We start from the raw sequence: 117,793 nt of genomic DNA on the forward strand, positions 1-117,793 counted from the left end.
TCAGAGCCATCAATTCCTACCCCTCCAAGGGGCAGCAACCTTGGAGTCAGACTGGAACCAGCTGGGAGGGTGTCTACATAGCCATCATAGTTAAGACCCATGGTGTTAGCCATAATGGGTGTAAATGATGAGGGTTCTAGTCCACACATCTAGAAGACAGCAGATTGGGGCAAGTTCAAAATGTGTAGTAAAATAATAATTGATTATTTTGATAAATAATTTGATAAAGTAGACCACAACCTACTCCTTGGTAAGCTAGAAAAAGGTGGAATAGACAACATCACCACCAGATGGATCTGTAGCTGGCTGGCAAACCATATTCAATGAGTAGTCCTCAACAGCACTACATCCACATGGAGAGAAATAAGCAGTGGGGTACCACAAGGTTCCATCTAAGGCCCAGTACTCTTCAATATCTTCATCAATGACTTAGATGAGGGAATTGAAGGGGAACTCATCAAATTTTCAAATGGCAGGAGTAGAGAATATCCCAGAAGACAAACTCAGGATCCAAAAAGATCTTGACAAACTTGAACAATGAGCCCTATCCAACAAAATGAATTTCAATGTGGAGAAAAGCAAAGTTTTACATTTAGGTAGGAAAAATCAAAGGTACAACTACAGATTGGGCAAGACCTGGCTTAAAAACAGTAACTGTGAGAGGGACCTTGGAGCCCTAGTGGACGATCACTTAACCATGAACCAGCAGTATGCAGCAGCAGCCAAAAAAACTAATACAATCCTGGGTTGTATAAACAGAAGCATAGAATCAAGAACACACGAGGTATTAGTACCGCTTTATAAAATCCTAATAAGACCATACCTGGAATACTGCAGCCAATTTTGGTCACCATATCACAAAAAAGATGTTGAGAGTCTGGAAAAAATTCAGAGAAGAGCAACTAAGATGATCAAAGGCCTGGAGACAAAAACATACAAAGAACGGCTGCAGGACTTGGGTTTGGCTAGTCTAAAGGGAAAAAAAAGGGTGAGACATGATAGCAGAATTCCAGTATTTGAGGGGCGGCCACAAAGAAGAGGGAGTCACGTTATTCACCAAAGCACCAGAGGGCAGGATAAGAAACAATGGCTGGAAACTGATCAAAGAGAGAAGCAACCTGGAATTAAGGAGAAACGTCCTGACAGTGAGGACACTTAACCAATGGAATAGCTTGCCCCCATAAATCGTGGGCACTCCATCACTGAAGATTTTTAAAAAGAGGCTAGATAGTCACTTGTCTGAGATGGTGTAGGTTCTCCTGCTTGAGCAGGGGGCTGGACTAGAAGACCTCCAAGGTCCCTTGGGTTCTATTCTATTCTATTCTATTCTATTCTAGTCTAGTCTAGTCTAGTCTAGTCTAGTCTAGTCTAGTCTAGTCTAATTCAACTCAATTCTGAGAAACCATCTTTGTAGCTGAAAGTAAAGTAATAGGTGAATGCATGTCAACACATCTGGATGAATATCAACTTTGTAGAAGCAAAGAAAGGAATACTTCATTAATAGAGCAGCACAATCAGGGATTACAGAATGCAGAAAGTGTGCTGATGGTTAAAAACAGGACATCGAAAGAAGAGCACAACTGGGTTTGGACCCTAAAAGAGGAGCACTCCAGTCTCTTCTGTGATTTCACTAGTTTCTGCTTATCTGTACAATCAAATAGACAGAATGGGCATGCTCTGGGTCTCAATAATTTAACAAGGACACCTGACAGGAAACAGGCCTTCCCAGTTACAGCACCAGTCCTTTGGAACAGTAGAATAGTATTCCGTGGTGGTGCAGTGGTTAGAATGCAGTATTGCAGGCTAATTCTGCTGACTGCCAATTGCCAGCAGTTTGGCAATTCGAGTCTCACTAGCTCAAGGTTGACTCAGCCTTCCATCCTTCTGAAATCAGTAAACTGGGACACAGAATATTGGGGTAAATATCCTGACTCTGTAAACCAGTGTTTCCCAAACTTGACAATTTTAAGGCATGAGGACTTCAACTCCTAGAATTCCACAGCCAGCAACGCTGGCTGTGGAATTCTGGGAGTTGAAGTCCTCATGCCTTAAAATTGTCAAGTTTGGGAAACACTGCTGTAAACCAATTAGAGCTGTAAAGCATTGTGAAGCGTTATATAAGCCTAGGTGCTAGTGCTATCACCCATATGCCTCTACCCTGACTATTTCTGACTACATAAGTTTCTGAAAATGTCTCTTTTCCCCCAGTTCTTGAGTTAGAGCAGATGGCAAGTCTCATCAGAACTGGAATGCAGGTGGGATGTAGTTCGAATGTTTCCTCTTTCTGAAGTACATAATTCTTCTATGTTTCCTTGTTTATGATTGTTCCAAGTGTGGTACACTTTGTTGCCTGGAATGTTTACAAAGTTAGGTAGCGCTTTAAATTTCACAAATAAAATAAATATTGTTGTAGTCTTTTCTATGGCTACCAAGTCGGGGCTGCAATAATCCAAAATGACCACAAGATAATAAGAATGGACTCAGGTGTACAGTACGTATCTCTTTGCTACCATTTACTGGCCACCTAGATTGTTTCAACCCCTATCAGGTATACCTACTGAAACCTTTCTTGAAGAATTAAAAACTACTGTTAACTCAGTTCCCCCATCTGAAATAACAGACATCATCATCATCATCATCATATCAGATAATCCCAATGCCCAGCCTAAACTGAAGCATGAAGATAGTGCAATGGATTAAATGAATTGTTGATTATAAGGCACTATCAATCTTCCCTCAAAAGGAGTGCCTCTTTCTTGTATAATCTCATTTTCCCTCTAGCTAGTTTATTTCTGCTCAAGCTTCAAGGTCATTTCCAATGCTTTAAAGAAACCCCATTTTCCTCCTCTAAAAAGTTTTAAGTTTAGAATTTTATGAAGTTCTCTTTCTGCTCCTACTTTGTAATGGGAGGGAAGGAAGAAGGAAGATGAATGGGGACTCCATGGATCAAGCAGTTATTCAGTCTCTGAAATACTTGATAGAGCTAGGATTTCTCCTTTGTCTCCAGGGAGCTGAGACAGCTATCGTTTTTTTATCACTCTGATGAGAGAAAGAAAAGACGTTAATAGTGATCACATCTGCCAACAAAGGGACCGTCCATCTTATAGCCCTTCCTCATGAGAGCAAGGGCTTTCAGAAAATTTCAGGTTCCACTCAGCTTCCCGTTCAAATCATTTGTGCATCATTGTGCATCCCAGATGAGAAACTCTATAGCTGTTTATAGAAATATTTCCCAGATATAAAAGAGATCTGAGCTAAAATCTTTCTTTTGCTAGGTGGCAGTGAATCTCTTTCCATTCCCTTCTGCTTCTAATTCACCCTTGGAAATTAAACGAGCAAGCAGATAAATGAATCCGGAGACAATTGATGCTGCCTAAAATATTTGCAGTGTAAAATTTTATTCCACAAGTAAACCAATTTCCACATGCACCTCTTCTCTCCTTTCCCTTGTTATGTAAATAATCAGAGTCTGTGTAAAGAGGTTCTGCTGTCCTTGGGACTACCCGGACAGTACTTACTATTAACTTTGTCCTGTTGGTTATTTTAATTTAGACTTGAGAAGACATTTCAGGACTATGATAACAGGATTTCCTCCATTTGTTAAAGTGCTGATAATTGTGTTAGGACAATTGAGCCAGCATTTATGCCTGTGTTTCTTCCTGCCCTCAGACATACTGACTTTTCAGATCATAAGGAGACTCAGCGGAAATGAAAGACTTCCAGATGTTAGGGCTTTGTTTCCTGACCATGGTAATCTCCTGGACTGTAGACTCCCAAGTGTATCACCACAAGACTGATTCCTCAGTGCAATTAAATAGAAAATGGCAATGGAGGAAAGTACAAAAGGAAAAATATATATAAGCTAATATTATACGATAAGCTAATAAAAATAAATGTTATAAAAATATATAAAAAATAGGGGACCACAAATAGAAGAGTATTTGGTATGGGCAGAGGGAAGTCTAATGAGAAAGACTTCCATTTGCATGTATTTGTTTTGTATTAGAGAAATTATGAAGAAATAGAATTTTTGAAAAACTGCTGGAAGTTACTTCATTATTATGGCTCTTTCATACAGCATTAATCTAATACAATACTAATGAATACTACTGAATTGTAAATGAAGATTTGCATTCAGCCCTATGTCCTGTCTGTGAATTTGTCTTATGAGCAACTTGCTTGACTTCCTCTGGACACCTGGACCTTCATCCATTCTCCAGAACATTGTCCCTTCAATACTTAAATATGCTATAATTTTCCAGCTTGTACTAATAAAATAAACCATGCCTTCGTATGCTAGTTCCAATTTGTTTTTACACTCATTAAACACTTTTGGAAACTCTGAATGAGACAGATTAAAAAACAATATTTCAGTTTCAATTTCATGGAGAATAGAAATTAATGTAAGAAAAGCTCATTTTGAATTACACAAACATATACTGAGTGCAAGAAAGGCTAAATCAAAATGTGAGACATTAAGCATTGTTGAACCCTTATTGGCTGGGGTCATACACCAGGCTAAGCCATAAATCATTATTTATAAAACCACAAAGGTTTCATTCACACAACATCCTAAATAAATCATACTTTGGCTTCATGAAGCACAAACCCAGCCAGAAAATCTTGAAATTGCTCCTTACAATTAGTAATAATGAAGTTCACCTACTTTAATTATATTTCAGGGGTGTATATGTTGATATGGAAAAGTAAAATAGTATCAGTGCTCAGAGTGCCAGAATAAGAGCAACAAAGAGTAACATGAAGGATAGCTTCTGGACATTTGAAGATTTCCAATCCCTGCCTCGTAGTTTGATATCTCATGAACATAAATACTAAGGGCACCAGAAGGAAAGTTGATTGCCCAGTCAGAGCACTAAAAGACCAGGCTTAAGACAGAATAGGAGGAAGGGAGAAAGAGAAGGAACTGCCTCATGGGGACATAGCAGGAAAAGAGAGAAAGAGAACAGAAAAGGACGCAGAATTAATTTCTAAACATTCGGGCCATCTAAACACTACTAGACACTGGAAGTTTTTAAGAAGAGACTGGACAGCCGTTTGTCCGAAATGGTATAGGGTTACCTGCCTGAGCAGGGAGTTGGACTCGATGACCTCCAAGGTCCCTTCCAACTTATTATTATTATTATTATTATTATTATTATTATTATTATTATTATTATTATTATTATATGGGAATGCAATGGTACTCATTCCATTCCCATATATACATGGGGAAAAAGTGGCCAATGAGTCAGACCTCCAGCCATTCCTAGACAAAACAGAAGAAACAGTTGTGCAAATTTAGTCTGGTGCTAAATAAATCTACATGTCATCTGGGCCGCATATACTAAAATAAGACAGGCAAGGCAGAGAAAAATTGCTGTGCTGGAGGAGGAGCAATCAAATGTCAAAGCGGAGGATACATTCTTTGAGTTACAGGGTGGATGGAGAAATAATTACTTTAAAAGATAAAGATAGAGCAAACACAGATAATCCTCAACTTATAACTGATTTATGACCATTTTTCACACTTAAAACTGGTGCAGTCTCCCCATGGTCAGGGTTATGCAATCTCCTTTCGGAATCTGGCAAGCAAAGTCAATGGGAAAGCCAGATTCATTTAACAACCATATTACTAACTTAACAAATGCAGTGATTCACTTAACAACTGTGACACAAAAGGTAATAAAGTGGGATATAATTCACTTAAAAACTGTCTTGCTTAGCAAAGGAACTTTTGGAGTCAGTTGTGGTCATAAGTTGAGGACGACCTGTAAAGTAGATTTCATATAAAACAATGATTTAAAAATCATCTCCATGTTACAGTATGTATGTATGTAGCAAAGGGAGTGTTATGTCCTGAGCCTTGCAAGCAGGCTCGGGGCATTGCAGGCGGTCCCGGGCAGGTGCAAGCTGCCCGGGACCAGACAGGCTGTCGCCAGTACGTGTGCGCATGCACGGGTGCTGGCGCGCCAAAAGTAGCAGATTGACCCGGGGAAGGCCTATAAAAGGAGGCCGAGAGTTTTGGGCGTTGCCGCCATATTCCAATGTAAGCTGAACTGAAGAATAAAGGGTTCCTGAGAACTACAACTGCTTCTCGTGTCTTACCATTTCACGACGGACTTAACACTGGCGACGAAGGTGGGATGCCTTACATCGAAGAAGAGAAGGTGTAAGCTTACCCGAGTGAGTCCGGAGCGGCAGGAACGGCGTTGACTCGGCAACTATCCGCCAATCCAGCGTGCATTCGGGGGTAGGCTGGCTGATAGACCCTTCCTGATACGAAATGGCGAAGATTGGAAGGCTTTCGGAATTCGACGTCTCACATCCAGAGAGGTGGGAGTCCTACGTAGCCAGGGTGGAAAACTACCTCAAAGTGAACCAGGTGAGGGAAGAGAGCTTGTAGGCTGCCACCCTGTTGTGCGTTTGCGGTCAAGATGCATTCGAAATCGCTGAGAACCTCGCAGCACCTGTTCCTTTAGAGTCTGTCAGCTACGCAGATCTAAAGAAGTTACTGAAGAAGCACTTCCAACCCAAGATGTCCGTCATCGTGTGGCGCCACACCTTCGAGCTGAGGGATCAACGACCCGGAGAATTGACCAAGGAGTACATCGCCGCACTGAGGAAAGCCGTCAAATATTGCGAGTTCAAGGACCTCGAAGAACGACTGAGGGACCGATTTGTGTGCGGGCTAAGGCATCGAGAGTTGCAACAGAGACTTTTCGCCAAGGAGGACTTGTCTTTCCAAGATGCCTTGAGAGAGGTCACCGCAGAAGAAGTAGCGGGCGGCACCATCAAAAACATGCGGCCGATCAGAAACAGTCCAGATGCCGCATCCGTGCAGAGGTCCAAAGAAACTCCGAGGAGGATCCGGACGAGGAAGTGGACCGTCTCCACCCCACAAAGGAAGGAAAATCAAGAGGAAGCTCTTCAGCTCTCCCCAAGTGCATCGGTTGTGGAGGTCGCCACAAGAGAGCCGACTGCAACTTCCGGTCCGCTATCTGCCGGGCGTGCGGAAAACAAGGACACATTGCAGCTGTGTGCCTGGGCCGTCAGAAGGTACAACCTCAGGAAGAATTGCACCTGAAAGGTACCAGGGTCCCCAACCAGAATAGGGTGGGGTTTTGTGCTTCACGAAGAAGCATCTACAGGACAGGCACACACAAGCCCATTAAGAAAAAGCTGTCACTTAAGGTGAAGCTACAAGGGGTTCCATTAACTATGGAACTGGACACGGGGTCTGCACTTTCGATCATTTCTATGCACACATTTAAAAAGATTTGTTCCGGCAGCGGAACCCAGGCCAAGTTGAGGCCTTCTGACATTGTGCTAACGGATTTTCAAAACTCCAGAGTGTGTGTTAAGGGGGAGGCCACCCTTAACGTACAGTATAAGGATTTTGAGGGTCCACTAGACCTACTAGTAGTAGAGGGTGAACGAACGAGTCTCATAGGACTCGAGTGGTTTGAGGCCTTGGGGATACACGTCACAGGGCTCAACAGTCTACAAACACTCGACCTACAGGAAGTCTGCAAAGAATTTGCAAACGTTTTCAGCCCCCAGCTGGGCACATTCAAAGGACCCCCTGTATCATTAAAGTTAGACCCCACGGTCACTCCCATTAGAATTAAAGCAAGAAGGGTCCCTTTTGCTTTAAAGAGTAAAATTGACACTGAGTTGGACAAACTGATCCAACAAGGAATTCTAGAACCTGTTGACTCCAGTCCATGGGAGACCCCCATTGTCACGCCTCTTAAGGCAAATGGGGACATTCGCATCTGTGCTGATTACAAATGCACTCTAAATAAGGCATTGCAGCAACATGCCTATCCTGTTCCTGTGGTCAGTCATATTCTGGCCTCCCTCAAGGGGGGGCGCATTTTTGCAAAGCTTTACGTAGCTCAAGCATATCAACAGCTGCCTGTTGATGATGACGCTGCTATAGCTCAGACTATTGTGACCCATAGAGGGGCTTTCAAGGTAAAGAGACTTCAATTTGGAGTAAATGTCGCTCCTGGGATTTTCCAAAGCATAATGGAAAACACACTACGGGGTATACCAGGGGTTTGCCCCTATTTTGATGATGTCTTAATTGCAGGAGACTCCACACACATTCTAGCTGAAAGGCTAAGGGCTGTCCTGTTAAGGTTCAGGAAAACGGGACTCAAACTCAAGAAGGACAAATGTAAAATTGGGGTACCTTCTACTGAGTTTCTGGGGTTCAAAATTGATGCTGCTGGAATTCATCCTGCTGAATCCAAACTAAAAGCCATTATGCAAGCCCCTAGGCCAAAGTCTAAGGCCGAACTATAGGCTTTTCTGGGCCTTCTGAATTTCTACAATTCCTTTCTTCCACATAAGGCTAGTGTAGCTGAGCCTCTTCACAGGCTATTATACAAACAGGCAGTGTGGCAGTGGTCACAAACACATGAGGCTAGTTTCAATGAGGTCAAGGCCTTACTCACTTCTAACAGTGTACTTGCTCACTTCAATGAGTCCCTTCCTGTGTGCATTGCTTGTGATGCTTCCCCTTATGGGGTGGGTGCTGTACTGAGCCACCTCAGGGCTGATGGAACTCAGGTTCCTGTTGCATATTACTCCAGGACATTGTCTTCAGCTGAGCGCAACTATGCTCAAATAGACAAGGAGGCCTTAGCTGTTGTTGCTGGAATTAAAAAATTCCATGATTTTTTGTATGGAAGGCATTTCACGGTCTTCACTGACCATAAGCCTTTGTTGGGACTGTTTACCACACGTAAACAAACTCCCCAAATCATCTCCCCCAGGATGCTCAGGTGGTCTATCTTTTTGTCTGCATATGATTTTTCCCTACTTCACAAGCCTGGAAAGGAAATGGGCCATGCTGATGGCCTCAGTAGATTACCCCTGCCGGTAATAGAGGCTGATCCCACGCCAGCCATCAATATTCTCTCCATTCAAGCCTTGCCCGAGTCCCCCCTGAATGCCAGGGATGTAGCCGCTGAATCAGGCACAGATCACACACTCTCACATGTCCTTTCTTGGGTTTTGTCCGGATGGCCTGAGCACTGTCCTAGTCCTGAGTTTCAGAGTTTCTGGTCTAAAAGGAACGAGTTGTCCACCTCTCAGGGTTGTCTGCTTTGGGGAAGCAGAGTTGTCATTCCCACCTCAATGAGGACTAGGGTCTTAGATTCCCTCCATGAGGGTCATCCTGGCATTGTACGAATGAAGGCTCTTGCACGCAGCCACTTGTGGTGGCCAGGTGCAGACAAAGACATAGAAGCTAAGGTGCATGCTTGCCACCTTTGTCAATGCTCACGCCCTGAAATGCCCCAAGCTCTGTGCATAGATGGGAGGAAACACAGTCTCCATGGTCTAGGGTGCACATTGACTACGCTGGGCCCTTTCACGGTCAATTCTTCTTGGTCCTCTTTGACAGCCATTCAAAATGGCTTGAGTTGTACCTGTCTCTTCCACCACCACTGCAAAGACTATTCAGGTACTGAGGGGGATTTTTGCTGCACACGGGCTCCCAGATGTCATTGTGTCTGACAACGGCCCTCAATTCACGTCCTCCGAATTCCAAGCTTTCTTGCAGGCTAACATGATTCGTCATGCCACTTCTGCACCTTTCCACCCATCCACCAACGGTATGGCTGAACGCATGGTTCGCATCACCAAGGACGCCTTGAAGAGGCTCACCTACGGGGACTGGCATCACAGGTTGGCTGACTTTCTCCTTTCTTATCGCACCACACCGTCCACTTCTACAGGGAGAAGCCCAGCTGAACTTCGTTGGGGGCGCAAACTGACTACCAAGCTTGACCGGTTGCATCCGAACAGACTGCCTCCTTCTGTCTCACACCCCAGGGCACCTAGGCAACTACTTGTGGGTGCCCCGGTTTGGACTCGTAATTATGGGCCTGGTCATACATGGGTCCCCACTTCTATATCCAGGGTCACAGGTCCTCTATCCTACGAGGTATCCCTGGACAATGGTCGTGTCCTGCGTCGGCACATTGACCAACTTTGCCCTAGACGGGACCTCCCCGCTGAGACTCCTGGGTCTTTTCCAGGGGGGGGAGGGGGAGCCCTTTGGGCAAAGGGAGGGGCGTGGAATGCTGCCTTTTACCAATGAGGGAGCCACAAACGGCCCATCCCCAAATTCCGCGAGTGCTCCAAACAGGAATTCTAGGAGCTTAACCAGTTATCAGGCATTCACGCCTACTCCAGCCAGGGAGTCACCCCGGGGGTATGATCACTTTTCACCCATATCACTCAGTACTCCAGTCAGAGAGAATACCCGGGAGCATCCCAACAATCCATCCCCTGCAAGAGAACTGGCACACACTCCTCCTAGTTGGCCTGACTTCAACCTTGTCCCTAGAAGGGGGCAAACACACAGGGAGGTGGTCGAGGAACCAAATCCCAACTACAACACCTCTGACTACACTCAGGGGACAACTGAGTTTTGGACAGTACCGAAACCCACACAAGCCCGGACACAGAACGGGATTCAGGGGATGGACAGCCTCCTGACAGGTCTTGGACGGACCTAGGAGGTTCTACAGAAACGCCCAACAGTGACAGTCACTTAGAAGGGCCAGAGAGCCTACAGCTAGGCGGGACAACCAGGTCATACACTGGAAAAAGCCCTGGCCTGACGAGCCCGGTGGGCAAGCAAGCAGGCCAGGCATTGGAGCACAGTCCTTGGGAGTCACCAAGGCAGAACACGGGGAACAGACACACATCACCCCTCAGTCAGGGGGTACCTGTCAGACACCCAGAGCTTAGGAGATCACAGAGAGCAAGGAAATCTCCTAAGTACTTAGAGGATTACGTAACACTATTGGCTAAACAGAGCCAGTAGAAGGGTAGAAACACTAAGGCAATGGAAACGGGGGGAACTCCGAACATTGGGGGAGCAGAACATTGTACTAAGAGTGGGTTGTGTATTATTATGGCATTGGTCGTAGTTTTAGCCCGGGGGAAAGGGGTGTTATGTCCTGAGCCTTGCAAGCAGGCTCGGGGCATTGCAGGCGGTCCCGGGCAGGTGCAAGCTGCCCGGGACCAGACAGGCTGTCGCCAGTACGTGTGCACATGCGCGGGTGCTGGCGCGCCAAAAGTAGCAGATTGACCCGGGGAAGGCCTATAAAAGGAGGCCGAGAGTTTTGGGCGTTGCCGCCATATTCCAATGTAAGCTGAATTGAAGAATAAAGGGTTCCTGAGAACTACAACTGCTTCTCGTGTCTTACCATTTCGCGACGGACTCAACAGGGAGAGGTTCCTGAAGATCGTTTGGGGCAGGAATGTGCTTCATGTTCTGTGCAAAATATAGTGATTCTCTTCCTCACCATCAGAAGCTGCAACTGCAGACACATTGCAGGAACAATGTTTGGAAATATAATACAGGTAGTCCTCAACTTAGAACAGTTTGTTTAGTGACCATTCAAAGTTACAACAGCACTGAAAAAAGTGACTTATGACCATTTTTTACACTTACAACCATTGTAGCATCTGCATGATCATGTGATCAAAATTCAGATGCTTGGCAACTGGTTCATATTTATGACGGTCGCAGTGTCCTGGGGTAACCGGGATCTCCTTTTGCAACCTCCTAACAAGCAAAGTCAATGGGGAAGCCAGAGTCTGTTAACAACCATGTTACTAAATTATCAACTGCAGTGATATACTTAACTATTACAAGAAAGGTCATAAAATGGGCAAAACTCACTTAACAAATGTCTCACTTAGCAACAGATGTTTGGGCCTCAATTATGGGTGTAAGTGGAGGACTACCTGTAAAAGTTTGATACCTCCCATAGTTATCAATGGATCAGGCAAGAATAGATCAGATGAGGGGAGGACCTGAAAACCTTTCAAAATGAAACTGATTATGCAGGTCCTCTAGTCCAGGGACCCTCAATCCCTGGGCCGTGACCCACAACCAGGCTGTGAGCCATTCAGAACCAGGCCATGGAAGCAGAGGGTGAGCACGTGTGCATGTGCATCCCCACTTGGAATAGTGGATGAGCTCATGCACACATAAAGCTCTATTTCTGGGAGCGGGTGTGCATGAGTGCCTGTCATTTGCACAAGGCAGAAAGATTGGGGAAGGCTGCTCTAGTCTTCTTTCACTTTTCAAATGATGAAAAATAAATTCTAGCACATCATTAGGAACTGATGGATTTATCTTCACATTCACACAGAGGACAAAACCAGAGAAGGTACAGAACTGATAAGGATAGACCCTTCTCCTTGATAAATCCTTCCTTTCTCTCTCTAATATATGCAACAGGCAATTAACAGCCTGCAAAAAGTTTTCTAGCTTGCACAATTTCAGTAACAGGTTACAGAAAAATGCTGATGTGACCTGAAAATCATTTATTTGCTTTTATCATCAGAAGAAATTTTATTATCTGTGTACTGATGATAAAATACTTTCTTTGCTGAGGAGGAATTCTCACTATTTGGCAAAGTTGCTCAAATCCATCTGGAGTAGATTCCAACTGGGCAAGAGTTTCTTTAGGGAAAGTTGTTGAAATGGTGGTGTCAACGTCCAGCTCAAGTATCCAAATAAAATCTACATGCCTTATTGTTTTCACCTTGTCCGGTGGTTGGGCTGGAGGAAAAAGATGATCTAGGCATATTAGAACAGAACAGAACAGAACATAATTCTTCATTGCCCAATTGTGATTGGACACACAAGGAATTTGTCTCCAGTGCATATGTTCTCAGTGTACATATAAACAAGAAAGTGATAGATCAAAGATCATAAATCATAGTTACAATCATTAGTCATAAGATACACATAACACGTGATAAATCATAAGATACCAACAGAAGGTAGTAAAAAAGATGAGAAGATGAGAAGGATAATAGCAATAAAGCCTACTACATGAGTAAATATCTTTAGGCTTAAGACAGTGTTGTGGGAATTAGGTGTTAGACCAGGGTATAGCATGGAAGCATCACTGATAGCTCTTACTGATGACTCTAAGAGAGCCAGGACACGAATGGCATTTCATATGTTAATTTTGATTCTGGTACTATCAATATGCTGATTGTACCCAATTATAATCTTGACTCTGGGTTCTTGTTCCTTTGTCTGGAGGCTATAAGGGCCTGGATGAGGTGGAATAAGTTCAGTCCTAACTTGACTGAGTGACTGTGTGTTTTCTCTCCCTCCCTGGAAATCTTCCATCTTTAGTTCTGGATGTGGAAGTTTTCTCCATTTAGGATTGGTGCAAACTGTGGAGATTTTCTTGGACATAGCTTCTTCTCAAAAAATATGTCATGAAAACCTTTGCAGAGATTCATTTTCCAGTGGCTTGTGCTTTTCGCTTTTCTTTCTTTCTTTCTTTCTTTCTTTCTTTCTTTCTTTCTTTCTTTCTTTCTTTCTTTCTTTCTTTCCTTTCCTTTCCTTTCCTTTCCTTTCCTTTCCTTCCTTCTTTCTTTCTTTTAATGTTATACATTGCCCAGATACTTATGTAGTTGGGTGGCCCTCCAAATCTAATGCATATACATATATTATCTTGGCACCAATCCTGTATTTTCAAACACAAAGTTTTTGTTGGACCATTTTCACATTCTAGCTTTTTTTGTGTGGTTTTTGGAGGAATGTTTTACTGTATTTTGTATTTTGGCACACTGTTCTGGAATGGAAAGCACTGCTGTAAATTGGATAAGTAGATCTTCAAAATTATGCAGATATATAACTGAAACTAGAATCTATAGTCTATCATCTTTATTGATACTGTTTGTGGAAGTTTGGAACATGTGAAATTCTCATTTTGGGACTTCATAGTTTTGCAAAGCCTTCCACTCCAAATTCTTTTCCTTCTTTAAAATGTAAGTTGTCAGATTTCTCCTGGGATTAAAATACAAACTTTTGAGCAACTTCCACAATTCAACTATATTCCTTTGAACGCAGCAGAGATGAGAGTTATGATTTAAACACTATAGTAAAAAGATAGTTCATTAATTCATGAACACATTGAATTCCTGAAGAATAACCTTGAGAAGATAACTTAATTCCTGTCGAAATTAACCTTCTCCCACCTGTTATCCTCCAGATGTGGAGATATACAACTGCACAGATCCCATCAGGCCAGGGAAACCTTGTTTAGTCACCACAATTCTTGCTTTCCACAAGGGAAACAGCCATTGTATTATGGATGACATCATGGCTCTTCAAGAGAAAGGATAAGGCCTTATAGCTAAAGCAGTCTTTCTGTGGCCCAAAATGAAGTAGCAGGAAGAGCTAGGAAAGGAAGGAAATGAGCTCACATCTGATGAGAAAATGTTGTGCGTATGTGCATTGAGGAGCAAACAGTCCAAAGCAGATGAGGAGAGGGAACCCTGCAAGGGGAAGCCCCATGTGACTTCCACTCTCAGTTCAAATGGAATAATCGGAAAGTGGGAAATAATATATTGCAAACACTTTGGAGATCAATTACAAAGCAGAGCTTCATCTAGTCTGATTCAGTCCTGCTTGCTAGAGAAACAAGAACTAACAATCTACGCAAGGAAATTTTGCAAAGGATCAGCCCAACTAAAAATATTTAGCATGTGAACTAATTATGGTTGACCTTCCCAAATTGCAATTATTTGATTTCAATTTTTTGTTTTCAAATCTTTGGTTATTCAAACAGCCATCCACTGAGATTCCTTTTACTATTTGTTATATTCAATGTTTCCCAGCCCGGTACTCTGCAGGTGTACTGACCACCTGATTGGCATCAGCCAGAGGAAATATAAGCTACCTACACAATTAGGGTAGCTGAGAATGGCAATAATTGTATATTATCTTGTATGAAATCTTTTTTTTTAGTTTTATTTTTTAAAACAGTTCAATAATAATTATTCAATAATAATTAATCAATAATAATTATTCACCACAACCGTGTTGTCTGAGTATCTTATTCACTAATACAAATTAAATTCCTAATCCCTAAATCTTTTCTCTAACCATTGATAAAATAGGTCCCAAGTTTGAAAATATTCTGTTTCTTCTTTTTCTTTCAACCTTAAAGTAAGTCTGTCCATTTCCGCACAGTCCAATATTATTTTGATTATTTCTTCTTCTGGTGGTATTTCTTTGTTCTTCCAATATTGTGCAAATATAATTCTTACCACTGTTATCACATGTAGAATAAAATATGCACTTTGCTTATCAAGTTTTTCTGGCATTATACCTAGTAAAAAAAATTCAGATTTATAATCTATAATTATGTTTCTCTAAATTTCTCTAGACATTTTTTCTAATCAAGTGTGGATTATTGTCTAATATCTCCTTGCTTTAACACATGTCCACCACATATGATAATAAGCATCTGGTTTGTGTTTACATTTCCAATGTTTCTCTGACATGTTTTTAAACATTTTTGCTAATCTTGTTGGCGGCAAATGCCATCTATAAAAGATTTTATATAGGTTTTCTTTGTATGAAGCTGACATTGTCAATTTATAGTTTCTTTCCCACAAACTTTGCCATTTTTCTAAGTCTATATTATATCCAAAATTCTTTGTCCATACTATCATTGTCTCTTTTACTTGTTCATCTTCCATTTTGAAATTTAATAAGAAATTGTACATTTTTTGATTAACTTTTCATCAGAAGTTAATAATGTCTGATCAAACATAGTCTGTTCTTTGTAAAATACACACTGTTTAATATCTTTATCATATCTGACTTGCATTTGTAAATGTGACCACCATGTTAAATCAATGCCCTGATTTTCCAATTCTTGCCTGGATTTCAAATTTCCTTCAGAATTTAGAATATCTTTGTATGTCCATATTTTATTGAGACTGACTAGATTTGGATGTACGAATGCTTCCATTGTTGAAAGCCATCCTGGAATTTTCAAATAAATTTTACATATTATTTTTCCCAAGTTAATAATAATGCATTTCTAATGTAGTGGTTTTGGAAGTATTTATGTATTTTATTTTTTCCGTACCATAGAAAAGCATGCCAACCAAGTTGCAGGTCATGTCCCTCCAATACAGCAATCTTTTATTTTTAAGAGTTATCCATTCTTTTATCCATGTTAACACTGATGCTTGATAATATAAAATCCAATCTGGTAAGCCAAAGCCTCCATTTCCCTTGGCTTCTTGTAACATTTTCAATTTAATTCTAGCTTTCTTTCCTTGCCAGATAAATTTTTGAATTAGAGAGTTTAAATCTTCAAAGAATTTTTTCTCCAGTTTTATAGGTATCATTTGAAATAAAAATAATATTTTTGGTAATATATTCATTTTCACCATAGTAATTCTTCCTAACATTGACAGTTGAAGATTCTTCCGTTTTTCCAAATCAAGCTTTATTTGGTTTAACAATTTAATGTAATTATCTTTTATTGTTGAACATCTTGCTGTCAAATATATTCCCAAATATTTGACTTTTTTGACAATTTGCAATTCTATTTTTTCTGATAATTGCTTTTTTATTTAATCCTGCTATCTTTCCAAATTGTTTTATCTTTTCCAACAGTTTAGGAGTTGTCTCTAAAGGTTCCTCTAGAATGAATACCAAATTATCTGCAAATGCTTGCCGTTTGTAGGTTTCACCTTTTATTTTCAATTCTTTAATTTCTGGATCTTGCCTAATGTTTCTATTTAAAACTTCCAAAGTTTTAAATAAATAGCAATGGGGACAATGGACATCCTTGTCTTGTGCCTTTTCATATATCAAAATTCTCTGTGTAATCCTTATTTACAATTACTTTTGCTGATTGTTTCTGATATATTGTCTGAATCGTATTTATAAAGTTTTGACCAAAGTCCATTGTTTTTAGTTGTTAAATCATAAATTGCAAGAAACATTATCAAATGCCTTTTGGGCGTCTAAAAATACTAGTGCCAGTTGTTGTCCCTGAATGAAGTTCATAATATTCCAATGTATCTAGTATTACCCTCAAATTATTTTTTATTTGTCTCTTTGGCAAAAATCCATTCAGTCAAAAATCTTTTCAGCCTCTCAGCTATTATTGAAGTGAAGATTTTATAGCCCACATTCAGTAGTGATATCAGTCTATAGTTTTTGATCTGGGTCAGATCTGAGTCCTCTTTTGGTACCAAAGTAACATTAGCTTCTGTCAATGTATTTGCGAATTTTGCCTCCAATAGAAGTTCATTACATACATTTTTCAATGGTGAACTTAATATATCTTGTAAACATTTATAAAACTCTGCCGGGAGTCCATCTGGTCCAGTGTTTTTTCATTTTTTTTTGTCTTTTTATTGCCTCTGTCAATTCCATCATTGTTATTTTTTCATTTAACATAGTCTTAAAGTTTTCTGGAATTTTTGGTAAATTATTTTCTTCCATATATTGAGTCATTTTCTCCCATGGAGTTTCTTCCTTGTCATATAGTTTCTCATATTATTCCTTAATTATCTTTTTTATTTCTTCATTTCTAAATTGTAAACAGCCACGTTGTTAACAGTCACCTGTTCGGCGGCGCTGCGCGGCTCTTCATTTCTTCCCCGCCTGTCTGTGGCTTGGGCTGTCTGCGTACTTGCTGGCAGCCTTTCTCCTGCCTATTTGAAGAGATTCCTCGGTCCATTTGGGCCAACTGCCATTGGCTCCAAACTCCCAAAGTTTCCCTTCCTCCTCATTGCCTCTCCAGGGCGACTTTCTGACCTCTTTGGGTCTCCAGACAAAGCAAAATTGGACAAGGAAACCGGAGTGCTGGTTTCTTTCATCCGTGTCGCCATGACGCCCGGAGTAAACTCTGAAATCTTTTATGATACAATAGGGAATATGGATCTGACCAAGGTAGACTGTCAGGGAAATGAAATGAAAAATACAAGTTTCATTTTTACGATTAAAAAAAACTAGAATATTATTATTATTATTATTATTATTATTATTATTATTATTATGATGATGATGGTGATGATGGTGATGATGATGATGGTGATGATGATGATGACTTGGGACTGAAGTACTTACAGGACTGTCTCTCTCTTTTATAAAAATAATAATAAAGTTGGATGGGACCTTGGAAGTCATCTAGTCCAACTCCCTGCTCAGGCAGGAAACCCTATACCATTTCAGACAAATGGCTATCCAGTGTTGGAGCATTCACAGCTTCTGGGGGCAGATTGTTCCACTGATTAATTGTTCTAACTGTCAGAAAATTTCTCCTTAGTTCTAGGTCAGGGGTGTTAAACTGCTGGACTGCGGGCCGGATGCATCATAGCAAAACCACGGCCACTCCATTGCTGGCAATGGCAAAAATGTCACAATACGTTGCGACATGTCACGTGATATTGCAAGTTTGACACCCCTGTTCTAGGTTGCTTCTCTTCTTGATTAGTTTCCATCCATTGCTTCTTGTCTTGCCTTCAAGTGCTTTGGAGAATAGCTTGATTCCCTCTCCTTTGTGGCAGCCCCTGAGATATTGGAACACTGCTATCATATCACCCCTAATCCTTCTCTTCATTAAACTAGACGTACCCAATTCCAGCAGCCGTTCCTTATATGCTTTAGCCTCCAGTCCCCTAATCATTTTTGTTGCTCTTCTCTGTACAGGAAATTACAGACCTATCAGCCTGACCTCAATACTTGGGAAGATCCTGGAAAAGATAATCAAACAACGAATCAACGAACACCTAGAGGCAAACAAAGTCATTACTAAAAGCCAACATGGGTTTGTCAAAAATAGATCATGCCAGACAAATCTTATTGCATTCTTTGACCAAGTGACAAAATTAGTGGATCAGAGGAATGCTGTGGACATAATTTACTTGGACTTCAGTAAGGCATTTGATAAAGTAGATCACAACCTACTACTTGATAAGATAGAAAAATGTGGGGTAGACAGAATCACCACCAGATGGATCCGTAGCTGGCTGACCGGCCGTACTCAGCGAGTGGTCCTCAATGGAACTGCATCTATATGGAGGGAAGTGTGTAGTGGGGTGCCCTAGGGCTCTGTTCTGGGCCCAGTACTCTTCAACATCTTCATCAACGATTTGGACAAAGGGATAGATGGGGAACTCATCAAATTTGCAGATGACACCAAGCTGGCAGGAATAGCCAACACTCCAGAAGACAGGCTTAAGATACAGAAGGATCTGGACAGACTTGAACACTGGGCACTAACTAACAAAATGAAATTCAATGGTGAAAAAAACAAGGTTCTACATTTAGACAAGAAAAACCAAATGCACAAGTACAGCATAGGTGACACCATGCTCAATAGTAGTAACTATGAGAGGGACCTCAGAGTGCTAGTAGACAATCACCTAAATATGAGCCAGCAGTGTGCTGCAGCTGCCAAAAAGGTCAACACAATGTTAGGCTGCATTAACAGAGGGATAGAATCAAGATCACATGAAGTATTAATACCACTCTACAATGCCTTGGTAAGGCCACACTTGGAATACTGCATCCAGTTTTGGTCACCACGATGTAAAAAAGATGTTGAGACTCTAGAAAGAGTACAGAGAAGAGCAACAAAGATGATTAGGGGACTGGAGGCTAAAACATATAAGGAACGGTTGCGAGAATTGGGTATGTCTAGTTTAACGAAGAGAAGGACAAGGGGGGACATGATAGCAGTATTCCAATATCTCAGGGGCTGCCATAAAGAAGAGGGAATTAAGCTATTTTCCAAAGCACCTGAAGGCAGGACAAGAAGCAACGGGTGGAAACTAATCAAGGAGAGAAGCAACCTAGAACTAAGGAGAAACTTCCTGACAGTGAGAACAATTAATCAGTGGAACAGCCTGCCTCCAGAAGCAGTAAATGCTCCAACACTGGAAGTTTTTAAGAAGAGACTGGACAGCCATTTGTCCGAAATGGTGTAGGGTTTCCTGCCTGAGCAGGGGGTTGGACTAGATGACCTCCAAGGTCCCTTCCAACTTTACTACTACCACTACTACTACTACTACTACTATTATTATTATTATTATTATTATAGTCTCAACATCTTTTTTACATCATAGTGACCAAAACTGGATGCAGTATTCCAAGTGTGCCCTTACCAAGGCATTGTAAAGTGGTATTAACACTTCACGTGATATTGATTCTTTCCCTCTGTTAATGCAGCCTAGCACTGTGTTGGCCTTTTTGGCAGCTGCAGCACACTGCTGGCTCATATTTAAGTGATTGTCCACTAGGACTCCAAGATTTTCTTCCACTCCCATAGGAGGTGCATGATCCAGATGCCATTAGCTAACAAATGACAGCTGACACAGCCCAGGAGGAAGGCACCCATCCTGTGGAACATCATTCTACCTGAGATTAAATTAGCCCTGATCTGGCTGGTTTTTTGCAAGGCCTAAAAACTTGATTTTATTTTCTTTGGGTCCCCAATTGTGCAAGAAACCCAGTTTCATTGATATTTACTTTCTAATGCTAAACTGCTAGGTGTTTTTCTTTTATATTATGTGTTTTCTTTGTTTTAACCTAGTTCATTGTGAGCTATCCAGAATCCATATGTGAGATAATTGGCTATATAAAGCAACTGACTGCCTGAATCAATCAAACAAACAGTCAATCCATTATTAAATTTGTATTTACTGTAAGGTGACCAACCGTCCTCCTTTTGGGAGGACAGTCCTCCTTTTTTAAGTTTTGTCCTCTCTCAAAAAGTGTCCTCCTAGATGTCCTCCTTTTTCATATTTGAAGACTAATCTGCAGGGCTTTTTTTTACTCATAGAATGCTCAGAAGGCGTTTCGGGACCTTTTTTTGATGGTTTTTTTCAACTTTTGCATGAGCTGTGCTACTCCCCCTATTGGCTTTCGAAAGCCAATAGGAATTGCTGCTGAGCGCGCCAAAACATCCGGGCAGCAAACTTTGCAGGAACTTTGCACCCCTCACTGCTACCCAACTACACCATCTCCTACTTAGTTCCGAAGATAGCTGGAGGAGATTGGAGCGGTAAGTTTCTCTTGATCGTCCCTGTTCGGTTCTACACAGAGATGCACAGGGTAGGCGGTGGTGCTGGGGGGGTGGCGGCTGGGGGGTGGCTGCGGGGCCGGAGCTGGCGTGGCTGGTGCTTTGCGAGCTGTGGGGCTGGCTCTACGGGGATGCGCAGGGTGGGGGCGGTGGTGCTGGGGGCGGGTGGGGGGGTGGCTGCAGGGCCAGAGCTGGTACGGCTGGTGCTTTGCGAGCTGTGGGGCCGGCTCTCCACGGCAGGGCAGCGGTGCTGGCGGGGCAGCTGTGGGCAGGGGCGCAGCGGGCATTTGACCTTCCATGGGCCACGCCAGCTGGTGGTCTACACAGTGCTGACCTGCGCTGCCACCACCTCACCCTGCGTGCCTACGTGGCCGTCCTGGAGCGCCTGGCCCGCAACACCTGCCTCTGCCACCCACCCCGTGCAGTACTCATTTAAATAATAATTAATTTTATTGTTACAAATGTTTTTTATTATGCATTTATCATATTATAGCGTATTCTGTATTATTGTTGCAATAAATACAATGTTTCTTTTATTTACGATATTTTTTTCTTCAATTTATTTGTGTCCTCCTTTTCATTGTAAAAAAGTTGGTCACCTTAATTTAGTGCCAAGTTCTCAAAAACTCTGGGCATCTCACAACAATCAAAGAAATCACAATAAAATTAATAAAAGATAAAAGATAAAGATAAAAGTTGGCAAGCGTGACAGACCAGATGGAATGAAGCAAGGAGTCTCATTCTCCCTCACCAAAGTTGTGAGTGAGGAGTCATGTCTTCACGGCTCTTTTAAACAATAGCAGGAAAGGGGCCAGCCAGATCTAGGATGTACTTGATTTACTAAAGATAGAAAAATGGGGAAATTTTAAGAAGTAGAATGGAAGTGGATAGTTTGTGGTCTGTTGCACAGAGCAAATGTTATTGAAAGAAGCAAAATAATGACGGTGTGTAAGAATGCACTTCTGCCCATATTTTATAAAGAAGTGAGAAGTGAGTATGTCAAAAAAAAAAAAAACCCACAAAGTAAGGAAGAACCTACTTAAGAAGTTTATGGTCAGCAGTTGCAATTTTTAAAATTATCTTGCAGTTAAATTGATAATGGTCATTAAGTTAATGACTGTCCCCATTCTGTCAGATCCATCTCCAAACTCATCATACCATTCAAACTTTAGATCTCCCAATGGGCATTCTTTTAGTTTCTGGCCAAATTGAGTGAAACACCCGTCCTCTGATTTCCCAACCCTTGCCCACAGTTCTGCAAAGTTCCTCCCCCCACCACAATTTTTATGACGCAACGTAAACCCCACTGCAATGAAGCTACAGAGTTAGGCTGAACATTGTTTGGTTCTTCCTTTCTAGATTTCTATGAACCTGTAGTGAAATTAGGGATTGAATGAAGAACCTGTTCATGTCCTTTAATCATTACAGTGTCAAAGCAAAATGGTACAATAAAGTGGGGGGGGCTTTCCTTAGTGTGAGAGAACCTGGGAAGGCGAAATAGAGGCACGAGGGACCTGCCCACACAGAACCAGACAATGAGGCTTGCCTTCCCTGTACAGCGGGAGAGAAATGACCAGTCAAGACCTGTGGTGGTTATAGTTCGATTGTAGCACCATTCTGGCTCCATTGATAACTCACTGCCATCATTGGGCAGTGGACTGGAATTTCTTAAGTTGCCTCCAGGAACATCCAGAAGAAAAAAACACTGTGCATGATGTGGTATGGGACTGGTGCATGTTGAGGAAACAAGGGTGAAGGGTGCTTCAAACAAGCAAGAGTAGAAAAAGATAGAAATCTACAGTGAATGTTATGGGCTTACATTAGTTTGTCCTATCCTATGCTTATTTTTTCATAGTCTTTTAACTGGCTTGCTACTTACTCCTTTTGTGAGCTCTGGATCATGCTGCTTGCACTCAAAGGAAATAAGTATGAGAAGAGACATGCATGTGAACGTATATATCACATTTAACCTCTTTTAGCCTAACCTAGCATGTAGCATGAACCCATTTGTTCCGTAGTAAAAGGAATAAACAATAAACAAATAAACAAAGGAATCTTCAATAAGCAACTTCAATAAGCAATAGAACACATGGATTTCTGAATCACATCTCCACAGACAATCCCTGAGAGAATGAATAAATTTGCACATCACACCAAGCCAGAATTTGCCTAATTGTGGCTTTTCAGTAAGGCTGGATTGGTATACCGCACTAAGCTATAAAAACCAGATTTTACGGAAACACAATAGCTACGTTCAAACAATAAACTAAACCAAGCCAAAGAAACTACTTAAAAGCTTAGTGCATTGTTTAAACTCAGGCATGGTGTATGTAGATTACATTAAGAATCCACTGAGAAAGTACTGGAATTAAGGACCCTACTCAGTTTTCAGTCATTTCACAGATTTCTATAAACAAAAATGGGCTGCAGTCTTTGACAGTCTAAGGGTTGCCATTCCCTTGGACTGGAAGCCAGGAGAAAACCAGCAACTGGAGAGCAAGGAGGGCAAATGATATCGCACTTGATATGGCATCATCCTGCAGATGACATGTGTAGTATAACTTGAGTCAGTTGCTGTGTTTCCCCAAAAATAAGCTCTAGCCTGATTTTTGGGGTGGGTCTAATATAAGCCCTACCCCAAAAAATAAGCCCGGGGGAGTAGGCGTGGGCAGCACGTGGCAGCGAGCATGCGGGGGCTGACAGTGTCTGGCAGCAGTTGCAGTCCATTGGCCCCTTGGAGTACGTGGAGGCAGAGGCAGGGAGAAAGTATTTGGGGGCCTATGGGGAGCTTGGAAACCGAACGAATTGCTTCCTTTTCAAGAGCCCCATATTCACCCAAACACTTTTCCCTCAAACTGAGATCTGATGGACACTGGAAGCTTCATCTGCTTGTGAATGGGGCACTTTGAAATGGAGCAATTAGCTCCGTCTCCAAGAGTCCCATTTGCAAGCAGACAAAGCTTCCAATCTCCATCAGATTTCCAGAGGAAAAATGTTGAGCACTTATGGGACACTTGGGGCAGCTCCACTCCCTCCCCCACATGCCTTGCCTTGCGGCAGCACAGCACACCAGGCTATGTGGCCTCCTGCTGGATGGGGCTGTTGGTGCCATCACCGTGAGGCAGGGCAAGTGTCAGGAAAAAATAAGACATCTCCCAAAAATAAGACTTACTGCCTCTTTTGGAGGAAAAATACAATAAAAGACTGGGTCTTGGTGCAACTTATCTCATTTATGTTATTTGCATTATGATATCATGAAATGTATTTGTAAACTGCGACTGATAGCTTAGCATGCAGTGAGAAGCAAGGGATTGTACCTTGCTCAACAAGATCCTAGTACTAATGATGTTACCTAATTTGGTTAATGAAGAAAACAACAAAGCTGTCATATATACCATCAAAGCTTTCATTCAGATTATACTACTCAAGAGAATGCTTGTGAACAGGAATGAGCCCCACACTTGCCTTTAATTTCTTAGAAAAGCCAGTCTTTAATTCTAATTTCAACAAGCAGCCATTCTCTGAACCACCCCTTATGAAAACTGTAAAGGAGGCCAGTATAAACCAGCCCTCCCCAAATGTGTTGAGACTGCGATTCCCAATCAGCATCTTGAGGGAAGCAAGAGAATCAAGGTTTCATATGGGTGCTTGCAAAGAAAACAATTGTATGAAGCTCCGAAAGAGGCCTGGAAAGGATTTGAAGAACAATCAACAGTAACAAGTTTGATCCTGAGTATCCACACTCTGGCAACTTATCTGAGCTGCAACTGAGGCTGGGCAGAGGTGAGAAAATGAGATCCTGTGCCCAAGTATCCTTATAACCAGACATTTTGGATAAGCTCCAAGCAGAAGGATTAGCGCGCAGAGAGAATGACTTAAAAAGCAAGAGGAAAGGAAGAAACTGAGGAAAATGCCTGAATATTGAGTGCAGGGAGGAGTATGAGTGTGAGCATAAATTTCTGTGTTTGTGTGTCTAGCAAACAGGAGGAGGAAACCTGCCACCTTCCAGGCCCTTCTGAGTATAAGCAACAGCTGGGCAGGGTGTGTAGGGAGGAAGAAGAGGGTGCAGCATGGCATAGTGCTGAGAGAGAAGAACAGAAGCTCAATCTCAGGAAGGCCAGCTGGACAACAAAGTGCTAGAGGAAAAAGGGGGGGGTAAGGGAGAGAAGATTTCCTAATCTAGGGACTTTCACACCCCTTGTAATGCAATCACTTCAAGACCATAGGCCAATTTTGCAAGACAAAGAAATCTCCAGCCAAAGAATAACAGGAGGATCTGTGAAAAATAAATGAGACCTGGGCCTTCACAAGTCACCATCCCTTTTCTTCATTCAGTCTTGAAGACAGCCAAAGAGAAGGGAAACAGCCCGGAGTAGGAGAAGGTGATTCAGCCTCAGCTTACCCTGGCAAGCATCATGCTGAGTCCTTCACCCTCTCCTGGGTGTGGACATCCTTTCCTCTGAGGTTAACCATGCTCCACCCCCACCATTGAGGCTAGACATGATAAGGGCCTTATCTCTGAAGAACAGGCTTGAGCTTGGCCTTGGTTAATCTGGCAGCTGCTTTGAGATAGGATGCCCTGCAAGAGCCCAGCCAAAGTGGGTTTTGGCTTTATTTATTTTGGGCTTCGAATGCAAAGAGTTTTTTATTTCCTCTGTGCAGCTTGCTTATCGCTTCTTGGAGTATTTTTATTTCACTGAGGGGAATATTATATTTTCCAAGTATCTACCATGACCTCATTTTCTACCTGGAAAAATCTTTTTCCATTGAGAAAATGTATTTTCCTCTTGATGACTATGCAGCCCAGGGTTGCTTGAGAACCAGAGTAATAATATGTTGAGCATCATCTGCTGCTCCTAATAGTATAAAAATAAAACCTTGTAGAAATAAAAACAAGATAAAGAAGCAGCTTCCTAATAATGTGACTGTTGCTTTGATTTTCTTTCTTACAGGATTTCTCTGCTACATGAAATTGGAAAAATCCAAATAGCACTTCTTCATTTTTGTAGAGGTCTGTTCTTTAGTTATAGTTATGCACTGTACCACTTATGAACCTTGTGGATATTTTGATCCTTTTTATTTATTACATTGATTTTATTTATCTGTTAGATTTTATTCTGCCTTTATTATTGTATTGTCTTATGGGCAACCTGGCAGGTGCACAAATGGATGGATGGATAGATGGTGTGCCGCAATTGCCCGCTGTTCACACGGCTGAATGGCCCGAGGCCAGGGGTTTGGGGACTCCTGGTATAAATAACTCAGGTTGGCACACATAATACATTTTATTTGCCCCTTTTTTCTCCACAATAGCAACCCGGTGAGATGGGTTGGACCGAGAGAAAGTGACTGGCCCGAAGTCACCCAGCTGACTTTCACATCTCAGTTGGGACCAGAATTCACAGTCTCCTGGTTTTTTGGCTGGCACCTTAACCACTACACCAAACTGCTCCCATCCTTGTTGCTGATGTTGTAGTTTGTATGACCCTTATCTTTTGCCTTGAAAGAATATCCATCGATCTGATTTATATTTATGTGAACTTGTCTGAGCCCCACAAAACTAAGTGTAATCAGACCCAATTAGCTCTTGGATGAGAATCCTCAAGCTGCAAGTGAGGCTGAGAAGTGGAAAAATATCCTGGAAGAAGGCAATGATAAACCATTTTCATACTATCAAAATCACCTAGAGGAGCTTCTCTATATAATCATCATGATTTTCATTTTCATATTTATATTCTTCCTTCCTTCACAGAACCCAGGACGACACCCAGAGACTGGTCAGAACAGATAGATTTAGTTTCATTCTGTGGCTACCTATTGTTAACTTTCTATTACTATTACATTTATATTCCATCTTAGTCCTGTCAGGGCATCTCCTCTCCTTTTAATCCCATAGCCCATCGAATGGGTTTGTCTGGGGGCTCGGCAGTTTGAGTATACTAAATACTTCCTTTCTTGAAATGCCTGCAAGTTCTTTTGGAAGCATATCAACAAAGCATGCAGCTTCTATTTGGGTAGGGGTCTTCAGACTTGGCCCTTTTATGACTTGTGGACTTCAACTCCCAGAATTTCTCAGCCAGTATACCTGGCTGAGGAATTCTGGGAGTTGAACTCCACAAGTCATAAAAGGGCCAAGTTTGAAGACCTCTGTATTTAGGGATCTCAGCCTGAAGAAGGAAAATCAAGGCTTGGAGAGCAATGAGTCAATTCTGCTTCAAGAACATCTGTGAGTAGCCTCTGGTCCCTTTCAACTGGGGGGTTGCTGGGGGTCATTCTGAATGCTCAAATAATCTGTACCATCTTTTCAGAAGCATCTTCCAAAAGGATATCTGATACCATTGAAATTAGGAGTCTGGTAGCAACTTTTTTGAATACAACACATTTTATTAAAAAGCCATAGATTTTCATGACTGTTTCTATTCTCTTTCTCCAGTACTGACAACAGAGCCCTTGGAGGTCTTCTAGTCCAGCCTCTTGCTCATGCAAGAGATGCTATACCAGGGGTAGGTAACCATGGCTCTTTTATGACTTGTGGCTGGCTCAGGAATTCTGGGAATTGAAGTCCACAAGTCATAAAAGAGCCAAGGTTCCCCACCCCTGCCCTATACCAATCCAGACAAATAGTTGAAAACTGCCAGTGATGGAGTACCCATAATTTCATAGTTTATAGCAGAGATCCCCAACCTGTGGGCCACGACCCACTACTGCACGTTTCCCAACCTGTGGGCAGCCTATTCGCAACTGGGCTGCGTAAGTGGCTAACTGTGCACACACATCTGTGCATGCGTGCAAGGCCCTATTCGTGCACACAGCCCCACTCGCGCCAGAGTCATCGAGGGCAGTCACAGCCCCACTTGCACGAGCCTCGTTGCAGGCACTTGCGGCCCCATTTGCACAAGCTACACCATGAACGTTGTGGGCGTTGGGGCGTGCACACACACACACATGTGCACCTGCCCCGCCCACAAAATCATCCCCTCTTTCCCCCTCCCCCCTACTGCTCCAGGCCGCCAACCCAGAAAGGTTGGGGAACTCTACACTACTAGGCCGTGGCCTAATCGCCACTGGGCCCCATGAGTGGTTGGCTGGTACATGTGCGTCTGCACACGTGTGCACAACCTCAGTCCTGCACACGGCCCCACTTGCACGAGCCTCGTTGTGGGCACTTGCGGCCCCACTCATGCAAGCTGTACCGCGAATGACATGGGCACTCGTGAGCGCAGACACACTTGCATATGTGTTTATCCCACCCACAACATCATCCCCTCTTTCCCCCCCTCCCCCCTGCTCCAGACCTCCAACCCGGAAAGGTTGGGGAACTCTGGTTCATAGGGCAACCTTTCTGTTTCTGATATACTGATCCTCATTCTCAGTCTTGTTTGCAAATGAGCTTGTGATCAAGGCTGGTTTTTTTTAGAACCCGTAGTAATACAACTCTAAGGACAGCTGTGAGATCACCTCCTCCCTCCAGACTGAAAATAGTTTCTTTCTAGGCACAGGCAGCATTCACCAAAGACCTATCCGCAGCGTCCTGTGATCTCACACACAGCATGTGGTATGAGCTGTGTGGAAGTGAATCACCTTTTGCCACTCAGACTACAACTGCATAATCACCAAAGCCAGGGAGGACTTTTAATACTTCAGGCAGGAATTGCCAAATTAGTTCAGTCGCTGGAGGCTACAGCTTGAAAGCCGGATGGGTTTGGAAATGTATTCAGTGACTCCTGGAAAGTTTTGCTTTTTCACCTCTCCAAGTCTTTTCCGCTTTTTTTGTCTTCAGAGGAAAAGTTTTCAGAGATTAAAGCCAAAAGGACTTTGCTGAATTATTGGACAAGAAGGCATATTTGGGAATGGATGCTGAACTTAGCCTCTAGATTTTTTTTCATACCTGAGGCAACCCAGTTTGATTGATAGTAATAGTGGCAAAATAGCATCCTTTTCCTCCATTTATGGGAAGAAACTCTTAGTGGCTTTTTTTTAAGCAGGAACTAAATTCTAGTGGCATCTGGCATGGCTGCCCTGTGTTGACTCTATGAAGTCATCCGCCTCTGGTATCAATCACACTAACAAAAATGTTAAAACTTGCATCATGGATTTTGTCACTAATCCTGACCTTTGTACTTGCATCCTGAATTCAGATACAAATAGTGAGTCACATAATGTGTGCTGTGATATCGCACTTCTTGTTTTATTACTTCCTCTCACTGTTCCATACAAACCTATAAGTGGGGGAGAGAAGGGGGGGAAAACAGATGGAATCTTATCAAGTCAGAATTACTGTTTAGGCAGATGCCTTCAGGGATCAAGGAGGTCCCACCTGTAGCTCTTGATGGGTTTGTACATCCCTTGAAGGAACAGCTGAACAATCTAGGGCAGGGGTAGGCAACCTTGGCTCTTTTATGACTCATGGACTTCAACTGCCAGAATTCTGGAGTTGAAGTCCATGAGTCATAAAAGAACCAAGGTTGTTTACCCCTGATCTAGGGGATCACCTGGATTCACAGCTCCTACTACAACAGCAGGTACAGATCTTGGCTAGGAAAGCCTTCAACCAGCTTTGGCTGCCCATGTTTGTGGCCTTTCCTAAACCAGGAAGTTCTGACAAGTGCATAAGTCATCTTCTGGTTTGACTACTGTAATATGCTTGACATGGTGTAAGTTTTTTTTGTGGCTTAGATCCTTGTTATATTCCAAACCATCTGCTCTATGTAGAATCTACCCTAACCAGGAGGTTACAGGACAGGGCCTCAAAGAAAGACCTTATCATTTGCAGGCACTTCACTCTGGAACGGGGGTCTTCAAACTTGGCCCTTTTATGACTTGTGGACTTCAACTCCTAGATTTCCTCAGCCAGGTACGCTGACTGAGGAATTCTGGAGCTGAAGTCCACAAGTCATAAAAGGACCATGTTTGAAGACCCCTGCTCTGGAAGAACTCGGCCCTGGGGTTAGGGTGGCCCCTGTCCTGTTAGATTTAGGAAACAGTGCTTTTCTTCATGGTTTTTGAAGAAGAGGTAGCTAGCAATATTAGGGGTTGCCTGTTGCTTTCAAGCAATGTTTGTTATGTTTTCATGTTGTTTTATCTGCCAGGTTTGCACATTCATAAGCTACATTCAAAATCCATGGAAGAGGCTGCATACAAGTATTTGTATAAACAGCAAACCAATTGATGGATTATGAAACTTGATGGTAATTAATATGTCAAATGCATTGATGAGGTGGTTCTCTTGAAACCCTCAGGAATATGACGGAGAAACCAATTAGAGATCATTGTTTGTCTGGAGTTCCTTTTTACACTACTCTATGTATCTAACAAGGTGCAATTTCCATCAAGTGTGTTCTTTGGGTATGTACATACAGAGAAAACTCACATAGTTATGCAGAAGTACAGAAAAGATTGCCATCTTTGCTTGCTGGTAGGATTTCTTTACAGAACAGTGAATCTTATTTTACAGGCTCTTCATAAATGAATCTTACATATGTTATTATAAGGGCATCCTTAGTACTAGTTACCATGTCAGTGAGGTTCCCTATTGTATATGGGACAGAATGCCTATATGGGATATTCACAGGTTAGTTAGAATTTGATTCTCCAAGCACAGCAATGGCCATGGAAGAGCAAAGTAGGAAGGAAGTCTTGGATGGTGCAACTCTGTATGGAATTTGTTAAGCAGTAAAATGAACTTTTGGTGGAATGTTGCTTTATTTACCTGGCCTTGCTTTTTACTGCTTAATTCATCACGTTTTTTTTTAAATCATCAGATCTTCTTGGATAACTCATTTATAACTTGTTTCTTAATGGCATATCGACTTTGTTGCATTTCACACACTCTGCAGAAAAAATTCTGTGATAAACAATTGCCACTTCTGCAAAGTTGTGAAATTGTGTTGCTAAGACACTTGTGACACCAAGTAATAGGTGAACTGTAGGGCATTTTTTCCCATCCCACCAAGCCTTGTTATGCTGCCTCATTGTGGTGTGGAGGGGGGTGTTCCTGGAAGAGATGAGCAAATACCAAGAGTGTATATTCCCAGCAGAGTCAGCCAAGACATGAAGATCATCCCAAACGCCCAGGTAGAAAAAACAGGTACCTATTCTGAACAACAGAAACATGTGAAGAGTCTGTTGGCTATATACACTCTTCTTATTTATTCAATCTATATGCTGAATCTCTAGAGGGAGTTTGGATTGGAAGAACATGAAAGTAGTTTTAAAATTGGAGAAAGAAACCTAAATAACCTGCGTTATGCTGATGACTCTACTCTGGTAGATGAAAATGCATTGTTTCTTGTCACGTTATTCACCAAAGCACCAGAAGGCAGAACAAGAAACAATGATTGGAAACTGATCAAAGAGAGAAGCAACCTGGAATTAAGGAGAAACTTCCTGACAGTGAGGACAATTAACCAGTGGAACAGCTTACCCCCAGAAATTGTGTGTGCTCCATCACTGGAGATTTTTAAGAAGAGGCTGGACAGTCAGTTGTCTGAGATGATATAGGTTCTCCTGCCTGAATGGGGGGCTGGACACTAGAAGACCTCCAAGGTCCCTTCCAGCTCTATTCTATTCTATTCTATTCTATTCTATTCTATTCTATTCTATTCTATTCTATTCTATTCTATTCTATTCTATTTTATTCTATTCTAGTCTATGTGAACACTGAACTCTGAAGAAACAGGGCAGAAATTTTATGGACACTTCTGAAGTTTGAGATTGCAAAAGATTCTTGAGAATATTATGAAATGCCAGGAAAACAAACAAATGAACCATAACACCAATCAATTCAGAGGTCTCATTTGAGGCACAGATTGCCAGGCTCAAATTATACTCTGGACTCAAATAGCCAGCTCCCTTGAGAAGTCCATAATGCTGGCAAAGATTGAAGAAAAGAGACAACAACTAGCAGCAAGCTAGATGATTACATTGGGAGACCAGAGTGGAACCTGATCATCCAGAAGATGTGGATGCTAAAAATTGACAGCAACACCATGACACATAATCAATCAATCATGCAGGGCACTTGCCTATTTTAGTCATCAGCACAGTTCTTGTGAGATTTGTAAGCACCTATGCTTTAAAGACTCCAACATAGAATTCTACTATCATGAATGAAAACAAACGTTTTTAAAAATAGTTGAATCTTTGAAATTCTGCAAAATACAAAATAGCAATGCTGACAGATATAAAACTACACATTTTAAATGTTTTTAAAGCATGATGTCATTCACTTTTGACTTTTTTACCTATTGAAGTTGAAATGATCAACCTGAGTGTTATTTTTAAATGAGAATTGGATAGAGAAATCAGAATGATTTGTGAATCAATCCCCCTTGCCCTTGTTCTTTTCAGTGTGCAATCATTTTCACACACCAAAATCAGAAGAGAAATGTAAAAGAATGAATTCTTTGCCTTGGTGTTATAGTAACAAAACAGAACAATGTGTTTCCTTTGATTCAGATCCTTCAGATGCTCTTAAAATATGGAAGTTTATGATACATTTTAAGTTGCTTTTGGTGGTCTCCATACAGTTGTACTGAGGTCTCTCTGCCTTCCAGCCAGTGTGTTTGGTGCATATAAACCTCTTTCCACACATTTTCAATTCTCCCCCTTGCTGTAGCCTCATACTCGTCCTCCATTCCCTTCTTTCATAATTCTGTTCCCTCTGAAATATGAGTTGTCAGATGGTCAGAGCTTTGCATAGCAGTCCTTATTGTTCCTCTTTTGAAGGCAAATACAGTATTGTTAAAAATATACTCAAATAATGTTCTGCAACTGTTCTCTTGCTTAATGTTTTATAGTGCTGTTTCTCAACCTTAGGAAATTTAAGAGTTTTGACTTCAACAGGAAGGGCATGTTCAAAAGAAGCTAAACTCTGCCATCTGGTGGGTCCAGAAAAAATACCATCTTTTAGTACCACAGAGACCCTACACCCCCCCCCCCCAAATCCGGATGATTTATATAATTTTCCTTAATGGATCTGCAAATGTAAATATATTGTGAAACAGAATGATGCCACCTTGCAAGGTAAACTTGTGCATAAGAGTTACTGCCTTTTAAAGGAAGTTCCTGGCCAATAAAGACATACATAATTATTTAATAATTCTATTTTTGCAACAAAACAGAGAAGTGCATTTACCATATATGATGAAGCAACTCATGAGGCAACTCAATATTCTGTCTGCAGAATATTCCCATACCTCCATGGGGGATTTTCAATTGATAGTGGTTTGTACCACATTTTTCCTCAATTTGTAACCACCTGATTGGTTGAAATATTCAAGGAAACTATGAATATATAATTAGCCTGCTATCCAGAATACATTAAATTAGGCTAAAATATTTTTCAATTTTTCCTCTGTCATGACCAGTCCCCTTGCATTTATACAAGATTGCCTTTTTCTATTTTTATTCTGAGTTCTCTTCCATGTACTGTAGATAGTGTCTTATTTTTTCACTTATTTTATCCTATCAGAATCAGAATGATATACATTCAGTGTATTGTGGTTTGTTATCATAACTCAGTCAGATGCACATAGATTTAATGCCACCCTCAAAATCTCAGCAGTTGAAGTGTGTGTGTGTGTGTGTGTGTGTGTGTGTGTGTGTGTGTGTGGTTTGTAAACTGTGATGGCTCCTTTGGGAGCATGACAGTATAAAAATATAAGAACCTGAAAATATTTAGATGCAGATACACATGACTTGCTAGGTAAAAATAGGATCGACAGTAGTTATGTGTACATGAATGCACACGCACATAGATATGTGTTCTCCTCTACAAAGGAAAAGGTGAATTAAGTGCATTTGTTATATGTGCCACAAAAAGAGTTTGGCAGAACTATGGTGGAAAGATCCAAGAGTTGGCAATGAGCCAAAGTTAGATAATGTAGTGTGGTTTTAAGCCAGACAAAGCCTAAACACATTAGATTTTGCTGATCATAAGGTCACTGAGATGTATGAATGTGAGAAATAGGTTGATCTAGATAAGATACATGATGAAGTAAATAGGTTTGAATTAGACAATGTTTTGTGCTACTAAGAAGGGTGATTGCTGAATGTGGTAAGAATGTGATAAATTATATGGTGGAAGAAAAATGTGACTGAGAATAAATGGAATGCTTGGCAAACAGTTCGATGCCAAGCAGGGAATAAGTCAAGGATGTGTGATTTCCTTGCTTATTTAATGTGTTAATTAATAAATGTTTATAAGGAATGCTTGAAATGAGATCAGAGGTATGTTGGTTGGGAACATGAATGTATGTGAACTTTTGTATGCAGATGATGCTGTGTTGTTGGTAGCAACCAGAATGATTTGCTATTAGATTGCATAATGAAAGGGTCAGAAAATTAGCGTAAGTCAATTTTTGTTAAGGTTGTTGTGCTTGATAGGCAGAAATTGTGTTTTCACACTTGCACAAGTTAGAAAAAACTAGAACAAATGAATGGTGTTCCTTGATAGATGGGGAATTAATGTACAGCTGATAGAAAGAACTGGATAGGTAGAGGTCTCTTATGAGGAACATTTGTTGGTCAAAAACGTTTTTGCAGGTTAGTAAAATAGAAAGCCAAAGTCACGCGCCGTGTTTCCATATGGAAAGCAGAAATTAATAAAAGCAGTCCAATAAATCAAAGAAAGCAAGCAAAAAAAGAAAACAGAAAAAATCCAGCCAGGGTTGAAATATATCAGCATTCATCCAACCAACTTTATTATTAAAGATAATAACAAAAACAAAAGTTCAAAAAGCAAACTTAAAAATCCCAGACATGCTTACAATAATGTTCTGCCAGTCGGAAGATGGAAACGCCCATTGACCTTTCAGCTGTTCCCACAAGGAGTTGCAATCTTCAAGATTCCTCCTCCTTGGTGAGTCCACAGCCATCCAAAAGTTGTCTTGGGTCATTCCTAAGTGTCCCCTTTCAAATCTAGGGGGCAAGATTGCCAAAGAACCAGCTCTGGCAGCAAACACAGCAGATTGTAAGACAAAAAAAAAGCTCCTTATTCCTCAGCAGGAGTGAGGAATATTTCAATCAATCAAACAATCAATCATAATAGAGCTGGAAGGGACCTTGGAAGTCTTCTAGTTCAACCCCCTGCTCAAGCAAACCTTATACCATTTCAGAAATATGACTGTCCAGTCTTTTCTTTAAAATCCCAACGATGAAGCACCTACAACTTCTGAAGGCAAGCTGTTCCACTGGTTATAATTTGGTGGAAGAAGCAAATAGGGCTGTGTATAATAGCATACCGAAACTCATTTTTTTATATGGAAACCTGAGCTGGGAATGTAGGGAAAAGCATAAAAGTCAGTTAAATGCAAAAGAGGTAGGTTTCTAAAATCTGCATGGTAAAAGAAGACACAGGGTCAAGAACGAATGGGTGCTGAATAAATAAGGATTGATTGCCAATGCGTACTGTATTAAAAAATACGCTGACAGAGAGAATGAATGATTCACAAAACAAATGTATGAAGAGCAAATGCATTTCAGAGGAAGGGGAAGACTGAAGACCTGTTTGGATGGAGTTGATGAAGTCCTCAGAAGGACAGAAGTGAAATGTTTAAGCAACACAATGAAATGTATGACTTGTATATGGATTTGGTGGAAGCAAGGATGATTTGCAAATTGTGAATTGGTGTAAACTAGTTTCAGCTACATTTCCTTTTCATTTGTTTAGTATTTCTTTCTCCTTTTCTAATCTGTTTATACTTTGGCTTCCCCTGAAAGTGACTAATGTGATGAGTATTGTCATGCACACACAACCACTGGCTGTCTAGCATCTGAAAGAACACATCCGGTGAAGTGTAGCTCATCAATTCTCTTGGCCATTTGTTCTGCTATCAAATTGCTCTTATTCTTAGCAAGTTTTTTTTTTTAATTTGTCTAACAGAATCTGCTTTCCTGAAACCTAAATCCAATATTCTGGATTATTTTGTCCTGCACTCTGAAATGAGACAAAGCAGAGAACTTGACTTCCTTTTTGTCGTATCTTTTCAGGTATTTGAAAAATCCTTTCAATCTTCTCTTCTTAATATTTTCTTTATTCATAGTACTTACTTTCCAGTTTTCCTCTTTGCTGTTCTTTGAAGTTTTCCCATTTTTCTTTAATCTTCTTTTGTAACGCTCTAATGGTGTTTAGGAGCCCTGGTGGCACAGTGGTTAAAATGCTGTATTGCAGGCAAACTCTACCCACAGCCTGGAGTTCAATCTTGATGGGGTTCGAGGTTGACTCAGCCTTCCATCCTTCTGAGGTCGGTAAAATGAGGACCCAGGTTGTTGAGGGTTCATATACTGATTCTGCAATTTGCCCAAAGAGCGCTATAAAACAATATGGGATGGTATATAGGTCTAAGTGCTATTGATATGCTCAGAAGTGGAGATAAAACTCAAAGTGGGGTCTGACTAAAGCAACATATTGTTGATATGTATACCTGTAAATATATATGGCAATTCTGAACCTTTAACTGATCTGGATAGCTCCAAGAGAAGGATCTGGTATCCCATGGCTCTTATGTTGAGAGAGACAACAATATTTTATTTTCATTATTATGATATCAAAGGAGACATAGTGAACGATGTCACCAGTCAAGGTCAAAATAAACACAAACTAATGTCTAGTTCATGCCTTAACATTACTAACCCAACTCCCCAAATGCTGAATATCTGAGTTCAACTAATCCAGGATGTTCTGGAGACCTGCAAGAAGTATTTGTGAACTACATGTAGCTCTCATATTACATCAAGACAATTTATGGGTACATTCAATAACTATTTGCTCCATGAGATTTTTTTTTTGGTACTCTAATATCTGTTTTCTAAACTAGATTTATGGGAAGCACTAGAGGAACTGAGAAGAAAGTAGCCACTGTACTGACAGATAACTTGATGCCATTCTGGAAAATAAATATATTGTTGTGTTTGCCTTTATATTTCTAAAATGAGAAATTCAGTAGAATTAGGTGTATATTTTCTTTGGAAGTCCTAGGAAGAACCATAATATTTATCTTTGCAGCTGAATGGTGGGTCTTTGGTAGCAGTACAACTCTACTCTCAAAACAACCCACTAATATTCATTCACGTCAGTGGGATAATCATAATCAAACTTTTATTTAATCCATGACTTCTTGCAGTGTATTTTCAGTAGGAAGTTCCTCATGAGAAAAGCAAGTATGCTTTTAGCAGCAAGAAAGCATAGTAGTCTCCAATTTTTGAGCCATTATTCAACGCCATTATTGGCTTTGTTTAAGACTGAGAATGAACATGAAGTACTTTATGTATTTTCCCATATGTCCAGTGCTGAGGACACATTCCCCATTCCAAGGAAGATTTGTTTAAAGACCTAGCATGATTCCAGAGCGGTGTTTGCCCTTGTTCCTCAAAGAGAGCGCTCCTTCTCCAAACATTTCCCTTTTAGAATATCATCAATATTCTTCCTGTGTGGCCTAGATAGCTGACTTAAATGTTTGCCACACAAATCACGTGTGGCCCTATCTCTACTCAACTGTCCTGAATGAAGCACTGAAAGACTTCAATTTGGTTGGTGGCCTGCTGATGAGACTCTTATATAGGTCTATTTTAAGTTTATAAGTCACTTTTTATTGCAATAGACATTTGTCCTAATCACATTTATCCTATAATTTACATAGGAAGCGAGAGCACATAAGTTTAAAACTTACTAAGGATTTTTTTTTATCAGTTTCTAAATGCAATAAAGAGCCCTTTAGGTGTAGCGGTTACAGCACTGGGCTAGAAACCAGACCACCACAAATTCTAATCCCATCTTAGATACAAAGCTAGCTAAGTGACCTTGGATCACTAACTCTCATGACTCAGAAGGAGGAAATGGCAAACCCCTTCTGAAATCTTGCCAAGAAAACTGCAGGGACTCATTCAGACGGTCACTGGGAATTAACACTTACTCAAAGGCACACACACAAAATAAAAGACCACCCCACAACACAGACTCAAACTTAAATTTCTACTTTCTGATCCTTTACTGTCACCATTATAATACTATTAGTTCAATGTCTCTATAATTTTTGTTTCAACCTAACCGAACAACTCAAGAAGAATAAATGGTCAATGCCTGCCAAAATTAGCAAGATCATTAGAGATGGCAGTGATGGCATTACTGATAGAGTTGTCCAAAGAAATGAGAGTTAACTTTTACTTAGATGTCAAATGGCCAACCAGTAATGAAAAAGCCCATTATTGTGGCTAATAGAAGATGGGACTAGAATACTAGTGCTGATAATGCAAGCTGGAACTTACCAGGCTCAAAGAAGCAGTTACTGAGAGACAGTCCCAATTAAATGAGGCCTCTCGGGTCATAAAAAATCAGAAGCAACTGAATTTCTGAACATCAAACAGACCCACAAGTATAGACATATTCTGGGATATACAAACAATTTTATTGAAATTTAACAAAATTCAACAAATGCACTTCAAGGCAGAGGAAATAGATATTATACATGTTTCCCTCCAGGATTCCTTTCTGTATGCTACAAGAACAGAAAGGGCAGTGCTAGTGGGTTCAGTTCTACACAACCACACGCACGGAAGGATCATTAAAATGAAATAGAACTTTTTGCTTATTCCAAAGATAGTGATATATATCAATATTTTTGTCTATATACCAACGTCATCTGCTTTCACAGTATCAGCATCCTATATAGTCTCCGCAAGCCCTCTCCCTGATCACAGCTACCATTTGCACGAAGGGCAGAGCTGCTAGAAAGCAAGATGAGAGGGGTGGCAGAATCCCAGCAGACAACGGCACATCTGGAGACACAGTGGACAGGCAAGGAGCCGGCCTTGGAGAAATTAAGAGATGTCAGCTGCTGGTATTCTCTTGCAGCTTAGGAGATGTCAAGCTCGGCAGAAATGAGACCTCCTTTACATAGAGGCTCTATTTAGATGCCTGTCAGAAAAAGAGTGGGAGCAACTTGCTGCGCAAGTCACGAGAAAATGAAATCCAACATAGCACAGTAGTTTTCTGATCACAGGGCATTTGCTTGCTCAAAAAATAACCACTGGAAGAACATAAAACCAGGTATTTTAGAAACGTAGATACAAGAAAGACTGTTACCAACAAGGCTTTCACTATCTCCCATGAATAAAATCTCCAGATTGGGGAGTAGAACTTTCTATTCTGAAGATAAAATATGATCCAACACTGCTTCTTCCGACCTACTTCTGAGGTAAGTAAGCAGCCTTCCCTTCAATTACTCAAGAAGTAGCATGGTTCAGCTCGATGACAACCTATGATTCATTATGGACCATCATGCTGAGATGGGAGTATTTGTTGACCCAGCAAGTTTGCAAACTCATCTCGGATCCGCAGGATGCTCTTGTTTCACTGCAATGAAATTTCCTTCCCTAATAAAGATCAGAAATGTCAGATTCTGATTATCACGCTATTAAAAGTGAATCAAAATTCAGATTTCACTACATAAGGGGAGTGTTGGCTGGTTGTACACTTTCTATTCACAGGCAATCATACAATTGTAAATTCATAACCTGATTTCTGAATGGCAAAGCAGTGGCAACTGAATAAACAAATTGCTCCAAGTATCAATCCTAATATGTAACACAGACTTGTAGCTAAGAGGGGTGAAGATAAGAGTGACTAGGTAGACCTCTGTCAGCACTGCTATATGCATTCCTTAACACTTCTACTTAGGCTTTTAATGCTTAGAAATGATTTCCTTTGCATGGGTGGACATGAAAGGATGTACATTAACTTACTAATATTGTGATGCAACTGTGTACAAGCTAATTATACTGAACATTGAGGTAGCAATGCCTGAAGTGCTCAGAAAGGCAACGACACAGTCTGGGAAAGAAATATGATGTGCAATGAACCCACCCACACTCCAGTTTTAAAGCTTAATACAAAGTCTGATGGGTGGGTAAAAAGGCAGGCAGGCAGGCAAGGATCTTTTGGTTGTACATTGCATATGAAAGCCTCTTCGTAAGAGTGCCTTTAACAGGGTTTGCCTGATCACCTCTCAGCAGTAGGTAGCTCTACATCGTGAAAGCAAGAAGCCTGGGATGAAGAGGTAGGCATACTGCTTCAGTACTTGCTCAGCTATCAGTACCATAGCAAAACATTTCACATTCATACATCAGGGAGAAGGGCAAGGCCCTTCAAAATAGAAAAGATATAACTTTTCTTTGAAGTGTGCTGCATTATCCCCACATCAGACACTACTTGGTCCAATCCAAGGCATCTGCCAAAGGAAGATCACAGGATTTTGTTATTATTTGCTGGCAGAGGAAGATGAAGGGGAAAATATACAGCCAAATTAGGTGACAAACATCTTGACCAAAGCAAAGTTGTCCTAAGAAAGAGATGGAAACCTAAGAAAGAGATGGAAACTTTTGTCTCCCCAGCAGTCCCAGAGAACATGGCCGATGATGCAGGATGCTTGAATCTTCAATTCAGCAACATGTGGAGGACATAGGTGGAGGTTCTCCAGGTACAACATGGGAAACCAATATGGGAATAAGTTATTCTACCACAAGAATGAAGAGAGAAATCTGTTCTTCTGACAAGGGGCTCTCCGGAGAAGGTCCTGGACTATGAATCTTATCAGCTCCAGTTAGCAAAATCACTGGCCCTACAGTCACTGTGCTCTATTATTTATTGGAGAGCTCTAGGTGAGGGAAGGATCTTATAGATTCACTTGAAAGATAAATGCTTCCTAAGATGTAATATATTTGGTGCACTTTAACAGAAAAGCTTCATATCCAGATGCTACTTCACATCTTTAGTCCATCTTGCAAAGTTCAAAAAGATGAAACCTGCAAAGAAAATAGTGCAACTCCAAAGGGAAATATAACAAAGAGAGGAAAACCTACGTGTTGGTCTGTTTCCTATGACCACTTCAAAAATGATTCTGTTTTGAACAGTTTATTAAGTGCAACATTACTTTCCCTGCCTCCACGAAGACATAGTTCAGTATTAGTCTTTCAGCCCATGCTTATAAGTTAAGTGGGTGAGTGGACAAAGAAGCATAAGAAGTTTTCTGCTCACCTTTACTCATCTTGAAATGTTACTATCAACTTTTGTAAAAGCTGGCTGGGGTAATCACGCAGAATATCTGTTCCTGAAAAAGTGCAAGTTGGCTCTCTAGTGTCAAGACATTTGACATCTGCTGCCACCTAAGCATCAATTAGCAGCTGCTTAATAGGTTGTAGTTGATTCACTGAAGGAAATTTTGAATAGGCTCCTAATCAAGGCCCAACTTTTCATCTGACACAGGTCCCACTAATATACATCCTTAGACAATATTATGCCTGATAGTCAGAAGTGTGCCCACTGCCGCAGTTGCTGTCACTGCCTCCAAACAGAGAAGCATCAAAGCCTGCTGTCTGTTTGTGCTCTCAGTTCATCCTCTGCAGGGACATGTGGCTGCCTAGCATGGTTTACATGTGGTACAGTAAAACTGGGCAAATAAGATGTACTGACAGCACACAGTTAACTTTCTCTTGGCTCAGACCTCACAGATGATAACAGGGAAGTCCACATGAATTCGAGGATGCTCCAGTTTCACCATGCCCTGGAACAAAAAGGATACAACGTGAGTAAAATGCCACCAAAATTAACTTTCAAGAAGCAGGTTGCAATGATTTTCCCACCTAAGACCATTTTGTGCTAAAAAAGTGTCTTGCTCATAATCAAAAATCTGAAAACATTAGAAAAGCAAGTAGGTCATACTGTTGGACTGAAGATGACTTAGAAGTAGTTATTTATCTGCAGAAAGAAAACAAGGAATAGGAACAGAAAGTAATAAGACCCTTGAAATTTGCAACAAATAGCTCACTTCTATCCCTAGAGGCATCAAACTGGTTCTGATCAAATGAACATGGTTCCGATAGATGAAACTCTTCAAAAGAACTTCGAGGCATTGTTTACCTTAAAGAATCTTTTATCCGAGAAACAAAGTATCAGCACTGCATAGTTGAAACCAAAAACTAAATTCCCCTCCCCTGGGTACAATGTAACAAAGCACAATTCCCTCCTCCAATAAACAGTCATAAATCACATCCCCCAATTAGCTTGAAGCAGGGGCTTTTCCCCCAGCTCTCCAGCCCCCAAAATTCTATCAGCTCAGGGCTCAATGACCTTGGGTTCCCACTGCTGAGTTATTATTGTTATGACTAGCTGGACTCTCATCCACATTCCCCCTCCCAGCATCAACTAACTCTAAAAGCAATAGAGGAAAAATGGCTGCATTTCCATCTGTTGTCAAAGCAAGAACATCCAATGTTCGTAGCTTTGACACTTTACTTATATTTGCTGAGGGAAGACATAAGGACAGACTGATGGGCCGGCTGAATAATTAGGAGTTCAAATGACAATTGACTGAAACTTTTTAAATCCCTAAATAGATTGGATGATAAAGACTACATACAAAAACAAAATGGATATTCCATACTTAGCTTCAAATGGTAAAAAAACATCCCTAACACCTGTCCCCAAAGTCCCCAGCTTAACATACCAAGAAGAAAATGTTGATGAATTTCAGAAAGAAATTCTTTCTATGTTAAAATCAATGCAAGAGACAATTGCCTTAGCTCATGATGAGACTAAAAATAACACAAAGAAGATAAAAGAACAATTTTTCAATCTAAATCTACAAACTCAGAAAATGACTACAAAGAAGGAACTAGCAACCCAGAAAAAAAAAAAAAAAAAAAAAACCAGAGGAAGCAGATCCAAAGATGGAGGACCTAAAGAAAGGAACTAACCGACAGACAAATGAAGAATTAGAAGACATAGTGATAATATCAGAAACGGAAAAGATATCTTACCTGTCAAGATCTCAGAACACACTTGAGGATAAGAAAGAAGAGCTGATTGAATGGAAGATAGTGCTATTAGGAGAATTGTGGGAAATTGGAGAAGGAGGGAGGCTGTTTAATGAATATCAATGGGCTGAGCCTCTTCCAAAAACACTTTAATCAGATTGCCTTTCTTATTCCAAACAATATACACAAAATAGAGGAAGAATTATTTGATAATTCAAATGCATTGATTTGGAAAGTTAGTTGGCAAAGGAAGAAAGCTAGAGTAAGACTGAAGAAAATAGAGGTTTTGACCCAGTAGATGGGATATTATACTATTAATCAGATGTTTGAACATGGCTGAGAATAGATAATTGTTAGAAATAGAAGTATTATAACTAGAAAGATAGGATTTATAACTAGAATACTATATTTTGGTATGAGAAAGGAAATATGAAAATGCTAAGAGGGTTTGAATAAGGGAAGCTTTTCATTACACAAATATAACTTATGAGAAATTATAAGCAATAGAGACATTTTGAACTCTGATGGGAAATTAAAATTTTAAAAAAGCGGGAAAAACAGGATATTAATTGAACAAATGGATATTAAGTGCAAATGCAATTAAGATATATTTGGGTTAGAAAAGATATTTTAAACCGGCATTATTGATATTATTAGGAAAATGTAACAAAAATGTCGATATTCAATTGTATATGTATTAACAATAAGAATTGTATTTGCTTAATGTGGGAAAATGTGTACTGCCAGAAGAAGAGAGGAAGCATTGGATGGTGTAATATTGGGCCTAGATTGAAGAAGTTAATATGTACCACTGAATTACTAATGGACCCAGAAAACACATTGTTTATTAAGTACTTACGATTGTAAAACTAGAAAATAAAATATTTATAAAAAAATGTGGGCACTTATCAACTGGCATGTATTTACATGGTTCCAGCATCCCAATGTCATGTGATCATTATTTGTGACCTTTTAAGCCAGCATCTTGCCAGTGAAGACAATGGGAGAAGCTAGATTCATTCAACAACCACATGATGCACATAATTACAGCAGTGATTCTCTTAAAAACCACGGCAAAAATGGCATTATTTTTGGACAGGACTCACCAACCATCTTGATTAGCAATGGAAATTCTGGTCCCAACTGTGTTGGTTAAGGAGTATCTGTAGCGCTTAAGATATTGGGCCTAGAAACTAGGAGTTAAGTTCTAGTCAGTGGTGGGATTCAAATATGTGAACAACCAGTTCTCTGTGTGGATGTCACTTCCATAAGTCCATTCTAGGTCTGAGCAACCAAAAATTAGCTACCAGTTCTGCTGAACTGGCTGAATTCTACCACTGGTTCTAATCTTGCCTTAGACATTAAAGCTAGCTGGGTGACTTTAGGCTAGTCATTCTCTCATAGCTGAACCCCATTCACAGAGTAGTGGCAGGGGTTGTTGTGGGGAAAATAGGAGCAGAAAGAAGTATTATGTATGTTCACCATCTTGAGTTATTTATAAAAAAAAATACAGAATAAAAAATCTTTTAAAAAGTTACGCCATCACTATTGTAATGCTATTTTTAAACTATAAATGGTAAGTCTCTGAAGTCCAAAATATCAAAATGCTATTCAAAGAACAAAACAGTTTTTCTAAGATGCTTAGTTTGGATAGAGAGTATTAAAAGGAAAGTGTTCATAATTTCTGGGGTAGAATTACTACACTGACAGGCCTTTGATGGCTAGATCTGATATGCAGAGATGGCATTTCCAATTAATTATGGCATAGCTCTGGGCATGATAGCTAGAGACCAGGGAGAAAAATAAATTTCTTGTATATGCCATGGATATACTACAAAAAGAGCAACGTTTAGTCAAAGCAAAACCAAATCAAGTTATAAAAAAGATACTGTATTTTCAAGGATGACATAAAGGCAATCTACTGTAATCACTGCACACTTAGTTAACAGGACACCGTTTATGTTCTCTACTTTTAGTCTCTGGTTATTTATTTGGATTGTTTAAGAAACAAATATGGAATATTCTAAAGATCTGTTTATGCTTACGATTATGAGGTTTACCTTCAAGAAATGAGACATTTATTCCTTCAAAGAATAAATCAACAATATTAAAATTACAATGTTTCATTTTGAATAAATATTTTAAATGTCAGGTATAGCAAAAAAATCCCTATGAGGAGGCAGGCTGAAATCAACTCCAAGTATTCCAACTGCAGCAATTTCAAAATCTCTGTTGCAGAATCAAACATTTTTCCTCAGATGGCAAAAAGCAATCTTAAAGGCTCTATTTTCTTACAATACATCCAATGGTATCAACAATTCAAAAAACAAATCTTGCAAAAATCTAGAAATTAATCAAACTCTCCCTAATCTGGTGCATATTGGATCAGAATCTGGGAGCTTCTATCAAGTGATAACCAGATTGAAAAGACTGGATCTTGCTTAGGCTTCTTGAGTCTTAGTTTGAATCCAAAACACAGCAATAAACATTACCTGAGGTATTAGGTTCTTGTGAATTCTTTTGAGCTTGGCACGCTTCCTCCCATTCTTGGTGATTATTGTCTCCTCATAAAACTCATGTGCAAGGTCACCATCTTCATCATAATACATAGAGCTGAAAGGAAATGAGAAAATTTGGTAAAAATCAAGGACAAAATGATGAAGCAGTGTATGGATCATGTTAACTGCCATTAGGAGGTAGAGAGATAGCACCTGCTGCTGCCAACAGTCTTCAGCTGAACCAATGCAAGACCAAATGGCTCTGAGTGCATGGAGCTTGAAGATCTGGGATTCTGACATCTTTTGACATCTGGATGGGGTGGCACTACCCTAGACAAACTCGGTTCGCACCTTGGGGATTCTCCTGGACTCATGGCTCTTGCCTGAAGAGCAGGTGGCAGTCCCGTTGTGTACAAGTTGCAGTCTTTCCTGGATCAGGAGTCCCTGTGCTCAACACCATTCAAGCCTTATCATCTAATGTCTAGACTACCGCAATGTGGTCTACATGGGGCTACATTTGAAGAACTTTAGGAAGCTACAATTGTCTGTGACAGTTTTGGGAGTCCTTAGAGTGGCCCAACTTATACCGCCGGTCTGCAAGTTGCAATGGCTGCCAGTTTGCTTCTGGGTGAAATTCAAGGTGTTGGTTATTACCTTTAAAGCCATTCAAGGCATGAGTCCAGGTTACTTGAGGAACTGTCTTATCCCAATGGGATTGATCTCCGCCTACCCATGCCAGCAAAGGCATATTGTGGAGCCCGTCAGTCAGGGAGTTCCAGCTGGTGGAGTCCAGAACAGCTTTCTCTGATGTGGTTCCTGCTCTTTTAAATATTTTGCTCTCTGAGGTGAGGTCAACTCCTTCTCTGACCTACAACCAGCCTACGAACCCTTCAAAATCCAAATCAACCACACAGCCAACCAGAGAGAGCATCAACCCTCAACCAACCCTCGGAACCCCCCCACCAGTTCATCTACCAATGACCCTGATCTGATGTAACTTCCCCATCACAAGCCCCTCACTGATGACTCTCACTTGACACACCCACACCTGAAGCCCTTATAAACAGAAGAACACCGAACTCCCCTAAACTCCGCTGAAGATGTTAGCTAGCCTGGTAACAAAACATTCGTAAACCAACCCACAAGCTCGGAGAACAAATCTTCAGTCTCCTCCTGACTTTTCCTAAGTTTAAACTGTACATTTAAACAGTCTAATGCAGTGGTGGCGAACCTATGGCACACGTGGCAGAGGCGGCACTCGGAGCCCTCTCTGTGGGTACATGTGCCGTTGTCCCGGCCTCGCCTCCCCCCATGAACCCCTCCTTACCAGCAGCCCCCCTGGAGGAGAGTTGCCCCCGAGCGTGGCCCACACGGAGCAGCACAGCCAAGGACATGGCAGCCAGGCAGCGTAGACAAGACTCTGCTCTCACACCCAATCCCGCACATTTGATGCTGTAATGCGTGGGCAGAGGGCGTGGCCACCATGGTGCTGCTGGGCTGCCTGGGCGATCTGTGGCGGGCTCTGGAGGTGGTGAGTGGCCCTGTGGGCAGGTGGGGTGGGGGACGGGGCGGGGCAGGGGGGTGGAGCGGGAGTGGGGCCAGTTTTTGGGCACTCAGTCTCTAAAAGGTTCGCCATCACTGGAATGTATTGCCAAACCTAACTGCAGATATTCTTCACTAACAATCTTGGGTCCTGCAATGTTCAATTAACTAAAGATATTTACATTTCTGTTTTTTCCATACTTGCAACTCTATATGAAAGCAGACTTGTACTTTGCCTTTAATAATTAATGGAAGCAGAATGAATGAGAATTAGAGGAAGAAATGGGAACAGTCAAGCATATACTAATGAAAAGTAAAATACTGCAGTCAGACAGCAATGTTATTTCATTTAGGAACTCCCAGCCACAACACATTTCAGTCATTACTCAAAGAGTTGTGTATTTTGATAAATTTAACTAATTAAAACAGGGAATTCTGACAGATGCACCATTTTTTACAACACATAACATGCATTGTAAGATTATAGAATTGGAAGAACCAAAAAATCCAACAGTTGACTCAATGTACAAATCCTAAAGCATCCCTGACAGATGGCTATCCAGGAAAAGGGAAGGAAATTACTGAATCTGTGTTAAGTCTCACTGTTAAGCCAATTTAGCATCAGCAGCTTATTTGCAAAATTCAGCTCAGGAACTTGCTTTTCTATGCTTTAATTTAAATCCCTTATTCTGCTCTTTGGGATGATGAAGTGCTAGTCTTTTTTGTAGTATATGTTCAGATAAGAGTTCTATTATATTTCCCTACTTTCAGCTTTTTCTTTTCAATGCTAAATATTTCTTAATATTCTCTATTCATAAGATTTTATGTATTCTCTTCTGATCATCTTTATAACCCTTTGGGGCATTTGATCCCAATTTTTCTGAATCTTCTTTAAGAAATGTTGTTATCCTGATAATTTTTGCTAACAGTTATAACTGATGTTGCTCCTGACAACTTAGCTAAATCTGGACTACAAAAACTACTGAATTATGAATGTGTTTTTCAAAGATTTTGCAGAATGGGCTGCAAAACACTTCAGATGCTGAATCAATGTCAGAGTAAAAAGCCATTATCACAAGCAATTTGGAACAAGAGAACTATAAATTGAGACTTCTCACTCTCAATAAATACAGCTGATACAGTAATAGATCATCAAAATTCTCAAAGAGCTATAATTATCCTGTAACAATATTCAAAATTAAAGTGCCCCTATCTCTTTCTCCTCCACTGAACCTTCATGGGGACTTTTTTTACTATTCATATGAAGCGCATTATATATTTTGCAGAAAATAAATATCAAGGAAGCAAGCTTAATTCTTTAGTCGTTTGTTTCCTTGCTCCAGAACAATTCTGCCTATCACAACAAAATGCTTTCTTTCTCCTGAAGCATTTCTAACAATAAGAGGGATAGACCATATCTTCTGCCAACACCTCTATGCTATTCTTTCACTTTTGAGTAAGCAAAAACCTGGAAAAGGCTCTAATGCTGGGAGAGATGGAAGGCAGAGAAGAAGCGGAAAACCAGCAGCAAGGTGGATGGATCCAGTTACAGTGGCAATGAATGCACCATTGGAAGACCAAGTTAGGGACAAATCGCCAGGGAGAAAATCGATGTGGTCACTAGGAATCAGCAACGACTTGGCGGCACATCATCATCATCATCATCGTTCACGGAGTTGTCCGCGAACTGCTGGCTCAGACCCTGCAAGCTTTCCCAAAGTGGCATCTCAAAAGCGGCCCTGTCCAAAAGGAAAGCTGCCGGAGGGAGATGTATGGGAAGATCGGGCAGCTTCACTCTCTTTTCTCCCCCCCCCCCGCGAGGGACCGAAGTGGGAAGGGCATCTGGAGGGAAGCGCCCGCCGCCTTGCTTACTTGAAGTGCAATGCTCGGGCGGCCAGGTAAGCCAAGCTTGCCGACCGCGTAGCCTGCCCCGTCCCCTCCCCTCCCAGCTTCCCTCTTACCCGCGGCGGGTGAAGACGAAGGGGGTAGCCGAGCAGAGTCCCCGAGCTCGAGCCAGCGTCTGATCGCCGGCTGACCTCTCGGAGCTGCCTGGCCCACCCGAGCCAAAGAGCCAGAGGCCTCGAGCCTTGGAGCCGCTGGCGCCCATGGCTCAGAAGAACAGCATGACCGCGGAAAGAGGGGCGAGCCAACCGACGCTCCCTGGAGGGCAGCAACGGAGCCTTCCCCGCGCCGGAAACTCGACCCTCTCACAGCGTAACTTCCGGCACCGCCCATTCCGAAAGTCCACTTTTAAGGGGGGAGGCGCCTTGTTACGGAGGACTATCACATACTGCAAATTGCAGCTTCCGGTTGCCTCTGGAACTGATAACGTTAGCCGCAAACCGGCTAAGACTGGGAGGAAAATACTGTAGGAAGTGGGCCGGATCGGAGGAATCCTGCTGCGGCATTTGAAGATGACCATGTCCCGTTATCTGCTCGTCCTCAAACGAAAGGCCAGCTCAGACGATTTGATATGGGTGATCAGAATGCTGTATTTGTTTCTTAGCAGATACCGTATACAATCGCTATGGACAGTCTTGGCACTGTATTTTCTAATGCTGCCCCATGCTATTAAAACACAAGCAATTTTATAGTTCAAAGTAAGTTTTGAAAGTGGTCCATTGTATCATGGTGCTTTCAATTTGTGTTAACTTGAATGTTATTTAATTTTATGCAATTTGGATAAAGGAATGAGGCATGGCAGCCATTTGAGCCAAGCTATAATAGGAGATAATGATTTATCAGCAGTTCATAATATAAGTGCCCAAATAACTTCCATGTAAACACTTCCTCTCTTGTAGGAGCTCCGGAGGGGATAGGCATCCCTTATTTTGTTGTCCTTATACCTAGTGAAATAGGTTGAGGTAGAGTTTGATCCATAACTGAATCTGTGCATTAGACTTAAGCTATACACAAGATTCCCCCAGTGTATGAATTGTTACACCACCTAAGCTGTACAGCCCAGGTAATTTTAGTAAGTTAATAATTTGTTACTTGGTAATATGCTACATGTGACCTCATCAATAGCTGCATAGGAAGCACTGCATATTATAATTGGCTTAAATTCCAGTTTATTTAGTAGCCACACCACCATTTGCCCAAACCTTCAAAGGTACATGAAATAAATAATTTTGTATACTAGAACTGAATTAAAAAGTTAAATTTTATGCAATAAATTATTTTAGGCCATATTTATTTGATATAGGCAGGATTGTTTTACATAAGATGATAGGTTAATAATAATAATAATAAAGTTGGAAGGTATCTTGGAGGTCAGCTAGTCCAACCCTTTGCTCAAGGAGGAAACCCTATACCATTTCAGACAAATGGCTGTCCAGTCTCTTCTTAAAAACTTCCAGTGTTGGAGCATTCACCATTTCTGGAGGCAGGTTGTTCTACTGGTTAATTGTTCTAACTGTCAGGAAGTTTCTCCTTAGTTCTAGGTTGCTTCTCTCCTTGATTAATTTCCACCTGTTGCTTCTTGTGCTGCCTTCAGGCACCTTGAAAATAGCTTGACTCCCTCTTCTTTGTGGCAGCCCCTGAGATATTGGAACACTGCTATCATGTCCCCCCTCATCCTTCTCTTCACTAAACTAGACATACCCAATTAGAGCAGCCTTTCCTTATATGCTTTAGCCTCCAGTCCCCTAATCATCTCTGTTGCTCTTCTCTGTATTCTTTCTAGAGTCTCAACTTCTTTTTTACATTGTGGTGACCAAAACTGGATGCAGTATTCCAAGTGTGGCCTTACCAAGGCATTGTAAAGTGGTATTAAATAAGTCTTAAGTGGCTCTGCTCTTTCCTAATGGTAAAGTGTGGCAAGTGATGAATATTGATCACTTTACAGATTGAGGATTTTAGGATTCTTTCACATGGAAGATGTTAGTCTTCTATTTCTATATCCATACCATGGGGATTCCAGCTGAGCTGATTAATTCCACAACGTAAGCATCTCAGATCCTTTTCCATGGTAAATATGTCAAAAGGTTTCCATTGGAAAGAATTACTGTTAGCTATGTAGAAGTGGCCTACTGTATGTTGTGTACTTGTATTTGTACGTGTACTTATATCAAGAATTGATCTATTTAAAAACACTTGAAAATTACGGAGTATGGATAAAAGACCAAGATTTAGATTTACCACGAAAGAGAAACATGGTACATCAATGCAGCAATGTAGGGCAAATAGCAGTAGTGTTGCTGCCAAATTTTATCTTAGTTGGAAAGAGATAAGATGTAGTATTCATTTTATTGTCTCTCAATAGTACACAAATGTTCCAGCAATAATACTTCACCCAGAATCTAAAAGTCATTTTTAAATGACTTAAATGACTTTTTCCAAAAACAACAAACTTTGGTTTATACTACATAATAAGTCAATGATAAAATTATTCATGTTTGTGTACCTAATAAAACCTTTGGCTCAACGTGCTATTTCAATCCAGCCAATTTTTAGGCATGTCAATCAATTTTGGGTTCAAGGATGGCAGAGGATCAGGATTAAAACACATAGTATGAATATGGTTGATAGGAACTAATAGATGTGATGCTACATGCAGATGCCATTTCTGGGCATAGTCTTCAAGCAAGAAACTAATATTACACCAAATATTTCTCATCCCTGAATCATTTATTGATCGGTATATAAGCAGTATCATTCATAACCTAATCAATTCCCAAAAATGTTTTATCCATTCAATTTTCAAAACAATGAGCAATCCTAATTAATCCATTCAATGTTCAAGATAGTTAACAATTTTAAACAGGATTCCCCAGAAATGGCAGAAGCCTAGGTTTTATTTTTAAAATATTTTTCAATGCTCTGACACTTGACTATTAAAGCTCAGAGAGACTTACTGTAGCAGTAAATGCTTCCCATATCACAGATGTTTTGAGCAGCAACCCAGGAAATTTCCTGCTAGGTTCTGCCCAAAACTTTATTGTTCCACAGCCATACATCAAGATCTCAATCATGCATGTGCCCGTATAAAAATAAGTACTCAAAAGCCATGATTATAGCAGAAGAGAAGCCTGAGTTCTGAGATTTGTTAAGCAGCTAGATTCAATCTTTCCATAAAGAGAGCAAAATAAAGGAGATATATTGGCAGAAACTTTTTACATTTTGTTTTTATAGCCCACTTGTCAATGTTTCTGTTAACTGCTTTTCTATAATTCTGAGAGAAGACAAACTTTAGTCTCTATTTCTCTACCCGATCAGTCTTAGTAATGACTTCAGATAAGAGGCAGTAGATTTCACTTTAATCAGACTGACCATGAAGTTCCTACTAAAGATGAGCTGAGACATGGCTGAGTGAATTAGACTAGTCCTTTAAAAAGGAATCTTACAATTAATTACCTACATAAAAATAAAAAATATATATATTTTAAAGAAAAGTGCCATGGATGCCTCTCTTCCTGGAATGCTTCTAGATTTAAAGCTACTCTAGTTGTTTTTAAGTTAACCATAAATCCTTCTCAATTCCAGTCCCAGAGAAACATAACTCGGCAAGTCTTTTACTGTAAAAGTGGACTAGCTTTTTGGCACTTTTTTCAGTAACAGTGCTATAGTATTGCCCTAAAACCCCCATCTTCAGACACATCCTGCAAACACCTTTTTATTTTCTCATCTGATCCCAATGTGTCATGCATGCAACATTTACTAACCATTCACTCCATGGGAGCACACATGCACTGATCAAAGGGTCACAAAGAGATCCATACATCCCTGCTGTCCCTTCCCCACCACCTCCAGAGATACATTCATCCCACAGACAGTCGAAGGATCACTTCATTTGCAGTCCACTTGGCTTCATGCTTTTGGCATCTGCTCTTTACTGGAGTGCTGGGTGTGGGATATAGCATTTTATCAACCTGGGGTGCGAGCAGCTAAAGCCTCTTGCATTTTTTGGCGACAGTGGGCATATTTCTGCAGAATCTGCCGAGTATGCTCCTCTTCTTCACGTTTCAGGATACGAAGAAAATTCTGCAATTCAGGCATGCTAAAGGCATCCCACTGCAGAAAAGAAAAGAAAATGGAAGTAATTATCACAATGTGTTTGTATCATAGTGATGAGCTTATGGCCACTAATAGAGATCTATTTCATCATCTTTTACATTATTTTTTTAGAATCTAAAATAAAGGACTAATCCAAACAAAATTTCTAGTGCAAGAAAAGCAGGGGACCATCATTCTTATGCATAACACAAAAAATACTCTTTGTTAGTGTCTCATGTTTAAAAGAAACACATAAAATAGTACAAGGGCATGATATGAATCAAAGCAGAGGGCAAATTGGTAATTTCTTGTTCTACAGCTTACAAAACAGCTTTGAGTTATGACTTTAAATAATGTCCAGTTTGTTCTTTCCTAGTGCAGAAAGAAGAAATATTTAGTAAATTTAAATACTTAGGAATATCTCAGAAGGTGGCAGTACCTGAACAACTTTGTCTGGATTTGGAAACTAAGTAAGATTGGATCTTAGTATGTGGATAAGATTACTTTGGAAAGATGAGGGTCATAAAAAGGGGAGAATAGCTTGGAATAGACTTCCTAGAAAGCAATAGCAAATTTCTTCCATGCTATTACCAAGAAAACTAAATATCTATCCCCTGAATTCACCAGGAAATCAGCCTGACTCAAAGGAAACATAACAATACCCATCAGATAATAAATATCATCATATGATTCTACTATTGACCCTGGTTGAAGTCCCTAAGTCCATATCAATGTGTCATCAGGGTATACTATAGGCCACCCAACCAAACAGAGGAAATAGATGAACTTTTTGCTAATCAGCAAACTAAGGTATGTAGGAAGCACATCACAATAGAAATGGGGGACTTTAATTACCCTGACATCAACTGAGAAACAAACTCTGCACCAAGTGGAAGATCAAACATTCCTGACAAACCTAGCAGACAACTTTATCTCCCAAAAAGTAGAGAAGGGAACTAGGGGATTAGCCAAATTGGATCTAATTCTCACTAACAGAGATGAAATGATAGGAGGTGTTGAAGCCACAGGAACCTTGGGGGGAAGTGATCGTGCAATATTGGAATTCAACATTATGGAAGCACAAGCAATAGAACACAGTCAAACTAGAGTCTTGGACTTTAAGAGAGCTTATTTCAATAAACTTAAGAGAGAGCTTGAGAATGATTCTATGGATGAGAATCCTCAAGGGGAAAACAACCCAAGAAGCTTGGGAAATTTTGAAAAGTGAGATAATAAAAGCCCAGTTTAGCACAATACCAACAAAGAAGAAAAATAACAGCTCTCAAAAGAAAGCAGCATGGCTGCATAAAGAACTCTCTGATAAATCAAAAGATAAAAAGGACAAGTATAAAAAGTGGAAAGAAGGGCACATAACTAAGGCAGAATATCAGCAAATAGCCCGTGCCTACAAAGATGAAGTGAGGAAAGCTAAGGCTCAAAATGAACTAAGGCTTGCGATCAAAGTCAAAAATAATAAAAAAGAGCTTCTTTCAACATGTAAAAAACAAGAAAAAAGTGAAGGAAATGATTGGTCCATTAGTGGGCGAAAGTGGCAAGGTGACAAGCAACAGGGAGAAAGCAGAACTATTTAACTCATTTTTTGCAACTGTCTTTATACAAAGGGAAAAAACAGTCCAACCTATCAAAAACAGTACCATAAAAAAGATAGGCTTAAGATGCAGGAGGATCTGGACAGACTTGAACATTGGGCGCTATCTAACAAAATGAAATTCAGCGGTGAAAAAAGTAAGGTTCTACATTTAGGCAAGAAAAACCAAATGTGCAGGTATAGTATAAATGATACCTTGCTCAATAGTAGTAACTGTGAGAGATCTTAGAGTCCTAGTGGACAATCACTTAAATATGGGTCAGCAGTGTGTTGCAGCTGCCAAAAAAGCCAACACAGTACTAGGCTGCATTAACAGAGGGATAGAATCAAGATCACGTGAAGTATTAATACCACTTTACAATGCCTTGGTAAGGCCACACTTGGAATACTGCATCCAGTTTTGGTCACCACGATGTAAAAAAGATGTTGAGACTCCAGAAAGAGTACAGAGAAGAGCAACAAAGATGATTAGGGGATTGGAGGCTAAAACATATAAAGAACGGTTGCTGGAATTGGGTATGTCTAGTTTAATGAAGGGAAGGACGAGGGGGGACATGATAGCAGTGTTCCAATATCTTAGGGGCTGCCACAAAGAAGAGGGAGTCAAGCTGTTCGCCAAAGCACCTGAAGGCAGGACAAGAAGCAATGGATGGAAACTAATCAAGGAGAGAAGCAACCTAGAACTAAGGAGAAACTTCCTGACAGAACAATTAACCAGTGGCACAACTTGCTTCCAGAAACGGCGAATGCTTCAACACTGGATGTTTTAAAGAAGAGACTGGACAGCCATTTGTCTGAAATGGTATAGGGTTTCCTGCCTGGGTAGGGGGTTGGACTAGATGACCTCCAAGGTCCCTTCCAACTTTTTATTATAATTGTTGTCGTCATCATCCTCATCATCATCATGAAACACAATGCAGATCTTTATAGGCTCTAAAATTACTGGGCACTCAGAATTTAATCTTCTTAAAAAGATTTAATAAATGAATATTAACATTTAGAAACAGCAACAAAAGAGCTTCTAGTATGATAAATTGCTACCCAGCCAGTTTAGGTCCTCATTATAAACTACAACAGTAATGTGGGTTTTTGTGGAACATTCTGAAACAGACATTTTTCTGGTGCCTAAAATTAGGAATATGCAAACATTTTCAAATCTGAAATGCCTAATCATGCTCAAAATAGCTGTTCTGATCTTAGTGGAAGTGTCCCAACCCATTTCAAGCTATTAAGTTTTTGGGATGAGCAGAGCATCTTTTTCAAGTTCAGAACTTGGCAGTTCAAATTCTAAATGTGAATTTTCCCTTATTGTTACTAAAATGTAACTGAATTCCAACTTTGAATCTTTGATTTCAAGATTTCCAAAAATAAGCAGTATTATGTAAATGTTAAATTCAAGCAAATATAAAGGTTTTCTTGAAAATTTTCATTATAATACTTGTAAACAATATATCAGGTCTGTGGCACAAAATTCCTTTCATTTTAGTAAAATAACCAGTAATAGTACTGTAATGTTCATATATACGTGATTCCTACTAATAGTCACCTAAAGGTTATTAAAACTGTTCAAATTGTCCAGTTTGTTATGTACTATTATTTTTTGTATGCTATATTTTCAAAAAAGGGCAGCTTCTTGCAGAAAATATTGCACTGCAACACTTTGTACATTGCAGATGTATATACACTATTGTTAAAAACCATGCAACTGGAACTAGGACATCAAGGCCAGTGCCCTTCTCTATCTGTTGAGGTCAAGGCAAAAGCTGCTACAGAGCAAATAGCTATGGAGCTTGTTATACTGCAAGGCAATTCATTACTAAGTCACACAGGTTCAACATCAAGCTTTAGACCCATCAATATCTATACTCACATTGACTTCACCAGTCTCATTTTCCTTCAGAACAAAACTGAGTGTTTTTTCGTTAGGACCAGCAAGTAGTCGGAGACGCAGGGGTTGCTCCTCATCAGAAAGCTTACGGATATATACTGACACACAAAAGAATAAGCAAATGAAGTATATGAATGATTGAGTTTTCCAGGTAGCACAGATTTAACTAAAATAAACAAACTGATCTCTTCTGGGAAGAGACTTTTAATACATCAGTTACAAACTTTCTCACAAAGGAATTCTGCAGCAGGAAAAAATTAAAGATTTGATTCCTCCCAGCTGACTTCCAGCCCTGACATATAATTAACAATAATGAGAACACTCTTAAAGAAACCCTAAGTTTCATTAAAATTCTTTGTTCATTATATCTTGAAGATAACCTTGCCCTGGGTGATTTAAGGGCTGTTTTCTCTCAACCTCATATTTTTCAACTTGTTCAATATGAACTTACTAGTTCATACAGGTAGTTCTCAACTTACAACAGTTCGTTTAGTGACTGTTCAAAGTTGTAACAGCACTGAAAAAAGTGACCATTTTTCACACTTATGACCCTTGCAGCATCCCCGTGGTCATCTGATTAAAATTCAGAATGCTTGGCAAATGACTCATATTTATGATGGTTACAGTGTCCCAGGGTCATGTGATCATCTTTTCTGACTTTCCGACAAGCAAAGTCAATGGAAAAGTCTGATTCATTTAACAACTGTGTCACTATCAATTGCAGTAATTCACTTAACAACTGTGACAAGAAAGGTTGTAAAATGGAGCAAAACTCACTTAACAGTTATCTCGCTTAGCAACAAAAATGTTGGGCTCAATTGTGGTCGTAAGCTGAGGACTATCTGTATAGTATTTTGACCATCACATAATATGTATCATATTATCACTCTCATAGCGTAAATAAAACAAAATACTGTCCTTCATAAAAGTATTCCTTTGCTGCCCAGTTCAAGTGATTCACTATTACAACAGAATTAAAGCAAAACTATGAGGAGGAAAGGAAAGGAAAAGGATCATCCTATCCTCAAAACATCCCAACTCTCTGGGCCTACTCAAGGAGAATAAGCTTAACAGCCTTTGGGAAGTCCAGTAAGGAGGCTGCTATTTCTACCTTTGTATGGGGAAGCATTCCTGAAGTTGGGGTCTATAACACAGATGGATTTGTTTTGGTTCCATCGGCTCTTGATTTCTTAGGCATCCTCCCACTGCGTGTGCATTGACCAGACAAATTCCCTGGTCAATATGGTCCTTAAGATATATCAAATTTACAGTACGTTACATGTTTTTTTTCAAGAAATTCAAAAGGAAAGATCGAATACCTTGGTCATCTTTTTCTGTTCTCTCAAAGAGGGCAAATTTGCGGGGATTGTCAACAACCATGAATTTCTTGAGCAGGGCTTCAATGACTTCACTGGCACGTGTACGAGAAATTATATGCAGATGCTTGATTGTATCCTTTGGTAAGTAGAATGAAGTTCGGCGCTTTACAGCCTGGCTGCGCACAGAACTCTTCCTAGTGTCCTGGATTGAGGGTGCTTTCTTATTGGCAGGTACTGACACAGGCCGGATCAGTTTTAGTTGTACCTTAATGAAGCCAGTATAGGACCCATCTTTATTCTGCAGGAGGAGAAGAACAGTGAGTTGGGCAAAGAAGCCAGCAAAAAATTACCTCTAGAATGTCATGGGTGCAACATTTGGAAAGGAAGGATTTGAATGAAATTTTTATTTTGTTTGTTGAAAACAGCTAGGAATTCTATATATGAAATTATTTCAATGTTAATATTTTAATGACTGAGTTAGTGATTAAGGGAAGGCAGAGGCCTCTGTTGCTGAGATGTAGAAATATATTTGGGGCTTTGAATTACAATTGTTCTTAAACTTACCAAACTCATAAAGAGGTTACTGTTTATCTGGCTATTATATTCTTTTATCTTTTGTTCAATCTCAGCTTGGGACAAAATGGTTTTCTCCCAGTCAATCTGTTCATCCTGCAGAAGAATCAATATATTTAAATTAGTCTATTCTGTAAGTCTCAGAAAAAATAAAATGCAATTTTATAGTTGTTTTTGCTATCACCTATGTACAAGGAACTCTACTTCTTTACAGAGAAGAAACAGGTAAACTTTCCCTCAAATTGAATTTGTGTATTTGGAAGCAAGCCACTGCTTCCAATTACTAAGTCAAAAATCTATTACCTTTGGAAGAAGGGGATAGATCTGCCAAAGGAAAGCAGAAATAGTTTATCGGTACCTTCATTTTAAAAAATCATAAAGCTGCTTTTAATGCTCAGTCTTATACATCCTTATTTCAATTTCCCCTATCTCATTTAACGGGGACAACCATTACAGATGAAATCTAAAGGGGAATTTAAACGATAAACATACGTCTGAATATCTAAGAAGCTGTTGCTAATACTGAAACTGTTCTTTGAAACTTTCTGCATTCAAAATGTACTTTAGATACATGCTAATAAAGTCATTTACAATGAAAATAGCATATGAACCAAGGCTCTGCCCTGTTAAAACGCTTCTGGCAAAATCTAAGCTTCTCTTGAAAAGAAATGTAAACAACAGCTTAGTAGTATGCATTGCTCTTTGGACAATATAGTTGTTAACTACAATAGTATAAATAGTGAGGGGTAGTATAATGAAAGATGATATTGAAAATCAAAACCCAACCCTAGCTCCCCCAAACTTCAGGTGAAGTTTGTTTTACTCCACAAATTCCTTTATTCACTCGGCATGAGTGAGTTCACTGTACCAAGCTGTAGTTCTTGAAGCAATCTCACATTTCCCAGCATCAGCTGCAAAAAGCAGAGAACAAAATTCTTTGATATCATCATTGGGCGTAACAAGAGAAACTGAAATAATAATGCACCACACCTTTGTTTGATATTACACCGAACCCAATTACATGAGAGTTAATTAGTCTCATAATTAATATGCAGTAGGCTGCCACCCAGAGTTCTATTACCACAAGAAAGCTAGAAGGAATAGTTAAAATTTCTCCTGAAAATTACAGCACCTTGCTACCAGCTGAAATTCCCAGCAGCTACAAAACTGGCATTTAGTAAAGATAACCATGAATAAAAGAGACTGGATAGCCATCTGTCGAAAATGGTATAGGGTTTCCTGCCTGAGCAGAGGGTTGGACTAGATGACTTCCAAGGTCCCTTCCAACTTTATTACTACTGCTGCTGCAAAATTTGTTAGGACTATACTAATATAAAATTACTATTTTACTTTTTTTTCTTATTTCTCTAATACTGTACCATAAAAAGGATGGTGAAAGGCAATGCTAAAGGAACATTGCCTATAAATAAGTCTTCCACTGTGTTATTGCTGTGGCTAGCAAGATATTGAGAAAACAATGTCTCTGAACATTTATATATTATTGTTACAAAAGCATGCTATTTTGTTTTGTTTTTAAAGCAAGATAATTAATCTCTAAGATTTTTTTCATAATATTGTAACAATGGGGCAGGAAGTCTTCAAAGGAGAACAAAGTTCCAGATATAGAGGCGTACAATATTCATAAAAGCCAATCACTCAGTTTGTGGAATAATTATAGAAGTTCTATTCTGAGAGAAGGGGACGCGAGCTTTCCTCTTTGCCCAAGTACAGATAACTCTCGTTAGCAACTGCTCAAACTACGAATGTTGAATGAGTGGTAGCTACAATGGTCCTCGTACTCACGTCAGTCTCAATGACCCTGTGCTCACATAATTATTGGGCACCTGAGTCGAATGCTGCATGTCCCATGATCATCATTTGTGACTTTTCTGGCTTCCAGCAAGCAGTTAATGAGAGAGTCGGCAGGAGGTTGCAAATGGTGACCATGTGAAGTCTTTGCTTAATGATACATGGTGATTCACTTAATGACAGCAACCAGGAGTATCAGATTTTCTGTGGCTAATTAATCATGTGACACTGCACATTATGACTATGTCATTTAATGATAGAAATTTCCAAATCCCAACTTTAAGTGAGGCACACTTCTAGGCAGAAATGAGATATATTCCTGCAGAGGAACAATCTGCACAAGGAACCATCTGATCCATTCTGAGTAGCCTATCCTGTAGACAAAGCACTTAAGGCCTGCATTGGCATTCAATGACAAGAGCACATAGCAGAAAGTAAGATTTATTTTACATACAGCAGTCCCTACTTATGGAACAGCTGAACTTAAGATGATGAAGACCTTCCTTTTTATAGACAAGCCTTGCTCCCTAAATTAGTGGGAGGGGATTGATCATGTATTTAATTTTGGGAGACTGAATTGTGTTTAGTGAGATAATGGGATGTCTCATATATTGCTAATGACTACAATCTTGAGATAGAAGGATGGATAAATAAATCTGTGTATCAGTAATTGCAAGATGCAACTATCTTGAGAAGCTCTTAGCAAGTCACCACTGGATAATTCTATCTTGTTTTGCTAATGAACAACAAATAATTCTATTGTTATAAAAAGGACATGACTCAGAAAAACTAGATTCAGTAGACCAGCTTTTAAAATCCTTTTTAAATTAAGAATTTAATTAAGAATATGGGAACTTCTACTCTATGAATTCAACACTTCAGATTAACAAGAACACTTCAGGTCCCATACTAAAGTACATCTTTCACGCTAGAGAACTGTACACATAAAACAACTTTTGCCTACAAGTGTAACAAAATCCTAGTTTCTCTTTCCCTGCTTTTCGGTTATTTGCTTCTGATTGCATCAGCCTCTCTTCCTGCTGGCATTCTCTAGTGGAGGATGGGAGATTGTGGGGAATTCCAGATGAGATCATTAAAAACCAATCTGAAATCTCTAAGGATTACTGAAAATCATTTCCTATGTCACCACAACAGTAAGTGTATGAGTCGATGATTTATGTGACTGGCTCCCATTTCCCCAGATAGAATCATTCAGAGACAAGACAAGCATAGTTTTATGCTTAAATTGTTATGATACGCATATGAAAGAGACAACAGAAAAACTTTAACGATTTCTGTACAATTATATCAATTTGATAAAGGGATTCAAATGCAATATTTGCATGTGGTAATCCTAAACTGAAATCCTTGTAGATGACTTTAGGCCACAGGTGTCAAACTTGCCGTGTCATGTGACATGTCGCGATGTATTGCGACTTTTTTCGCATTACCGGAGCTGGGATGGGCACAGCCTCCACATGATGCAACCGGCCCACGGGCCGGCAGTTTGACACCCCTGCTTTAGGCAAATAAGTTTAGTTTACTGCACAGTTGTTGAGATATAAAATTACGCAAAGTTCCTTGGAGGAAAGGTGGGATACAAAATTTTGCAAATGTAAAAACAAACTAAATTGTAGATAGAAATGCTGAAGAATAATAATTTGTTAGCAAGACACATATCTCATGGATTTATTAGGAAAACAATGACAAATTTAAAATTATATGCCATTTTTCCAGCGGAAACCAGTGTTTTATAATGAATGATAGCAGCATAAATTAATGTAATCCAAACTCCTGAGAGGTCCATCTCTTTAGCATTTCCAGTATTTTCAAAGGATTATCACCAATCCATTTAATTTCCTTATATTTGTAAAGTAAGGATAGGAGGTGCCAAAACTATAGGCTAACAAGGTTTGAGAGAGGTTCTTTTTATCAGCCTGATCATTACAAAAATCACAAAAAACTCAGCCATATTAAATGGAATGGAGAACCATATTAAAAAAAAACTATCAAGATTGGTTATGTCTAAAAAGAATTTTTAGTGCCACAAATTTCAGTGAAAATAGAAGCACCACTTTTACAGAGAAACCACCTTTTTTTGGCATTCTCTTAGCTGACATCTAAGAACCACCATTTTATCAACATATCTGAACACTTTCCATCCCAAGGATATGTTTTTGTTGTTTTATGTGAATCATTAAATTAAAATCATGAAAGTATTTTAGAGGGTGAAAATGAAGGATAGTCTTCATATGCTGCCCTGCGATATTTTTGGGATAAGCAAATTAATTAATAAAAGAAAATCCTCTCTCAAATCAGGAATACTAAAACATGTATATATGTGAGAAGGATGGAGAAGAATAGTTATTCCACCTAGTGGAACCTAATTATCAGCCAGGTAGGAAAGTAAATCTGACTTAACGGAACTTTGGGAACTTAAGTCTCTATTCCTGCTGCATTTTTCCCTAATCAACTCATCTTTGATTTTAGAAAATAAGACTAATATGTTTAAGCAGGGAATGTAGTAAAGTGGAGCAACCACTTGCAGTGTTCTCGAGTGTCAGATTTTGCAAGCTTCTACCATCCTCACCTTTACGGAAGGGGAAAAGTGCAGGAAAAGCCAACTTGGAACAACTAGAGCATCAGCTCTTATAAGTGAGAGAGTATGGGATTTGAAATGTGCTTCAGACTGCACACAGATGGTAGGTTGGAGGGTCCCAAATCATATATAAAATGTTCAGTATATATTTAATCAACTTTGTTTTGGCTCATGTCCATACTGTGGAGTTCTTACTGTATACTACTAATGTACAAGAGGTACAGTAAGATTCTGAAACATTTATACATCTCTTTTGTTTAAGGAAAATAATAAAGCAATACCTTTCTAGAGTGACTCATAGTTTTCCGTGGTCCCTCTAAAAGAACAGTGTGTGTGTGTGTGTGTGTGCGTGTGTGTGTGTGTTACAGTGAAGCTTATTGTTTTAATTTTCCACTCCAACTCATTACTCATATAGCATTAATCATTTGTAAGAATTGTATAACCTTCATCTTACATTTCTTCACTCAGCAAAATAATATATATTTAATAACACAGTTAACCTATTTTTTCACATAGTAATATTGCTTCAAATCAGAATCTGGAAAAATTCTGTTTTGGTTCTCACATGACTAAAATAGATGTTAAAAAGTATATAAAATAAAAGCTCATCAAATAGAACTATCTTAAGACTTTTACAATGTTGTACAGAGTTGTCAGTTCCTGAAAAAAATCTATTTGCGCTAGTCACGTTCCAGCCACGTTTTCTTGCAATTTTGTTTTATTAGGTCTTTTTTTAGTCTATTAATTAAACCAGTCTCAGAAATAGAGACAATTAGCTTTTTAATAAATATATAGTGGGTGTGTATATAAGGGCAAAGAGGATTTCTCAGGCATAATAATCTAATCTAGTGAGCAAAATGGAAGTTCTTGCATCCTGTGGAAAAGAGCAAGAGGAAAACCACAAGGGTGGGACAATGAAGTAAATTATGACCTGAATAGGGTGGAGAATCCCACCCATCCAAAAGAACAGCATGTTAGGGACATGGATATCCTGTTTACATGACACAGAACTGCCTCTAGGACCCAAGATGGATAACTCTCATTTTTTATGAAAATACTAATTGACCATTTTAATATGGAATGAGTCAACTGTATCTACTTACAGTACTTAAATAAATTTTGTATAGCATATACAACCCTTATATCTAGTTTATTCAAATATAGTAATCAATGGCAAATCATGCTCCTAGATTACACTAGCATTAGTATTCAAATCTTCAAATACAATTCTGAATTTTTTATTGGATCAGCTGTTAGATCAACTTCTACTAATTACTATCCAAGAATCTGAATGTTTTGTGATAGAAACAAAAATGCTACTATTTTAAAGACAAAACCTTTATGTTTTTACAGGTATTATTTTAAAATCAGTATTATTTACTGTGTTACATCTAAACTATTTTTGAGTCTCAATGTAAGCAATATTCATACCGTTGGTTGAGAACTACCAATTATAGTACTATTTCTAGTTCAAGAGAACTTGCCAGTTTTGTATTATTCCAATTTTAGCAAATACAACTATTACTCTTGAAATATATTTATCACGAGTTTCCACAAACATTATTCAGAACATTCTTCATTCTTTTCTATGCATATAATCTTTGCTTCCATCACATCAATACCCCACTTCAAACACTGTCTCTTTCTATAAACTTTTCACCTTTCTTTTTGATAGAAACAATTCCACCAAACTACAATAGTATTGGCTTTCTCTCTCCTCCTGATCTATTCACTCTTCCTTCATATATTTGTTTTATATGGATAGTCCTCATGTTATAATGGCAATTGGGACTAGGATTGCCATCACTAAGTGATGCAGTTGTAAAGCATAATGTCAAGAGACTGCATTACTTAGTTCTGACAGTCCCAGCATTTCTGGTCACTCATTTTTGTATTAAATCCATATTGATTCAACACCACATATTCTTGATCCTTTCATGTGTGTGCCTGTACCTCAGTTCATTTACTCTGTTTTTCCTGACATATCCAATTCTCACTTCCATGTAACAAAATGGGAAGCATACTGTTAAAGAAAGCAAAATATGAAATTCAATAAATAAAATCAAGCAACAAATATGTATGTTTCTGTTATTGTCAATTACTGAAAAAAAACTTTCAAAGGCCCAGTTTCATTTGCTTCCAAACTACCAAAGGGTTGGGAGTCTTACGGATTTCAAGAGACAGGGTGTTTGAATTTAAGGCCACTGCAAGTGAGAAGGCTGGCTTAATCTCATAAATGCTCCTTCTCAGTTTTGGGTAACAGATTGTATTTGGAGCAAATAATCCTGAAAATAACGTGTCCAATTCCTATAAGGCTATATATGTAATCTTGCATTGGCTCAAAAACTTTTAACTCTGAGCTATATAATCTTTGCCTTCTTGTAATTCATTCTTTCCCTTCAAGAAAAAGAACCTAAACATTAGGAGAACACTAATTTTCTTGTCAAAACTGTAACACAGTTCAGACATTTGGGATAAACTAAAATATAGCATCCTTCTCACAAAGATGAGCACTCTTCTGCTTTCTTGAAGTTCCTTTCAGATTTTGAAAGACTCATACAGAATCAAACATTCCAGATATTCGATAATACAAGAGTTGAAACTGCTGATAGAATAATGAAGATCTTCACGCTGGGATGATTTCCAGATGCTTTGGACTACAACTCCCACAATTTGTTGCCAAAAGCCATGTATACTAGAGCTGATTAGAATTGAAACTACTCATATTTTTGTAGCTTATAATAAATTCTGTAATATGAACAAAAATATATTCTTGCTCATCACATACTAATATTGTGTATCAGCCAAATCCCTTCCTATCATCTACTACTGTACATGTAACTATGGCTTTCAGTCAGATACAGCACCTTATAATAAATATCTGGGTCATTTTTGATAATTTTCAGAGTTAAGCAAAATGGTTCCTTCTTTTATAATCCAGGTGAATCTTTACCATTTCTTCTCCTCATTCATTTCTGTTACACAGAAATCAACACTGGAACTATTTGTAAAATATCCTTTGGACTATATTTAGGCATACATGTCAAATCAAATAATACAGTAGGCCAAGGCCTACATTTATAATATTAGGAAACTGCCTTTTTACATGAGATGGAAGTAACAACCAGAATATAACATTAAGCATACATTCATAAAGTAAGTTAGGATCAACTTCAGCCAATTTTCCAGAGACTTCCATATCACAAATGAAAAGGGACATATTTTGAAATCTTCCTAAAATATACTGAAGGCAGACTTGGCATAAATCATCAATAGTTAGGTAAAGGGAACAATTGGGACTAAGAATAATTTTGACAATTGCTTTTATTGCTTATGGATTTTAATGTACGTATGAGATTTTCTTTTTGATTATGTTGCCCAGAATTTGGTTTCAAATAAATAAATTTCACTGGATTTGGGATACTTGGAAGAATATGTTATTAACATATCATTATTTACTTACAATTATTTGTATGCTGCCTCTTCTTGAAACTCTAGGCAGCCTACAATAAATACTACAAAAATGAATAAAAGATCCGTAAAATGTACAGCAAAATAGTAGACAGTAAAACCGTTATAACAAAAGTATTAACAACAACTGCAATCAAAACTTGCCGCCATTAGACAAGCCCTCTCCCTCCTCCAAAGAGAACTGTCTTTATCATTTTATGGAATAATATCCAAGGTGGGACACAGCTGACCTCTGGCCAGCTATTCCAGAGAGAGGCAACTTTTACAGAGAATGTGATTCTCTGTATCACACCTCCATTCATCTCTTTCAGGATGGATACACAGAGTTCATTATTTGATCTTAACAACCATGCCCTAAAAAACAGGGATAGGGGCATGAATAAAAATCCCATTCATTCCTATCCTTTTGTCAGCCTACAGTTTTCATACTCATTACGGAAACTCTTTGTCGGCCTACAGGTTTTACACTTATTACAGAAATTTCTGATTTATTACCTCTATCCAGTACAGGTCAGACAAGATAGACATGTTCTTTCTGGAAAGGAACAAGCCACACTAATGGAGATTTACAAAATTAAGCTTCATATAGCACATTAGATCATGTGAGAAGTCACACTGATTACAGATGCTTTACTGGTGGATTCAGAGTTCTAATTCCACTTCTCAAGCCTGACTTGCTCCTAGATCTGAGCACTAAGAGGTATTATATACTGTATTGCCAATTTCCTCTTTGTTAATTCAGGCAGGCTATATTACAACTCTGTTCTATCATAGTTCCTTAATTATGATTGTTTTTTATCTTTCAATAAGTATGTCTTTCAAAGGTACCCATTATCCATGATTCCAAACTTATGGTCTTGTAACAGATAATTTTCCTGCTGATTATTGATTGCCAATGCAAATAAATGAAAGGATCTGCTGAAAGCTAAGCCAGAATTAAATGGCTTTTCCCCTCCAGAAATAAGTAGCATTATCTTCCCTTATATGGAAGGCTCCAGTTACTATAATGGAAACAGCTTAAACTGGCTTGTTTCACATATTTTAAATCACAAGCCTAATTGGGCTAATGCACACACACTAAGTCATGCAGAAGATGACCTTATTGTGGGTTAAAGATAAGCCATCTTCTTATAACACTCCTTCAATTCAGATAATCTTAACTGCTTTTGCTGGGTGTTTAGATAAACCAGATGCTATATTTTGTTTTGTAGCACAACAGCATGGCAAAGGAAAATTATTTGAAAGCTATTATTCTACAATATTTTCCTACCCAAGTCCAAAAGAACCATTCACATTGTGTTGCCTCAGTTAACATCTCTAAAGAAAGTGCAGCAAGAGTATGTATTGCTTTATATATTATGTGAATAAACTGTATCCTATAGACATTCTCTAAAACTTCTAAATTCAATAAACCACAATATTATACTTTCAAAGTATTTCTTGCAAGCTTAAGCACAAAACGATATAGGACAGAGCAAAAGTAACTATAGACTACAAATGGAAGTATCAATAGCTTCCATACCATTTCATACGGTCTGTAGGCTTTCAGAGATTAATCTCTATAATCTCTGAAAGCCTACAGACCCTATGTACTGCTTTCCAATAATCTAGAAATATTCTAAAGGAATAATTTGAATCATTTGGTGGCATCACATGATCAAAAGTACCTTCATTCCAGTCCTCCATCTACAAACTTAAGCCAATATCAGAAAACATTTTACAAATGATCATTATAGTACCATGCTATAATTATAATTACATTTAGCCCTTATGTAAGTACTTTATACATTTATTATTGAATGAAGAGCAATTTCTTATCTTCATGACTTTCAGTTTTCTTTTTCCTACTTCTACTTACATCATGTGAAAGGTTAGAATAATTGTATTAGCACATAGAAAAGCAAAAACATACAAACCAAACTAAAATACAAAATAAGCTTTCCTTAGTTTACTGCTGTGCATGTAATCTACAGGATAGGAAACAAATATATATTTCCATTCAAAGAATAGAAAAAGATATGTTCATCCAACTAACAGATACTAGGCAGCAGCAAATAAACTACAAAAACACTCTATGGCTGTTATATAGCATATTATAGCATGGTTAAACAAATCATAACTGATGGGGTGCAAGCAGACACTCAAACCATAGAATAAAATACCTTTAAAGAACCATGGCTGGATTCAGATACTGATTTTAGAGAGTAGTTGTTGTCTAATATGCTGTACAACACAAAAGTCATTTTTGGGTTAACAAAGAACAAATGAATGGGGGTGGGGAATCAGGGTCGGCACAGTCCTTTTAACCGAATATACCATCAGCCATGTTACATGCAAAGAATATAAATAAGCCAGTAAGAAATATAATACTCTAGACGGGTAGGCAACCTTGGCTCTTTTATGACTCCTGGACTTCAACTCCCAGAAGAATTCTGGGAGTTGAAGTCCACGAGTCATAAAACAAGATCCAGGTATCGCTAGATTCTCTTCACAGCAAACTACAGACTGCAACGGATAGCAGCGCAGCCAACGCTAGCCTTTCCGCAGATCCCTGGGTGGGAGAAGAGCCCTGTTTGCGAATAAAGAGAGACCGCTGTGTGCGCCTTTCACCTTTTCCTTGTGGGGTTTGCGGATAAACGAGGTGCGGGCCGTGAAGTACTGCTCCAGCTCCGAGTCTGAGTCTTCCTGGCTGCAGTAGCCACTGCTCGTAGTGCTGCTCCAAGTCATCTCGAAGGATGGAGTGGCCGCCGCGTCACTTTCCCTCATGCCTTACTTCGCCAAAGGAGGAAGAGCGGCAACGGGGCACGACCGGACAGGGAGCTTCTTCTCGCACAGCCGTTCTTCGGGAGGCCGCTATTTGACCCCACTCGCCAGCTCCTTTGTCACACACGCACACACACAGCGCCTACGGAGCTTCGGCCAACTCACAAAATTCCGCCACGCGAACAATTAACTCCCGAGAACTCAAGCCGCGGGAATTAATTCTCCTCACAAGTCTCCTCCTCTTGGTACTGGGGAATTAAAGGGAGTCCCTTCGAATGGACACCGCTAAGGAGGCTGACCCTGCGGCTTCCGCTCCGACCCTCGCTAGCTGCCAGACCCAAACGGACAGCCAAACGCTCCCACTCGCACTCTGCCAGGCGCGCGGCGAAAACGGCTACAACCCCGGCTTTGGAGGAGGAGGAGCCGGCGGCGTAGGAAGCACCCCCTTTATGCACGCCCTCCTGTAGCCGTTGGGATTGAAACGTAGACAGCGGCCGCGCCCGCTTGCTGATTGGGTGAGTAAGAGCTCGTCTGCTTCTTCTCAGGCCAGGAGGCCCCGCCCGTTTCCTCCTCGTGCGGGCGGCTGGGTGATTTCATCGTCCGAGTAGCCGCGCGCGAGTTGGCGTCACTTTTGCTGGCTTTGTCTTCGGCGCCCTTTTCCAGCCCTCCCGGCATAGGAGTCATTTTCCTCTCCTCCCCCCCATTCGATGGTCGGCGGCTCGCTTGAGGAATACAACATTAAACTTGCTTATTTTTTTTAACCGGATTGATTTTCCTTTCTGCTCGCTAGGAACAAGAATCAGAGCCGTAGGGCAATTTTGTTTTGTCTACCAACTGTGTGATTCAGAAGGAAACTAGAAAGGAATCCCATTTCTAAACTAGAAATTTTTACAGTATGTAGAGCACCACAGTGCACAATCTTTGGTTGATTTGCTGTAATAAGAGAAAGATGAACTGGCACTGTTGCTACCCTATATGCACATTTAATACTTAGACTACCCCTGATCCCTTGGGTCATCCTTTCAAGAGTTACTTCCTTACTAGATTCCTCAATGCCTTCAACAGGGACAGAGCTGCTAATGTACTGCCTTCACTGGAAAAGGTACATTGAGAGCTGTGTCTGCCTTGAAATTAGTCCATGCCGAACTAGAATAGCACAGTCAAACATCAGCGTAGGAAATGTTTGATATTTTATACTGTCATAAGCTTTCATAATTTTATGCTATAAAATGTTTCATACAAGTTGCCAAATTTCAATTCCATTTTGAATGCATTCTGTAAGTTAAGCCATTGGAGGTACCTTGGCTGAAAAATGTTTGCCCTATGATATACCATTTTGCCCAGTTAAAAGTTACAGGAACAAGAGTTTTAGTAGCATATAAACCAGTGATTCTCAACCTTTCTAATGCCGTGACCCCATAATACAGTTCCCCATGTTGTGGTGACCCCCAAGTGGGTGTGGCCACAAATAAGAGGGAGTAGGACAGCTAGGGAAAAGGGAAAAAAATGGCGGACAGCATGGTTTGGTGACCCCCGTGAAATGGTCATTCGACCCCAAATGGGGTCCCGACCCACAGGTTGAGAACCACTGATATAAACAGATGAATGGTATGGTAATCCTACATCTCTTCCATTTTTTTTCCTCTGCAGAATGGAAACTTGCTATTTTATTACTAGGTTTTTATCCCACCATTTTATATATATAGCTCAAGGTGACAATCATACCTAATATTCCTGTCTATTTTTCCCCACAACAATCCCGTAAGGTGAGTTGGGCCAAAAGTGACTGCTCCAGAGTTACCTTGCTGGCTTTCATGCCCTAAGGCAAGGGTTCCCAACTGGGGGTACGATATTCCAGGGGGACCAAAGCTTGGGTTTTCAAAATTATAATGTATATATGCATAATTCATTGCCGTTATTTTGAACTTTTGTAAGGGGTGCGAGAATATATCAGAAGTGTTCTTATAGAAAAGGTTGGGAGCCGCTGCCCTAAGGGAAGCCTGGAACTCACAGTCTTTTGGTTTCTAAGCCAGCACCTCAAAGACTATGATAATAAACAAGGCCCAAGACCAGAAAGGTTGGCTGGACCACACACCAGAAAACTGACTACAGGTAGTCCTCAACTTAAGAGTGTAATTGCCCCCAGAATTAGGGTTATAAGTTGTGCTAGTCATTAAGTGGGTCACATGTGACCACACCTGATTTTATAATCTATTTTTTATGTTGGTTGTTTGGCAAACATGGTGATCATTAAGCAAACCCGCTGTCCACAATGGGCATTTTTTAAAATCAGAAACTGGAAGTAAATGCCAATTTCTGGCAATAAGTGTCATAATTTACATTCATGTGATCATGGGACACTGCAAACAGCTGTAAATGTGGGCTGGTATCCAACTGCCCAAAATACAATTCTGTGGGGCAGGATGGCTATTGGAACTTCAAATCCAGGTTGTACGTAGCCTTGGAGAGATCTATGTAACTTTGAATGGTCACCAAGTGACTGGTCATAAGTCAAGGACTACTTTTAGTCTCAGTTTTAAGGCAAGAGAGAAGAGGGATCATCATTTCAGACTGCAGGCATTGATAGCACATATGAATGCCCCTTATGTTATAATTCTATAGTAGGAGCAAAGTAGTAATGTAAGGGCAGAAAAAAATCTAACAACCTCTTGCCTGCTATGACAGTGTTCTTTAAAAGAAGGAGAATTTTAAAAAGCCATTCCAAACCTGCTTTCTGAAATGGCAATGTTCCCTAAGCAATTAAATCTAAGTAAAGCAGTGCTGAAAGGGAAAGAGATACCAAGCCAGGTGGGCTTTTAAGATACTTAGTACAATAGCTTAAATTATATAGCAATGCATAACAGACAGGAATAGAAGAGCATTGGGTATATATTTCTGTAAGGGATACTAGATAATTTATTCTCATCTGGGAATAGTGTATGAGTAATGTTGCTAAGTGGTATGGTATTATAGCTCCAATAGATGACAAAGTGTTAATTGCAGTGAACCTTTCCAGCTGGTCTGATGGGAATCTTGCCTATCTAGGTGCTTGGTTTGTCCCCCCCCCCCCAAGTACTGACCTCAGGGTCATTTTGGCAGTATCAAGTTCCAGCTGTAGAGAGCAGCATCACCATTAGAAGATGAAACTGGATCTTTCAAAACCACTCTGACACATTTATGATCTTGTTTGCCTTCTGCCAAGTCTCAGATTGTATTGAAAATAAAATATTATTTTGTGAGCGCAATAAAGCTTTCCCCTCTGTTTTAGGAAAATTATTTCGACTAAAGGCACAGTGGATTATTTACAGTAATGTGTCATCAAAATAATAGCCTCCATTTTTTTCTGAAGTGATATTACTAAACATTCTATTGGGAATGTTTGTAAGTGCTTGTAAATCAGATGTAATTTGTGATGTTGCAAAACTAGTGATCCCAGCAGCTCCAGATGCCATGACCTAGAGACCACCTAGTGCAATATACAGTCACTTTATGTTCACTATTGACCCATTCAATCTAGTGATGGCTCTTAGTGAACTTAGAGGCAATTCACTTGCTATGTGAAATCCTTTATCTACAAAATATTAAGAATGGATTCTTGGATCTTTTGCGTCATTTTGGAATGTTCTTTGCCATTCCAATATAACAATGCAACCTCCTCCTCCCATTACATTATTATTAGGGGTCTGGAGGCTGAAACATATAAGGAATGGTTACTGGAATTGGGTATGTCTAGTTTAATGAAGTGAAGGACGAGAGGGGACATGATAATTCAGGGGTTGCCATAAAGAAGAGGGAGTCAAGCTATTCTCCAAAATGCCTGAAGGCAGGACAAGAAGCAATGGATGGAAACTAATCAAGGAGAGAAGCAACCTAGAACTAAGGAGAAATTTCCTGACAGAACAATTAATCAATGGAACAACCTGCCTGCAGAAGCTGTGAATGCTCGAAAACTGGAAGTTTTTAAGAAGAAACTGGATAGCCATTTGTCTGAAATGGTATAGGGTTTCCTGTCTGAGCAGGGAGTTGGACTAGAAGACCTCCAAGGTCCCTTCCAACTATTATTATTATGGATCATCGCACAGTCAGCCAGATGTTCAGACTGGATTTGGCATTTTGTCTACCTATCGAGTCCTTACCCAGGACCTGGGATAGGCAGATGTGGATGTTTGAGGGTATTACAGATATCGTCGCAGGATGGAAGCAGTTCCTAATAAGGCCGCCTTTTGCAATTGACTAATAGCGAATTTGTCAATGCCAATGGTGTCCAAGTGGTGCTCCATTTGTTTTGGGATTGCACCCAAGGAGCCTATGACTATTGGTACTACCCTTGCTGGCTTTTGCCACAGTCTTTCTATTTCTATTTGTAGGTCTTTGTATTTTGTTATCTTCTCCAGTTCTTTCTTGTCTATTCTGCTGTCTCCAGGCACTGCCACTATTATTATTATTATTATTATTATTATTATTATTATTATTAAAAATCTTACCACATTAGTGTCTTTTTCTATTGTCTGCTCATTGCCTTCTTCCTGCTCATTTTTATATCTGGGACCCCTGCAATCAAGTCGGATTAGAGCACGGCATCGGTAATGACAGATGAACTTGCAATCTAAGGGGAAAAAATAAATCCATAAGTTACAGGGACAAAATCAGGTAGAAAAGAAATGTCACAAATAAGCGATCAAGCAGTTCATGTAATTTCAAAATTATGCTTTGATCATTCACTCATATTTTCACCCCAAAATTTTAATGAGCGTTTTCTTTTAACAATTTTTAGAATGTTCATTTCAATTTTGATATTTTTGTTCCACGAAGGCCTAATCTCCGGGATGCAGCCATTGACAGTTATTGGCAGAAAGACAGCAGGCCAAATAAAGATTGGGATCTCCCATGCTTCAAATGAAAGGCCTGAAAGAGCCTCTGTATCCCAGTGCATCACCTTTCTTTGGCAGCTGATCTGCTGCCTGTAAAGATAAAAGCCTTATTTTTAAAGAAGGAGACTGCTTATTGAGCTGTAACTGCTGCCTAGGAAGTATGCTCATTTGAAAGGAATGTCTAATGCCAATCACATGGTGCTAGGGCACAGTGCCATCCTCACTGGAGAGAATGCCTTCCTTGATTGCTTTTTTCCCCCTCAATATGTGCATTCCAAGTAGTTTGTGCTTGTATCTTGAACCGGCCAGAACAGACTGCAATCAAACACTAAAATATGCTTGCTCAATTTTCCTCAATTTTTCTATGGTTTCCTTAATATATGATGGTTTACAACATCCTTTATAAACTGACTGGTTCAGACTTGTTCACAGTTAACTTTGAGATGGAGAGGCAAGTTATATAATGTACATCATGATAGAAAAATCTATGATCGGACATTGGTACCCAAGAATATAATGGCATAATTTGCCTCATGATGTCATTTTTACATAGTTTTCTGTGTATGAACTTATGAGATAATCTTCTATATGTGGAAATATCAACACTTTCAGAAAATTTTTTTTTACAATACTTGTGAAAACAAGTTGAAAGAAACTCATGCGTAGCAGGTGTTTAGGAGTCAGATGAAAAAGTTCACAAATGTCAAAATCTAAATGTTTAAAAATGGATGTTTCTGAATATCTCATTTTATTTCTAGTCTTTGAGCGCTATTTCTTGAACTTTGTCATTGGGTCCCTTATTATTCTCTTTATCTAATTCTGGCTCTCTGATTATGTATTCTAAATTCAACCACCCCTTATATGTTGTCATTTTCCAGATGTTCTTACTCTGGATGATATAGTGTGGGCATAACTTTCTGTTCCTACACAGGATTTCAGATTGCATGTGCTCCCATTATCTTAGATTGAAAATAGAAAAATAGAGGTTATTCTGTTTCATCCTGATCATCTTGTCTCATCTTTTCCTGTTTTACACTTTAAGTTTCAGCCCTGTATGTTACAGATCTCCCTAGCTGTGAGAAGCTTAGGAGTCCAAATCAACAATAAGCTATCTTTCAGACCTTTAATTAATTTTATTTATTTATTTAAATAATTTATATGGCCAATCACCTCACAAAAATACCTTTGGATGGCATATGGAAATTAAAAATCACAAAATAAACCCCCTGATGCCCAATATAAAATCTTAAAACCCAAAAAAGAAAAAATCACAGAAAGAAAACACATCAACCTAACTTTGCTCACCTAACTTTGTGATCCAAAGGCCTGGGCAAACAACTACTACATAAGGCTGGTGCTGCCACCAAGAAGAAACAACTCTGACATCCATCAAAAGGACACTGTTTGATGGAAAGGACATGGAACATAGTCTCTCTGTTAGATCTGGTAGGGCGAGCAGAAATAATGAAAGAGAAGCAGTGTTCAAATAATCCGCCCTATGTTATTTAGGGTTTTAGAGGTGATAGTCAGCATCTTGTATGCAGGATGAAGAGCAGTGGTGTTACATGAGCATAACAAGAAATATCAAAACTTGCTGTGCTGCTCCATTGCATCTAAATGATCTTCAAGAATAGCCCCACCTGCAGTACAGCACATTACATTAATCCAAATGAAAGGTGACTAAGATATGACTCTCCACTAGCAAGGCCTTCCAGTCCAAGAATGGGTGCAATTGGTGCACAAGATGAGCTTGTGCAAAGACCTTCCTAGCCATAGCTGCCACCTGTTCTTTGAGCAGGAACAGTGAATCCAATGGACTTCCAAACTGCACTCCAGTCTGTCTGGGAAATGTACCCGCAGTCAGAACTGAAGATGAAAAATGTCCAGAACAAGGGCACTTAAACACCATAGTGACTCATCTTCCTATGCTTGAGTTGAAGCCTGTTGTCCTCCTTCCAGATTTTTAGCCATTGCTTGGTCAACCCTAGATGGATAATATCCAGTTGTAATGGATATTAGCAGTACAGTGATGATACTGTAGCCTATGCCCTTAATAACTTCACTCAGTGGCTTCATGCAGATATTAAATTGGAGCCAAGAGAGGCTAAAGTACTAAGAGCCCCCTCAAAGCAGGGGTTTGTGCTTGACCTCTCCCCAACCTAATACTAATTGGAACTGACCAGAGAAGAAAAGAATCATCATGATACAGTGCCTTCTCTTCCAACTCTCCAAAGCTGACCTAGCTTTATCCATTATCCATACTTTTCCATGTGGACTGAGGTTTTAAGAAAGATACTGCTACAAATTGGTGGTAAACACTGGTTATTTGAAAACCCTGCTGGTTGATCTTGTGCTGGGGTCATGTCAAAGTCATTTGAATCTATTACGTACCCAGAATAGCCACTTTTACTGCAATAAATTTGTGCCAGGATTAGACTTAAAATTTGATTACAGTGCTTAAAGTATAAAAGTATTAAAAAAGTCTTAGATTACTTCTTTTACATTGGCTCCTGTGAAATTGCTGTAAAATAAACAAACACTTATTTTTCACTTTGAATGTATAGCGGTTAATATTATATGTCATGAACAATTGTGGTTTTATTCTATGCCTTTACTGCACTTATGTGCATTATGAATAAAATTATTACCATTAAATTGTAGAATTGTATCCAGTTACATCCATCTGCTTGTATATTGATGTCTCCTGTACAAAGGCTCCCTTAAAAAAAAAAAAAAACTGGTCTATTAAGACCCACAGTGTTATAACAGGGTCAGCTAGGTGCTGCCACCTGCTGTGGCATTTCATATATCTAGATTATACTACATTCTAAAGCTATGTCAAACTCTTGGTTTGGTTGTCCTAAGCCAAAATCCTCTACTTTGCCTTTAATTGGAGTATCCAATATTACAAAATCAATGGGCTCAGATTTTAAAATGTGTATGATTCTAATGATTTAAAACTAGTTAAGCCAACAAAATTATCTATTTTATTTTTTTTAGATCTAATGGATTCTTCAGTAGGATGTTCAGATGGCTTGGTTGTTCGATTTATATCCCATCTTTTCCTCAACAGCCCAAGGCAATGTATATAGCACTCTTTCCTCTAATTTTTCACCACAACAAAACCTCATAAAATTGACTAGTTATGAGGATGTGGGATACAATTTCCTGCTTGTACAAGTTATGGTTTCTATAGTTACTGTTATACAAAGTAAGGATGAATAATGCAGACAAAATTTAAGGAATTTCAGGAATTATACAAAAGTAGGGAAACTAATCATTCTTTTAAAAACTTTCTAAATTCAATTGTTTTTGTTTCTAATGGAACAATTTTGGTAAAGTTGTAACATTGTATCATTGTTTTGTTTGTTTAATATATAGAATAAAGTTTAGTTATAAACAGAAGTGGCATATATATTCCTTGCCCAGTTCAAACCCAAAGTAAATTAATGGACTTTAGAACTACAAGTATAGAGGAAATATTAATACCGTATTAGTTAAACCAATGCATACATCTGATAAAGTGAACAGCAGGCCATGAAAGCTTATACCTTAAAATATACTTATGCTATCAGATTTTTCCTGATATTTGGCTTGCCACAAAATATATACTTATCTTTATAAAAATGTCTAGCTAGATAGCTACAAGAGACAATTAGACGAATTCATAAAGGATAAAGCTATCAAAGACTATCCAATTATGATACTTACATAATTATGTTAGTATCAAAAATAGCTTGACTCTGAATGTTAGTTGCTGAGGAATATGAATGATGTGAGAGGATGATATTGTGATCGTAGGGTAGTAATATATTCTCCAGAAACATCTAGTTGGATATTGAAGGAATAAAATGTTGAATTCAATTAACTTGGGCCTGATTTGGCACACTGTTTTTTAAAAACTCTAATATTCCCTAGTGACTTATTTACATCTGATTTTAGTGCATAATAAGATGGCCTTGAGTTAATATATACTTTACTTAATTGGATATATGGATGACTATATTTCTCTTAGCAAACATAATAAAGAGTCTGGTGGTACTGTATGTTCTCTGCCGGTGATATTACATAACTTAATAACATCATCCACCACATTAGAGAAACATACATTTTTTTTTTAATGTGGTAAATGTCATAATCTCTAAGCAATGCCCAGTACATTTTATACAGGACTTTTGCCTACTAACTACACAAATGAGAAAATGGGATAAAAATCTTACATTAGAAATGAATATATCAATACAGAGCTGGAGAAAGATATCAACTCATCAAGGCACCTTACTCACTGCATAAACAATGTCTTTGATTTTGCAGAAAAAATATTAGTCAGTTGATATATGTGAGATATAATGCATAGGAGAACTAGATATTAGATTGCACCAGAGACAGAAAATGATTTCCCAGATGACTAGGGAAGGAAGTCAGGAAAAAAAAACGCTAAAAAAAACCAAAACAAAATCAAAGCAAAGTTCAGAGTATATAAAGCAAACATCCTGAAAAATGACAGGATCAGAATAAAATTCCTGCTAGTGAATACGGATATATTTTAAAGAAGATGTGATTATTTTTTACTTGGCTGCTAAAAAATTGAGGAGAATAAAGATAAATCAGCATCAACCAATAATTACACAAGTTGCAAATACAATTTAGAAATGGGCATAAACCAGAGGATATCATTACATCAGAGTTAATCCCTCCGGCCCTTCCTCCTTCACCTATTGACATATTTGGAAGGTATGTTATAGGCGCTGGGACTATCAAGGACCAGACTTGTCCATTGTCACAAGTCATGGCCAGTTATTAAACAAAAAAGAACAAAACCTAGAGAAAGGAAGAGGTTGTAAGAAAATTGGTGACCTAGAGAGTGTGTCCATATCCATACTTTTCTTGCAATAAGTGGATCCCAGACAATATGCTATGTTATTCTTAGGAGAGGTTTTATGTATTAATAGTTCTCTGTTAGTGAAACTTTAAATGTCTCTGAAGTAGACTTTTCGAAAGATCTGGCTTTATATATCAAATCACATATTGAAAAACTGCAACAGAATTTAAATTTATTTCATCATATTGTAACAAGATATAGAACATAACTTCCTTCTATCCTGTGCCTGTTAAAGAAAAAAAACCAGCTGTATACTGCCCTGTGATTCAGCGATAATTTAAAGACATTTTTCCTTATGCATGCCTGATTCTGATTATGGCATTGTGCACCAAAGTACAACACAATTATATTCCATTTCAGATTGGAAAGCAACTAACTTAATTAAATTTAGTTTATTTTATTTCAGTTAACAGAATAGCCTAGCCATGATTCAATGACCAGTCTAGTTTCAAGAAGAAATTATAATCTGGAAGAAAATGTGATATTGAAATCATGTAGGATTTGTTCTTAAATAGCAGAAAATTAGAGGTGCCAACCATTTTCAAAAACTATGTTATTATAGTGATCACAAGTTTGTTGCTTAAAAAAGATGAATCCTACTTTTTTCAGAACAAAGAATTTCAAGCCCATCAATACATTTTTGCATTGGCAAGCCAGATATTTATAAGGCCATAAGCAATACATGAATGAGTTCAAAAACTACCTTCCAGTTCACGTTCCCTAGTAGTCAGCAGATCTTTTTAAAGTATCACTGACCCACTAGCATAAGGAAATTTAATTTGTAAGTTTTATATATCAGCATTTATATTTATGATTTATAAATATAAATCATTCTATATAAATGATTATATGTCAACATTTATGTTTTATATTTAAATTATGCTTGCCACAATATGTCATTACACATGAGAATCCCAAACGTGTGAGTATACTGCATGTATACTGTCACTAAGCAGTGCAGTCATGTAACATCATACTTTACAACCTCACTTAGGTGGAAACTCTGGTTCCACTTAACAGTGTTAATTGATAAAAAGAATTAAATAAAGAGTTTCCAGAAGGATGAATGGTGTCAAGAAGAAAACCAATCAAATACTTTGGGATGAGCTGAAGTGAAAGAAGGAGTATTCTAAACATTTGAATGAGGATGAAGGTGATAGAATTAAGTTCAAACCAGTGCTATCATTATTACCAGGCAAGAAGGGATCAGTGTTAAAATGCTGCAAAACAGAGAAGCTGCATGTATAGACGATGTAATAATAAGTATGTTAAATATAGGTATGCTTTACATATATAATGGCTGTGCAACTTGTGTAATGTATGTATGAGGATTGAATAAATCCTTGGGCAGGGGTTGTACAAAGCAGTTTTTTGCTCTTCAACAGGTCACTGAGAAATTTATGAATATTAGTGTGAGAAAAGAAGGGGGTAGAAGGAGGGGGAGGAGGAGGAGAAGAAAGAGGGGAAGAACAAGGACTTCTTTGAGTATGTTCAGAACAAGAGGAAAGTCATAAAAATGGTCAGTCTGCTGGGTGGAGAAGATAGTGAGATAGTGATGGGCAAGGGAAAAAGCTGGACTCCTTAATTCCTGTTTGCACCTGTCATTTTGCATAAGGAAAGTGGTCTAGTTCAGTGATGGCAAACCTTTTAGAGACTGAGTGCCCAAAAAACGCCCCCCCACCCCCGTCCCCACTCCACTGTGCCCACTGGGCCACCCACCACCTCCAGGGCCCGCCACAGATCACCCAGACAGCTCAGCAGCGCCATGGTGGCCACACCCTCCACCTGTGCCCCGCAGCATCATCTGTATGTGACGGGGCGCAAGGGCAGAGTCTTTCCCCGCTGCCCAGCTACCATGTCCTTGGCTGCGCTGCTTCACGTGGACTGTGCCCAGGGGCGACTCTCCTCTGGGGTGGCTGGTGGTGAGGAAGGGGCCGTGGGAGGAGGCGGGGTTGAGGAGATGGTGCATGTGCCCACAGAGAGGGCTCCGAGTGCCGCCTCTGGCACCCGTGACATAGGTTCGCCACCACTGATCTAGTCTGTCAGAAGTCACACTGTATGTGTGTGTGTTGGGGGGGGAGGGTAGAAGATAAATGAGGTCAAAATAGATAAGCAACTAATGAGAGAACTCATATCAACTTTGAATGAATTCAAATCCCCAGGTCTGGATTGATAATATTCTAGGATGCCAAAGTAACTAATGAATGTGGTCTTAGAGCCAAAGATGAGAATTCCTGAAATTCAGTGGAAATGTTGTTCTAACTTTTTAGAAAGAAAAGGAGAGAGGAGGATGTGGACTCAGCTTGACATCCGTATCTGGGAAAATCCTAGAAATGAAAATCAAGCAGTGGACTCTATCCAACAAAACACATTTCAGTACAAAGGAATATAAGGCTCTAAACTTGGGGGGGGGGGGACAAGATGCACAGGTACAAGATAGATGATATCTAGCTCAGCAACTTGTGAAAAGATTTAGGATCTTGGTAGACTACACATTAAGCATAAGCCAGCAATGCACTGCAGCTGCCAAAAAAGAGCAATACAATTTGGGTTGCATCAATAGAGACAGTATAAAAATGATGGCAAATGATAATTCAGTTTTATGCTGCATGAACAGACTGCATCTGGAATACATTGTTCAATTCTGGTTCTCACAATTTAGGAAAGATCCTGAGAAGCTTAAAAAAATAGAGAAAATGGTAATGAAGATGGTGGCTTGTATGCTAAACTTATGAAGAACAGCTAGAAAATTGCTTATAGATTAAAGCAGACATGTCAAACACAAGGCCCGGGGGCCAGATACGGCCCGTGAAGTGGTTTCATGTGGCCCGCGAAGCCATCCTGGAAACAATGAGGGAATGGCCCCCGCTGCCTTGGCCCTGGCCCAGGAGCCAATGTACAATTTTGTGGTGGCCATCTATACTGAAACACATTCAGTCTTAGCTCCACAAGGCTGTCTAGAAACAGCAAGGAACCAGCCTCTGCTGTGTCAGCCCCGTCCCCTGGGTGCATGCTGGGGAAGTGCCACCCTTTGTGAGGAATGAAGAAATGGACCATGTCTTGGTGCTTGCCCTGATCCCACTCCCTTCTGCCAAAGACCCTCAGATCTGTCCCACTCCTGCCCAGGCCCCCACAGGCACCCTTTTTTATATATAATTTTATTTATATGCCGCCCAATCCCAAAGGACTCAGGGCGGCGTACAGAATTAAAACAATCATAAAACAATAAAATAATACAGTCATACCGCGAGTCCGATCATATCCCACCCCCCCCAGGGACATCAGCCCCAGGCCTGCCGGAACAGGAGAGTTTTAACGGCTTTGTTAAAGGCCGGCAGGGTGGGAGTAGTTCGAACCAGTTGATTCCACCAGGTCGGAGCCACCACAGAAAAGGCCCTTCCCTGAGGGCCCGCCAGCCGACATTGTCTGGCCGACGGGACCTGAAGGAGGCCCAATCTATGGGACCTCACCGGTCTCTGGGAACTGTGCGGCAGAATGCGGTCCTGTAAGTAACCTGGCCCTATGCCATGAAGGGCTTTAAAGGTGATAACCAACACCTTGAATTGCGTCCGGAGACCCACAGGAAGCCAGTGCAGCTCGCGGAGGATAGGTGACACGTGGGCGTACCTTGGCGCGCCCACAATCGCTCTCGCGGCTGCGTTCTGAACCAACTGCAGCCTCCGAACGCCCTTCAAGGGTAGCCCCATGTAGAGTGCGTTACAGTAATCCAGTCTTGAGGTGACAAGGGCATGAGTGACTGTGAGTAAAGCCTCCCGGTCCAAATAAGGCCGCAACTGGTGCACTAGGCGAACCTGTGCAAAGGTCCCCCTGGCCACAGCCGATAGATGTTGTTCCAAATTTAGCTGTGAGTCCAGGAGGACACCCAAGTTGCGTGCCTGCACTGAGGGAGGTAAATTTGCCCCCCCCAGGACTAAAGATGGACCATCCAGTTGGCCTTTGGGAGGCAAGACCCAGAGCCACTCGGTCTTGTCAGGGTTGAGTCTAAGCCTGTTCACCCCCATCCAGACCCTCACATCTTCCAGGCACCGGCACATCACGTCGACTGCTTCACTGAAAGGACACGGGGTGGAGATATATAATTGGGTATCATCCGCGTACTGATGATACCTCACCCCGTGTTGCCGAATGATCTCACCCAGCGGTTTCATGTAGATGTTAAAAAGGAGGGGGGACAGGACCGAGCCCTGAGGCACCCCATGATCAAGGCGCCTAGGGGTTGATTTCTGTCGGCCCGCCAACACCGACTACAACCTATCAGAGAGGTAGGAGGAGAACCACCGCAATACGTTGCCACCCACCCCCACCTCTCCGAGACGACGCAGAAGGATACCATGGTCGATGGTATCGAAAGCCGCTGAGAGGTCAAGAAGCACCAGGATAGAGGAATAACCCCTATCCCAGGCTCGCCAGAGGTCATCGGTCAGTACGACCAAAGCAGTCTCAGTGCTGTAGCCGGGCCTGAAACCAGATTGAAAAGGGTCCAGATAATTAGTTTCATCCAAGGATCACAAGAGTTGGGACGCCACCACTTCTCTACAAACTTCCTCACAAAGGGGAGGTTGGAGACGGGACGAAAGTTCTTCAAAACAGCTGGGTCCAGGGAAGGCTTCTTGAGGAGGGGCCTCACCACCGCTTCCTTTAAAGGTTGCAGGAAAGACCCCTCCATCAAGGAGGCGTTGATTATCGCCTGGAGCCAGCCTCGTGTCACCTCCCTACTGGCAGAAACCAGCCAGGAGGGGCACGGGTCCAATAAACAGGTGGCGGCATTCATTGCCCTCATGGCCTTGTCCACTTCATCAGGGGTCACAGGCTCAAACTCGCTCCAGATAACATGACTAAGACCAGCCCCTGGCAACTCGGCTGGCACTGCCCAGTCGGAGTCCAGGTCTCTCTGAATCTGAGCGATTTTGTCCGAAAGAAACTGAACAAACTCCTCAGCTCTCCCCTGCAAGGGTTCCTCCGCCTCCTCCACTTTAAGAAGGGAGCGGGTCACCCTAAACAAGGCGGCCGGGCGAGATTCTGCGGACGCAATAAGTGCGGAAAAGTGAACACGCTTTGCCGCCCTTATCGCCACTAAATAAGTCCTAAGATAGGCTCTTAATAGTGATCGGTCAGATTCAGAGTTACTGGCCCTCCAACGTCGCTCTAGACGTCTCTTGTGGCGCTTCATCTCCCGGAGCTCCTCAGTAAACCAAGGCGCCATCCGGGGACCACCACCACAGAGAGGTCGCAAAGGCACAATTAGATCCAGGGCCCCGGACGCCACCTCATTCCAGGCCGCTACCAGGGACCCGGACGAATTGTGGACAAGGGAGTCAGGTATTTCCCCAAGCTCCTCCTGAAACCGATCTGGGTCCATTAGGTGCCTGGGGCGGAACCACTTAGTCGGCTCCCTCTCCCTGCGATGGGGGAGTGATGCTCTGAAGTCCAGCCTCAATAGGAAATGATCTGTCCATGACAAGGGCGAGATCTCTATTCCCCTTAATTCCAGATCATGTCTCCATTGCCCCGAGAGAAACACAAGGTCGAGTGTGTGACCACCCCTATGAGTCGGATCCTGAATTACCTGAGTCAGGTCCATGGTTGCCATGGAAGCCATGAACTCCTGCGCCGCCTCTGAGTGATCGCCGAGTGATGGTAGGTTAAAGTTCCCCAGTACTAGAGGTCTGGGGAACTCCACCGCCAACTCGGCTACTGACTCCAGCAACGCAGGCAGGGCTGTTGCAACGCAGCTGGGAGGTAGGTACGTCAGCAGCAAGCCCAACTGAACCCGTGAACCCAACTTCAATAGGAGGGACTCACACCCACAACCTCCGGGGCAGGAATCCCACGAGGACTCAAGGACTTCCGAGCGATGACTGCCACTCCCCCACCCCTGCCCTGATGTCGAGGCTGATGAAGCACCACAAATCCGTCCAGGCACATCTCCGAGAGGGAAACACCCCCTCAGGGCCCAGCCAGGTTTCGGTTATACATGCCAGGTCCGCCCCGCTGTCCAATATTAAATCACGGACAAGGGGGGCTTTGCTGACAACAGACCTGGCATTAAGCAACACAGCCTACAATTAGGGCCCTGTACTCCCCTGTCACCAGTACTACAGGATGAGCCTTTTGAGGGGCCGGAACAAGGAATCGCTCTAACATAGCGAGTCCTTGTTCCCCAAAGATGGCCTGCCCCTCAGCTCCCGCCATATCTGCCCATCCCAGTCATAACCGGGATGCTCCGACCTTCTCCCCTCCCCGGAGTAGCCCCACCCTCACCAGCCTTCTCCCTTCCTGACCGGACTAGCTTTCCATACAAACCAAGCCCAAGGGTAAGTCCTGCCCCCCCCACTTTTGCTATTGCACTCAGCAGAGGGGGTACCAGGCTCCGCCCCCGACTCCACCATTCTCATACCCCAAACACTCAATACACATTCACACTCAATTTATATACATAAAAATAAAAATATTCACATTCATACGCCCTAAATACAATAATAACATTTATACATAACAGGGCCACCATTCATCTACATGCATACACACACACACAACAAACATTCTCTAAAAAAAATAATATTGCCCCTCTGTGTCCCAGGCTGGTCCAATGTAGCCGGCTAGGTGATCATTAGGTACTTGTCTTGGGGCAGACCGTACTTGGCCTTATGCTCCTCAAAGAGCTGGGTCAACTTCTCCAAGTACCTCTCGTGAACGATATAGAGCTGGCCATGCCCACCCAGTAGGCCACACCCACTCTATCCAGCCCACCCAGTAGGCTGCACCCACCCTGGCCATACCCACCTGCCCCCCCCTGAGAGTAACTACAATGCTGATGCGACCCTCAATGAAATTGAGTTTGACACCCTGGTTTTAAAGAAACAAATATGAAGTGGAGACAGAATAGAGTTATCTAATTCTTTTTTTAAAATATATTTTATTGGTTTTTTAATTCTTAAGAATAAGTTCTCAGGACACACCGTGGTGTTTGGGTAATCAGACATTCAAAAGTAAAAACATAAATAAACAACTCAACTTAATACATTCACTGTCCCCTCTGTATTTCCCTCAGATAACATAATACGTTTAAAATATTCCATTTCTAAATTAAATTTCTATTACTACTAAACCTGTTTTAAAACTTTATCAGTTTACAATTACCATAATCAAATTTAATTTTAAATCAACAAGTTATCAGTTCAGGTATCCCTTCAGATGTATTCTAGTTCTTAATCTCTCTCATCCCTCTTTTTATCACCAATCTCATTTATTTCTTCTTCCACTACACAATAGCTATCTTAGTTAAAAAATAATGTTAAACCTTAATTCATTTCAATTCATTACACAAACTTAAAATTTCATCCAACTGATTATCATGCCTTATCATATCTATGTTATTGTACAAAAAGATCATCTTACTAATTTAAAACACTCCATTAATTATTGAAACCATCCCAATCTAAAAAATCAACATTTTTTCAATTCCAATACATAATTTTCATCAAAATAAATCTATTATTCCAAATAGTACATTCTTAATCTATTTAAAATATCTGTTCTAAAAATCACCCTCGTATATATATATTCATATTTTTTCTTGCTTCTAACTCTAAATCATAATCCTTAAAACAATCCATAAATCCAACATTGCCTTTTAATCCATTACACAATTTTAAATTTCTCTTTTCAGTCTAATTCTGGCTTTTTTTCTGTGCCAGGCAGGTTTCCATAAAGACGCTTCCCTTTCAGCCAGTAGATCTATTTTTGTTGCTTGCAGTAGCCTTTGAAAGGATAGAAATCCCTTCCTCTGCATTAGACATCTATTTTTCTCCTCCTTGAAGCATCATTGCTTTGTAGTTTGAAATCTCAGTCTTTGCTTCTTCTGTTCCTCTAAGTCGCAGATGGAAGGTTTGTAAGATAGAATAAGTTCCTCTTTTATCTCTGTTGATTCCTCTTCTAGTATGTTTTGATTAATACCATAGTCAGATGTAGCCTGGACGTCCATTTGAACGTTTGAAGTGAAATTTCTGGATCTTAGTTCTGTAGTAAACTCTTTCATTGTAGCACATATTTCTGGAGTAGCCTCATAAATATTTTCCAATATAAGTGTACAGTTTAATTGTAACTGACGTTTCTCCATTTTGATAGTGATTAAAAAGAGTCTCTTTTTTCTTTTTTGTGGAGGCTATATTTGATATAAATTAGGCAATATCCACCCCTACAGTTCCCACAGCTGCACAGCTTATCTTTTCTCTTCAAAAGTATTTTGAAGGTCAGGTCTGTTCCATCTTCAAAAGTAACCAGAAGTTGCAGTATTAAATTTTCGCCACTAGATGTCCTCAGTAAATGAAAAAAGGTCTTTTCCAGACACCATTTCCTTTTTTCTATCTTTTAAAGTATAATGTGAAAAAAGAAATAATCTTCCAGCATAGGATGATAGTACAGTTCTTAGAAAGAGGAAAAGAAAAAAATTTTTTCTGTACCCCAAAAAATATAAAAATAAAATATAGTCTTTAAAATTTTGTTCTATTTTTATAGAACGCCTTTCTTCCCAAAGAATGTAGAAGCTGCCTTTTCAAGCCAGGGAAATAATTCCAACAAGGCTCTTACAGGTATCAAAAACAAAATAAAATAGAGAGAATAGCAAAGAAAAATCTCACTCAGATTCACCACAGGGGTTCTTACAGCTTAGATGTTCTTTGACTTGCGGTTTGAAGCAGCAGGGTGATGCCATTTTACTGGCTGATCTTCTTCTCCGTCGGCCCTCAGAGATAGCTCAGACAGCTGAAGGAGCCGCCGCTCCTCAGCAGCCGAGCAGAGCCTCCTCGACAGAAGTCGCGCCCTCCAGGGCGACTTTTGACCCGCATAAGGGTCTACCGGCAGAGGGAAGGCTAGCCGACGAGGAGACGAGTCTCCCCATATGACTAGGGACGCCACGAACTAGAATCAGAAGTCGGAGTTATCTAATTCTTGAAGGGCTATCATAGAGAAGGGGGTATGGATTTATTCTCCATAATACCCAAGGGTAGAGTAAGAACCTTTGCATGGAAGCTTTATTTATTCAAACTGAAAATAAGGAGTTATTTCCTGGCCAAAAGGACTATTAAGCAGTGGAACAGCCTGCCTCTTGGACAGTCATGGGTGTCCCGAAGGTTTTCAGACAAATTTTGGACAGCTATTAGTTTGGGATGGCTTGAGGATTCCTGCTCTGAACAAGGACTAAAATATTTCCAAGATCTCTTCCAAGTCTATGATTCAATGAGTTGCTCCTTTGTAACTTCTCAGATGGAAATGCTTGAGCCTGAAATTGAACTCATACATGCATGTTATCACTAAAGTACACACTGCACCAAAGTGACAAGATAATAGTCACCCCAGACAAGTCACAGCCAAATCAGTATTTTTTTAGTATAGTCCTTTAAACAATGTTATATTTGAGAGTCATGCATGTGTGGATCTGATCAAATTATAGATATAACATTATTTTGGAAGCAAGTGATTGCAGGATTCTAGAAACTGTTTGTATGTATTAGAAAAATACAAAGATTACCATTGGACTTTAAAAACTTTTGTTTTGCTTTTATTGCAGTAAACTGAACTTTACTTGATAGGACAAAATAATTCAAATTTTGCTCAAGTTTGTGCAAACCAGTTTTCAGATTACAAACTGATCCAGTTTTTTAAAAAATGTAGTAAAATATAATGCCTTAAACTCTCAGACTTAGATACTGATTCCTGTTTTATTAATTTCATGGCAATTTCTAAGCAGTAATTTGCAGTTGCATTATAATAATGTCATATTTTTCATTCACATGCCTTTACAGAGCAAAAAAGACATTTTTATTCTTTCCAATGCAAGAGAATGTTGGAAGTGTCTATGGAGATTCTCAGTCATCCGGGTCATGGTTGTCCCAAAGGTGCTTTTTCAGGAGGCAACTGGATTGCCTTTTTTGTCTTTGAAGATCTTTTGCTTCTCATCCAAGAAGCTTCTTCAGCTCTGACTGGATTGTGGGGAATGGAAGGATTTATATTCCTTGCAGACAGTTGGTCATTTGCATTCTTTTAGAGAGTTGTTGAGGCCATTTGGAGGTTTATCTGTGTCCTCAGGGTCACCTGAGTAGGACACAGGTAAACCTCCAAGTGGCCTCAACGACTCTCTAAAAGAATGCAAATAACCAGCTGTCTGCAAGGAATATAAATCCTTCCATTCCCCACCATCTAATCAGAGCTGAAGAAGCTTCTTGGATGAGAAGTGAAATGTCTTCAAAGAAAAAGCAGAAAGTCCAATTGCCTCCTGAAAAAGCACCTTTGGGACGAGAATGTTGTAAAGAAATTATATAAACAAACTTGGGACTATTTCTGTCTGTATCAACAAGATTATTCTCCCAAACCTAAACAAAACTGGACTAAAATTTGTATAAGAAACCAACAAAAGAAAGATTGAGTTCAAATATAGGCCAGATGTGGCCAGGTGTTGTGGCAAAACATTTTCCAGAAAGGAAATCTCTATGGGAGAAACAGCCAGGCAGTGGCTGGTAAACTTGTTGACTGCTCCATTCTAAGCCCTTCTCTGACTCTCCTGGTTCTGTGACTCACAGCTCAGGGTATCCTGCCCATCCTGTGTTTCCCAATGCACAACTACACAAAATCGCAAGGGGAGAACAGAAACAGGTCCACAGGCAATATGCATGACAGTCCTCTCATTAGACCCTCACAAACACACTGTGACACATTTGCAGGCACCCTAATTAGCCCCCTCTCAGGCAGCTTGCCAATGTTGGAAAAAAAGATTGAAAAGAAGAAAAGATCTAATTATATTGCATGCCCACGTTCAATGGTTGCTCTGGATACAGAGTCTTTAGGAAATGCAATTATCTCCAATACACAGCTTTCAAGGAAATCTTGAACCAATGCAACATACCACTTTCAGAGGATCTGTCATCTTGTTTTTCTTGCACAGCTCTTATACTGTACTTTCAATGCAAGAGGTTCCTTTTCTTTTTTCTTTTCTTTCTTTTCTTTTTGTTTTTTAAAAAACTAGGTAACTAGTTTTTCCCCTGCTGAATCTGTGCCTGACTTACTCAGTTGTTATAAAAATTCAGCCGGAAACAAGATAACAACCTGATGCGGTTTGCATGGAATAGGAACAAAGGTGTTAACACATCCCAAATTGTAAAGCTCCTAATGATACCTTAATTGGCCACTTTATGCATCCTCCACTGGGTATTACCCCCCCGCCCTTCTGTTTCTCCTCGAAACTTCTGCGAGCGGGACTTGGGAAAGTTAAGTTCCGGTACTCACAAATGCAACGGAGACGCTTTTTGTAGACGCCCCAGATGAACTCCCCGCACAGATCGCACCAGGTGGGCTGACTCTGAGTGCAGGATCTGAAGAGGTGACCCTCGCCGAGTTCCTCGGTCAGTTTGGGATCGATCTCGTCACCCAGAAGGCGGATCTGGCGAACGCGGGTCAAGAGCTCGGGCACTTTTCCGGGAGAGATCCTCAAGGCATTGGCGCGCTCTAAGCGGACGGGGCGTTCGGCCGTGCCCCGCGGGCCGCGCGTCAGGTCCAGCTGCTCCTCCAGCCCCAGGGTCTGCAGTTCGATCATCTCTTGGGGCGTGGGACGCTTCATGACCCCCGCCTGCGCTGAGGGCGGAAGGGGAGAAAGAGATTGAGAACCCGCATCGAGTCCTCATCCCATCCTCACCCTCGGTGCTCGTCGGAATCCTTGCCTTTCGTACGGTTTCTTTGATCCAGCTCTCCGCAAGCCTTCTTTCCCCCCCCCCCCCCGTTTCGAAGCAGTCCGAAACAGTCACAAGGGATCTTTGCCAGGGCTCAGTCAGCGGAGCCTTTTTCTTCTCTTCTCCCACCCCATTCTTCCTTTCAACAAACGGGGTGGCTTTCTGGGCTCGACGGCAACGGCCTGCGCTGAAAGTCTGGGGAGGAAGGCGGCGACGGTTATGTGAACTCGGGCTGCCTCTTTAAAAGGGCTGCTCAGAATTTTTTTTTTTTTTTTTTTTTTTTTTTTTTGGTTTTTTGGCGCACAAGCAATCGGAGGAAAAGCCTCAGCTCGCCTCCTCTTTCATTCGGGCCCCTCTTCCCAGCAATGGGATGGAGGGAGGGAGAGAGGCGCGGGCGGTGGCCTCGCTTCGGAAGCTTTGGGGCCGACGCTCCCCCTCCTCATTTCCCGCCTTAAGGCACCTCCGGAACAAGAAGCGACTGCGCCGCGTAGGAGCCGGCCCCACGCAGGTTCGAGGAGAGCGGTAGTCTCACAGCTAGACAACTCCCCCTTGACGAGGCTGGAGGGTGGGGTAGATGCGCGAAGGGGAGAGAGAATAATGTAGAACAGCGCCGCGTTTTTGGTGTTTTTTTTTTTGTTTTTAGCGGAGGAACGGCTGGCTTTGAAGTAAAAGAAAGAAGGTTTAGTAGGGAAAGTTTAATAGAGAAAGTTGAAAGTTGCAATCGCCCCATCCTACCCTGCCTGTTCTTTCTCTGCTGGTCACTAAGCTGGACTCGCCCTCTGCATTCTGCCGCTGGGTGGAAGTGGGGAACCACCGCGTGGCTTGCAACGGGTGGGGCCTGATGTCAGCTCTGAGTAGAGGGAGCCAGCAGCATGGCCCTGAGAGAAATAGGCATGGCAAAGTGCCCACCTACTGTCTCCAAGCAAATAACTGTTAAAAACAAACTATTATTGATTGGGACTTAAGCTTGCAGGAGCCACTTTCTCCTAGGACAGGGATAGGCAACCTTGGCTGTTTTATGACTCGTGGACGTCAATTCCCAGAATTCCTGAACTGGCTCAGGAATTCTGGAAGTTGAAGTCCACGAGTCATAAAAGAGCCAAGGTTGCCTACCCCTGTCCTAGGAGAACCACTTTAGACTCCAAGTTGCTAGCTAGACAGCCACCATCCTTTCTTTGTGTGGAACACCTTTTCACTTAAGAAGATTAGACGAAATATTGCTCTTTGTGTGCACACCATTTCTTCCAGGTGCAAAGGTTCTCTGAACCAGTCTTTCCTAAACTGGGGTCCTAATACTTGGGACTACAGCTTTCAGAATTGTCAGTTGGTACAGTAATTGGCTACATATGTAGCTTGAAACCCTAGAAATCATTCTTCCAACTTTTAGGTGTAAAACAATGGATCTAAGTGAATTACTTGCAATCTGCATTTTAAGACAGATTATCATTTAGAGTCACAGTGGTTTAGCTGCTTGCTTATTGAGGGAAGAAACCACAAGACTTCTACTAGCGATTAGCACTTCCCGCCTGCAAACAAAGCTGTGTCTTTGCTTAAAATAATGCTCAAAAGTATTTTCCTTTTGTGCAAGGATTATTCTCCAGCTTCTCTTCAGTCTTCTACGAAAGAATCTCTGCTGTATACTGTATATAAATAAGGTTTCCTATTAACTTCCTTCCCATTTTCCATTAAAGGTAAACTCTTCTTTGAATCCAGCTCAAATCTTAATGACTTCATAAAAACATCCGTATAGTTGGTAACAATGGTTTGCCATTACCTTCTTCAGAGATGTTTTTTCAATTTCTCAGTTTAGACTGCAGTCTTGAGATTTCCTCACCAGATCTGATTCCACTGACTTTTTTTGAGACCAGCCCCAGCTATAACAATGGAAAACAAGATTTACCAAGGACACTTCTGCAAAAGAGGTTTTGTTTCTATTTTAGAATTAGATAAATGCCATAAAACAGATTCTGTACTGTGCCGTCTATTTTTTAAGAGGCTATTTGCATTGTTATATTAAAAGTATGTTTCTAAACTCTCATTTGCCATGAAAAAAATTTAGGAGGCAAAGAAGAATTTTCAACCTTTAAACTTCTCCAATGCAACCCTCACAGGATTTCTGATTTCAGACTCCTTCAGGTGGAAAAGAACTTTTTGGGGCCACTTTTGCAGGGATGAATTAAAGCTCAAAAGTCTTTTCTTTCCCATGGTCCTGTCAAACTCCACCATTTGCATCTGCTTGTTGAGGGAAAATACAGACCACCCCATTTTTCTATATGAAATCCATTGCTCTTTTTGTACTGAAAATGCAAGGAAAGCCTTGCCATTCTTTCCCTTGCCTATGATGATGTATTGGCAATACACTTATATGACTGCAACAACTGAGACAGAAGTAATAATTTTAAATTCCCATCCCAAATTGGATCAGAACAATAAGTGGGCACACAAGAAGCAAGTTCATGATCATGAAGAGTCCTTATGACGGTACTCAAAAGCTGCAAGCAGAACCCCAATGTTATATAGTATGTGAGGTGCCTTAAGCTCTTCTCCAGACTTCTTGCTTTTCGCCAACAAAAAAGTCTGGAATGACCAGAAAAGTGAGTCCTTCCATTTTAATCCTAAACTTGGGGAAAAGAATGGATCTGTCATTATTCTATGCTGTAGTTTAGCCCTGCTCACTGATGTAAATTATATGGCTTATGTGGCTTCATGATAGAGGAAATCACTCATGCTGATCTTACTAAATACAGCTCTTGTCAGCATTCATAGCAAAAGCCTTATTGAAAATCTTGGCTAAGTCCTTAAGATTGTTGATGGTGGTTACCATAGATTCATATTACTGAGCTTACTCTTTTTCTAAAATTATCTCCAAGTCAAAAGGAGGAAAAAGAATGAAGTTAGAATGAGGGTTGCAGGCCCTTCCGCTTGCTCCAGGCACTGCATTTTGAACTCTTATGAGAAATAGAATCCATTTGAACAAATCCAAAAATATCATTGGAAAAACCAGAAATTGTCCTATTTTTGCTGTTTCCCGAGAATAAGCATATTAAATTTAGAGAGGTCTCAGAAGCAAATGTATTAATACTATTAGTATTTATCTTTGTCCAGCCTGGAAACTTAAATCTGCAGCTGTTTGTAATCTCAAGATGCAAAGGTTTTCATATTCTCCTTCCAATCTTGCATATTTGCTTATATTTAATATTAAAGCTTTTTAAACACTGATTATGATTATGTGATGTCATAAAAATTTAGACTTTATAAACATAGAGCCCATCTTCTTTTTTAAACACTCAACAAAGGAAAAGATTGTGGTTTCTTCCCTGCTGTTGAATTCTAGCCTCCTTAATCTCTTCAATATCTTTATGAGTATAAATACATTTTTGAAACTTAATATATTAAATTGTATTAGGGAAATTATTTCAGGAACTCCTTTAAATTTGATTCTAGCAAAAGATGTAAAAAGAATCTGACACTGACTTGAAATAGCTTTTCATTTACAGATTGACCAATTACTTATCTTGTCATTATTTTGAACATTTGGAAGTAGCACTTGTGCTCGCTTTGGCTGGACTGGTATTTTCAGATTAGTATGATTAAATTTATACCACAGACTGTTAGACAGCTGAAGATTTCTATTCAGTGAAGTAACATCCATACTTCTTTGGTTGATCATTTCTCTGCCTGATAGGTTTCAGAAGTAATTCCTTTAAATCAGGGGTGTCAAACTGCCGGCCCATGGGCCGGATGCGTCAGGTGGAAACCGCACCCACCTCATTGCTGGCAATGGCAAAACCGGCCTGATATGTTGCGCGACGTCGCGAGTTTGACATGCCTGCTTTAAAACTATGTTTTAAAGCATTTTTTTCAAACTTCTTTGGTGAACTACATATAGAGACATACTGTATGTTGGGGAGGGATAAATGAGATGTAACAACCAAGAGTTGAATTAATAGCTTCATTCTGGTCTCGGTAACACTGGGAAGATAATTCAGGGTTATTCTTCATTCTGGAAGGCAAACATTAAAATCCAATCCTCTTATCCATCGTCCAAGTCCTATTTAATTTAGAACAACCATTTCCAAAGTATTACTTGTACTTTGAGAAAAAAACTGCAGAGGATTCATCTAAAGCTGCAGAGGATTCATCTTATTCATCACTTGAACTATGACCTCAAGTGCTCAGAATTCTGCACCTTAGAATCAGATAATAACACATATCTAATATTTCATGGTATTACTCTGAAAAACAGTATTTCATAAGAAATGACTAGCAATTAATTTCAAATTTTAGTCGTATCAATTTTCTTCATGGGAAATGTGTTTAGTATTCCTTGTTTCTACCTTTAGAGCAGCCATAAGGCACATTTTAACCAGTCATTTATTTATTAATTTTAAACTCCCCCTATATTTGATTTTTAATTAGTTGCCTTGACTTCTCAATTTAGTAGGAAGGCAGGATATAAATAATGTAACACCAACTATGAATGTCTAGGAATGAAAGAATAGTTCGAACTTATGGACAATTGCAATAAGAAAATTTTATTAACAATGAAACAACAAACATAACTCTCTTATTTTTGTCAGAGGTAAATGCAGCGCTGCATTATGTACCTTGCACTTACTATGAAATGCAGTTGAACTTTGAAAAACTTCTGCCCCTGCAGTATTTTCTACATGGGAGGAGTCTTTCAGGAATAGGTAAAAGGAGGGCTCTGTTGTAAAAGTTGCAGCATTTTAAAGTTCACTCTAAAGTCAGCTAACAATTTTTCAACGTAAATTTAACTGCTGGAATATTTTCCTCTCTTGGCCAGCAGCTCATCTACTACTGCCAGTTAATTAAAAAACCTATGAACAAGACAATACATCTGATTTTTTTTTGTTCCCAGCTTTCTTGGAATGAGGCATGTAATCAGAATATGTTATGGAAAAAATAAAACGGAAATTAATGAAGGAAAATATTTGTAAATGAGTTATTATGCATATGACTTAACGATATTTCCTGACTGAAAACAATAATTGTTACATAGATTATATCATTTGAAGACCTTAAGTTGATTCATTATTAAACAATTGGTATCTCAGCTTTATAATGTAAAAAAACTAAGCATATAGAGACAGCCTGGAATATGTCAAGTTGCTTATTTAAAGAATGTGGTCATTGTCTTTAATCAGGGTAGAAGGGACTAAGGAAGAAATAGTATGGTGTTTTGAGGGAATTGCTGACATTTTTCAAAATCAGTGAGATTTCAGATTTTTTTTTCAAAAGCACTTAAATTTTGGACTATATTATGGAGGCATAGATGAGTGCAAGCATGTTGAAAATATATGGAACACAGAGTAAAAGTATAATTCCAAAATTCAAATTTAAGAGGATTCTACATATTAAGAATTGCTTTTCTCAAAATCACACTTTGGCTAGAAGAAAAAACCCAGAGAGCTATGATTTTCAGAAATAAACTAAAATTTGTTGTTAAACATCTTAGAAAAATTAAGAATAGATAATTAAACATTTTCCATTTAGAATTGTATTCCATCTCCTGTGATTTTTCCCCAGGAGATTATTAGTTATTCAGTAACACTAAAAGCTCACATATAGCAGATTATTAGTGGGTGTTTTTTTTAAACCAAAATAAGTACTAAATAACAGAGGCAGCTTTCTCACTAGCATGGAAAATATCATGTGATATGTATGAAACCATATAGCTCAGTAAACTGAAATTCTTAATTTACCACATCCTTTCCCCTTCTCTTCCTTCAAAGTCTTCTTCTTCTGACATGGGAAAAAATATAATCTAACACTTATACAATTCAGAAACTGTGGTACAGTTGATAATGCTTGACCTTTCTCCTCTCCACAACCCAAGGATGTAAACCATTTTGATAGAGCATATAATTTGCAAATACCAAGGCCTGTTCAGAGAACTTTAATTGTACTTCATTGCTCTATTAATATAACTGGAACCAGTTAAGGATAAACTATTACCCACCAATACAAATAACTAATCCTTATGAATTTGAAGTTGTACAAAAGGAAATGCTGCATAAGTGGCTGGTGATTTGAGAAGGGCAGGGATTAAATATTCCTATCCATTTTTTAGTTCTAGTCATCCACTCCAGCAATATATATTCTTCTTTAAAAATGCTTAGTAGGCTACAATATATCTGCTTTTATAAATCATGCAGAATGCACTTAAGTCCAGTTAGTTTCATAAAAACAAAGAATTTGCTACATAAATGTCTAAAATACTAGGCCCTTAATTAAGAAACTGTAATGTAATTGTGAAATTACTGGTCATAAAACTGTACCTAAATTCTTGAGACCAGATTTATGTATCAGTGCGATTTCACAGAGCTGACAGCAGAAGATTGAATTAGTATCATAAAATTCTTGTCCTAATGAAAAAAATAATACAACAAAATCTGATTTTGACAGTCTCCAACAGTGCAGAAATAGATATGCAAACAGCTTAGGAGATCTGTGTCTTTTAAGTTAGCAATATCATTAGACCAAAAAGGTTCTTTTAAAATTAAGACATAGGCTTTTGTTCTCAAATGGTTGTAAGCTATTTCTGCTTATAAGAAGAAGGAAGAAGTTTTGCGAGTCAGTTTCATTACCTATGATGTCATTCATTACTGCAGAAATACTAGTTAAGTATATATGCCATGGGAAAGGTATGTAGAGTTAGGTAATCTACAAAATAAGCCTCAGAAGCTAAAGAATCTTGAATGACAAACAAAAAACTCTCTCCATTTATAACCTACTTAACTCTTCAAATTCCTAAAATTCAGAGCTTGATACTAATGCTTGAGCAATACAGCATAGTCTCATCTAAAATTTAGGATACATAAATGACAGTGATATTCATAAGGGAGATAAATGACCCCAGAAATAGTTCTCTACTAAGATTTATCTCCTAAAATTTGAGAATCATGTTAGCCGACATTTGTTAAATCAAATGCTTTTAAAAAGCATTAATTATTAACTTGGTGGCTTTTTTTACTCTGTCATTCTGAATGTTATATATTTGTTAGATATTTTTTTCTGACCATCAGAATTACTTAATGGATGTTGCTTGCATCTGTACATCTTCCTGTATTTTCTTCACTGTACTGGCAATCAAATTGCAAGCTTTCTTGTGCTTTTGCCAGTGCTGCACTTGACACTCTCTAAAGATGAGTAAAAAATGAAAAAAAAAATAGTAATGATAATGATGATAACTAAAACAACATTCAGAATTTTTCCTTACTACTGTTAATATCTGCATGTACTTCTTTTACTCATAAAAATGATTTCATAAATGGTAATTTGGGATTTGGATGTTAAGCCTATATAGATATAGATATCTATCTATATCTATGTAGGATACAACACACTGCTCCAAGCTGCTGCCGCCTGGAACGGAGCTTCCGAGGGCTGGATCCAGGCCTTGGAGGGATCCTCCAAGCCGTTTGTGCCAGGAACGGAGGTTGGGGGGAGCTTCTGCATGTCTCTGGAGGTTGGATCCAACCTCCGGAAGCTCCATTCCAGAAGCTCTGTTCCAGGCGGCAACAGCTTGGAGCGTATGTGCATGGACAATTGGAACTGCCATTTAAGTAAAGTTGTGTGTACCACCAAACAAAAACGTTTTGATGCAGCTGTGTGAGCCTTTCCAATTTTTTTGAGGAGGGGTGTTCATTCAAATGCTTTGCACAATTTTATTCTGAACTGGATACAAATGCAAGGAAAAATAGATTCCAACTGAAATTAATGAGAAATAATTTGCTAAAGCAGAACTATATTTGGTATCTAACTTTTTGAGAAATGTAACCAAACACTGTCAGAACAGATCTTACTGTTGCAAAATAATACCCACAAGACCATCTACTGATCTAGAGAAGTACAGGTAGTCCTTGAATTACGAGTATAATGGAGCCTGCACATTGTATTCATAACTCAAAAACTGGTAGAATGAATCTCATACCTCAAACGGGATCACTCCATTGCTCGTTAAAATGCATGTGGCTCGTTAAGTGCACATGAGGTATCTGGGGTGGGAAAGGCAATGGCGGGCCTAGTGATGGAACAGGCCTCCCCGACACACTAAGGTACCTCATGCTTCCCCCTCCCTTCTTGCCGTGCCGGACTCACTTACTTTGCAAAGATCCGTCTCTTCTCTGCCGTGGTCCCTGCTTTTGAGGGACAGAGTCGAGGGAAGCCCCTGGGTGCAGTAATATCATGCAAGTTCAGGCAGCAGAGAGGATTTGTGCAAGATAAGTGAGTCTGGCGCGTCAAGAAGGGAGGGAGAAGCAGTTGTGAGGAGGGGGGAATAGGGTGAATGTTGCAGTGCCACTGAAGTCACTCGTAAGGGCGAACGACTGCCATGGTGCTGCAATATTCGTAATTTTTGGACTTGCTCGTAAACACTAGGGGGCGCTGATCATGTAACTTCAAATCAACGTTAAGTGAATGCTCATAATTTGGGGATTACCTGTAATGAAGAAGCAGATTGCAATATTGCTAGTTGCTACAATTCCTTTCAAAGCAGACATAAATGGCACATAGAAGTAGATAGATAGATAGATAGATAGATAGATAGATAGATAGATAGATAGATAGATAGATAGATAGATATAGAGATATACTTGAATATACACGATCACTTCTGAGGGACATGATTCAAGCCCCTTAGAGGTCATTGTTCAATTAATGTCCTACTGTTACAGAACTGTCAGATGATAACCAAAGAAAAAAAATAAATTTGGTAATATAGTAAAATAAATCTCAGTCATATTACTTATAGAGGCAGGATTGAAACTGGCATGGTTTTCTCTATTGGAAACTCAATAGTAACATAAGTAGTTAAGCTCTGACTTATAGCAATCAGGAAGAATAACCCAATTCTGGATAATCTCTACTTTTACAAGAGTCCACTTTCTACTGAAGAGAAAATGTTCTAAGTATCCTAATTATTAGTGATAACATTATGAACCATATTATGGACAAAGTTTAAGTTTGAATTCTACTTCTTTCACAAACAAAGCCAATGTAATAAAATATGGTTTTATTTTAACTTGGGACATAAGAATTAGATGTAATTTATTAAAATGTTAATGCAATAAAATATTTCTACACCCATACATACATTCATGTTTGTTTACAGAGCTCAAGCTAATGAGATGCTTACAGTAAATGAATTATGAAAGTAAGGGTCTGTTAAATGAAAATTAGCATTTCAACTTTATAGTATTTATAATATTTTTAATATTGGTATTATTTTTGTTTCTAAATATCTATGTTACCATAAGATTAGTGGAGGATTTAGGATAACATGAAAACTAGTGGTATTAAACTTACCGTTTGCAATACCATTCATTCCTACAACGGGAGCAGCGTTTTGTGGCCGCAGAGCCACACATTGCACACTTGGGTTTATCTGGAATTAGGGCTTCCATGACATCCAGGTTATATGTCTTTGCCCATCTGATTTAAGAAAGAAAGCAACCTTCATATAATACAACAACTGCAACAATTATCCAGTGATATCTACAATAGAAATGGAACTCTCACATTAATTTCATATTTAGTAAATCATTATTAAAAGTGAATTTATACCAATGAAATTGACTTCAGTACCCTTCAGTACCCTTTGAAATTGACTTCAGATTTTGGAATACGACATTAAGTAAATGATTTCTAAACTTATTGAATTAAGAAAATGAATTTTTTATTTTTCAAATTGTGGGCTTTCAGGTTAATTCTATGTATCTTGATAATGTAACAATTACAATCTTTGACAAAGGAAGAAGCTAAATATGAATGAATCTTACCTATAAGCCTGGCTTTTCAGCTCCTCTTCTGAAGGACTAAACATATTGTTTACTTGGTGCTTGGCAATTGCTTGCCATTTTCCAGAGTTTTTTCTGACAACTTGATCCCAGATTTCAGGAACCTGTTAGGACAATAAAAGAACAGAAGACTTATTTCTTTCAAACAGTATATCAAAAATATTTTGAAATTCTGATGTTCATTACAACATTACGATAAGAGATCATAAAGATTAACTTGAAACAAAAAATATAATACTATACTAGATATTTTAACTTGGGAAAAATTTACCCTAAAGAAAAAAAGCAGGGACAAAACTAGATTAAATAGGAATTCCATTTTTATAGACTGGTATTAACTTATGGGGGAATGTGACCTCTTTTTCACTTCACCTTGTCATATTAGGTTCTAGAAAATCATTCCCATTTTAGGAGCAGAGAGATTAGGAAAGGAATAACATTTACTCTCCTTTTCTGCAAATTCATTTTTAGGTAAATACCAAGCATGTGTCCAGCTAGTTAGTAAATAAATAACATGCACTTTTGTTTTTTTTACAAAATGCATTGGAATTTTAAAAGTGATCTGTAAGGTCTTTCTGCTGCCTGAAATGAAGATGTTTCCAGTGGGAGAGACTTCTGGTCCTGCACAGTAGTTACTGGCTGTGGGCTTGGGGACCACCGCAATCCCACGGCTAATTTTCATCCTAGCCACCCCAGAGGGCAGCGAAGAAAGAAGGGTGCCCCGGCAACTCTGGAATGACAGCAGTTGTTCCATTTGTCTTGGGGAAAGCCTTTTAACCCAATAGGAGAAAGGCTGTATTTCACCGATCAGCCCAAGCTACTTGCAACCAAAGCCCAAAAGAACTAACCAGCACAACAGTAAACCGTGTGCTTGAAACTGGGTGAGGAATCTGATTTTCCCTTTTCTACTCTACACTTAATTTCCTGGAAAAGATCCCCAAGAAGCAAAATATTTCCGAAAGTGAAGGGGGGTGACTTCCGCCCACCCTTATACTAATGGAAGCGGCAAATTAAAATTTCCATGGAGGATCAAAATATATGGTAGTGAAATAAATTTATAAATTTGAAAGCTAAAATTTAACTCGGGGTCTACCAGAAGGAATATATAAAAAAGAAATATTTGTTTGAATATGGTTAAAGAAATAGAAATGATTCTGAATACATATGTCATTCTAAGAGGGATGAACTCCTTAAATAATACTGTATGCTTTCCCCCCCCCTTTATTATTTTATTTCTTGATATAAATAATATAATACTGTTGAAATGGCTTAGATGAAGGAAATGTTATAGATAATTCAATGTGTTTGAATTTATGGAAATTATAATGTATAAAAATGTTTTGAATAAGAGTTAAAGGATTAGATGATTAGACACATTAAATGGAATATTTAAAGATTAAATATATTTTTAATTGTGGTTAAAAAGAATAAGAAATTTTGGGAATGAATACATATTAGCTTAGGAGGAATATATATTTTAAGTAGTATTTTACTGTTTATGTTTTTTTACTTTTGCTCTCTTTTCCTTTTGTTTACTGTTTTTACCTATTCTTCAAGAAACGTAAAAGTGTTGAGATGGTTTATATGGGAAAAATGGATTTCAATCTTTAAATGTAATTAACTGTTGAGAAAATCTTAACCAGCAAGAATACTTTGAACTTTATGGGAGAAACAAATCTAAATAAGGACTGTAACAGGATATATAAGATGAGGCAACCAGAATGATTAGATAGAAAAGAAATATTATATTGATGTGATCATTATTTCTAGGAATATTGGGGGGAAATCATATATGTAACTGTTATTTATCAATCTGTATTAATTCAAAGTTTGCAAAGAAGACATTATGGGGAAAAGGAGAAATCAACTAAATGTACTATGTGGATTATGGATCATAAAAACCAATTGTTAATGATTTTCTTTATAAATGTGAACCCAGCAAACACTGTTTACCAACTATTAAGTGATTTATGTTTTAAAAAATCAATAAAATATATGGGGAAAAAAGACTAACCACAAGGAACTTAACAAAGAAAGTTTAACCATATACTTTCAATAAAGAGAAGATAAAAATTATACATTTTATATAATAAAACTAGAAAAATCATGAGAAGCTTTCCTTTGGTTTAATAGATTTTATTGTAGAGGCTGCAGTAACTTTGCTTATATATCTTCTGTTGATGAGAGAATGAAATACATATTTCCAAGTAAAATGGCTACTATAACTAGAATCTATACATCATTTCCATTGGTATCCCAAAAAGGTAATGCAGTGTGTCATCAGGGTATTCAGAATATAGAGATATAGAGATTATATTCTCTGGGATTGTGGAATATAAGAATAGGACAAAAGTAGCAGCGATGCACATTACTTGCTCCAGTATGAGGTCCTTCTTAGGTGGATCAGGGTCTGTTACAGCAAGATGGCTCAGGAATTTCTGCATCTCCAAAAGATTGGGAAATTGGTCAACAAGAACATCGGTCAGGAAGGCACGAAGCTAAACAGAGACAAGACAAAACTAAAATATATCGTAAAGCATTTTCAATGACACATGCATATTTTATATTACAAAACTGGATTGTAAAAATATTATGAGAACTTTAAGCAATCTCTCCTGTGCCAGACTCATTTGCCCACCTCCAATCACCAATTCATTTTTTTCTATTTTTAGCAAAAAAAAAAAAAAAAAACGTAAAAGGTTTCCAATCACTAATAAATGTATCTGTTGTTTTCTCTCTAATAAAAAAGTCATTTTGCCATTTTTGCAATTTATGTCGCTTCAATAAATTATATGTGTATATTAATCATATAAGAACTAGGCTGACAATATTGATGTCAACATTGAGGCCTCTAAGAAGTCATGCTCCAAAAATGCACTTTTCCATCCTTCTAACAATGTCTAGCCCACTGATTTGGGCATTATACTCCTTTTTTATTTATTACATCTTAAATCTCATTTACTTTTTTATACAATTTAAAGAAAGCTTGATTCCACAAGACTTTGGGCAGCTAGCAGCTTTAAAAACAAGAAAACAATACTAGTAAGAACACTGATAATAGGTGACCAAAATGAGACAGACACATCAAAAATAGATATTTGACAAGACTTCAATACAATTAAACTTATTTTTAAAGCAACTAATGCATATAGAATAGTCATTTTGTGCTTTAGGTGCAGAAATGAAATAAAAATTATATTTAAAAATCTTGTATTCCATTCAATCTATTAAGAATATAAGCAGTATTGCACTATGGTCACTAAGAAGTCTTTTATATGAGATTTGTGTTACAACCAAAATCCCCAAATCAAATATTTTGTGGTATCTATGGAATGATAAAAATACTTATTTAATTGAAAATAAGATTCCATAGCAAATATTTGTAGACTACTTTTACAGAAACACGAAAAAGGATTTGAATTTGAAATGTTGCAATTTGTTCACAAAATGACTGTGTTATTGAACTGGATTGTTAGAAATGTCCAAGCTTGAAGTAATAAAAGAAATTTGAGCTCAACATACTTTGGATCAGATCAGAACATATATACATACTGTGTGTGTGTGTGTGTGTGTGTATATGTGTTTGTATAGATAGATGGATAGAGAGAAGGGAAATGCATTAATATCCTCAACTGATGTAAGTTATACTGATTTCTTTTTATCCATATACTTTAACAATGTTTAAAATACCAATTAAATATTTTAATAAATCAATTTTTAATATTTGTAAAAAGATATTAGTATTATTAGTCTTTAAGTTTTGATGGCAGCTTTTGACTTTTTCCCAAAGTATCTGAAATTGCTTTCATGTTTGGCGTGTGTTTTCTTTTCTTGTGATGGTATTTTGAATTTTTGTCTAATTGTAAACTGTAACATTTTAATATGTTTTGCATTTATTTGTATAACACTAGATGATTTAAGTAGTATCAACATACATTAATGTACATTTACTACATTAATTCAATTTTTTGCAAACAATTTGTGAGACAGTGAATAATTAATACACAAAAATAAATCCATATTTAAAGGGAAAAGAAGTCCACGTTCAAATTTGACAAATTTATGTTCTACTTCTGTAGCATTCTAAAACAAAATTACCTGGGGACTCCAAGTTAAAAAGTTTTTAACATCCTATTTCATAGTTAAAATTTGTTTGTTACTAATTATCTAAGAATGAATTACGATTTGACTTATTTATTTAGTTATGGCTTTCATCCCTATGTTCATTCTAATTTATTTATGTTGCTCAATATATGTATATATATCTGATGTGTGTATCTTTCGATATCCAATAGTGAGAGGAGTTATTATCTGATGCAATATTAAAACAATCCCTTTCCTGCTTCCTGCTATACTGTTTAAAACTAGAATACAATATTAGGTCTAAACATGCTAAGGAAAACATGAAATACACATAAAAGGTGTGCCAGTTTTGCAATCCTGTACCTTGAGGAGCTGGCTTTTGTTAAAACTATTGAATTCATACTTGCGCTGGCATTCTGGGCTAAGGAGTAGGTTATAAAGAGCAAGCCACACTTGCCCATCCAATTTAGTCATCTTCATGCGGTCTTCAGGGGCAACTTCATACCATGAACCATTCTCAAATTTCTTCAATTTTCCTAAGGAAAAATGTAAGAAAAAATATCTTGGTATGAAATATTGTTTGATACATACAGAACATTAGTGTACAATTGCACTGTTTAGCAACTGTTCAAGCTTATGAGAATAATGAAAAAGTACTTTTATGACTGAACTTCAAATTTACAAGAGTTGCAGCATGTCCGTGATCAAGTGATCCGATTCGCACGCAGCATAAATTTATGAAGATCACAGTGTCCCCACGTTCACATTATGGCAATTCAGGCACTTTGCAACTGGTGTGCATTTATGACAATTGCAACATCTACGGTCGTTTGACTGTCATTTGCAACTTTCATAGCCAGCTTCTCACAAGCAAAATAATGGAAAAACCAGCAGTAAGCTGCAAATTGCAGTCATATGATGTCATGCTTAATGACATGTGATTCGTTTAATGACTGTAGCAGAACTGAAGTGAAAGTCAGCTACAGTCACATGATATTTCACTTAATGAAAGTGTTAATTATCTACAGAGTCGTTAGTCACAACTGTAGGACTACCTGTAATTATATCATTTCTTGAAAGGTGAAGAAGGTACTATAAATATACCCTCATACTTTTATACAAGTCCAAATTCACATATGTGCCATCTTTATACATGTGTAAAGATTCTTTTGCTGGAGCTGCACTGATTGCTTCTAGGTGCAATTTAAGGTGCTGGTTATCACCTTTAAAGTCCTACATTGCTATGGGGCAAATTATTTGATGGACCATCTTTCCTCAATAACATCTACCAGAGCAGGAAGGCAAGGCATGTTAAGAGTCCCAGCTACCAAGGAAATACATCTGATGGGACCTAGCAAAAGGGTCTTCTCTGTGATGGCTCCCTCCCTTTGACATATCATTCCCAGAGATATGATTAGCCCCCACTTCGTTGCTTTTCGGCAAAGCCTTGAAGACATGGTTTTGTCAGTGGGCTTGGAGATCCCATTTGGAGCTGGTAATATTTTTCAATTGCATAAGATAGAAAAACTGCTTTGGTCCAATTGAAAATGTTGAAAATATATTTTCAGCACAACACACATGATGGAGGGTTAGCGTCTGCATAATAATGGGATTTTCTCAGTAACCTTTTTTTAGGCTAGTGTTCTCCATAGATGCTTGGCCTACAGTTCTTAAAATTCCCAATCTGTGAGTCAAAATACATCTAGAGGATATAAATTGGAAAAAGGCTTCTCCACTGAAATGAAACAAACTTTTCAGATATAACAATACATTGTTCTCTGTTGAAACTTTAAAAAACATAAACTTTCATAACCTACATAGTTGCTGTTGGGTTTTTTGGGTGGATGGTTTTTTCAAGTCTAGCCAACATCCCTGAAATTCAAGTAGTCCTCCATCTGCATACAATATTAGGCAGGGCTGATCTGAGGTCAGCCACATTTGAGTAGGTGCTATTTTCATCTGCTGAGGCTTTTGAACCTTAAGAATTCATTTAAAATCAATGCCTTTCACAAATTCAATTTTATTTTGAGATGCTCTTAATATCTTTCTTGGACAAATACCCTTCTCAAACAAATGGGGTTCTCTGCTTGTAACATCAGACTAATGTATCAATTTATAATTATAGCAAATCCTTAACTTACAGTTGTTTGTTTAAAAACTAGTAATGATGGCCTCGAAAAAAGTGACTTATGACCTTTCCTCAAAGATATGACCATTGTACCACCCCTGCAGTCACATGGCTGCCAGCTCTAATTAATGATAGTTGCAATGTCTTGTAGTCATATAATCATGATTTTTACCTTCCCAGATGGTTACCAACAAGCAGATAACTGGGGAAGCTGGATTTGCATAAACATTGCAGTGATTTGCTTAATGGCCATGTAATAATGATTCTAAAACCGGGTCTAGTCACATTATGACCAGCTTAACAACTGCAAAGTTTAGCAATCAAAATTGTGGTTCCAATTGTAGTTGTAAGTTAAGGACTATTTGTGTGTGGAAGGGAAACCCATCAGCAGGCATCACAGCTTGTTTAAATGGATTGTTACATTTATTCCTTATTCTTCTGTTTATCTTTCCAGGCATTTATCTTTCCGGATTTTTAAAATCCATTCTTTTCTAATTACAAAAAAAAAAAGAACATAGAAATGTTCACTACATTATTTTGTCACACACAGAGAGAATTTCTAAGACATGATACAGACCTTCTTCACGATTGGTCCATGGACAATGCTCTAAGAGCTGCACCAGAAGGCATGGAAAATTGTGGGTATTCAACATTCTTGTCACAGAACTTACTGGCAAACTGACAAAGTATATGAGAGAAAAAGGATATAGTGAAAAACAAAATAAAACTTTAGCAAAAAAGTGTCTGACCTCTCAAACTACTGTAGCACAACCAACACAAGGTACAAATCCACTAACAGATTATTACCCCATAGCATCTCTGTAGCATGTAAACCAACTACAACTATGATGATGTGACCTAGCTTGGGTAATGAGACATCTGCAAGAAAACAAGCAAGCTCAGAGAGCACCAAGGATTTCAACCCTGAGCTACTGTACACATATTCTCCTTTGTTGCCAATAAAGCCCTTCAAAACAAGTTAAAACAAAACACTCAATAGTCCAAGCAGAAAAAACAAGAGTCATCTACAGCAGTGGTCCCCCTACCTTTTTCGCTCCAGCGGTGGTGGCAGTGGTTGCGGGGGGAGGGGATAGTTTTGTGTGTGCAATCTAATCCTGTAAATAAAGCTTCATATGCTCACCCACCACTTGTGCAGCCTGGTTCCCAATGGGCTGTGAACTGGTACTGGTCAGTGGCTGGGGTTAGGGATTCCTGATCTACAGCATATAGTGTAAGGATTGTAACAGCCAATATGTAGGACAGTCAGGCAGAAATCTAGCAGAGAGTGTCCATGAACATCAACTAATAGTCAGAAGACATGAAAACTTCTTAATCTCACATGGACAGACTCAACAACAATCTCAGCTGTGAAACTGTGAGCATCCTGGATCAAACCAAATCCCAAAACACTAGGAAATTCCTAGAAGCTTGGCATTCAAACAAATCAGCTGTCAATAGGAACATACAATTAAACCATATTTATATACCATTCCATAGAAATAACAAAAAGTTAAAATGGAAAAAAAGACCAGAACACAACCCTCCCTGAGCTACAGTACAAATAGTCTCTTCTATTGAAAAGATTATCTTTCCCAAGTGCCTTATTTCTTTTATGGAAAGTTAACATACCTCTCTATCACATCAGTAATGAAGCGGAACACTGAAAGAGCTCTCAGTGAGATCTCAAACTCCATCATTTCAGCTTGCTTCTTGAGTTCCTGTAAAAGACACATAATACAATCCTACTAGATGGGAAAATCTGAGGTGCCTAAAATTTTAAGGAATGGCTGGAAATTTGGAGGGCAGCCATGGCAGTGGCCTCTGAATTCTGAAAAGATTTTTCTAGAAAAACTCTAGGAAATGCCAATACTGTTATTCTATATATCAATTTGCTCCCAAAATCTAAATATCCAGGAGGTTGCATGGTAATAGGGTGACTGTTCTTTTTATGAGTTAAGGAAATATAACGGTCTGATCTTGAGATTAGATGGCTCCAAACATATTCTTAGTTGGGAAAAGATATGCATTGCTAGGAGTTTAATAACCATGCAGTCTGGAGTATGATGACCTCCAGGATGTTGCTAAAGAAGTGTGTGCTGCTAAATGCCCTACGTCCAAGATAATTTCATAAGAAAAATATAAAGTGCTGGATAAATTGTACAAGGGAATAAGTATTATTGCTGTTGATTGGCTATTTGTGGTAAACAAATACATAATACTTACAACTGAAAAAAAGGAGGAAGAGAATATAATAAATGGAACAATGACATTGTGTAATATCTTTATTTGGGGTATGATCCAAACATAGAGAAGATTGGCTTCTCTATCTTGTGATGGAAGATCAGAGTCAGCAAAATGCTAAGCAGAAAGAATATAATTGTGAGAAAAGCTAAGAAACTGTATAAACAATTGGATGTAAATACATGGATAAATTAAGAAATAGGACCCTAGGAAGTTTGAGGCCAACCGATTTCAACTGGTGGAAGATAAGGCACAAGTAGATAATTATGTTGTTAAATTGATGGAAGAGAGAGCAGTGTGTTACTCTCTCTTAAGAGGGCTAATTGATTGTGACATTTCTGGATACTCACAGGTCAAATCAAGATACTTGATTTAAACATTCTTTCATGGCTACCCAACATTTTGCAACTGTATTCAATTATGATAACTTGTATTTTCCCTTTACCTAGAGTGGCTGCCTAGCCCTAGGACTAAGAGATAGTATCTTTCACTCACCTGCATTGATGAAAGATTGGCAAGATCCTCAGGTTGAAGCTTTTGTTCAAATGGTATCTTCCCATTGGCACTTTGAGCTGCTAACAGGGTCAGTTTCCTATGGGTATAATCTATTAAATCCAGAATGGTATCCTCTGCTGATTCACAGATTTCCTATACAAAGAAGACAAGCTATATTTTATCTTCTAAAATGAAGGCAAATATCAAGATCACTTAAATTGTTTTAATTTCATCTCAGCTGGTAGATTAGTCTACTCACTGGTTATCTGGAAAAATGTTTCTCAGTTAAACAATCTTTGTCAATTATAATTTTGTATCTTATGACTTGGTACAATAAATTCCTTCTCCATCTAAAATAGCTTCCTACCTGATAGGCATTCAAAATTTTGTATTCCCAAAGGCAAGCAAAATACCTTACTGGTTTTGTATTGCTAAGGAATGAATTGTGGATTCGCCCAAAGTAAAGAAAAATGAAATTGTAATAATATAGAAAGTTTAACAGCAATTATCTGAGAAAGATTTGCAGGGGTGATCACAATGGTACAGAAAACACCAAGAAGCTTGGCCAGACGTACATCAAGTTTGGGAATGAATCTTGTCCCTTCCTTCTAGATTATCATAGGATTTAGATAGGTCAACAAATTGAGAAAAGTCAATTACTTGAAAGTGTTAACATTATTTAAAAGTTTCAAGCTAGTTCAAAAAGCAGAACATTTTTGTTTCATCTTTTGCTTACTCACTTTATAGTACAAAAATAAATAAAATTCATTTGATTTGAAATGCTAATGTAATTATGAAAGGAAGAATTGAGATGAGTTAGTCAGTTCTTAAAGGCAGCACCTGGCTCTTTATGGAAGTGGTGTTCTTACTTCTTCTGCATAATTTGAACAGCTCTTAGGACTTTTTTTCACAAATGAGCTGAAATTTCTCCATCTATTCTTGAGTCAATGTGAAATGAACATTGCTGCCCCATTGCCAATCCCTGCTTCTTCTCTAAGGCTCTGTTTCTGAGTCACTGGAGGCATCTGATTTTCCTTGAAGGTAACATACATTTTATACATGTTGGGATTACCTTTGCTATATCAGAACAATGGAAGAAATACTATTTTAATAGCTATATAGTTAAAAGTACCTAATGCCAACCCATCTCACTCTTGTGTTGCAGATGGGATGAAGGCAATGGTTGAAAAAATAGCATCTAGGGTATGTTTATGCCATGGTTAGGTGCAAATGAGCAAAGCTGTTGAATTTGAAATATGGATTCCAAACAAATAAATGCCAGACAAGTAAGCACCTGAGAGGAATTAGCTTGCACTTCAAATTAGTTCAGATCAGGATGATTCCAAAAGAGAGAAATATATACTTATTGTTTCCCTTATTTCCAAACTATTCAGCTATAATTGGTTCTCCTATTTATTAAGATTGTTTATAGTCAATTTGGGTCTCCATTATGAAATTATATGAAATATTGTATGAATTTGTCCAGTCCAAATCTTAAGATACAAACAGACATTTCAAAGTCATTATACTTGAAAATAAAGTACTAGTAGATGAACCTATTACTGTTTAAAATAAGATGGGATACAAGGCATATACATAACAAAGGGAACAGAAGAAAATATGTTTATACCAGCAGCTGTCTTCTAGATTGAAATTCTAATTCTTGTTGCACTAAGAATTTAGTCAGATAATTGTATTTCTTCTGGAATGGTCTAAATTATGAACTGAATTTTTTATTTCAAACTTTTACTTACATTGTGAAACTATTGCCTACCTTGTGAAAAAATACAGTCTCCAAGAGATTAATAATTGAAGCTTCATGTCGCAGCTGAATAAGAGAAACAGAGAGAGAAATCAGAAATTAATACAAATATTACCATTCTCAGAAAACAAGGTAATATGGAATCAGAAATTAAATATATTGTATTTGTGTGGCCTCTTGAGATAAATGCTACCAGGAAGCATAGAATTAAAAACAGCAAAAGTATTTTAGACCACCTAACAAGCTATAGCTGAACACAATGTGAATAGTTATTTCTCCTTCCTCTCCTTTGTCAAAGTGTAAGAATTCAGAACTGTTCCCTCGTTCTGAGCTTATGCTATCCAAACAGACTACACTGAATGTTTTCTACTTTGTATAAAACAAGCCAACCAGTATTGTATATTGAAATCCAAAGTGTAAACTGATTTTCTATTATCTGAAGAGGTGCTCTCGTTCACAGCTTCTGTTTTGACATTATCTTTTATAAAAAAATTACTGAAAATAATCTGCAACATAATGTAGAACTGTTTCTTTTTGTGAGGTTGACGTTCTCCTTTCTTTGAGAAACTCAACAGGAGTTATACTGCACTCCTTTCTCTAATTTCACAGTAAAAATTCTATGATAGGTTGGACTAAGAAAAAAAAGACAAGCAGAAAGTCACATGAACTTCAACAGCTAAAACTGCCCTCCCTATTCTTATTCCAATACCTTGACCCATGCTAGCTCTTAAAAAAATAAGATGTTACATTACTCTAGCAAATAAATATCAGAAGCATCATTTGGCAAATAGATCTTACAGGAAGCTTTGAAATGTTCTAATAGCAATTATTATACAAAGGCTGATTCAAAGCATTTTTCATACATACCACTAAATACAAGGGAAAAGTGCTTTTCGGTTTGAAATCCTCCAGTTTGCATAGTATAGGGAAGATCTTTTGCTTCCAAATGGCCACAGTAATTAATTCTTCAATGAGAGTTGGGATCTATACAGAATGGATAAATTAAGTATACTGTTTGCAAGGTTTAGATCAGTGCTTCTCAACGTTTGTGTGACAGCGACCCCCGTCACACAAACGTTTTGTGCATGCGCGGCGCCGCCCCATGCGCGCCGCCGCCCCATGCGCAATGCGCATGCGCGGCGCCCCCCATGCGCAACGTGCGTACACGGCGCCCCATGCACGATGCGCATGCGTGGCGGCGCCTCCGCTTGAGGTGCGCATGCGCGGCGGCCCCCCGCACGCGGCGCGCGTGCACGGTGCCACGAAAAATGGCGGATCACCACCTTTGGCGCCCCCGAAAAATGGTCGATCGACCCCAAATGGGGTCGCGACCCATAGGTTGAGAACCACTGGTTTAGATCATACATAATAGGAAACATGTCAGACTTGGGAAAGTTCTGTCTGATGGCTGAATTCATAGAGACAAATTAAATCCAAGCAGAAGACTTTCTCATTTTACTTCTATTTTTGTACTCAGGAAGACAAGAAATATTATTTGTAACAATAATGGGAATGTATTTTGCTTTCTAAGGAACACATATCTGTATCTCTTTCATGCTCTCATTCTATGCATGCCCTTAGTAGGTTTGCTTCATCGTGTTTTCTCCAGTAGGGTTACAGTTTACATATACAGTCAAAACCATTCCTTCCAGATAAGTTATTTCCTCATAATGTAGTGATACGGCTGTAGTTAAATTAGGAAATTGACAAAAATGCTAATGAAGCATATTGTCCCAAAGATGCTCTTTCAAAAGGCAACTGGACTTTGTTTTTCCTTTAAGATGTTTTGCTTCTCATCAGTTCAGAGCTGAGGAAGCTTCTTGGATGAGAAGCAGAGCATCTTCAAGGAAAAACACCTTTGGGACAACCATGACCTGGAGAATCTCCATAGACAAACAAAGCATATTGTTTCTATCCTGTCAATGAATTTATATAACTAGATCAAAGGTATAATCAGCATATATGTTTATACCATTACAGTAAGATTAACAATTATAAAGCAATGTATTTCTAAATATAAATATTGCAAAATATATAAATAATAAAAGAGATTTTGATCCAAATTAAGTGCATATTTATTCAGGTTAATGTAGCCTTTGTCATAATATAATGATTTTCTTGTGACCAAGTGGCTGAATTCATTATACCTTGCCATTATTCACCAGAAGCTCAATAAGAATCTGCTCATGGCCAGCAGAAGCACTCAGTATGGCTTGCATGTTCAGCTTTTCAATCATTTCCTGTTGCCGTAGCCACCTAAGAATTACAATAATACAGTTAGTATTCAGTTCCTATCTATGGCTGGTATTCCAATACTTCCCTACATCCATTAGGTAACCACAATCTTACATAATTCAAACTAAAACCATCCTGGCTGGATGGGCTTTCCCTGCCAATGTTTTTTTAAAATCATCTCTTTTATATATTCCAGTGTAATCCAATTTCAAGAATAATCTCAAAGATGCACCAGTATTCCAAGTATGGTCTTACCAAGGTATTATAAAGTGGTATTAACTCCAAGTGATCTTGATTCTATCACTTTGGTAATGCACCCTAGAACTGTGTTGGCTTTTTTAACAGCTGCAGCACACTGCTGTCTTATATTTAAGTGATTGTCCACTAGGACTCTAAGATCCTCTCACAGTTGCTACTATTGAGCAAGATATCACCTATACCAGGGGTGTCAAACTGCCGGCCCGTGGACCGGACGCGTCATGAGGAAACTGCGCCCACCCCATTGCTGGAGAAAAAGCTCCGATACGGCACGCGACATCACATGACGTCACGAGTTTGACATGTTTGACCTATAATATACCTGTGCATTTGGTTTTGGGTTTTTTTTTTTTTTTGCCTAAATGTAGAACCTTACATTTTTCTGGACTGTTGACTATTCCTGCCAGTTTGGTGTTGTTTGCAAATTTGACGAGTTCCCCATCTGTGCTCTTATCCAAATAATTGATGAAGATGTTGAAGAACACTGGGCCTAAATCAGAGCCTTGGGGTACCCCACTGCATACTTCCCTCCATGTAGAGGCAGTTCTATTGAGAACTACATGCTGAGCGCAGTTGGTCAGCCAGTTATGAGTCCATCTGGTGGTGATGCTGTCTTACCCATATTTTTCTACCTCATCAAGTAGTAGGTTGTGGTCTTCTTTGTCAAATGCATTATATCTCTCTGCCAATGGAATAGGTACTGGTAATGGAATTAATGTATAGTCCTCTCTGCTCTGTAAAATCTTTTGTTCTAAATCTCTTTCTAAAGCTGATTTGGGAAATGATTACTGCAGGAGAAGACTAGGGAAAAAAGGTCTCAGATCAAATAAAAATCTGCTCATGTGATATGGGATAGAAATACACTTCTTAGGTAAGTGCAAACAAAATTGTGAATTTAGGTTAATAAGCAAGAGTGATTGTAATAATGGAAAAGTGGAAGTTTTAGAGATGTTTCAATGAATCATTTTATTGATTGTGATATATCATTGTTTATAATCAATTTATGTAATCTTCTTGAATGAGCTGAGTATATGTTCTGTTGATTTTTTTCTGCTCTTTGAATGATTTTCCCCCCAATTGCATTGATTGCATTAATTCAAAGAGCTTGCTTTTGCATAGCCAAAATCAAATCTTTGGTTTCTTTTTTAAATGTTCCAATTGTAAGCCATTGCTACGTTTTTTCTTTATCCATTTTCCTCTCTATCTTTTGTAGAAATTGACCATGTAATGCTTTTTGTTGCCAGCATTGTTCTTGTTTTTATTACATTATTTCGATATTCATTTTTTGATTCCTGTACTTTTAAAAAGTGCCAATTTTTACCTTGCATCACTACTTGTTCCCAGCTGTCTTTTTCATAATCACCTAACGCATACTTTTCTTTCTTCAGCAGTTGTTTCATTTGAAATAAACCTCTGCCTCCATTTCTGTGAGGCAGGTATAATTATCAATATCATTAAGAGGATTAATGCATAGTAAATATTCATCGGTTTTCTTGTTTATCAGTCCAAGCTGTCCAGTTTAGCTTGTGTCCAGGAAATAAATTCAAGAAATGTATCGAACCACAGGGATGGCCCAGGCTTTGATGGTATTTCTTACCATCTTCTCTTCCATTAGAATATAAACATTGAATTCACTTATCACCTTTTTCCTTGTCCACTCCTACCGTATTTCCAACTGCAGCAAGATATAAAAAAGGATTTGCCCCAACGTTTTGATCTTTCCTTTAGGTGGAATGGCAGTTCCGAGCAGAATGTCTTGCCAGCGTCCCTCCCATCTTCGCCCTTCAAGGGTCATCTATGCTTGTTCTTTCTCTTATCCCATACCCTCAAATACAGTACATGGGAAAACATGGCTGAGGTCTTTTGAAAATAACAACGGCCCCGTCAGGCAGAAACCTAACGATTGATTGATTATTTATTTATTTTTCATTCATTCATTCATTCATTCAAGGATCTCTCTGCCATCTCCGTAAAAGAATAAGCAGGAGGGGCTGCTCGGAGAAAGGAAAGGTGGCCCGTAGCCCCGGCTGACATGTCAACCCCAAAGCAAAGCTGAAACAAGCCGTCGCGAGTTTCTCCCCATCGCACCACCCGCCCCCTCTCCTCCCCCGTACTCATGGCTTCCGATATCCCGCAGCTGGAAACTCCTGAACGACTCCACCAAGATTTCGGCTTCGCCCGGCAGCAAAATCTCTGGCAACAGATCCTCCATGGCGCAGGCCCGACAAGATCAAGGCCGGACGCCGTTGCCGTGGTGACGAACGCGTGCTCCCGAGCTGCTCCTCCCTCTAGCGGCGGCCCCCAGCGTCGAGGCTTCTTGCTTGCCGGCTGGGCTTGGGGAATTACGAGCGCGACCACCAGGGATTTCATAGGCTGGGTTTGCTCCACGTGATAGCCCATAAATCCATAACATAAGACATTTGGGAGGAGGGGGTACTTGGAAAACAATCAATGGACAGCTTAACTGGATTAATACAATACACCGGATTGCAGAATCCAAACTGCTCGCAAATCATTGTTTCCTAATGATTTCATGTTTCTGTCTTTTGACTTCCCTGCTTAACTTAGGCTGGTGTTTCTCAAACTTGGCAACAATAAGATGTATGGATTTCAACTCTCTGAATTCCCCAGTCCGCATGAAATTGCTCAGAATAGCCTAGTGGTAAGGGTCTACATTTAGGCAAGAAAAAACAAATCTCAGATACAGTGTAAGTATAGGTGGTACTTCACTCAACAATAGTAAACTGTGAGAGGGATCTTCAGAGTCCTAGTGGACAGTATGCTGCAGCTGCCAAAAAAAAGCCAACACAGTGCCAGGCTGCATTAACAGAGGGATAGAATCAAGATCACATGTAGTGTTAATACCGCCTTATAATGCCACACTTGGAATACTGCATCCAGTTTTGGTCACCACAATGTAAAAAAGATGTTGAGATTCTAGAAACTGCAGAGAAGAGCAACAAAAATGATCAGGGGACTGGACGCTAAAACATATAAAGAATGGTTGCTGGAATTGTGTATGTCTAGTTTAATGAAAAGAATAAGGTGACCAACTTTTTTACAGTGAAAAGGAGGACACAAATAAATTGAAGAAAAAAATATTGTAAATAAAAGAAATATTTTATTCATTGCAACAATAATAAAGAATACACTATAATATAAATGCATAATAAAAAACATTTGTAACAATAACATTTTATATTGTAATTATGCTTACATGCTACGCCCTCGCCCCCAGCCGCCCCGCCAGCACTGCTGCCCTGCCGTGTAGAGCGGGCCCCGCGGCTCCCAAAGCACCAGCTGTGCTGGCTCCAACCCTGGGGGGCAGCCCACCATCAACACACCCCACCTGCAGCCACCCTGCCAGCACCACCGCCCACCCTGCGCAGCCCCGTGTAGAGCAAGCCCCACAGCTCCCACAGCACAGGGGGCAGCCGGCCACTGCCGCCCCTCACACCCTCACCCACAGCAGCCCTGCCGCCCCTGCCTCTTGTGCCCACAGCCATTATTGCCCTAGCAGGGCCGAAGATCAAGAGAAAGTTACCGTGGCGTCACTGCTCCAGTCTCCTCCGGGTATCTTTGGGACTAACTAGGAGATGGTGTAGTTGGGTAGCAGGGAGGGGTGCAAAGTTCCTGCCAATTCACCTTTGCTGCAGACAACTTACATGTGAAAAGTTTGCTGGCCGGGTGTTTTGGCATGCTCAGCAGCAATTCCTATTGGCTTTCGAAAGCCAATAGGGGGAGTAGCACAGCTCATGCAAAAGTTCAAAAAAAAAACATCAAAAAAGGTGCTGGAATGCCATTCTGAACGTTCTATGAGAAAAAAAAAGCCCTGCAGATTAGTCTTCAAATATCGAAAAGGAGGACATGAAGGAGGACACTTTTTGAGGGAGGACAGTCCTCCCTAAAGGAGGACGGTTGGTCACCTTAGAAAAGAAGGACTAGGGGGTGACATGATAGCAGTGTTCCAATATCTCAGGGCCTGCCACAAAGAAGAGGGAGTCAAGCTATTCTCCAAAGCACCTGAGGGCAGGACAAGAAGCAATGGATGGAAATTAATCAAGAAGAAAAGTAACCTAGAACTAAGAAGAAATTTCCTATCAGAATAATTAACCAGTGGAACAACTTGCATCCAGAAGTTGTGAATGCTCCAACACTGGAAGTTTTTGAGATTGGACAACCATTTGTCTGAAATGGTATAGGGCAGAGGTGTCAAACTCGCAATGTCACGTGGCGTGTTGCGACGTATTACAACCTTTTTTCCATTGCTGACAATGAGGTGGGTGCAGTTTTGCCATGATGCATCTGGCCCGCGGGCCGACAGTTTGACATCCCTGGTATAGGGTTTTCTGCCTAAGCGGGCATTTGGACTAGAAAACCTCCAAGATCCTTCCAACTCTGTCTATTCTATTCTATTCTATTCTATTCTATTCTATTCTATTCTATTCTATTCTATTCTATTCTATTCTATTCTATGGTCCCCATCCATGCCTAGAATTTATTT

At 39.4% G+C, this 117,793-nt stretch overlaps 3 protein-coding genes across 8 annotated transcripts; all 3 read right to left on the reverse strand.

Moving 5' to 3' along the window:
- Positions 1 to 38,280: 38,280 nt before the first annotated feature.
- On the reverse strand, positions 38,281 to 49,999 carry TUSC2 (tumor suppressor 2, mitochondrial calcium regulator). Of its 4 annotated transcripts, none has more exons than XR_005558585.1 (4): positions 48,709 to 48,985; positions 45,200 to 45,320; positions 40,930 to 41,455; positions 38,281 to 39,269 (listed from the first exon to the last, which is right to left on the reverse strand). XR_005558585.1 is itself a non-coding variant. In XM_039358666.1 (4 exons), the coding sequence occupies exons 1-4, from the start codon at positions 48,852 to 48,854 to the stop codon at positions 39,153 to 39,155; spliced, it is 444 nt and encodes a 147-aa protein (XP_039214600.1). In that variant the 5' UTR covers positions 48,855 to 49,999; the 3' UTR covers positions 38,281 to 39,152. The 4 variants fall into 4 exon arrangements, 3 of the variants coding, with proteins under 3 accessions (XP_039214600.1, XP_039214603.1, XP_039214601.1); XM_039358666.1 differs by having other exon boundaries at positions 41,396 to 41,455; positions 48,709 to 49,999; XM_039358669.1 differs by having other exon boundaries at positions 41,365 to 41,455; positions 48,709 to 49,996.
- A 1,356-nt stretch (positions 50,000 to 51,355) lies between these two features.
- On the reverse strand, positions 51,356 to 91,248 carry RASSF1 (Ras association domain family member 1). Of its 2 annotated transcripts, XM_039358683.1 has the most exons (6): positions 89,827 to 91,248; positions 73,257 to 73,378; positions 58,122 to 58,226; positions 57,558 to 57,855; positions 56,221 to 56,336; positions 51,356 to 52,759 (listed from the first exon to the last, which is right to left on the reverse strand). In XM_039358683.1, exons 1-6 carry the CDS (start codon positions 90,155 to 90,157, stop codon positions 52,613 to 52,615), a joined length of 1,119 nt encoding a protein of 372 aa, XP_039214617.1. In that variant the 5' UTR covers positions 90,158 to 91,248; the 3' UTR covers positions 51,356 to 52,612. The 2 variants fall into 2 exon arrangements, with proteins under 2 accessions (XP_039214617.1, XP_039214618.1); XM_039358684.1 differs by lacking the exons at positions 73,257 to 73,378; positions 89,827 to 91,248 and adding an exon at positions 68,620 to 70,133.
- Positions 91,249 to 91,428: 180 nt separating this feature from the next.
- On the reverse strand, positions 91,429 to 115,559 carry ZMYND10 (zinc finger MYND-type containing 10). Of its 2 annotated transcripts, none has more exons than XM_039358696.1 (12): positions 115,404 to 115,559; positions 112,944 to 113,052; positions 111,664 to 111,780; positions 110,809 to 110,862; positions 109,035 to 109,187; positions 107,928 to 108,016; positions 106,876 to 106,976; positions 104,534 to 104,706; positions 102,460 to 102,585; positions 100,070 to 100,191; positions 99,597 to 99,722; positions 91,429 to 92,140 (listed from the first exon to the last, which is right to left on the reverse strand). In XM_039358696.1, exons 1-12 carry the CDS (start codon positions 115,499 to 115,501, stop codon positions 92,068 to 92,070), a joined length of 1,341 nt encoding a protein of 446 aa, XP_039214630.1. In that variant the 5' UTR covers positions 115,502 to 115,559; the 3' UTR covers positions 91,429 to 92,067. The 2 variants fall into 2 exon arrangements, with proteins under 2 accessions (XP_039214630.1, XP_039214629.1); XM_039358695.1 differs by lacking the exon at positions 91,429 to 92,140 and adding an exon at positions 94,781 to 97,429 and having other exon boundaries at positions 115,404 to 115,556.
- Positions 115,560 to 117,793: the final 2,234 nt, after the last annotated feature.

The sequence above is a fragment of the Crotalus tigris genome, unplaced genomic scaffold, assembly GCF_016545835.1.
Source record: "Crotalus tigris isolate CLP2741 ecotype Arizona unplaced genomic scaffold, ASM1654583v1 scf7180000019060.718356, whole genome shotgun sequence".
In the NCBI taxonomy this organism is placed as follows: domain Eukaryota; kingdom Metazoa; phylum Chordata; class Lepidosauria; order Squamata; family Viperidae; genus Crotalus; species Crotalus tigris.

What these genes read in the sequence shown, in the direction of transcription:
- TUSC2 (XM_039358666.1), bottom strand. Translation starts at nt 48,854, where the DNA reads ATGGGCGCCAGCGGCTCCAAGGCTCGAGGCCTCTGGCTCTTTGGCTCG. An exon ending in TTCGTCTTCACCCGCCGCGG is followed by an intron (nt 45,321 to 48,708) that starts GTAAGAGGGAAG and finishes ATTTCCTTTCAG; the next exon opens with CTCTATGTATTATGATGAAG. An exon ending in TCCCTGTTATCATCTGTGAG is followed by an intron (nt 39,270 to 41,395) that starts GTCTGAGCCAAG and finishes GATCTTTATTAG; the next exon opens with GGAAGGAAATTTCATTGCAG.
- RASSF1 (XM_039358683.1), bottom strand. Translation starts at nt 90,157, where the DNA reads ATGAAGCGTCCCACGCCCCAAGAGATGATCGAACTGCAGACCCTGGGG. An exon ending in GTAACCTCTTTATGAGTTTG is followed by an intron (nt 57,856 to 58,121) that starts GTAAGTTTAAGA and finishes CTCCTCCTGCAG; the next exon opens with AATAAAGATGGGTCCTATAC. An exon ending in ATGAGACTGGTGAAGTCAAT is followed by an intron (nt 52,760 to 56,220) that starts GTGAGTATAGAT and finishes TCTTTTCTGCAG; the next exon opens with TGGGATGCCTTTAGCATGCC.
- ZMYND10 (XM_039358695.1), bottom strand. Translation starts at nt 115,501, where the DNA reads ATGGAGGATCTGTTGCCAGAGATTTTGCTGCCGGGCGAAGCCGAAATC. An exon ending in CCAATCTTTCATCAATGCAG is followed by an intron (nt 108,017 to 109,034) that starts GTGAGTGAAAGA and finishes TGTCTTTTACAG; the next exon opens with GAACTCAAGAAGCAAGCTGA. An exon ending in ACAAAAGCCAGCTCCTCAAG is followed by an intron (nt 102,586 to 104,533) that starts GTACAGGATTGC and finishes GTCTCTGTTTAG; the next exon opens with CTTCGTGCCTTCCTGACCGA.